This window comes from Coffea eugenioides, chromosome 6 (assembly GCF_003713205.1).
Source record: "Coffea eugenioides isolate CCC68of chromosome 6, Ceug_1.0, whole genome shotgun sequence".
Lineage (NCBI taxonomy): Eukaryota > Viridiplantae > Streptophyta > Magnoliopsida > Gentianales > Rubiaceae > Coffea > Coffea eugenioides.
Genome location: NC_040040.1, coordinates 44,960,277 through 45,094,834, shown reverse-complemented (window position 1 = coordinate 45,094,834; position 134,558 = coordinate 44,960,277). Strand labels below are relative to the sequence as shown.

The following is a 134,558-nucleotide window of genomic DNA, read 5'->3' as shown; positions in this document are numbered from 1 at the left end:
CCCGGCGGTCGAACCGGTCAAACCGGTGGACCGGTCATTGGACCGGGCCGGGTTTGGAATCACATCGTTTGTGCAAAGAGACCGTTGACTTAGTCAACGACCCGGCGGTCGAACCAGGTTAAACCGGAAACCCGGCCGGTTTTGGCCGGTTTTGTCACTAACCGAATTTTGTGGAAAAATTATATTGCTATTGTTGGAACTCGAACTTCGGACCTCTGCCCCAACACTACCGCCTGCTTACCACCAAACTACTTCCATATATGTTGACATAGTAGCTTTATTATGATATATAAATGTTTTTTCAATTCTATCTTTTTTTCTCTAAAACAAATTTATTTGGAATCTTTTAATAAAAATTTATTACCCTCCAAACTCTATAAGTTATAAAATGGATTCCAAAAATAACATATTACATAATTCATTTAAAGACAAATATTATTTTTAATAAATTTTTACACTTAAAATTCATAAATAAGCTAGATAATTACACTAAATATAGATAAAATTTTACACTTGAAGTTTGGTATATTAATAAATAACTTTATATTTGATTGATTCTTATATGAATTAATTATTTTATAACAAATTAAATTAAATGAGCTTTTGTTATGGCATTATTTATTACAATTTATATCATATATCTTATATAAATAATTATGAAATATAATATTTAAATATATGTAGTGACCCACCGGTTCAACCACTCACCCACCGGTTAAACCAGTAACCCGTTGACCCACCTCCTTCGCCGGGTTCCTTCCCGGGTTGGATTTAATAACTATGTTTTAAACTATGATAAATGGGCACTTAATGCTGGAACCATGATATGCATGTTTTTACATATTTGAGTAACCATTTATGGCAACTGTGTCATATGCTTTTGCGGAAGAATCTTAGTAGCCATTTGTGTTGCATTTAACTTACTTATACGGTAGGTAAATGCTTAACTTACTTTCCTTATATTCCTTAACAAGTGTTGCTGCATTGCCACAACTAACAAGCCTACACAAAACAAATTACAAGATATACACTACGACACATACGTTACGCAATTCGATCCGTTTGTTGAAGAAAAATGTAAACGTTCATTTGTTTGTTTTTTTTTTTTTTTGGTATGTATATGCAAGTTAGTTCTTGGAGCTTTTTTTGAAGTGATGTTCTTGAAAATTTTGCTAACGTTTCAATTTTTAACCATGTCAAGCTCTAAAAATTTTTGTTAAATTGGGCTGAGACAAGCCTCTTCCTAACTATCATGTATTGAATTATTGATTTTTTTCCTACTGTGAAAGATATGTATCTGTAAGCAGTTTAATTGGATTAGATGATGAACTTTATCCAACCACACGAGGATGTGCAAGAATCAGTGTTATCGAAATTTATTAGAAATAGTTGAACAGTTAAAGAGTAAGATTGTTATAATTTTCTTTCACTTATATATTCTAGAAAAAGTTAAGGACTCTACATTTATCAATTATTCATCCAAAGATAAATAACTTTGTGGCTCTATTATTCGCCCTTCTTGAGGGTATATCATTTTTAGTCCCTCATCGTCTTGTTGTTGTTGTTTTTTTTTTTTTTTTCCAGTGATATGGATGTGTGAATGGTTTTTGGAAGGAAAACTCTCATCCAAATGCAAAGTAAGAAGAATAAGAGTGGGGTCTTTTAGGAAGTCAGGATTTCATCCCTAGTCAATGTTTTGAAACTCGGATCGGCCATTGACTCTATCGAGATCAGGGATCAGGGGTCAATGGGTTCGACCGGAGTCAACCCCATATAAGAACCGAGTAATGTAATCATGATGTCATGAATATATTTAATTTTAAAAAGTAATATATTATGTAAAATTTCTAAAAACATGTTAATACTAAAAAAGGTAAATCAATGTATTTTGATGTTTCTAAGACTTATTTACTAAAGGAAAAATACAAATAGGTTGTATAATTAAGTAGTATTTATTGTAATTCTGCAAATTTAATGCATATTCAACAAGTTTTAGAATCAAATTGGAGGGCTTATCTAGAATAGTGACGAGTTTTTTGATATAAGCTGCAAGTTTAATTCTTGAATTTTTACCCGTTGGACTGGCAAGCATACAGGTCAAATTTAGTAATTTTTGGCCAAATATCGGTTCGATCCCACGAGGAGTAACTTTAAACAAGTACTAGAGTCTTTTTACTTACTCTCATTATTTTGACTACGATCAATTTTAAACAAGAAATCTATAACTACTACTACCTACAAACCTTAACTAGATAATTGCAGGATAACAAATGGAGAAAATTCACTAAATATTTGAGTCTAATAATATAGATTCCACTTATGGCATAAATAACACAAATGAATAGATTTATCTCTTGTTACAACCCTTGTTTAACTAGGGATTCATTTCCAATATTACCAAATCTCATTCTCATGATGAAATGGCCTAGAATAGTCTAGTTTTTCCTATTCTTATGGTGAATAACTAGTTCTATTCTTGTTTCCTTCATGAAATGCAAGTTTAATCCATTTAAGTGTACCTCTATTCTCATGAGTCTACTACTCAAGCTCTACTCATATTGTTCTATCATTATTACCAATTTTCATTGAATAATAACAACTAAGAGCTTGTTATTGGTGATCAAGCAACAACAAGTGATAAGCATGCACAAATAGACAAGCTAATACAAGATGTAACAAGTGTAAATCATATTCACTTTATATGAAATAGCCATAAGTTTCATCTACTCCCTAGATCTAGAAATTTAGCTACTTATGTAAGATAAAACAAGAAAACACATAGCTTCATTGCATGAACACCTCATGAATCACAAGTAAAAGATAGAGAAAGAAAGCTTAGCCAAGTTAATAAAGAAACTCCCAATGATCTTCAATATTTTCAACAAAATGGTGTACAATGAAGTTTCCAATTGCTTTCACCAAAAAGTGCTAGCTAGAGAGAACGTCTTAAGTTCTAATGGTAAAATCTGATATGAACTTCTTCTAATATGATCTACTCTCTCCTTCTAATGATTCTAACATCTAATTGTTAAGAGAGTAAAAAAGGCAGGTTTTGGACAAGACATAAAGCTCCTTTCCTCTTCCTTTTTGCATCAGAAGCATGTGCAACCGAAATTCTCTCTCCAACTATAGCTGGAAAGTAGTATGAAAACAAAGTAAGTGGCTGAGCAAGTTGCTGAAATCAGGCTACAATACGCGACTTGAGAATACGCGACTTCATCCACGTTTTCTCAAGTCAAGTATTCATTTCTGTGAATTTGGCCTCACTTCAACTGCTATGATAGAGGCCAAACTAACTTTTGTGCAAAACATGAAAGTTGTAGCCCCTTTAGTTAGCTTTCCAATTTTCAAGAATCATCCAATTTGGAGTTCTGTGGACTGAGATATAATTGAAATACATCAACTGGTCAATCCCCTGTTTCAGCTCTCGACCATACAAATAAGCTTCTGTGTTTCTACTTTTTGACCAGGAAAACAATTGAATTGGATTTCGATGTCTCCATACCAAATGTAAATCTATCTCTTAGTTTCGAAATGGTATAAAAGATCACCTTGATCCGATCATTGTTGCTCAAGATATTGCCGAAATACAAAGATGTGTCAAAACTGTCTTCACTTGCATTTCTTCATTTGAATGTTTTGCACTTCATGTCTTCTTTTAACCACTTCAAATCATCAATTATCATCCAATTATCTTCTCGATTCGCACCCTTTGATGATTGAATCGTTAAACCTACAAAAACATGAAGTTTTTACCATTAAAATCCATAGAAATGCAACGTTTACCATTTAAACCACAAAATATATATTTTTACCAAAACCCTAGTTAATTAGTTATAAAACTAGTTAAAATGAACCAACATTAACTAGTAAAATACACTTAAAACACGTAAAATATATACTTGTCAAATATCCTCACACTTGAACTATTGCTTGTCCTCAAGAAATAAGAAATACAAACCAACAATGATTCAAAATTTGAAAACAAACATATGTGCACCATTCAACTTTAGTTCCCCAAAACAAGGTAAATAACCATTATGCAATCATTCATTTAAGTTCAAGTATTCATAATATCAAGTAAATGAGAGCTATTTATACCTTAATTATGCTAGTTCAACTCCATTTCTCACCTTTTATCCAATGTCACAAGTAAATAACACATATGGTCAATAAAATGTTATCTAATCTCATGAGCATTTTCTTATTCAACTTAGGGAGAGATTTATTCATATACTATAGCTAAATATTACTCAAGTTGTGAAAGTGTCTTTTGACGTGAAATCGATATTTTAGATGAAAATCACTGGTTACTCAACACTTCACATACTTAAATTGCCTTGCATACTCTTAATTCGAATATCGTTTTACACGAAAGTCGACATTTTTAGATGAAAACTCCCGGTTACTAAGTACAAGAACCATTGGAGTAAAGCAATTCTTATATTCTTTTCCTCTTTCTTCTTCTTTTTTCAATTTTTTGTATTTCATTCATTTTTTTTCTTTTTCTACTCTCTTTTTTATTTTTAAGTAAGATAATAAACATTCCCTCAAAAGAATAATCATGAGAAGAGTGTTACACTTATTGCCATATTAATCACTTTAACTCAGTAAAATCGAGTAAAGAGAAGAAATTTTACTAAACATGTAAAATGTAGGCATAATTTTCTCCAGTTTACTAGATATACTTTTCTACAAATGCAAAAAAATTATAATCACATAATAGTCATTTCCAAGTTAAATGAGAAAAGAAGTTCTCAAGTCACATATATACATCTCAAAAGTGGAAGGAATTTGAACTATTAATAGTGTAAAACTTGTTACCCCTAGATAAAATCGAAAAAAATTTGAAACTTTTTTGGGACAATTTTACTTGGACAAGATTTTGAAAAAATTTTGATAGAGTCTCCCCTTAAAACTGGATGAAACTCCCTACCAGTAAACCTAAAAGAGACAACATTTAACCACAAGAAATATTTTCAATAATATGTCTAAACATTAAACACAAAAATACTACAAGTACTACACATTTTCTCCCAACACTTAAAATACACATTGTCCTCAATGTGTAGGGAAAGAAAAGAAACAAAAGCTAGAAAGACGTACTCCCCAGTATAATGGCTGAGATCAAGATCAACCATGAATTACGAACCGCTGCCAAAGTAGAAATACCTGCTAATAACGGCCAAAAGGTAACTTAAAAACAGCAAAAGGTCATGTTAAACATCCGTCAAAATGAAAATTAAAACAACTAATAATAAAAGAAACAAAAGATGAATCTAGAGGTGTGGCTTCAATCATCCTCTTCGTCATCATCTTCATCGCCTGTGTGATATGGATGGATGCCGAGATGATCTTCAATGCGGAGTAGGCGGGTGCTCATTCCGACAAGCTGGTTTTCAATGTCGTCCAAGAGTCCAAAAAGTCGCTACCAATTGGATTGGAAGGAATGCACCGGCGAAAGAGGTGGTGGTGCCACGGTAGACAGCCCGGCTTCTCCTTGAGCATGTCGTGCCTTTTGTCGTTTTTCCCGACCAGGTTGAGAGATGTTTTTCTTTCCAATACCTAGACGTCGAACGATAGAAGCTGATAATTCGGTTCTAAACGTAACAAATTGCCGCCGTATACCCTGCAAATTAACTTCAAAACACTCGAACACCAAAGAGAGCAGAGGAGGAAATGACAATTTGAACGAAGTTATCCGCCGCCTCGCTGTAGACTTGATATGACTAATGATGATGTTTGGCAGGAGAATTCGAGCGTAGGAGGAGTTTTGATTGTGAAACATATAGTCGAAAAATAAATGTCACTTTTGCGAACCTTCGTGTGGCCCGTCTTCTTAGATATGACGTTGTGGACTATCATGTAGATAATGAGACTCAAGACCAAACCTATTGACAGGTGTCGAATCTGTGCAATAATAATAATAATAAAACCTAACTACCACTAAATAATCAATAATCAATCCTAGGTACTGGAGCAGAGACTCTAGGTGTGCAATGGATTACTTGATTCACCATGTTCCTGAAGAGTTTGTTTAATCAGATATACCAGAATTAATTAGCGGACAAACTTTATTAACAAGTAGACAGTGGCAAGTAGGGTCGTCTCCTCAGGGAATGGGGATATTTGTTTCTTTGAAGTTCCAATTGGCAATGGGAGATTTTTGTCGAAACAAGAATAAAAACAATTCAACAAATCAACCAAAACAAACAATTAACTAAAACGACTGTAGACAGGAATTAAATCAATAAAAGACAAACTCTAGCCAAGAATACAACATCTTAGACACAGTCCGCTCATCCGATCATTGATGCAAGGGAGGTTCACCTAATTTATTAATAGATTAGTTATAATCGCCGACGAGCTCTAACGACCAATTTTTTCTTAATTTATTGATAACCAAGGTACGACCATTGATTACCCCTAATCAGAAAATACTCCTAAGTACTACCGTAGGAATTAATTCCCTAATTACATTAAGAACTAGAAAAATCTAACCCCAATTAATAGCATGCTGCGAGGGTTATTTAAATCATATTGCACGTTCCCCTAGTGTGTAAAAATGCTATTTGCCACTGATATTAATCAATTTAAACAATTACGGATTTAATTGACTAATTTTCTAGGAGATTAATAAGTCGCATTGAACATCGAGCCCTTGACATCCAATTAACAAAGTAATCCCGTGAAAATTCAAGCAAACAACATGCAAATATTAACAAATTAAGGAACGCATGAAAATTAATTCGATCTCACAGATATTCGGGACTGCGTCGTCGCGTTAATCTTTGACTAGATGAAAAGTTTAGCCACGCCGTATAAGTAAATCTCCACACAAATTAATTAATTGCCAAGGCATCACGTTTTTTACTAAATAATCAAGAAGTAAAAGAACCGTTCCTCCAATCGGGAGTATTGTCGAACAGAAGGTACGCACCCTAAAAGGCCGCCCGAAAAACTCTCCCTAATCTAAAGCAATGACTAACTCTCTAGTGGTCCCTGCCGAATTGGGAAAAAAATGTACAAAAAGGGCAAGGCCCTACTCAATGTTTCCTTTTTCCATTGTCTATTGCTAGTAAATGACTCCAATACTCAAAACACTCTTATTGCTAGCAAACTGCTAGTCAGTGAAAAGAAGGAAAAGGGGGCCCGCCTGTAGCATTCAACTAGATTTGTGGATCCTTTGGAGGCTTCCCACGTGTGGAGAAATTTTCTCAAGAATATCCTCTTTTTTAGCACTCTTCTGCTCCATTTCGTGAAATTAGGTCCAAATACCAAATATAAGTATATGTTAACAATTAAGCAATATTTGGCAAGGACAAAGAGGGAAATTAACAATAAAATTACTAACAATTAACACCCTATCAATTCTCCCCACACCTAAATCATGCTTATCCTCAAGCATGGGGATGACAACCAAATACCAATATTCGACAATGGGCACTGCTCCATCTACCATATTGCCAAGATACCAAGGAAAACATATATCAATTATCAGTGATCAGGATCCAAAAAACATCACCCCGATTAGATTCTAAACCACAAACTCCTTCAATTTAAGGCAAACTAATCTAAGAAAAAAGAATGGTCGCTCAACATTTATCAGCAAATGGTCCAACTATTAACCAAAATCCCAACATTAAATCCATAAATCAGCAAGCTGACTTTTATCACACACTAACACAACCTTCACTCTTTTATCACGTTTCTATTTTTCTCCTTTTTTTTCTTTTTTAATAGTAACAAAAGACTTAGTCTCTAACCATTAGAGTCTTTTGACACGAACTCCAATATTTGTCATATGAAGGAGCCCGGTTACTCAGTTTCTATCGCTATACGACCATGTACTCATAGCAATTACTATTTTTTGACGCGAGCATCGATACTTTAGGTGAAGATCCCCGGTTACTCAGTAGTAACAACTAGCGGAGCACAGTCAATTTTTATTCACAACCAGATAACACAATAACTCAAAATAATAGCAAAAGCAAATAAAAATAGCAGCCGCTAGCCTCATTTCTTCAAACATGGAGAACTAAAATTAATAACCGGACCAATTCACATGAAAATGCCAATAATCATTCCCTATGCCTAGAAAAGTTAACTAGAAATCATAGGAGTCATGCAATCATCGATATTCACCAAAGAGATGTTGTTGGACTCAACTATATTAACTAGATACACCTTTATTAATAAAACTCGGCAATAGCAGATTTAGAGTCACAACCCAACATCAAACCTTGGCAGTCATAGGAAAGCTGATCACTAAAAAAAAAGTAAACGAAAAATTGACAAATAACAAACTAAAAGTAAAAGGAAAACATCTGAAAGCTAAAAACTAGAAAAACTAGCACCACAGCTGATCCCTCCCCACACCTAAATGACACATTGCCCTCAATGTAGCAAATGAACAGCAAAAAGAAGGAGAAGGGCAACGAAACTTCCTTGAAATCATGGGGACCGTGTCGGGGTCACATCAGCGGCCGAGGCGCAAAAGGAGGAGGAAAACCCGCGTACTGCATAAAGGCCGCCAGATTCTGGGCAATGTTGGCCATATTGGCGTCAATATTGGTCACCCGAGCATCCAAAATATCAACCTGCACCCGGAGCTCATTCCAGTCATCAGCCCCTTGGGGTAGAACGGAGGTAGACGGGCCCGGATCAGCGTCATCAGAGGAAGAACGGGCAGAAGAGTATCGAGGAGGGACGCGAGTCGGTCCCGGGGAAACAATATCCCACTCGTTGCCACTCTCTCTGACCAAACCCATTCTCTCTAAGCAAGGGATGTCTAAGGCTTCCATTTGACATGTTACATGCAAATCATGGTTAGAAAGATTAAGCAAATGCAAGTTAACAGCCAAATGGGTAATATACAACCCAAGAATCAGGGGGCACTTCTTTTTAGTCAAAATAGATTTGAATTGAGAAGCAAGGCAGCACCCCAAATTAACCTTAATGTTCTGGTTTAGACAGAATGCCCGAACTATCCTGCCTACTCGAGAAACTATAAGCCAAAAAACGCTAAATATAACGAGATGCCGGGTCCTTCAGATAGGAACTCTTAGACTGACGAAGGTCAAAATCAGCACGATCTACGGACATATCCTCCCAAATATATCGATAGCGGGAGAAAAAAGGCTTTACGTAGTCACACGCACTCTCGGCATACTCACGAGATTCGGCATAGGCCTGATCAATAAAATCAAAGGTTAGATTAAAATCAGTGATGGAGTGGTGGAACTCTTGACCCATTAAGCAAAAACGGATGACATTGGGGGTAAATACAGTATAACCGGTAGTAATGGTGAACTCAAACCCATTCTAGATATCCTAGACCTAGAGAGGATTTTGGCCTCACCATTCTCTCCAAATGTCACTCCAAGCAACAAGAGACGACAATTGCCAACAAATATAGAAACCAATGCTCCAGACGGGGTAATGAGAGCCCAAGCAACAAGTAAATTCCCAAGAAATGTTTCTACGGTCAAACAATGCAAGTTATCCCAACAAAGCAAGTAAATTAAACGAAGCTCAACAAGCAACTCACTGTCAGAGATGTCTCCCAATAATCAACAGATGATAATAAAATTTGCTCATCTCAAAATCTCAACAAATGTCTCCAATTGGATAGTCAATTACACAACTCAACCAACTGAAATTAGCAAATGAGCCAAGAAATCGACAATTCCAGCAACAACAGTTCAGAATTTTGACAGCAACTAAATCACAAGGTGTTTTTGCTTTCAATCAGACAGACAACGAAATAGAATCAACAAATATAGTCAAAATACCCCAACCAATACCATTGGTGCACCCCACAGATAATGGAACAACTCAAACGACCAACCCAATCAACAAAATGCTCAATTTAGGCACTTAAGGTCTAAACAAATGTCCCAACAATGTAGCCATTTCAAGGCACCCGCATGTTGCTTTCAACCAGTGAGTCACAATCAACCTAACAATCAACTTAGCAATCAACTAAATCTATGGCAACAATAACTGTAATAAAAGCCAGTGGTCACAAGCAGGCAATCAGAGGCACACTGGAGCCAACCAAATCTCAACACAGACCCACAGAAGGCAATTATCGAATGGCAACAATGGAATAGATGAATTGCAAGTGAGTTCAACAAACAATCCCCCAAAAGAGATGCTCCAAATACTAAAGTAAGAGTTAAGAGGAGTAAAAACTGAATGTCCTTAAAGAACGAGGATGGCGCGGTTGGCCGGCAGCCACGCGGCGGCTTGCGTCGGTCGCAGCTAGGGGGTGGTGTTGGATGAGAGGGAAAGAGAGAGGCCACGAGCGAGCGCGGCGAGTGAGAGAAAGATAGGGTTGCGGCGGTCACAGAGCTCTCGGTTGAAAGAGAAAGGGGGAAGAAGAAAGAAAAGAGAAATAAAGAAAGAAAAAGAAAGAAAGAAAAGGAAAAATAAAAGAAAACAAAAGTTTTTGGGTTTTTTTTTATCTTGGGTCGTTAAACACGGCGTGAGCATGTCAAGATTGGAAAAAATATACTGACTATGGGAGTCACTTTTTACAATTTAACGCGTGCCCTCCTTACGTGGGCACGCCAAGATTCCACTTCCTGCCAACGTCGCGAGATGTTGAGGTTTTATCAACATGGCGTGCCCACGCCATATTTTGCAAACGTCTACTGACCATGAGGCTGGGATTTACACTATTAACGCGTGTCCTCCTTGCGTGGGCACGCCAAGATTACCTGTCATGGTTATAGTGGAGAAAAATATCAAGAGTAATCAGTACCCAAGTGAGAAACGACAAAGTGAAAGAATTGAACAACAAAAAACAATAAAATCAATATTTGAGTTGCCTCCCAAAAAGCACATTTCTTTAACATTTTTGGCTAGACGTTAAACACCACTCTTTAATCTGGATGTAATTCAATTTTTCTTGTAATCGGTGGCCCTCTTCCGGGATCCAAATAGCCATTGAATGCAACATTTTTCCTTAATTTTCTACTCATTTTCACCTCATGAATTGCTTTCATCCCATAATACTTGTTCGCAGCAACTTTAACTTTACCCCTACAACCAAACTCAGCAAATTCTTGCACAGAGAAATTAGTAGCATGAATAGCAAACATAGAATGATAGTTAATAGGATGTTTCATTGTATCAAAAATATTAAAGTGGACTATTTCTCCATCAAATTCCATCATGAGAGTACCCTTACTAACATCAATCTTAGTTTGGACAACACTCAAGAATGGCCTTTCTAATATAATGGGTGATGGATTTGGGGCACTTCCATCATCCATGTAAAGCACATAAATATCAGCAGGAAAAATTAATCCGTCTATTTGCACTAAAATATCCTCAACTATCCCATCCGAATAAGCAAATGTATGATCAGCCAATTGAATTATTATCCCTGTTTCTTTTAAAGGTCCTAAATTTAGGAAATCATAGATTGATTTAGACATCACATTAACAGAAACTCCTAAATCTAGCATGGCATTTTTAATCTTAGAATGTCCAATCTTACAGGAGATAGTAAACATACCTAGATCTCCGCATTTAGGTGGTAATTTGCTTTGTAAAATAGCTGAAATATTCTCACCTACCACAATATGCTCATCCCCCTTCAACTTCTTCTTGTTGACGCACAAATTTTTCAAGAATTTAGCGTATTTTGGCACCTGCTTGATCGCGTCCAACAAAGAAATATTGATTGTCACCTTTCGAAACACCTTTAGAATTTCTTTTTCCTTATCTTGTTTCTTTGGTTTCTCTAACCTGCTCTGAAAAGGCGGTGAGTTAGTTTGTTGAAAAAGATTTGCATTACCTTGAAACAAAAAATTAATTTTCTGTTTTAACTCCTTGTTTCTAACATAAGATTCTTTTAAATTATCATGCAATTTTATAATGATGGATTCAAGATCATCATCAGTTTCATCATCACTTTCAAGTTGAAAGTTATAAGTTGTTATCTCATTATCTCCAATAACCATAAAAGTTAATTGAGCAGATTCTTCTTTCTCTTCAGTTTCACCATTGGAGTTGCACTCATTCCACGTAAATTGGAAGCTATTGAATCTTGATTTTCTTCTTTCTTTCGTCTTCTTCATTGGACACTCACTCATGTAATGTCCAAATTGGCCGCATTCATAGCATTTGTCACCTTGCCTTTTGTTGGTCTCTTGCTTTCTTGTATTATTGAATTGATTGAAATCTGAATTGCTAAGTCCTCCCTTTTTGAATATCTTTTTGTTGAAATCTGAATTGCTAAGTTCTCCCTTTTTGAATATCTTTTTGTTGATAATTCTCTTGAAACTTTTTATAATAAGAGCAAGTTCATTGTCATCAATATCTTCATCATCTAGTGAAATAGAGTCATCATCATCTTGAGATACTTTTAGAGCGATACTCCTTTTCGCTTTTGCATCTTTTTCTTCTTGTACCTTGGTCTTTAGTTTCAACTCATAAGATAGAGAGTTTATAAGAGATTCAATAGGCATTGAATTTAAATCTTTTGCCTCTTCAATAGCAGTCACTTTACTTCCCAATCATTTGACAAAGCATTCAAGATTTTTCTATTTTTTCTCCTAAGGTATATTCCTTTTCTGAAACCTCTAAATCTTTAATAAGATCATTGAATCTACAATACATTTGATCAATATTTTCATGAGGTTCTATCTTAAACGACTCATATTTAGTAATCAAGATAGATTTTTTCTATTCTCTAACATTCTAAGTGCCTTCATGAATTCTCTCAATTTGTCCCAAATTTCTTTAGTTGACTTACAACTCTTGACTCTAATAGATTCATTTGAGTCTAAAGCACTATATAACACATCCATAGTTTTTGCATTTAAGGTGAGATGCTTTCAGGTGAGATGCTTTCTATTCTTAGCAGTCAGTTCATTTCTTATTTTTGGTTTAGGTCTATGAGTATTTTCATTTATAACAGAGGCATCATATGGATCTTTACTAATAATAAATCACAATTCAATGTCAATCGATTGCAAGAAAACAATAATTATCTAAACAAAACTCATCAATTCCATTATTTTGTCTTCGTGGTGTCTCCTTTCGCTTCGTCTCTTAGGGTTTCTACTTTGGGAAGCTTAGGGCTCCAACCATGGCTGGCTTCCAGCTGCCTGGAGGAAGGGCTAGCCGCTCCTTTACTGAAGTCCTTCAGGATCAGCCGTCGCTGTCGCCTTGCAAGATCAGACCTATCTCTCAGTTCAAAGGGGAACCAGCAATTTTGTTCTCGAAGGAGGATATTGCCAAGATGGCTGCGCCCTTCAAGTTCGCCATTGTTGAGAAGTTTTCTCATGGGCGGCCAAGTCTTGATGCTATGCGCAAATCCTTCTCAACAATTGGATTCCAGTCCAGTTTCAACATCGGCCTTTTGGACCAACGTCATGTTCTCATCCGCTTTGGGTTGGAAGAAGACTACCTACGGTGTTGGATGAAAGGCCTCTGGAGCATTGCCGACTTCTCCATGCGCGTTTTCAAGTGGTCTCCTGACTTTCAGCTTACCAGTGAGTCCTCCCACGCACCAGTATGGATTGCATTGGAACAATTACCTGTTCACTTCTTCAACAGGGCTTCGCTGTTCTCCATTGCTAGTGCAATCGGCAGCCCTCTGAAAGTCAACTCGGCGACGGCAACCTTGGCCCGTCCCAATGTGGCTCGCGTCTGTGTCGACTTGGACGTCTCCAAGGACCTGCCTGGTCGCGTCTGGATCGCAGCGGGCAGCCATGGTTTCTGGCAGAAGGTGGCTTACAAGAACCTGCCGCCTTATTGCTCCGTTTGCCATCAACAGGGTCATCCTTCCTCGGGTTGTCGGTGAGGCAAGCGTGAGCAGGCCTGTGTGCAGCATTTTTCTGGCCCAGCAGTAAAAGGGGCTGCTATGGCTGAGCAACTTGGCTAGGGGCAGCATGATACTGAGCCCAGGTTGGGCGGGCACTGCCAGGAGGAGCTGAGGGATACCGTCACCCACACACAAACTCCACATGCCGCTCTCAGGCAACAGGCACCTGAGATGGACATCAATGATGTCACGCCAGTGTTGGGATTTTTGTGTGCTGGTACGCAGCACAAGTGGGGCGAGCAGGAGGCGACGATTGCCTAAACAGCAATCCAAAATGTCGTGCTGCCACAGCAAGCGCCCGAGACTGCAATGTGGGAGGTCACTGACATCGTACCAGTCTTGGGAGGTATTTGTGATGATACGCAGCTCAAGTTAAATGAGCCGGAGAAGACGTTGGCCAACGGATCCTTCTCAGATGGAGAGGACATGCCAAGAGCAGCTGCGCTTGATAGAGAAACGCTGGTCCATTCCCTCAAGCAGTTTAGCACTGCCTTGGGGCCGAGGCTACCCCAACCAGGGGTTGATCGCGATGAAAAGGGTTTTACCATGGTACTTTCGCGGAAGACGAGGAAGCGGCGCGTCTATGTTCCACTGCCCCGACAGATTCTAACACGGCAAGCTTCTAGAGCCATCGAGGTACCGCATCACTCTCTCATTAATGCATAATTTCCTTCGCTGATGTCCTCCACCAGCATCCTCGACCAGCGCCATCAGTCCACCAGCATAGCGCCCTTGCTTCGGGTCACCTCTACATAGTTAGGGAGCTAGCTTCATACAAGGGCAGGCCAGTTATTTTCTTCTCAGAGGAAGATGTTCAAACTCAATCGACCCTCTTTCGATTTGCACTCATCGGGAAGTTCTCCAGAGGTTGACCAAATATGGAGTCACTGCGGAAGGACTTTAGAACGATTGATTTCAAGAGAGACTGTGAGAACCTCGAAAAAATATATAGATATCAATGCATATTTCATTGCAATTTTAATTTTTTAATAAATTCTAGCATTATATCTACTTGTTTTTAAATAAGTACGTAGAAATAATTTTATGTGATAAATAATATAATTGTGCCAAAATATTAACATACTTGGTTTCGCTATGTTAAATTAATATTTCTTGAGTTAGAGTAATTTTATTGCCTTAATATAAATTCTTCGAAATTTCGATAGCTCATTTTAATCCCTAATAAGGTTAAGTGTTAATTGGAAACTTAGCATTATAACAAAATCGATATAAGTATACTTAGGACATAAAAATTTCGATAATTGAACTCTCGTAAGATTAGTACATTATTAGGCATTCAAATTACATTTGGGGTAAACTTTGGAATTAGATTAGAATTGAGGACTTGAGTAGAAATTTGGAGGAAACGTGAAAAGACTAAAATACCCACCACTATCCCAAAAATTTCCATGCAACCACAAAGTATCCTCGGCCAACTCTTAAAAACACTAACATTTCCATTTCTGCCGAAGTGCATTCCCTTCCCTCTACACACACACTCAACCTCCACTACCGCGAATCACTCCACTACATCAGCCTCAACCACAAACACTCCACTCCATCTCCATTCTCCACCTCGTGATCATCGACGAGAGCAAGAGAGGGAGAACTCCTCGGCTTGAGCAGGAGAAAGGTGAAGAGAGAGAGCGAGCTGCGAGCTGTATTTCTGTTCTGTCCTAGGAAGTCAAGCGAGAGAGAGAGCGAGAGGCAGTCGAGTGAGCTACTAATCATCACCATCTTCACCAGTTCCAACCGAAACACCACAGCTTCAACCATCCGCAACCAGGACCAACACATCCAGTCGCGAGCGAGCCGAGAGGAGAGAAACATCAGCTTTCTGTCGCGTGAGTGAGCTTTCGGTGAGGTAATTTCTGGACTGAAACTAACTGATCAAGGGTAGATTAAGCTATCTATGGCCATGCATGTGAAGCTTAGGCATTTGGATGATGAATTTAGGAAAAGAAAAATATGATGTGCGAAGGAATGGGTTTGCCGAGAATTGAATGGGATAATGCAGAGTTAATTTGTTTATTTCTTGATAATCTGAGCTTATAACTGTGATTAGCGGGTTAATAACAAGATGATTAAGCTCTGCATGCAGTTAATTAGTTGGTATAAACCAGAAAAATAAAAATGAAATGGGATGAGCTGGCATGCAAGCCTAGCCGAGAACTTAATCTGGAATTAATTTTGTCTCTTGGTAGTAATCTGAGCTGATAAACAGGATTATCTGACTAAGAACAAGACAATTAAGTCTTGCATGAGGCTAATCAGTTCGGTTAAACAAGAAAAAAAAATGAAACAGAAATCTGACGCATGCAAGTTCACTCGAGAATAGCTGAAGAAATTCTGGAAATTGTGGATGATTACAGGTGCTGTCCGAACTTGATTTGAACTAGAAATGATGGTAACTTCATTAAGTAGCCTTGCATGTTAGTTTTGGGTACTTAACACACTGATTCAGCCGAGGAAAAATTGGATTTAAGACCAATTAGCTGCTGGAAATTTTAGGAGTAACCGAGAGGTTGAGCTGGAATTTTTTTAAATGGAAGCTACTTGGTTGAGTTTTCAATTGAGTTGTCATGAGCAGGGATTAATTGATGCTAAGAGCTAATGATTGATGAAGCTCTTGGCGCATTTGTTTAATTTTTGATCAAAAATGAATCTGTTGAAACCTAGGGCTAATGATTGACGAAGCCCTAGTGAAATTGCTGGTTGAAATGTGATTTTATTATATTGGCAAATCTGAGATATAATGTGCATGTGAATCGGAATCATGAAGTCCGTTTTGATCCTATGAACTTGAGTATCTTTAGTCAAGCTATTTAAATATATTTTACCCTAGTATTGAACTATAAAATTTGGTATTGAACGCTAACGTTAAGAAACTCGTGTGTCGGGACTTTTAAACTTTGCCAAACCGATATTTCTTCCTTTAGCTTAAACTAACCTTATTATTGTTAGAAAATGATTTCACTAGTTTTAAAACCCTAGGTTCTACTCTATTCCTTTTCTTTCCTTGAAATTGTCCCTGGTTAGTTGTTCCAGAGGAAATTGTTAAAAAAAAATGAGATTTTAATAACTTTAACTAAAAAGCGTGGGAAAACTTGTTCGGCAAGAAACCCTACGAAATATTTTAACACTTTTACTAGTTTTGATTTTTAAGCAAATTGTTGATTCAGTTTCGAAAGGATAAACTAGTTATACACACAGACAACTTTTCCTACGTAACCCTAGTACTGGTATAGCCAACTTATAGTTTTTAAAATTTGATATTTTAGGGTTTAGCGAGGACGCGGACTTCGATTCTCAACTTGACCTCTGAACTTCACTCTTGGTGAGTGTCCCTGCTTGTTCTATGCTTATTTGGTTAAAGTGCTTTCGTGACTCGATATGCGATACTTGAAAAATGATTGCTGGTTCATCGAAGTGAGCAGTGTGTACTTTATCACACTAGCCTTTCGAGTGGCGACTTGCTTGAAGTGTTTTTCGTGAATATTTTGCTTGCGCTTGCTATAAGTGTTGGACGTAAAGTCGTTAGGTGAATCCCTCGACCAGTCTATAAGTGTTGGACGTAAAGTCGTTGGGTGAATCCCTCAACCAGTCTATAAGTGTTGGACGTAACATCGTTGGGTGAATTCCTCGACCAGTCTAAGGTATACTCGAGTATTACCATTTTAGTGCTTGGCGTGCGGGCCCGGGACAGGGGTAAGATTGGTGGTCGGAGTTAAGAAAAATAAAAAGATCTACACGGACCTTAGGTAGTGAAAGTTGACAGAGGGTCGACTACGGAAAATTTTGATCAAACTCGTGGAGAAATGGCTCCTGAGAGCCCATGTATCCTATCTTGTGCTGTTAAACGCTTTCCTAATTGTTTACTTTAATTGAAGTTAATACTCGCTATTGTTTTATGTGATTGCATGTTTTGGGACACCACTGAGCTTTAGCTCACCCCACGTTATTTTGTTTTCCTTGACAGGTTCTGGCATGTGAGAAAGACCTGGAATCTACTTTACTTGTTATGTACGTAATTCGAATTAAACAGTGTAGTTTTGTTTTGGGTTGCCACTTGAAGCTGGAAAAGTGCAAGCCCTGGTTTTGTTACTTGGCTTGTAAGAATGTATGTGGCTTGTATGAATTTGTTAAATGGGACTGTTTGACTTTATTCCGTGGTTTGTAATGCATAAGGTATTTAAGAATCGACGAGTCACTATCTTAAAGTGCTGTTATCTCTGAAGTTAATGTGGTCTTAGTTATTGGTCTATTTTGGAGGATCAATGTTGTAATAGTTTAGGCTATACTTCGGAAGGATTTGGGCTAGATTTCTTGTGTGAGTCCTGGCGAGAGCTAGGCAGACGGCCTGCCAACCCTCTGGTTCACCTTAGGGTGAAGTGGGGTCGCCACAGAGACTACTCCATTGGCCTGTTAGATCCTCGACACATTCTGATACGATTTGACAAGGAGGAGGATTATCTCCGTTGCTGGTTGCGTGGAGATTGAAGCTTCCAAGGTTTCCCCATGCGCACCCTCAAGTGGACGCCCTCATTTACCGTAGATGCAGAATCACCATTAGTTCCGGTATGGATTTCCCTTCCACATCTCCCAGTCCACCTCTTTGATGAAGGGCCGCTCTTCTCGATTGGCCGTCTCATTGGTGAGCCTCTCAAAATCGACACCTCAACTGCATCGCTAACCAGACCTGAGGTAGCCTGTTCTGCGTCGAAGTGAACCTCGTAGGTAACCTGCCAGCAAAGTCTGGATAGGGAACGGCAGCGCTGGCTTTTGGCAATCGATTCAGTATGAAAATCTTTCGAAGTTTTGCTCCTTCTGCCATAAGCTAGGACACTTTGTGGAGAGATGCCGCCACCACCCAGAAAACATTGGAACAAGTGTTCCCCCTAGCTTGACTGTGGGGGGTAAAATAGAAAAACACTGGATACCCAGAGTGGACCACGCCAAACAGACGTGTTGCCAGGCACATCGGTCTGTTGCCTCGCGAGAAGGAACAAGATCAGCAGCCTCCGAAGGATCAAACGAGGATTGCCTCACACCCAACCCAAGCAAGGAGCTTGACCAACAATGCCCCCCCTCAAACTAATGCAATGCTCAGGGAGGTTGAAGGCGGAGTCGACGCAGCAGCCCACTATGCCAATCCTCTCAGACACAAATCACTTAGCTGAAATTGTTCTGGATAACCACCTCTTCCTCCCTAAACGCACGGTACGCGTCCCTAACTCTCTCTTTGACACTGAAGAACTCCCACAGGAGCAACCGAGACATCTTGTGGTACAAGATTTTGTTCTACTCAAGCAAAAGATAGATCATCTCCTCCCCATCCTGAGCCTGGAGGTAGTGGTGAAACGGGGACAGAAACGGCGGTTCTTAAACTTGCCGAAAACAGTTGTAACTCGGCAATCGTCGAGGATAGCCCTCACCCACGCCCCTCCTCAACTGTTTTGATGATTAACGCGCTAATATCGAATGTGCGAGGGATGGCAGGCCATGCTACAGTCCGGCGCCTAAAGAAATTGTTACAGCTTCACTCTATCTCGTTCTTAGTTCTCTTGGAGCCGATGGTGGATCTCCAACAACTCGAAGCAATTAAAAACCGTTTCGGGTTTCATCTTACTGTGAGCAACATCACCAATAAAATCAGGGTCATGTGGAAAGTCGATTTTGCTGCTCACGTCTTACTCAACGAAAACCAACTTATTCACTTAGCAGTTACCCACTCTTCGTGGATGGGGGAGGTGTTTTGCACCTTTGTTTATGCTAGCTGCTCCCAGGTGGGCAAGCGACAGCATTGGTCTAGCCTGCTTTCCCTCTCGAAATCGTGGCTGGTTGGAGGAGATTTTAACACAATTACGGACTTAGGAGAATACCTGGGATGTGCGCAGCAGAATTTGGCAGCAGTGAACGAGTTCGCCAAATGTGTCTCTAGCTGTGGGTTGAAGACGAAGGCGCCACTAGGTAGTCGATACGCTTGGACTGGTATTCGCCAAGGTCGAGGAGTATGGAAGCGCTTAGATCGGATACTGATGAACGCGCCTAGGCAACACTAGTTTCCTAGCTCAGTGCTCCATCACCTTAATAGGGCAGGATCAGACCACAACCCCTTGCTGGTGCATCTTGATGAGGGGAGCAGACCTGCGCATGGAGCGTTTTGGTTCTAGCACATGTGGTTAAAACATCCGGGCTTCTTGGCAACAGTTCGGCAGAACTGGACACAACCACTTGAAGGATATGGGATGTTCCTTCTTGGACAGAAACTGAAGCGCTTGAGGAAGGAACTCGGCATATGGAACAAGAATGTGTTTGGGAACATTTTTTCCAAGACCTTAGCAGCGGAGGAAGCTGTGCACCAAATAGAGATATGTCTGGAGGAGAGCGACACGGAGGATGCGCGGACACAATGGGAGCGAGCCACGACCACTGTAAATAGGTGTTTAGCTGACGAAGAAATTTATTGGTAGCAGAAAAGTCGAGTTAAATGGTTGCGCGAGGGAGACTCCAACACCAAGTTCTTTCATTCCACGGCTCTGGATAAGAGGGCAAAACTGGCCATTCGTCAAATTAAAAGTGTGCAAGGTACCCTGTTAGTTGAGGAGAATGCAATAGGTGTTGAAGCCTGTAATTTCTTCCGTGATCTCTTGGCTGCACCAGCTGGAACGGATGAGGCAGCAATGCAAGTTCTGTTCGACAACATCCCCACCTTACTACCCAACCCAGATAATGAATATCTAGTTCGGGAGCTCACTAATGATGAAGTGAAACAGGCGATTTTTCAGCTTGATGGCCAAAGTGCAGCAGGGGCCAATGGCTTCACTAGGACTTTCTTTATGCATTGTTGGGATATTATTGGGGACGATGTTTGTCAAGCAGCGAAGGAATTCATGTATGGTGTCCCAATTCTGAAAAGCATAGCAAGCACTCTCATTACACTTATTCCAAAGATTGACTCACCTCAAACCTTCTCTGACTTTCGGCCAATCAGTTTATGCACTTTTGCCAACAAGATTTTCACCAAAATACTTTGCAACAGCTTTAAATCAGTTAGACCTTTGGTTATCTCCCCGGAGAAGTCGGCCTTTGTCCGGGGCAGGGAGATTTCTGACAATATCTTGATAGCTCAGGACTTGGTTAATGGAATTGACAGGAGGGCCCATGGCCATAACATTATCTTTAAATTAGACATGATGAAGGCTTTCGACCGAGTGTCCTGGGATTACTTGTCTCGCCTACTCCTCCGTTTTGGATTCCACCCTCGCTTTGTGGCCTTGGTGATTAATAATTTACACTCCTCTTGGTTCTCAGTGCTCATTAATGGGAAACCGCATGGGTTTTTCCAGGCCGACCATGGCTTAAAGCAAGGGGATCCCCTATCCACGTTTTTGTTCAATTTGGTCTCTGAAGCATTAAGTCGGGGGCTACGCACCCTATTCTCCTTAGGGAAGCTCCAGGCCTATGCACAGCCGAGAGGCACTTTGCCAATTTCCCACCTTGCCTTTGCAGATGATGTGGTCATTTTCACCAGGGGAGATCGCCGGTCTGTGAAGTGTTTAATGGACTATCTCGAGATCTATCAAAAAGGCTCGGGGTAGAAGGTAAATATGGACAAGAGCTTCTATGTTCCTGCGGCTAGGTGCTCTGCAGCAAAGAGGCGATTGATAACCAGACTAACGGGCTTTCAGCAGCAATCACTACCATTCATGTACCTCGGTTGTCGTCTCTACAAGGGTCGGACCAAAAGGGAGTACATCCAACCCTTGGTAAGCAAGATGCAGCGGAAGCTAGCGAGTTGAAAAAACAGGATGCTTTCGGCTGGGGGACGGCTAATCTTGATCAAACACGTTCTCTCTGCAATTTCACTTTTGCGGTTCAGGAGCCTCCGAAGACTGTCCTCCACCAACTTAAGCAACTAGTGGCACGATTTTTCTGGGGAGAGACTGAAGGGCATGAGAAATGTCACTGGAGGAACTGGAATGCGCTTTGTCTCCCAACAGAGCACAATAGCCTTGGGTTTAATAAGCTTGAAGACGTGATGCTGGCTTTTGGTTGCAAGCTATGGTGGAAGCTGCGAAGTGGCGACACGCTCTGGACTCGTTATACTCTCTCTAAAAACGTGGTTGAGCACGAGCATGTGACATTGGTACCAGTATGTCTCTCGAGCTTGCGGATCTGGAAAAGATTGACGCGCGTCCGTGCCTTCATGGAGGATCACATGCAAACGCTGCTTTATGATAGTAGTGCATCATTTTGATTTGACAACTGGTTGGGCACGAGTCCACTAGTACAAGGCAAACAGTCGTTCCCTCTACCTAATCTCTGGATTGCAGAAATGGTGGAGGAGGGGGAGTGGTGCTTGGACCAGGTTGAGGAGTCTCTTACAGCGGAGGAAAGGCAGCACATCCTTACTTTCCAAGTCCTACCCCTGCAGGGCGAGGACCATGTAATATGGCAACCCTCACCGGCTGGCTCTTTCACGATTTCATCCATGCTAGAGAGGATTCGGCACCCTTCCAATCCTTTAATTTCTCGCAAGCTTATTTGGGACAAGCGAATACCCCTCAAGATCTCAATCTTTATGTGGCAACTGCTTAATGACCTGCTCCCATTTCCCGATATACTGAGGCAGTTTAGTCTGCACCTGCCTTCCAAATGCCCCTTTTGCCCCAACGAAGACTCCCTGACACATTGTTTCGTTGAATGTCATGCTGCAGGCCAGGTCTGGGGCTGGTTTGAACAAGGACTTGGGTTGCATGCGGGCGCCTCAGACTCACTTCCGCTTAAGTTACAAGGGTGGTGGATGCATTCTTCGGGGAGATCGCTCAGGGCCACCTGTACACACTTCTTGCCTATGCTCATCTGTTGGGAGCTGTGGAAGGCTCGAAACATGGCGGTGCATGAGAACATCGTGCCTTCGCCTGCTCAGGTCTGACGCCAGGTATTGGGGCTACTGATGGGTATTGGAGCCGCTTACCCCTTTCCTTCTACAGTGTCACAAGATCCCACATGGCGGCAGTTGGGGCTGCATACGACGACGACACAGCCACGGGGGAGCACCCGCGTCTCTTTGACTTGGTCCTTGCCACTATACCCTTATGTGAAACTGAACGTAGATGGCTCCTCCCTTGGCAACCCGAGTCTTTTGGGGGGGTGGAATTCTACGTGACCATAATGGTAGTGTCCTAAAGGCCTTCTCCTCTTTCTATGGTTTCCGCACTAATATGGAGGCGGAGGCCATGGCTCTCTTGGTGGGTCTCCGACTGAGCATTGCCCTGAGGTTGCCAAAGCTAATAGTGCAGATGGACTCTAAACAACTGCTTCAAATGGTTCAATGAACTTCTACAGTGCCTTGGAGGATTGACACCATCATCAAGCAAGTACGGCAGGAGCTTTCCAAGGCAGACTTCTTCTTGGAGCATTGCTACAGGGAGCTCAACTCAGCAGCGGACGTCTTGGTGAAGGGCGTAGCATTTAGCAAACACTCGGCCACTTACGATGCGACCAACTTGCCGCCACCTTTGAAAGGCATCTCGACCTTAGATATTCGGCAGTTTCCATATTTTTGCCTGTTGCGAGTTCGGGAGTAGTTCTACTGGTTTTGGTTTCCGGTTGTACCCGTTTGATTTTGGATCAATAAAACGAGGTTTTTTCTAAAAAAAAAAAAAAAATAGGTTTCTCTCTGTGGACATAGACTCAATGGTGGAGTCGAACCACGTTGAATGTTATGTGTCATTTGTTTTTTATGCTTATGGTTTGTTTATCATTAAATTGTTGTGTACTGATATCTTAATAATTGTTTGTTTCGTTCTTGGATCCTAACAATCAATTCATTCATTCATAACCAAAATCTCAGTCTTTGGAAGATCCATCTTTGGATTTGTTACCGGCCATTGGTATACCTCAAGAATAGGCAAACCCTACTCTAATGCCTATTGACGCAGAAATGTATAGCAAGAATCGTTTCATGAACAATTCCCAAAGAAACAAAGGGGGTGATTCATAATAAAACCCCGAAATTTCACAAGAACCTTAAAACTTGAAGGAACTTGAGAGGAATTGGTAAAAATCAAGGGAAATTGATAATAATTGATCAAAGTTTAAATAACAAAGGCCTAGTACATCCCTATGTATAAACTAGAAGTCCTAATCTAAAAAGGAAATGAAATTACAACTAAAATAAATAAAATAAAAAACATTGCAGGCCCGATGAACCAGAATCAAACATATCACCGAATGTATTCTACCAGTTTGCCTCTCGAAGTCCGACGTCGAACTTGACAGCCCGATTTCCGTTGGAGTTGCGCATGCATAGCTTCTTCTTTTGCTTCTTAGCATGATCCAACTTGGCTAAGAAATCTCCAACAACATGTTCCACATCAAAAATACATTATCATTTATTTATATTGTCCTTTATCCTATTTATTTTGCTAACTTTGTCATTTATTGGATTAAATTGGGACAAACTTAAGAGTTTATGGCACAAATAGTTCAAAATTGAGAGTTAAAGGATCAAAGTATCCAAAATTTTTAATTTAGGATAAAAAATGAAAAAGTGGTACGCGTTCAAGGATGCAAAGTAGAGTTAGTCCTTTTAATATGTTAGTAATTAAAAGTAGTAATTACTTTTGCCAGAAGAAAAATTCTTAAAAGTTGAGAAGAAAATTTCAAAATTACATATTACAACTCATGATTTAGAGGTCCTAAATTTAAATCTCAATAGATGCAATTTGTCTAGTACTAATATATGGAAGTTTTCATCTTACAATTCATGGTTTTGCTTCTAATATCTTTAAATTGTAAGTTGGTTGTATTGACCCCACCAACATGAGTTAGTTGTATTAATATAAAAATCATAAATTACAGTTTATCTTTTAAAAATTTCTTAAGCTGTCTCTCTACTTCATAAATTTTATCCCTTCTCTGTTAAAAAAATTGAACAAAATATGCTTCAGATTATTGAAGTGAGAGAAGAAACTATCAGATCTGGATGCTTTGGTCTAAACAGCCAAACAGTAGAAAGATCGGACCTTCGTAAAACTTGTGTGTCATATATACACGCAAGACAGACACCAAAAAAAAAAAAAAAAAAATCAATCAAAGCCAAAGCACATTACTTATTCGAATCATCCTCTTGAAAAGGAACTAAACTACGACCTAATTACCACAGTAGAAAAAACTTGACCAGAAGAGAACTGATTTCGTTGTTGACATCTATTATCCCTAGATGCATTCTTGGATAAGTCACAATACTGAGCCTCATTCTTTCTCTTCACACACTCATAGGGCTGTCTGGATCATTTAAAGCTGCAATTGCAGTTTGGATTTTTATCTTCAAAACATCTTTTTCTTCCTCGTTAGCCTGAAAAAGGTAAATGGAAAAGAGGATATTTGATAATTAGTATTAGCAGAAAATTAGCAAATATATATTTAGAAACAGTGCTGATAAATACAGATAGAAGAATCATATTGTCATATATTTTTCGTTTTGTAATTTAAGTAGTGAAAAAGAGATCAATATTTGACATCGATTTTTGATCCTCCCTAGGAAGCACTTGGATATTCAGATAATCAATAACACTCAATAACACCAATCGTCATTGACAAGGCCATAAATTAGCTCTAAATTTTAGAAAGGACAGGTGGCAAAAAATTGTGAAGTGTATTATGATCATTCAATTATGAGAAATTGAATTGAAGAATATAGGTGGACCCATTTGTCATTTTAAATCTTTTGTATCATTAGAAAATTCTCAAATTATTTCTCTCATTTTTGGTATTGTTTTCATACTCTCAAATCATCTACACTAAATTGTTTTGTATGATTTTCATTTAAAAGAAATTTTCTAAAGTTTATTACAGTTAGGGCTAGCGTTTTGAAAATGAGACTAGATCCAACTATTGGACCAGTTAAACTGCGAAATGGCTATAGGCCAATTTGGTTCACTAGTCAACTTGAAAAGCTATTTGAACCAATCAAATCCGATTGAACCGATTAAACCAGGTAAAAAAATCAAAGTTTTGAAACATTTCAAAATCAATTTCATTTTTATAAATTTCCAAGTAATATAAGGTACTTAATAATTAAAAGAATAAAAAAAGAAAAGTCTTTTGATTTGGATTGAAGCAGTTAAACCATGAATGGGAAACTTAATGGTCACTTAATAAATCTTTTCACTAAATGGTCCGGATTTAAAAGCATTGGTCATGGAGAGCTAAATAATTCAGATATATGATATTCAGCACTATTAATTGCCCTGTTAAATATAATTATCGATTTAGAAGTTTACGTAATAAAAATACACAGCTGTACTGTATGCTTCATCAACTTTGCTCTAATGGTCCGTAGACCCCACCACTGTGTGCAAAAAATTGGACAAGCATTGACACTTTAAGGATTTGCAAAAAATTGTCTCAGCCGTTAAATAAACTACTATTTCATTTCTTTTCAGGGCTGGATTGAAAATATTAAATTGTGCAGTTATTTTAAGCAAATTCTTGCTATTTAATATTGTAAACTCTCTTTCCTAGATGAATTTGTATATAGACATATGCATAAATAATTTCCCAAAATCTGCCTGATCCATCAATCGAGGATTTTGGGTCCATGGCTCTGGGAAATCAGGAGCAGATTGGCCCAGGTGATGGGGAATTGAGTTAAGCACGTCCAGAAAGGTAATAAAAGTTCTTCATTGCTTCCAGAATAATAGAAAAATTTTGGTCCTCTATGCCTAATGTAGGACCAAGTTTTATCAAAGAATTAAGTATTACGTGCTATGTTGAGATTCGTCCAAATCATAGGGGTCTAAAATTGCAATTTCCGGAAAAAATTGGATCCCTCTTTTATCATTTTTAAAGAAAAGAAACAACAAGTTGCCAATTTATCATTAGTTTGTACTTCTATTAAGATTGTTTAGTATCATTCGTAGAGAACAAAATTTGCACGTTAACGTCATTGTACAAAGTCATATCATCTGTACCTACACTTCTGGTAAGACATTGCGATCTATGCTCTCTTGCCCTATTCTCAGATAATGCTAAATCTTTGCACAAAATTAAATGAAAAGAAAAATAAGGGGAAAAAAAGTAGGGTCTAAATGATTTTCTCCTAGATGTGATTAGATTGCATAATTTTTTACACTCTCCAAATTAATTTTTTTTTCTATGGAGAGTGCAAAAAATTAATTTGGAGAGTGCAAGACACTGGGGATTTACAACAAAAAACTAACAAAAGAAAAAAATTGAAATAAGAAAAAAGAGAAACGTACCTCTAAGAATACAGTGTTTAGAAGCCTGCCAGAAAATGCAGTGATGTTGGCTGTAATGATTTTGAGATTCAAAGATTCAAAGACTTCACAGATCTTTACAATTGTGTCTGTTCTTTTACTGCATACGAGGCTCACTACAATAGTCTTTTCTCCAATGTGAGATACCCTTAACTGTAGAATTGATTTTTGAAAGGTCCATATATCAATGACAGAAAGACAAATTACTCACAAATATCTAGAAGGAAAAATGAATAAATCTAAAACATGGGATTGTCTTGTATTTATTTAAAGTCTCATGGACCTCTTTAATAAAAGGGATAATTTTAGAAACCTCCCCTGAGATTTCTGACAGAGATTTGGAAAATTACACATACCTCCCTTAATTTGATAGTTTAAGTAATAAAACCTTAAAATAATATTGATTTGGTCAAATTTTTAAATAAATACCCAAAAATGCCCTTGTGTAATGAATTTTAATTTACTTCCCTATAGAATTATAAGATTATCTAATGTAATTATAAGAAAATAAGATTATCTAATGTAATTATAAGAAAAAGGAATTTTTCATGTTCATACATACTATTTGATAAATAATTATAATAATAATTTTATCGTTATGATAGGATATATTTGATGGTATTTTATTATGAATTTAGATTTATAAGATAGAAAATAAAATGTTGAAATAATTGATTCAGAATTTATGAATTTTTTGAGTAGTTGGATTATCATAATTTAGTAGCGATTTTGGGCAATTTCTTTTGATTTATTGTTAATTTTAATACCAAAAAATAGAAAACAAAGATTAGCAAAAAATATCGGATTACGTATAAAGTTAATTCATCAAAAAAATCATTGGTTCGACATTGGGTTACAATAGAAACTAGAGATAATAGTAGTAATTTTACAATTTTATTGGCAAAAAATTAAAATAAAAAGGAATAAGAACGAAAAAGAACGAAAAAATAATTTTAAAGTCATTCTAAGTATAAGCATTCCAAACAAGAGAATTTTATTTTAAAAATATTTAAGGGTAATATTGTCATTTTAAATGACAAGGGAGGTATGTATAATTTTTCAAACCTCAAGGGAGTTCAGTGAAATTGTTAGAAACCTCAGGGGAGATTTCTGAAATTATCCCTTAATAAAAACAAAAGACAGGAAGAGCACCACCCGCGGCCGCCGGGGGGGGGGGGGGTTCTGTGTGTGAAAAGACCGCTTCTTGGCCGGGGTATTCTTTTCCCATGGGGGTGGGGAAGGGAGAGCCCGATTGGTAGAAAAAAAAAACTACAACCCCTAATCGAAGGTCGGTTGACTGAGCTGAAGGGTTAGTATTGATTCAAGCAAAGATGCTCCCCATTTCTCCGTAAGTGGGCTCTACTTACTGAGGCACTGTAAAGACTACTAGATCAATGGCAACTGGGAGGGGCTCCTAGAGAGAGAGAGAGAGAGAGAGAGAGAAGAATAAAGTGATAAACCAACCTCAAGAACTTCAATGAGAGATGATCTGGACCCTACAGAATCGCAGGTCTGCTCAAATCTTGATCTCTTTGGCTTGGAATTACAGCTTATTTCTTCATCAAAATCAAGAAATATACTCCTCTTTGACTCCAGTTCTGATATTTCAGCTTGAACCACTCTCTCTTGATTATGCAGTTCTTGTATGTAGTCTATGGCATCTTTAATAATTGAAGCCTTGTCCATCTGATCAAACATCAATTCATGATTCATTTTTAGTTTATTCCTGGTGGTGGCAATCATTAAAAAAAAAAAAAAAATTTCTGGCAATAAATACCATAGGGATCCTCAGTCCTCACCTTACTGATATTGGGGACCACAGCTCTAAGTGCATGGAGCCTTTCAGTCAGTTTCTTCCTCCTCTTCCTCTCCGACTCAATGTTCTTTGATGCTGCTGATGATTGTGCTCCGTCAGGAGAGCTTGAATCATAAAATGAAAATGATTCATCAAAATTCCTACACAAGACACCGTTTCAACTAATTAATCAATCCGACTCATCAGTCATCGCAAAATTTCTATTTAAATAAATAATTGCTCGCGAACTATAGAAGAATCAAATTCAGCAAAATATCATCAAATGTCTAAACAAGAATTGGAGAAAATAAGTATGAAAGGATGAGGATCGAACTATTGTTTCTCAAACATTAGGCTTCCACTAAATATGTTGTCAACTTTACAACCAAAAGATTTACCTTGCTAGTTGCTCAGTTTGGAGGAACATATTTTCCCAATAGTATTTGTATACAACATCTATGTCATCCATGGTTTCTTCTTTCTTTCTTTCTCCTTTGGCTAGGGAAGAAGGAGATGAAAGATGGACCTTGGAAGAAAGTGATGAATGATATAGAGGCAGTGATGAAAGTTTTTTCCTTCAATTTAATGTGAAGAGACGGTAAAGCAAAGCACCAATGAGTAGAGGTATCTATACAATATACTATTCGTTAGTCCATAGTTTACTAGAAGATTTCCAATAATATGACACGCGTCGTCTCTTAAGAATTTTGAATTATTTTACTTTTTGATTAATTCTATTAATGTTATCGAATAGGCATTAGTTTGTTTAGTTCAAATATTTAAATCACTATATTCTAGGTAGAAAAATATTTTATGAAACTAACTTATCAAAAAACTTGTCTAAGTAAATATTTTACTTTAACATTTCCTTTAGGTAGAAAAGGCTCAGTTAAACTAACTTATCAATAAACCTCTCTAAGTTAAATTTATCACTTTATCATTTTGCCTAATTGCAAATGACAAATAGCATATACAAGCATTATGTCCCGCGCGCTATGCATGAAAGCTACAAATAGTTAAAAATAATTTAAATGTTATAATAAAGTAGTTAAAAATTTTATTATCTTTACAATTATATGTAATTCAATGACTATTTTTTGTTTGTTGAATTTGAAAACAAAAAATTGTTTTCAAATTCGACAAAAAAAACCACCGAATTGCATGTAACTTTAAATATTTTAAATAGTTTTCCACAACAATAAAATTATTAAATACTTATTCTAAAATTTAGACATTTTATTTAAAATTGTTGCTATTTCCTTGGAATCACATCTCCGGAGAAAGATCTTGACCGTTCAATTAAAATAGAGGAAAATTGTTTGTGTGGTCTACGGGACGCGTAAATACATGTAACCGTACTGTCTGCTTGCAATAAAATGTGCACTGTTAAAAGCTAACAGGACTAAGTAAGCCACTCTTAAGCTTTACAGAACAAAAATCAGAATCTGCAATTCTATTTACTTTGTCTGGAGGACGCTAACCTTCTTATTCTAGTACCTTTCCAACATTTTTGAATGGCTATGTGCACAGGGCCATTGCTTCCAGCTTAAGATAGGTAGCTATTGTTTACAAATTCATATTTAAATTGAAAAGGGAGATTATGTGAGACAAAGTTGAAATGTCTGTCCGTCCAATCTCAATTTTTTCTCCTTTTTTCCTTCTTCTTTGATGTGGCATCAGCAGCAAGAAAGCTCTAGGCAAGGAATATCTCTTTTCCTGAATGTTTCTGGAAGGTTAATAAAGATACACTATGAAGAATAGGGTGTATGATCATAGGGTCATAGTAATATTTTTATCCCTCAAAGCTTCAACAAGTTGCCCTTAAACGGTTAGGCTTTTGTAAACTCAGATAATTCATTCCAAGGTTAAGGTTATTACGCCCTCCTCTCCCTTGGCTAGAGTTCTCTTCATTGCATTGGAGAAAATTTCTCTCTATTACACCCTAATAAAATTTAATTTTAATAAATCAACACAGTTCATTATATATTTCATCACTTATATTAGTTATACATAAAATTTCATGTGAAATTGACTATGTTTTACCCTCTAATTAATCATTACAAAATTTGTCACAATTTTAAATCATTTTTTACCATTCAAATGTTTCGTGTAATTGAATGCCAAAGTATTTGCAAAAGAATATCATTTTTAGTATGTTGATCTAGAGATTAAAAAAAAGTAATGGCACAATTAGATGAGTTTATAGAGTTATAAAATTTTAGGTATAAATATATGAAGAAATAAAGGAGAGAAAACCAATCGAAAGGATCCTAACCCCATGTCCCTTGTCATATTGACTTTAGCCCTTCTTCAATTATCTAATAAATATGGTAGAAATCCATGTTCAAACTATTCTAGTGAGACAGTCCATTATCAATCAATGAGGTTCTGGTCAAGTGATTAAGATTAAGATAATTAGCAGTTATGAGTTTAAGTTACACTTAGTTTCTTTTGCCATTCTTTATGAATTTTACTATAATATTATTGAGTTGTAATTCATTCACGGGTTAGCTTGTTGACGTATAAACCCCCCCCCCCCACACACACACACACACACACACAAAAAGGGGTTGGATCAGAAGAGACGTAGAACAAACCCTAACAAAGCCACTTAAACTTATTTCAACAAAACCATATGTACAAGTGACGTCCAAGTTGAGATAGAACATTATTTCAATGAAACCAAAAGTGAAAAACCAACGAATTCTATAAATCGGCCTAAAGTCGGTCTGTGTCTAAAAAAATCTCAGTGCTTGATGAAATTTTAATTTCTATTTCTATAATATACTCATAAAAAGTAAGGTATATGCCATCCTTGCACGACAAGAATTCCGCTTCGTATGACTCGAATCCAAGTCAATACTTGGGCGAAGATCAAAGAAGTCCAGATAAATATGGATTGCTATTTTTTAACGGAACGAAATTCAGTTTTGACGGGGCTCATCGCCAACGACAATAGGACAGAGCATTTGCCCAAAATTCGACAGACGGACTCTCTGCTGCTGATTTTTGACGGAAGAATCGAGAATGCCAAAAAAATAATAACAAATAAAAAAGAAAGGCTCATTGACAAGAATAATGTTATAGACTACTTGCTTTTTCGATTTGAGAAGGTAGAAATCGAAAATAAACAAAAAAAAAAGGTACACAGAAAAAGATAGCTTAAGTGGATATACTTGCGAAGTGCCGTTAAATATTTTGGACTGGTTTTGGATTCAGCTGGACGACAGATTTAAAATCCATTTGGACAGTATTTTTTGGGAGTTTGTCTTAAAATAACCTTTGTGTATTTAGAAGTATTCAGTGTTAAACCAACTGTGTATATATGAATGTACTACACAGCAAAAATCTAAATTGACTTACCTTCAACCATTATTGTCAAGTACAAGTTGATCCCTCCTTGTCTCTTTGACTCGTTGTCTATTCTAATAAAACAAAATATGTAGAAAAAAATTAGAGTAAGGAGTTTCTAATTTATGCCTAACCAGTGAGTATAGTATTGATGGAATATTATAAACTATTTATAGGTTAGGTTAGTAACCCTTGCTGGCAAATACCAAAATCCTTAGGGTATTCTTCCATCAAGAAAATCTTGCCATAATTCATAACCTTTCTGACTAATTGATTGATTTGATTAATTAACTGATTAAATACGATATCAATTAGCAAAAGATACCAATCAATCATTAACAAATGAAAGATACTAATTAACTATTGGCTTAATCAGGATGACAATCACTTTATAATCGATCATGTGAGCCATAATTGCCTCTAAAAGAGACAAATCTTACATTCTTGACCTACATGCCATAGTCAAATAATTTTGAATGACTAGATATTTGAATGGCCATAAGTCTTTATTGTCAATTATAGACTCGACAGTTGCGTAACAGTTATTTAATTAGAAAATGATAATACTCGAATCATGATGGTTATGTTCTCATTAGATACACTTCCTTTCATGTCCACCTTGTATATAAAAAGAAAGAGAGGTTATTGTAGCGACCTCTTTTTTTGCCAAGTGTATAGTCTCTTATTTTGACAAGTGTCAGTTTCTATTTATAGTTAAAATTTTGCTCCACTATTTTTTTTTAGTCAAAAGTCATAAATATCTCTCCTTCCCATTCTTTTTTTCTTCCTCTTTCTACCCTACTTTTAACCTTTATCTCCCTCTTTTTTCTTCATCTTTCTTTTTTCCCCCTCCAAATTTTTTCTTTATAATTAATTATACTAAGATTATTTTCTTACTATTTTTTTAGATGATTATTGTTGACCATAGAGAGGTGTTGCAACAATCAATTGATTTATACTGCCACTTCCTATTCCATCAATTTAACTCTTTAATCCAGTCTTTTGCTTTTCTTTTCTTTTTTTCCTTCATCTTAATTTTTCTCCACCTTTCCTTGTTCCACTCAATCAATGCATTTTTTCCTTTTTTCTCTATAATTAATTGAATGTATTTTTTCTTGCACGGGAATGGATATTTCTTTTGTTCCATTGTTCAAAAATCATGATCATCCTTTTTTTTTTTACGAGAAATATAGACAATTGACCTTTTACCTCCACTATTCCTACTGTTTGGTATATTCTATTTTCCTTTTATTCCTATTCTTCACTCGTTTCACGCTACCAAATATGGACTCAACTTTTTTTTATTAATTGTGTTTTTAACTTTTTTTTATTAACTGTATTTTATTTAGCCTTTATCATTTTTTTTTGCCCCTTTATTCTGTTACCTTGGTGTATTTATTTATTTTAACTCTCCTTGATATTCATTAAGCCTTCCATTATTTTGGTGCAAATCGATTTTCCTTTTGTGTGGTTTGTTTTAAATCTAAAAGCAAAATATGTTTTTTGCAATTATGATGTTTTAGTTCCTTTTAATGTATAATTTGTGAGGACTCGAAATTTCAATTTTTTCTTACTTTCATTTCATTTTACAGGCTTATTTAATTATTTATTCACCCATTTACTCCGAATAATTTATTTCATTCATTTTAAACCCATTTGTATGCAAAAATGTTTCATTTATATTTTAAAATGTTTCGCTAGCGAATGTAAATTTTTCTACGGCTCGTTTAACAAGAAATAGCACATGCACGTTTTTTGAGGTAAATTCAATCCGATAGTGCAATAATCTTGGAGTATTAAGGGTGATTAATACTAAACTAAGAAAAGTTAACTGAGAAATTAGAGTGAGTGAGTTAAGTTAACCTCAATTAGGAGCACAAATTACACTCTAACTGATCGTTGACTTTTGGGGCACAAGAGCACTTTATGTCCTATCTTCTTACACAACATCACATCTCCACCTACCAACCAAAATCTCTTCCTTCTTCCCTACTCTTGGCCGAGCTTCCCCTTCCCCATTTCCCCCCAAAATTTCAGCTTTTGTCTTCCATTTTTGCTCCACAAAGCTCTCCAAAAATTGCTTCTTGTCTTGGGTCTTCATGCAAACTTGGAAGAGGACTTAATCAAGGAAAAAACTTGGTGATTTAAGGGCCCAAAAACCTAGTGTTTACTCTTCTTTTGGCAGCAAGGTGATCACCCCAAGAACCCTTCAACTTTTCCTCTTCAATTCATAGTAGTAAGTTAGTAGTTAGTTAGTGATGGCAAGATAGTTGTTGGGTTGTTGATGTGAGAACCCCAAAAATATATATAAGCCTGTGCATATTTTATTTGCATTTCTTTTAATTCTTTAATAAATTTTAGCATTACTTTCACTTGTTTGCAGATAAGTATGTAAAAACAATTTTATGTGAAAATAATATAATTTTACTAAACTATGAATTTTTTTTATGTTTCGATAGATTAAATTAATACTTTTAAAATTAGATTAATCTAAAACGTTAGAATATTTAGATTCCTTCATGCTAAATTAATGATACTCGAACCGATTAATTTTACTACCTTAAAATAAATTACTCGAAAGCCAACAATTAATTCCAATTAGGTAATAATGTTAAAATGTTAATAGGAATTCTTACGTTGAGTCGAAAACCAATAAACTTGAGATAAACATGATTCAAGCATGCTAAACATATTTAAGGCGTAAAAATTATGATAATTGAAGTCTTGCAAGATTAGTGTATAATTAGGCGTTCAAATCACACTTGGGGATAATTCTTGGAATTAAGTTGAATTAGGACTCGAGTGGAGATTAGGAAGAGATGTGAAATGCCTAAATTACCCTCCACTACCTCACAAAACTACCATGCAAACTAAAACCATTTGCGGACAACCTCATAACCAACCTCCTCATTCGGCCAATGCAAATCTTCTCCAATCCCACACTCAAACTCCCTCATGCACTCAACCCTCCCCATCCGCAAGCCATTCCCTCTACACCCTCAAAACCACAACTCCATTCTACCTTCTCCTTATAGCACCACAATACCAATCCGCCTCACTTTACCTGCTGCCTTGGTATTATCGACGAGAGGAACCAGAGAGAGGGAGAGCCGTCGAGTTTCGGTTCTGGAACTGACCGAGAGAGGGTGAGAGCAAGAGACAATTGTGTGAGCTTCATCACCTCCTTCATCACCCGAGAGCTGCCATTCGTTCTTCACCTCAACCAGCCGAGCTCAATTCAACCAAAATCATTACAGCTGCAACCACTGAACTCAGACCAACCAGCCCCGCGTGCGTGAGCAAAGCCGAGAGGAAGAAAATTTTGCAGCTGCTTGCTGTGTTAGTTAAAGCTTCAAGCTGAGGTAATGTCTGAACCCATACTAGATGTTTATAGGTTGACGAAGTTGTTTAAGGGCATGCATGTGAGGTTGTGTGGTCGGATGATGAGCTAAATTACAAGAAAATCTGTTTTTGAAGGAATTGAAACTGTCCGAGAGCTTGAGCTGGTAATCTCAGTTTTAATTTGCTAAGTTGTGATGATCTGAGCTTAGTTGTATGATTAGCTAATTAATAGTTGGATGATTAAGCTTGTATGGGATTAATTAGCTGCGTTTAAGCCAGAAATTTGAAGGGAAAACAAAAATCTGCCGCATGCAAGTTGTCCAAAATAGTTGAACAGGTTCTGGATTTTTTTTTTATGAACGTTGCTGGTGTTTGGCTCTGTTTTGGACTAGAATTGATAGCAATTCCATTTATTAGGTATGCATGTTGGTTTTGAGTGCATAATCTAGTGATTTAGCCGAGTGAAAACTTGATGATTTGAAGAAAAAGAAATCTGTTATGCATAAGAAGTTGGGACTGCCGAGAGCTTGACTTGAATAATGCAGCTTCATTTGGTAATTTTGCTGTTTTGAGCCTCTAACTGTGATTAACTAGTTAATTACAAGATAACTAAGCTCTGCATGTAGATAATTAATGGGTTTAAATCAGAAAAATAAAATGAAATAGAAATCTGCTACATATATGATCATCCGAGGCTTGTTGGAAGATTTCTGGAAATTTTGGATGACTTTTGTCGTTAATCGAATTTAATTACTGAGCTAGATATGTTAATTAACTAGTTAAGTGATGGCATGTTGAATTGGAGCCTTAACACTTTCATTTAGCCGAGGAAAAAGCTGGATTAAGAACATCTAATTGCTGGAAAACTTGGTGAACTGCCGCAAGGTTTGAACCTGGAAATTTTGAGGTTTATGACTGTTGTTTGAACTCAATTCTGAACTGGAAATGTTAATTGGTTAGATAAGTTGATGCATGGCAAATTTGAGAACCTAAAACCATGTTTTAGCCAAGGAAAAGTTGGATTTATAAACCTCGAAGTGCTGGAAAAGTTTTGATAGCCGAGAGGTTTGAGCAGGAATTTTCAGTTGTTTTTTTTTGGAAATTTTAATGGGTTCTGGAATTTTATTTTATTTCTTCCTTGGATTGTAATGCTTTAAAAATGCGTGGGAGATGTGTATTTTAAGCTGTGTAAGTTGCTTAGCGATGAAATACTCGATATATTGTTGGAATATAATTGCTGGAAATTTTCTTCGTGGAAAGCCGAAGGTTGAGTTGGAATCTCAGCTTGGTTTTGAAATTTTTCTTTGAAGCATAATGGTTAGAAATGCCTGGAATATGCTGTTTTAAAGTTCTATAAGATATGTAGATGTGAAATACTTGAATTGTGGGTTGAATTGACCAAAAATGTTGAAGTATAGACCTGGAAAATTTTCAAGCGAATTGATAGAAGTAGTAAAGGAATTTTCCAGATTTCTTGTGGCGAATTTTAGTTCTAAAAATGCTGTTTTGAGCTGTAAAATATCTTATGTTCATTGATTTCACTTTAAACTATATTAAGAGGGTCTTACCTGTGCATTTTGGAGTGACAATTTGATTTTATTATGACCGTAATATGGTGATGAAGTTATCGATATTGGAATGGATAATTTTGGAATATAACTATGGTGAAATGTTTAATCTGCATTTGATTATGTGTAATGAGATTTTGTTGAGATTTTGGACAAAATATTGTTACCAATCTTGCCTTAGGTTCATATACCAGTTAGTAATTCCAAACATTTGAAACGTTAGCTTTATTGCTATAAGAACTAATTGTTGGATGTTAAGGGCTAATGATTGATGAAGCCCTTGGCCATTTGAATGATTTTATACAAGTGTTAAAGTGTGATGAAATTAATTGCTAGAATTACTTGAAACCTTTATATTTATTTTGCTTCAACTGTGAGGTGATATGAACTTGCCAAAACCAAGAGCTAATGATTGACGAAGCCTTGGTCATTTATTCCATTTTGATCAGAAGTGAATCTATTGAAAACCCAGGGCTAATGATTGACGAAACCCTAGGGATTTTCTATTAAAATGTGATTTCGATTTGCTGGCAAATTTGAACCATAATAGGATTTCGAAATGGGATCGAAATTGTGAAAGTCGTTCCGACCCTGTGAACTCGAGCAATTTTGATCAAGCTAATCAAAAATATTTTTACGCTAGAATTAAACGATAAAACTCAGTATTTAATATTTTGCCTAAATTTTTCCAAACCGACAAGTTTCCTTTAGCTTAAATTAGCCTTAATATTTATAGAAAATGACTTTTCTAGTTCTTGAAACCCTAAATCTTGTCTTATTTCTTTTTCTTTCTTTAAGACTTGTCCTTAGCTAGTTGTCTATAGGAAAAGTTCCAAAAATGCGAGTTTTCACTAACTTTAACTAAAAATGTAGAAGACCTGTTCGGCAAGAAACCTTATTTCACGAAAAATAATTCTAGTAACATTTTTACAAGAAAAGGGAACTTCAGGGAAACTGTACAAAGTATTTTTCTAGTTCTAATGTTAAACGGTTTGTCGACTTATTTCAAGAAAATAAATTAGTTATACATACGAGTAATTTTTCCTATGTAATCCTAGAACTAGTATAGCCCACTTATAGTTTAAATTTGGTATTTTAGGGTTTAGCGAGGACGCAGATTATGATTCCCAACTTGATCAGTAACTTCATTCTTGGTGAGTGTCCCTGCTTGTTCTATTCCTACCTGATTTAAGTGCTTTCTTGACTTGATATGTGATAATAGCAAAAAATGGTTTTTGATCCATCGAAGTGAGCAGTGTGTACTTTATCACACTAGCCGTTCGAGTGGTGACTTGCGTGAAGCAATTTTTCTCATGAATCCTCGAATCAAAATGTAGTTGCGTCGTTGGGTGAATCCCTCGACTCCTGAATCCAACTACGGAAATGTCGCTGGGTGAATCCCTCGACCAATTTTCCTGAGGGTATACTCAAGTATACTGCTTCCAATTTTCTAAGGGTATATCTCGAGTATACTGCTTCCTTAGTCGGCGTTCGGGCCCGGGACAGGGGTATGAATGGTGACGGGTTAGGAGTAAAAATGAGAGGATCTACATGGACTATAGGTAGTGAGAGTTGACGGAGGGTCAACTACGATGAATGGTGATCAAGCGAGGAAAATGGCTCCTGAGAGCCCCTGTATCCTACCTTGTGCTGTTATTCGCTTTCCTATTTGTTTAAGTTAATCAAAATCAATACTTGCTATTTGAAGTTCAAAGCTTTGAAACTTGCTCATGTTTTCTTTTTGGAATGTATATGAATGCTATGACTACATTTGTGGGCTGTAATGCGTTAATTTGGATAATGTACTTTTTATTTTGGATTGTCACTTGAAGTTGGAAAATGTGTAAAACTTAATTTGGATGCTTGGCTTGATTGTTGTATTTTGTTGTATGAATTTTTACTTAGTCAGGACGGTACGATTCCATTGCGCAGTTAGTAACGCGTGAGATTTTTAGAAGCCGTCGATTGGCTACGTTAAATTGCTACTATCTCTGAAGTTAATGTGGTTGTAGTGACGGCCTTCTTCGGGAGAATTGTTTTGTAATAGATTAGGTTATTCTTCGAAAGGATTTGGGTTAGAATGCTTGCGTGAGTCCTGGCGAGAGTTGGGCAGACGGCCCGCCAATCCTTTGGTTCGCCTTAGGGGGAAGTGGGGTCGCCACAGGTGGTATCAGAGCTCTTATCGAGCTCAAACCGGGAAAAGGTTCTCGGACTGTGGGGATTGGCTTGTTAAGTGTGAAACAAAAGTCTATAGTTGGGGATATTAGATATGAATGTTGGGTAGGAATCTCAAATGTAGGTAAGTTACTCTTGGGACTGGCCAGCCTGAGATGTGAATTATCCTATTGTCGGATTCTTGTACCCGAATACCAGATTTTTCATTCAATGGTGTATTTGCAAATTTGGAAGAATTCAGTATATTGCATTATGATGTGACTAGAGATTAAATCCAGAAAAGTAGAACCGAAAGTATCAAGTTTAGCTTTTGAAAGATAAAAGTGAAGAGCCAATAGTGAGATCTTGAAGATTAGTGCCAATTCTGTACTTAAGATGAATAATTTTGCTAGTCATTCACATGGTAAGTGGAATATATGCCATCTTTTACCCAAAATATTGGTTTAGACATAGAGATTGAGCGAAATCATAGTTTAAGTAAGAACTATGCAGTTGTGAATAGCTCTAAACCTTGAGGAGAGTTTTTAAAATTGAGGTGAGATGAGTTTGACGAATTTGCCATGTGAGGTGAATTTTCGACGGCATTGTGGCTCCTTAAATTTTGTTGGAGAATTATTTGGGGTGAATGTCCAATAGAATAAAGATAACTAGTTGATAGGTTATTTAAAAAGCCAATGTATGAAATGTTTGAGATCATTTAGAATACTTAAGAGCCATAGATGTACTTAAGTAATGATCATATTATTTGATTTGATATTAGACGTAGTAGATCTACAATTTACTAAGGAAATTTGATTAGTGTTACTACGAGGGGGTCTAGTGGGATTGTCCAGGACTAAACTAATGAAGGTTAAGTTGAATCTAAACTAAGGGTTGAGCTACTAGCAATGTGGTTATAATAATTTGTGTATTGTTGTATTGTTTCCTTTCATGCTTATAAAGATTGAAGTTTGAGTTATGTATGAAAATATTCGTGAATTGTTTGGCTCTTGAAGTTGTATGAAGTTGGTGTGCAATGTGACTTATATTGCGAGTATGAAATTTGATGATTACGCGTCTATTTTGCTATAATGTTGTAAAATACATTAGTCCTTGGGATTAAATAATTCCTAACTTGAGTAAAATTTGATAACCAAAGTAGTGTAAAGAAACTATGAGATTGATGAATTATAATAGGGAAGTGATGATAGGATCGGTGAAAGTTTTTGGTAGTATCGCTACTGGCCGAACATGTTTAGTTACCTTTAGCCCTGTTTTCTTACAAATCATTGGCAAAATTTTGCTTAATATTTTAAACGTTGATTCTTGAAAATGAAATTTGAAGTTGAAAGGAAATAATTTTTAAACCTGGTTTTGCCAAAATTTTGTTCCAAAAAAAAAAAAAAAATTTAGTTTCGTTTATTAGATTTAAGAGTTGACAATGGCTCTTTTCACCGTGTAAAAATTTTCAAATTTTCTTAAATTCTATGAGCATCGGAAATTTTCCTAAGATAAATGAAATGTCAAATCCATTCTGGTTTTTCCTATTTGTTAAAGCTGTAATTTAAGGTCAAGATCCATTTATTTACAAATTTCATCTTGAAAGAATGCCTTTTGGGACAAATGTAGAACTTTTGAGTGGTATAGGACTGGTGCTTTTTGGATTTATGGAACTTAAAAATACAAACAAGTTTAGTTTGAATTAAAAGTGTCCTTTTAAACTTTATGGTCTTAAATTTGAAAATATTGATCCGATGTGAACTTGAAAAGAGACACGAGAAAAAGTTAAGATTAACTCGTTAAAGGATATTAATGGTTTGAAACCGTTAGAAGAGTTGTACAGATAATAGAAGGAAAGATTGATAGACAGTCTTGTACAATCCAATGGGATCCTAACACTTGATCTAAGTTGAAACTGAACGAGGAGATGAGATTTACTGGTATTATGATGAATTGACCTGGTTGAGTAACTAGTGGGGTTCTTCCTTGTGAACTTAATGATTATTTTACATATATCTTGTGATTGGCCCTATAGGCATGTTTTAAACTTTTACGAATATTTGAACTTCTATTATAAATAAGAATGACTATTGGTCGCGAAATGGGAGAGTAAATAGTTAAGTTTTATGTGGCATAAAAGCTAAATCTCAGATTAGGTGTGAAGAGTAGAGGCTTTGGACCAAAGTTAAAGTATATACGAACCTGCATGTCTGCTTATTTTCTTAAAAGCATTTTATCCTCAAAAAGTGATTTGTGGGGTTAAATGATTTTTCTTGATCAAACGTTCAAATAACAAATGTTGAACTTCTTATCAAAAGTCGAATGCATTTAGAAATTTTGACTATCAAGATCAGAACCAATTTCTTTTCTTCTTGTCTTCCATTCGAATAGCCATTTTATTTATATGTACATAGACCACAATTTTTCCAAATGTGTATTTGATATTCCGTTATTAGTTTGGTTACGAAAGGTACGTGAAAAAGCTTTCCTCAAACGAATAAGAATTATGACTGTTGTTTTAAACAACTTTGAAGGTAAGTATTGAACAGTGCACTAAAACATGAAATTTTTCTTTGGGAAAAGACTTCCTTATTCTGTCGTGATAGTGATTAACGATGGTAATCTCGGTGACATTTAAGAACTCGCTAGGTTAACTAAAAAGTAGTTAAGGTTTATATTTTGGAGTAACCATTAGTAAAAGGATGAAAGAGTATTACGGCTCAAGCTTCCAATATGAATAGTTGCTTATTTTGATCCTATGATTTGTCTGGCAGGCTAGCTATTTGATTTAAGCCAACTAGTAAGATGACAATTTTGGAAGACATGTGTAAGGAAATGGACATTCTCCAAAATGAGGTAGAATTTCAAAGGAAATTGGCTGACTACTGGGAAGCACGATGGAAACAAGAATATGCAGAAAAAACTGAGCTGTTACGCCAAAATGTAGAATTGGAGAAGGAAAATAAAGAAAACCCTCGAAAGAGCCAGGCCGCCACTTTTCATGGAAATTGTGGATATTGTGGTAAGGTTAACCACACTGAGGCTGAGTGTTGGTTAAAGCAAAGAAAGTGTCTAGGGTGCGGTAGTACCAAGCACAAGATTTCGGATTGTCCTAGAGCATTTAAAAAGAGGAAGAACTCAGCAACTAACTAAGTCCGCTACAGAGCGACCAAGTGCCAAATGGAAGTAATTCGTGCTAATGGCCATGAACGGGGTCCTAGTAGTGAATGTTTCGCAAATCAAGAGGGTTTGACCTCACTCGAGGAATAGAGGTTATAGTTACCCTAAACTAGAATAGCACTTTTGGAGGTTGTGATCTTTCGCTATGAATTATATGTACGCTACGAATTGTATGTACGCTACGAATATCCTTTATTTTAATTGCTTTGCTATTAGAAATATTATAACAAATAAATGGTTAAAATAAGTGCCTAATTGGAAAAAAAAAAAATATAGATATATATATACTCCGACTTATCTCTTGAGAAAGTAAGAATTTTGAGGACAAAATTCATTTTAAGGAGGGGAGGATGTGAGAACCCCAAAAATATATATAAGCCTGTGCATATTTTATTTGCATTTCTTTTAATTCTTTAATAAATTTTAGCATTACTTTCACTTGTTTGCAGATAAGTATGTAAAAACAATTTTATGTGAAAATAATATAATTTTACTAAACTATGAATTTTTTTTATGTTTCGATAGATTAAATTAATACTTTTAAAATTAGATTAATCTAAAACGTTAGAATATTTAGATTCCTTCATGCTAAATTAATGATACTCGAACCGATTAATTTTACTACCTTAAAATAAATTACTCGAAAGCCAACAATTAATTCCAATTAGGTAATAATGTTAAAATGTTAATAGGAATTCTTACGTTGAGTCGAAAACCAATAAACTTGAGATAAACATGATTCAAGCATGCTAAACATATTTAAGGCGTAAAAATTATGATAATTGAAGTCTTGCAAGATTAGTGTATAATTAGGCGTTCAAATCACACTTGGGGATAATTCTTGGAATTAAGTTGAATTAGGACTCGAGTGGAGATTAGGAAGAGATGTGAAATGCCTAAATTACCCTCCACTACCTCACAAAACTACCATGCAAACTAAAACCATTTGCGGACAACCTCATAACCAACCTCCTCATTCGGCCAATGCAAATCTTCTCCAATCCCACACTCAAACTCCCTCATGCACTCAACCCTCCCCATCCGCAAGCCATTCCCTCTACACCCTCAAAACCACAACTCCATTCTACCTTCTCCTTATAGCACCACAATACCAATCCGCCTCACTTTACCTGCTGCCTTGGTATTATCGACGAGAGGAACCAGAGAGAGGGAGAGCCGTCGAGTTTCGGTTCTGGAACTGACCGAGAGAGGGTGAGAGCAAGAGACAATTGTGTGAGCTTCATCACCTCCTTCATCACCCGAGAGCTGCCATTCGTTCTTCACCTCAACCAGCCGAGCTCAATTCAACCAAAATCATTACAGCTGCAACCACTGAACTCAGACCAACCAGCCCCGCGTGCGTGAGCAAAGCCGAGAGGAAGAAAATTTTGCAGCTGCTTGCTGTGTTAGTTAAAGCTTCAAGCTGAGGTAATGTCTGAACCCATACTAGATGTTTATAGGTTGACGAAGTTGTTTAAGGGCATGCATGTGAGGTTGTGTGGTCGGATGATGAGCTAAATTACAAGAAAATCTGTTTTTGAAGGAATTGAAACTGTCCGAGAGCTTGAGCTGGTAATCTCAGTTTTAATTTGCTAAGTTGTGATGATCTGAGCTTAGTTGTATGATTAGCTAATTAATAGTTGGATGATTAAGCTTGTATGGGATTAATTAGCTGCGTTTAAGCCAGAAATTTGAAGGGAAAACAAAAATCTGCCGCATGCAAGTTGTCCAAAATAGTTGAACAGGTTCTGGATTTTTTTTTTATGAACGTTGCTGGTGTTTGGCTCTGTTTTGGACTAGAATTGATAGCAATTCCATTTATTAGGTATGCATGTTGGTTTTGAGTGCATAATCTAGTGATTTAGCCGAGTGAAAACTTGATGATTTGAAGAAAAAGAAATCTGTTATGCATAAGAAGTTGGGACTGCCGAGAGCTTGACTTGAATAATGCAGCTTCATTTGGTAATTTTGCTGTTTTGAGCCTCTAACTGTGATTAACTAGTTAATTACAAGATAACTAAGCTCTGCATGTAGATAATTAATGGGTTTAAATCAGAAAAATAAAATGAAATAGAAATCTGCTACATATATGATCATCCGAGGCTTGTTGGAAGATTTCTGGAAATTTTGGATGACTTTTGTCGTTAATCGAATTTAATTACTGAGCTAGATATGTTAATTAACTAGTTAAGTGATGGCATGTTGAATTGGAGCCTTAACACTTTCATTTAGCCGAGGAAAAAGCTGGATTAAGAACATCTAATTGCTGGAAAACTTGGTGAACTGCCGCAAGGTTTGAACCTGGAAATTTTGAGGTTTATGACTGTTGTTTGAACTCAATTCTGAACTGGAAATGTTAATTGGTTAGATAAGTTGATGCATGGCAAATTTGAGAACCTAAAACCATGTTTTAGCCAAGGAAAAGTTGGATTTATAAACCTCGAAGTGCTGGAAAAGTTTTGATAGCCGAGAGGTTTGAGCAGGAATTTTCAGTTGTTTTTTTTTGGAAATTTTAATGGGTTCTGGAATTTTATTTTATTTCTTCCTTGGATTGTAATGCTTTAAAAATGCGTGGGAGATGTGTATTTTAAGCTGTGTAAGTTGCTTAGCGATGAAATACTCGATATATTGTTGGAATATAATTGCTGGAAATTTTCTTCGTGGAAAGCCGAAGGTTGAGTTGGAATCTCAGCTTGGTTTTGAAATTTTCTTTGAAGCATAATGGTTAGAAATGCCTGGAATATGCTGTTTTAAAGTTCTATAAGATATGTAGATGTGAAATACTTGAATTGTGGGTTGAATTGACCAAAAATGTTGAAGTATAGACCTGGAAAATTTTCAAGCGAATTGATAGAAGTAGTAAAGGAATTTTCCAGATTTCTTGTGGCGAATTTTAGTTCTAAAAATGCTGTTTTGAGCTGTAAAATATCTTATGTTCATTGATTTCACTTTAAACTATATTAAGAGGGTCTTACCTGTGCATTTTGGAGTGACAATTTGATTTTATTATGACCGTAATATGGTGATGAGTTATCGATATTGGAATGGATAATTTTGGAATATAACTATGGTGAAATGTTTAATCTACATTTGATTATGTGTAATGAGATTTTGTTGAGATTTTGGACAAAATATTGTTACCAATATTGCCTTAGGTTCATATACCTGTTAGTAATTCCAAACGTTTGAAATGTTAGCTTTATTGCTATAAGAACTAATTGTTGGATGTTAAGGGCTAATGATTGATGAAGCCCTTGGCCATTTGAATGATTTTATACAAGTGTTAAAGTGTGATGAAATTAATTGCTAGAATTACTTGAAACCTTTCTATTTATTTTGCTTCAACTGAGAGGTGATATGAACTTGCCAAAACCAAGAGCTAATGATTGACGAAGCCTTGGTCATTTATTCCATTTTGATCAGAAGTGAATCTATTGAAAACCCAGGGCTAATGATTGACGAAACCCTAGGGATTTTCTATTAAAATGTGATTTCGATTTGCTGGCAAATTTGAACCATAATAGGATTTCGAAATGGGATCAAAATTGTGAAAGTCGTTCCGACCCTGTGAACTCGAGCAATTTTGATCAAGCTAATCAAAAATATTTTTACGCTAGAATTAAACGATAAAACTCAGTATTTAATATTTTGCCTAAATTTTTCCAAACCGACAAGTTTCCTTTAGCTTAAATTAGCCTTAATATTTATAGAAAATGACTTTTCTAGTTCTTGAAACCCTAAATCTTGTCTTATTTCTTTTTCTTTCTTTAAGACTTGTCCTTAGCTAGTTGTCTATAGGAAAAGTTCCAAAAATGCGAGTTTTCACTAACTTTAACTAAAAATGTAGAAGACCTGTTCGGCAAGAAACCTTATTTCACGAAAAATAATTCTAGTAACATTTTTACAAGAAAAGGGAACTTCAGGGAAACTGTACAAAGTATTTTTCTAGTTCTAATGTTAAACGGTTTGTCGACTTATTTCAAGAAAATAAATTAGTTATACATACGAGTAATTTTTCCTATGTAATCCTAGAACTAGTATAGCCCACTTATAGTTTAAATTTGGTATTTTAGGGTTTAGCGAGGACGCAGATTATGATTCCCAACTTGATCAGTAACTTCATTCTTGGTGAGTGTCCCTGCTTGTTCTATTCCTACCTGATTTAAGTGCTTTCTTGACTTGATATGTGATAATAGCAAAAAATGGTTTTTGATCCATCGAAGTGAGCAGTGTGTACTTTATCACACTAGCCGTTCGAGTGGTGACTTGCGTGAAGCAATTTTTCTCATGAATCCTCGAATCAAAATGTAGTTGCGTCGTTGGGTGAATCCCTCGACTCCTGAATCCAACTACGGAAATGTCGCTGGGTGAATCCCTCGACCAATTTTCCTGAGGGTATACTCAAGTATACTGCTTCCAATTTTCTAAGGGTATATCTCGAGTATACTGCTTCCTTAGTCGGCGTTCGGGCCCGGGACAGGGGTATGAATGGTGACGGGTTAGGAGTAAAAATGAGAGGATCTACATGGACTATAGGTAGTGAGAGTTGACGGAGGGTCAACTACGATGAATGGTGATCAAGCGAGGAAAATGGCTCCTGAGAGCCCCTGTATCCTACCTTGTGCTGTTATTCGCTTTCCTATTTGTTTAAGTTAATCAAAATCAATACTTGCTATTTGAAGTTCAAAGCTTTGAAACTTGCTCATGTTTTCTTTTTGGAATGTATATGAATGCTATGACTACATTTGTGGGCTGTAATGCGTTAATTTGGATAATGTACTTTTTATTTTGGATTGTCACTTGAAGTTGGAAAATGTGTAAAACTTAATTTGGATGCTTGGCTTGATTGTTGTATTTTGTTGTATGAATTTTTACTTAGTCAGGACGGTACGATTCCATTGCGCAGTTAGTAACGCGTGAGATTTTTAGAAGCCGTCGATTGGCTACGTTAAATTGCTACTATCTCTGAAGTTAATGTGGTTGTAGTGACGGCCTTCTTCGGGAGAATTGTTTTGTAATAGATTAGGTTATTCTTCGAAAGGATTTGGGTTAGAATGCTTGCGTGAGTCCTGGCGAGAGTTGGGCAGACGGCCCGCCAATCCTTTGGTTCGCCTTAGGGGGAAGTGGGGTCGCCACAGGTGGTATCAGAGCTCTTATCGAGCTCAAACCGGGAAAAGGTTCTCGGACTGTGGGGATTGGCTTGTTAAGTGTGAAACAAAAGTCTATAGTTGGGGATATTAGATATGAATGTTGGGTAGGAATCTCAAATGTAGGTAAGTTACTCTTGGGACTGGCCAGCCTGAGATGTGAATTATCCTATTGTCGGATTCTTGTACCCGAATACCAGATTTTTCATTCAATGGTGTATTTGCAAATTTGGAAGAATTCAGTATATTGCATTATGATGTGACTAGAGATTAAATCCAGAAAAGTAGAACCGAAAGTATCAAGTTTAGCTTTTGAAAGATAAAAGTGAAGAGCCAATAGTGAGATCTTGAAGATTAGTGCCAATTCTGTACTTAAGATGAATAATTTTGCTAGTCATTCACATGGTAAGTGGAATATATGCCATCTTTTACCCAAAATATTGGTTTAGACATAGAGATTGAGCGAAATCATAGTTTAAGTAAGAACTATGCAGTTGTGAATAGCTCTAAACCTTGAGGAGAGTTTTTAAAATTGAGGTGAGATGAGTTTGACGAATTTGCCATGTGAGGTGAATTTTCGACGGCATTGTGGCTCCTTAAATTTTGTTGGAGAATTATTTGGGGTGAATGTCCAATAGAATAAAGATAACTAGTTGATAGGTTATTTAAAAAGCCAATGTATGAAATGTTTGAGATCATTTAGAATACTTAAGAGCCATAGATGTACTTAAGTAATGATCATATTATTTGATTTGATATTAGACGTAGTAGATCTACAATTTACTAAGGAAATTTGATTAGTGTTACTACGAGGGGGTCTAGTGGGATTGTCCAGGACTAAACTAATGAAGGTTAAGTTGAATCTAAACTAAGGGTTGAGCTACTAGCAATGTGGTTATAATAATTTGTGTATTGTTGTATTGTTTCCTTTCATGCTTATAAAGATTGAAGTTTGAGTTATGTATGAAAATATTCGTGAATTGTTTGGCTCTTGAAGTTGTATGAAGTTGGTGTGCAATGTGACTTATATTGCGAGTATGAAATTTGATGATTACGCGTCTATTTTGCTATAATGTTGTAAAATACATTAGTCCTTGGGATTAAATAATTCCTAACTTGAGTAAAATTTGATAACCAAAGTAGTGTAAAGAAACTATGAGATTGATGAATTATAATAGGGAAGTGATGATAGGATCGGTGAAAGTTTTTGGTAGTATCGCTACTGGCCGAACATGTTTAGTTACCTTTAGCCCTGTTTTCTTACAAATCATTGGCAAAATTTTGCTTAATATTTTAAACGTTGATTCTTGAAAATGAAATTTGAAGTTGAAAGGAAATAATTTTTAAACCTGGTTTTGCCAAAATTTTGTTCCAAAAAAAAAAAAAAAATTTAGTTTCGTTTATTAGATTTAAGAGTTGACAATGGCTCTTTTCACCGTGTAAAAATTTTCAAATTTTCTTAAATTCTATGAGCATCGGAAATTTTCCTAAGATAAATGAAATGTCAAATCCATTCTGGTTTTTCCTATTTGTTAAAGCTGTAATTTAAGGTCAAGATCCATTTATTTACAAATTTCATCTTGAAAGAATGCCTTTTGGGACAAATGTAGAACTTTTGAGTGGTATAGGACTGGTGCTTTTTGGATTTATGGAACTTAAAAATACAAACAAGTTTAGTTTGAATTAAAAGTGTCCTTTTAAACTTTATGGTCTTAAATTTGAAAATATTGATCCGATGTGAACTTGAAAAGAGACACGAGAAAAAGTTAAGATTAACTCGTTAAAGGATATTAATGGTTTGAAACCGTTAGAAGAGTTGTACAGATAATAGAAGGAAAGATTGATAGACAGTCTTGTACAATCCAATGGGATCCTAACACTTGATCTAAGTTGAAACTGAACGAGGAGATGAGATTTACTGGTATTATGATGAATTGACCTGGTTGAGTAACTAGTGGGGTTCTTCCTTGTGAACTTAATGATTATTTTACATATATCTTGTGATTGGCCCTATAGGCATGTTTTAAACTTTTACGAATATTTGAACTTCTATTATAAATAAGAATGACTATTGGTCGCGAAATGGGAGAGTAAATAGTTAAGTTTTATGTGGCATAAAAGCTAAATCTCAGATTAGGTGTGAAGAGTAGAGGCTTTGGACCAAAGTTAAAGTATATACGAACCTGCATGTCTGCTTATTTTCTTAAAAGCATTTTATCCTCAAAAAGTGATTTGTGGGGTTAAATGATTTTTCTTGATCAAACGTTCAAATAACAAATGTTGAACTTCTTATCAAAAGTCGAATGCATTTAGAAATTTTGACTATCAAGATCAGAACCAATTTCTTTTCTTCTTGTCTTCCATTCGAATAGCCATTTTATTTATATGTACATAGACCACAATTTTTCCAAATGTGTATTTGATATTCCGTTATTAGTTTGGTTACGAAAGGTACGTGAAAAAGCTTTCCTCAAACGAATAAGAATTATGACTGTTGTTTTAAACAACTTTGAAGGTAAGTATTGAACAGTGCACTAAAACATGAAATTTTTCTTTGGGAAAAGACTTCCTTATTCTGTCGTGATAGTGATTAACGATGGTAATCTCGGTGACATTTAAGAACTCGCTAGGTTAACTAAAAAGTAGTTAAGGTTTATATTTTGGAGTAACCATTAGTAAAAGGATGAAAGAGTATTACGGCTCAAGCTTCCAATATGAATAGTTGCTTATTTTGATCCTATGATTTGTCTGGCAGGCTAGCTATTTGATTTAAGCCAACTAGTAAGATGACAATTTTGGAAGACATGTGTAAGGAAATGGACATTCTCCAAAATGAGGTAGAATTTCAAAGGAAATTGGCTGACTACTGGGAAGCACGATGGAAACAAGAATATGCAGAAAAAACTGAGCTGTTACGCCAAAATGTAGAATTGGAGAAGGAAAATAAAGAAAACCCTCGAAAGAGCCAGGCCGCCACTTTTCATGGAAATTGTGGATATTGTGGTAAGGTTAACCACACTGAGGCTGAGTGTTGGTTAAAGCAAAGAAAGTGTCTAGGGTGCGGTAGTACCAAGCACAAGATTTCGGATTGTCCTAGAGCATTTAAAAAGAGGAAGAACTCAGCAACTAACTAAGTCCGCTACAGAGCGACCAAGTGCCAAATGGAAGTAATTCGTGCTAATGGCCATGAACGGGGTCCTAGTAGTGAATGTTTCGCAAATCAAGAGGGTTTGACCTCACTCGAGGAATAGAGGTTATAGTTACCCTAAACTAGAATAGCACTTTTGGAGGTTGTGATCTTTCGCTATGAATTATATGTACGCTACGAATTGTATGTACGCTACGAATATCCTTTATTTTAATTGCTTTGCTATTAGAAATATTATAACAAATAAATGGTTAAAATAAGTGCCTAATTGGAAAAAAAAAAAATATAGATATATATATACTCCGACTTATCTCTTGAGAAAGTAAGAATTTTGAGGACAAAATTCATTTTAAGGAGGGGAGGATGTGAGAACCCCAAAAATATATATAAGCCTGTGCATATTTTATTTGCATTTCTTTTAATTCTTTAATAAATTTTAGCATTACTTTCACTTGTTTGCAGATAAGTATGTAAAAACAATTTTATGTGAAAATAATATAATTTTACTAAACTATGAATTTTTTTTATGTTTCGATAGATTAAATTAATACTTTTAAAATTAGATTAATCTAAAACGTTAGAATATTTAGATTCCTTCATGCTAAATTAATGATACTCGAACCGATTAATTTTACTACCTTAAAATAAATTACTCGAAAGCCAACAATTAATTCCAATTAGGTAATAATGTTAAAATGTTAATAGGAATTCTTACGTTGAGTCGAAAACCAATAAACTTGAGATAAACATGATTCAAGCATGCTAAACATATTTAAGGCGTAAAAATTATGATAATTGAAGTCTTGCAAGATTAGTGTATAATTAGGCGTTCAAATCACACTTGGGGATAATTCTTGGAATTAAGTTGAATTAGGACTCGAGTGGAGATTAGGAAGAGATGTGAAATGCCTAAATTACCCTCCACTACCTCACAAAACTACCATGCAAACTAAAACCATTTGCGGACAACCTCATAACCAACCTCCTCATTCGGCCAATGCAAATCTTCTCCAATCCCACACTCAAACTCCCTCATGCACTCAACCCTCCCCATCCGCAAGCCATTCCCTCTACACCCTCAAAACCACAACTCCATTCTACCTTCTCCTTATAGCACCACAATACCAATCCGCCTCACTTTACCTGCTGCCTTGGTATTATCGACGAGAGGAACCAGAGAGAGGGAGAGCCGTCGAGTTTCGGTTCTGGAACTGACCGAGAGAGGGTGAGAGCAAGAGACAATTGTGTGAGCTTCATCACCTCCTTCATCACCCGAGAGCTGCCATTCGTTCTTCACCTCAACCAGCCGAGCTCAATTCAACCAAAATCATTACAGCTGCAACCACTGAACTCAGACCAACCAGCCCCGCGTGCGTGAGCAAAGCCGAGAGGAAGAAAATTTTGCAGCTGCTTGCTGTGTTAGTTAAAGCTTCAAGCTGAGGTAATGTCTGAACCCATACTAGATGTTTATAGGTTGACGAAGTTGTTTAAGGGCATGCATGTGAGGTTGTGTGGTCGGATGATGAGCTAAATTACAAGAAAATCTGTTTTTGAAGGAATTGAAACTGTCCGAGAGCTTGAGCTGGTAATCTCAGTTTTAATTTGCTAAGTTGTGATGATCTGAGCTTAGTTGTATGATTAGCTAATTAATAGTTGGATGATTAAGCTTGTATGGGATTAATTAGCTGCGTTTAAGCCAGAAATTTGAAGGGAAAACAAAAATCTGCCGCATGCAAGTTGTCCAAAATAGTTGAACAGGTTCTGGATTTTTTTTTTATGAACGTTGCTGGTGTTTGGCTCTGTTTTGGACTAGAATTGATAGCAATTCCATTTATTAGGTATGCATGTTGGTTTTGAGTGCATAATCTAGTGATTTAGCCGAGTGAAAACTTGATGATTTGAAGAAAAAGAAATCTGTTATGCATAAGAAGTTGGGACTGCCGAGAGCTTGACTTGAATAATGCAGCTTCATTTGGTAATTTTGCTGTTTTGAGCCTCTAACTGTGATTAACTAGTTAATTACAAGATAACTAAGCTCTGCATGTAGATAATTAATGGGTTTAAATCAGAAAAATAAAATGAAATAGAAATCTGCTACATATATGATCATCCGAGGCTTGTTGGAAGATTTCTGGAAATTTTGGATGACTTTTGTCGTTAATCGAATTTAATTACTGAGCTAGATATGTTAATTAACTAGTTAAGTGATGGCATGTTGAATTGGAGCCTTAACACTTTCATTTAGCCGAGGAAAAAGCTGGATTAAGAACATCTAATTGCTGGAAAACTTGGTGAACTGCCGCAAGGTTTGAACCTGGAAATTTTGAGGTTTATGACTGTTGTTTGAACTCAATTCTGAACTGGAAATGTTAATTGGTTAGATAAGTTGATGCATGGCAAATTTGAGAACCTAAAACCATGTTTTAGCCAAGGAAAAGTTGGATTTATAAACCTCGAAGTGCTGGAAAAGTTTTGATAGCCGAGAGGTTTGAGCAGGAATTTTCAGTTGTTTTTTTTTGGAAATTTTAATGGGTTCTGGAATTTTATTTTATTTCTTCCTTGGATTGTAATGCTTTAAAAATGCGTGGGAGATGTGTATTTTAAGCTGTGTAAGTTGCTTAGCGATGAAATACTCGATATATTGTTGGAATATAATTGCTGGAAATTTTCTTCGTGGAAAGCCGAAGGTTGAGTTGGAATCTCAGCTTGGTTTTGAAATTTTCTTTGAAGCATAATGGTTAGAAATGCCTGGAATATGCTGTTTTAAAGTTCTATAAGATATGTAGATGTGAAATACTTGAATTGTGGGTTGAATTGACCAAAAATGTTGAAGTATAGACCTGGAAAATTTTCAAGCGAATTGATAGAAGTAGTAAAGGAATTTTCCAGATTTCTTGTGGCGAATTTTAGTTCTAAAAATGCTGTTTTGAGCTGTAAAATATCTTATGTTCATTGATTTCACTTTAAACTATATTAAGAGGGTCTTACCTGTGCATTTTGGAGTGACAATTTGATTTTATTATGACCGTAATATGGTGATGAAGTTATCGATATTGGAATGGATAATTTTGGAATATAACTATGGTGAAATGTTTAATCTGCATTTGATTATGTGTAATGAGATTTTGTTGAGATTTTGGACAAAATATTGTTACCAATCTTGCCTTAGGTTCATATACCAGTTAGTAATTCCAAACATTTGAAACGTTAGCTTTATTGCTATAAGAACTAATTGTTGGATGTTAAGGGCTAATGATTGATGAAGCCCTTGGCCATTTGAATGATTTTATACAAGTGTTAAAGTGTGATGAAATTAATTGCTAGAATTACTTGAAACCTTTATATTTATTTTGCTTCAACTGTGAGGTGATATGAACTTGCCAAAACCAAGAGCTAATGATTGACGAAGCCTTGGTCATTTATTCCATTTTGATCAGAAGTGAATCTATTGAAAACCCAGGGCTAATGATTGACGAAACCCTAGGGATTTTCTATTAAAATGTGATTTCGATTTGCTGGCAAATTTGAACCATAATAGGATTTCGAAATGGGATCGAAATTGTGAAAGTCGTTCCGACCCTGTGAACTCGAGCAATTTTGATCAAGCTAATCAAAAATATTTTTACGCTAGAATTAAACGATAAAACTCAGTATTTAATATTTTGCCTAAATTTTTCCAAACCGACAAGTTTCCTTTAGCTTAAATTAGCCTTAATATTTATAGAAAATGACTTTTCTAGTTCTTGAAACCCTAAATCTTGTCTTATTTCTTTTTCTTTCTTTAAGACTTGTCCTTAGCTAGTTGTCTATAGGAAAAGTTCCAAAAATGCGAGTTTTCACTAACTTTAACTAAAAATGTAGAAGACCTGTTCGGCAAGAAACCTTATTTCACGAAAAATAATTCTAGTAACATTTTTACAAGAAAAGGGAACTTCAGGGAAACTGTACAAAGTATTTTTCTAGTTCTAATGTTAAACGGTTTGTCGACTTATTTCAAGAAAATAAATTAGTTATACATACGAGTAATTTTTCCTATGTAATCCTAGAACTAGTATAGCCCACTTATAGTTTAAATTTGGTATTTTAGGGTTTAGCGAGGACGCAGATTATGATTCCCAACTTGATCAGTAACTTCATTCTTGGTGAGTGTCCCTGCTTGTTCTATTCCTACCTGATTTAAGTGCTTTCTTGACTTGATATGTGATAATAGCAAAAAATGGTTTTTGATCCATCGAAGTGAGCAGTGTGTACTTTATCACACTAGCCGTTCGAGTGGTGACTTGCGTGAAGCAATTTTTCTCATGAATCCTCGAATCAAAATGTAGTTGCGTCGTTGGGTGAATCCCTCGACTCCTGAATCCAACTACGGAAATGTCGCTGGGTGAATCCCTCGACCAATTTTCCTGAGGGTATACTCAAGTATACTGCTTCCAATTTTCTAAGGGTATATCTCGAGTATACTGCTTCCTTAGTCGGCGTTCGGGCCCGGGACAGGGGTATGAATGGTGACGGGTTAGGAGTAAAAATGAGAGGATCTACATGGACTATAGGTAGTGAGAGTTGACGGAGGGTCAACTACGATGAATGGTGATCAAGCGAGGAAAATGGCTCCTGAGAGCCCCTGTATCCTACCTTGTGCTGTTATTCGCTTTCCTATTTGTTTAAGTTAATCAAAATCAATACTTGCTATTTGAAGTTCAAAGCTTTGAAACTTGCTCATGTTTTCTTTTTGGAATGTATATGAATGCTATGACTACATTTGTGGGCTGTAATGCGTTAATTTGGATAATGTACTTTTTATTTTGGATTGTCACTTGAAGTTGGAAAATGTGTAAAACTTAATTTGGATGCTTGGCTTGATTGTTGTATTTTGTTGTATGAATTTTTACTTAGTCAGGACGGTACGATTCCATTGCGCAGTTAGTAACGCGTGAGATTTTTAGAAGCCGTCGATTGGCTACGTTAAATTGCTACTATCTCTGAAGTTAATGTGGTTGTAGTGACGGCCTTCTTCGGGAGAATTGTTTTGTAATAGATTAGGTTATTCTTCGAAAGGATTTGGGTTAGAATGCTTGCGTGAGTCCTGGCGAGAGTTGGGCAGACGGCCCGCCAATCCTTTGGTTCGCCTTAGGGGGAAGTGGGGTCGCCACAGTTGATGGGTTCACAAGAACCTTGACATTAGGTAGTGGACTTGAGGTGGCTTTGTAGGGTAGATGCCTTGAGGATTATTGTGTGTTTAATTGCTTGTTTGTTACTTGTTTTGATGAGATATGGTGTAGTTTGAGTTGAAAAGTTGAAAAAGAAAGCTAGAGGAAGATGCATGCATGCTGGCCGAAAATTCTGTCCATGTTATTCAGTTTTTATTTCGAAATTTTGATACTTGGTTGGCTGTGAAATTGATGGATATATATTGTATATTGTGTGTACAAAGTGCCTTTCAAAAATCATTTCATTTGGTTGCATAAAACTTGAGCTTTGGTAAGATTCAAATCTGGAAATAGTATAGTAGAATACTCGGACAGTGCTTCTTTGTTCGAACGTAACTCTCTGTACAAAAGTCGAAATTGAGTTCTGTTTACAGCATTCAAAACTAGACATTCATAGCTTTCCAATGGTATAAAAATCTCCTGCTTGTTCATTTTGAGTGAACCGCAGTGAGTTGGCAAAGGTTTCTGTTCTGTTTTGACTGTTCATACGAATGAAACTAGAAGCTGCATTTTGTGGCTTGATTTTATCCCACTTGTGAAAAGATTTTCAAAATCATGTCTTCTGATAAACTGTAGCCTTCGGAACCTAGTTTCCAACGCCACTAACCATTCTCAATTTGAGTTTGTATAGATTTAGATATGGCTTGATTTCAAAAACGCGACAAATCTGGGAAACTGGAAGTTTTTCCTTCCTTGTTGGCCGAATGGTCAAACCTGTTTTGAGAGGTTATATTTCAAAAATTTTAGTGCCATTTAACCACAAATTTCTTGTTAAATGTTTCTGGAACCTTGGTTTCAAAAATGGAGTGAATTCGGATTGATTGCATTGGACAAAACCTTTGGAAAGAAAGAAAGAGTGGATTGGCAGAATTGCTTTCAAGATTTCACGAAGTTTGGTCATTTTGTTAACCGCCTTCCCACGTGAGTTTTTGCCTATAATTTTATACAGAGGTAGTCCACATATGGAAGTTTAAGTGTACCAATTTGGTGTAATTTCAATACCATTTTGATATCCAAATGATGCCCCAAAGATTTCTCTTCAAATCTGGAAATTCACTGTTCAAGTAGTAAAAATCAACCGAATTTAAGCTAATATATGTAGATGCTCAAAACTCCAAATTTAGTTTCACTTATTGTGTTTGAAACTTGGTTTGGAACTCTTATTGTGTTATAAATTTCAAAGCTTGATTCCATTTTTGCGAATTTTTCCGAATTTCCTAACTTTACTGAATTACAAGCCTGTTTTGCTCTGTTCTATCTAGAACAGTGACTTTGGGCTAAAATTTGAAGGACTTCAAATTGAAGTCTGAGAAAAGTGTCTTCTAGAAAGTTTTAGTAGTTTGAGTCTAATTTCCAACGGTATAAAGTTTTCAATTTTTGGACTTAAGGAACTCGAGATACGATTTTTCCAAGTAGCGTCACTCTAAACTGGAAATTTTCTATTTTCACCCAAATTGCTCTTTTAAGAACTTTCAACCTTCCTTTGCAATTGTTGGACTGTTTAAGTGTAGTTTCACGGTTTAAAATGAGATCTCTTTGAAATTTAAACTCCATTTCGAATCTTAGTTTCCAAAGGATTAATCTCCTTTTTGTGATTCTTCTTGACTCTATAACTTCCCTTGTTTATAACACTTCTCTTCATACTGGAATCATAGACTTCAACCCTATTCTTATGGCCTCAATTTCCATGAGTTTGAAACCAAAAAGGGAGCTTTTTGACTAGAGTAATTCTTGGTGAATTTCACTACTTTCATACTTGAATCTTGGAACCTTAACTTTGATATTTTTCTATGAAAATGAGTGAAGTTTTAAACGAGTGTTTAACTCCATTAGTTTGGATAATGTGCATGCTCTTTGCCTTTTAAGGTTTGGACATGAGACTTAAAGTTTTGGAAAATGAAAATCATTTACCCTTTTCCTCGATTTTCATGCTGAAAGTGAAAAATGGTACTCTCTCTTGGATATGAGATTACTTACCACGACTTGAATTAAAAACCACCTTTGAACTCTCTTGAGCATTATTTTAACGATTTAGGTAGAAAAGTTTCTTTAATTTAGCTCGAACTTGTGACCTTGAGAGTGAGTAATGAGAAAATGTCTTTCTTTAACCTTGGTCGAGCACCTAGGTAACTATAATTGTATATGTCTCAGGTGGTCACGAGGACTTTGAAGAGCTCGTTTGACTTCTCGCTTCACTCTTATTTTACCCTTGGCTAGTGTGACGCCCCCACTTCTCTCAAGAACGAACCCAAGGGTATCCGCGGGATGCCTGCCTAACTCTCGCCAGGACTCGGTACAAATTCAATTCAAACTTAAAGTCTAATACTAACAATGAAAATCGGAATAAAAGTACGAAGTCATTTCCATACGTAAATATTCAATCTTACATCACAATTTCAAACTTACAATTACTTTTCCCAAAATATACAACTTCCAAAAGTTGTCTAAACAAATACATTCAAAATTCTAATCAAATGAGCCATCAAGTAAGCTTCTTCATAATTCCTCCCATTTCGGCTCCTGTTAAAGGAAACAAATCTAACGGGGTGAGCGGATGCTCGTGAGGCCAAGAAAACATGAAAAACACGTAGTTCAATAGCAATAATACTTACACAATAATGAACGCTATAACATTCAAGTAATTCATAATTTATAATAAACACATTTGAGTAGGATGAAAGAGCTCTCGGGAGCTAATTTTCAATTGCTTTACCCAAGGTCAATTTAATACCTTCTCGTAACGACACCCCGTCACCCGGGTAGGTAATCAAATTCGTAGCCCTTCACTTATTCCATTTATGTTTCTGAAATGACTCGAGAAGTACCTCCCACCTAAATCGGTGTGGTACTTACTATCGTTCAGAGGTTTAGGGTACTGAGACGACTCGAGAGGTACCTCCCACCCGAATCGGTGTGGTACTTATAATCGTTCAGTGGTCAATGAGACATCACTCCAATCGACTTAACATGATTTAGGGTACTGAAACGACTCGAGAGGTACCTCCCACCCGAATCGGTGTGGTACTTGCAATTGTTCAGTGGTCGATGAGACATCGCTCCAATCGACTTAGAATGCTTTATGGTTCTGAGACGATTCGAGAGGTACCTCCCACCCAAATCGGTGTGGTACTTACAATCGTTCAGAGGTTTAGATTATTGAGACGACTCGAGAGGTACCTCCCACTCAAATCGGTGTGGTACTTACTATCGTTCAGTGGTCGATGAGACATCGCTCCAATCGACTTATGCAGCCATAGCATAATTAATCATTCCATTCAACGAGTTTGGGTATTCCCCGAATACGAATACGAATACGAATATGAATATAAGTCGATGAGCAACGCTCAAATCGACGATTCCAAATACGAATCACATGTACGAACCACAAATACGAATCACATCCACGTTACTAAGTACAAGTAGGATATGAATTCACATAGCAAACTACGAATATAATTTCGTTCAAAAGAAAACGTGTGCGGTAAAGTACTCACTCAGCTCGGCAAGTTTACGTATCATGTATAACACTTGTACAACTAATATCTCAATCACATAAGCATTTAACACATACTTGACACTCACCAAATAAACAAAGAAGAAATGTCACTTGACGTTCAGGCATTCACCGTGAAATTCTCTTGAAGGTCCTCGTGCGAGCCTGAGCAATTAATAGTGAACAATTACTTATAAACTCTAATTATCAAGGAAGATTGCACGCTTGTACAATCTTAGAAGATCTTGCTAAAATGAGCCTAAATTACTCGCGAATTAAGGCTCAAAAGGGGGGTTTTAAAGTACAAGAGAAATCGAGTTTTCATCTTTGAAATCAAGTGTAAAACGTTCAAGTAATATCGAAGGAATAAGGAGGATTCGAAAAACTCCGTTTCCTTAAGATTCGGAAATTTCAGTTTTGATACGAGATCTTTGAAAAATCGTATCTCACTCTTTACAAGTCCAAAATTGGAAAACTTGGTACCATTGGAAACCTCTTAGAAAGTAATAAAAGTTCTTAGAAGAAAATTTTCCATGATTCCAAACGGAAGGTATCCAAAAATTAGCTCAAAGTTGCTATTCTGGGGCATTGAAGACAGGTTTAGGTTGGTTTTTGGCCAAATTTGAAAATTCGGGCAAAATTCACTTGATCCGAACTAACCTCTGAAATTTGGAAATCTATTAGAGTTTCAATCCAAGTTTAAAACAAAACAAACGGAACAAAATTCGGAGTTTTGAGCACCAAGAAACGGTAGCTCAAAATTACCCAAATTTCCTTGTTAAACAAGGGTTTTCTAACATCAAGTCATGAACTTTGGAAGTTTAGTTGAACAGAGAAACGGACTCGGAATGGCACCAAACTTAGCGGTATAATACTACCATATAAGATCTATTTCTCTACCAAATTTCATGGATAAATAAGCACAGAAAGTGGGTTAACAAAACCGTTGAAATCACAAGAAATTCTAAGGCTAAACTGCCTTTGAACTTCCGTTTTGCCGTTTCCAAACATTTGGTCAAGGAACATCTCAAACATGGTTCATTCCAATAGAAAATGTCCAAAATATGTTCAAAGTACATTCGATAGATGATTTTCACTAAGAAGCTTAGGATAACAAGTCCCAAACCGTAGTTAGTTTCAAATCTGTCCAAAACACTGTTTTCGTTCACAAAGTCAGTTTTGAATTTTGATCATAAATCACTAAATTCAACCCAGAATTGAGCATGGTTGGTGGCATTAGAAAATAGACTCATAAGGATATATTTTCTCAGAAGAAACCATTTTCAAAATCTGTCCATAACCAGCTCATTCGTGAGCATCAAGTTGCAACTCATGTGCTGCCTTCCAGGAAGCAACGAAACAGGATAGTGGATTTCAAACGAATGGTTTGGCTTGCTCAAGTGGAATCAGAATGTGTATTTTATACAATAGAAAGCGGGGAATGTCTAGTTTCTAGTGCCACAAACGGAACTCGATTCCGACATCGGAGTAAAAAGATATAGCCAAAACAAATACACTGCCTGGGTGAATACGGGATAAATTTTGAGAATTTAAGCTTTCGTAAATCCAACATTTGGGTGACCAAATCAAGTTATTTTTCAATGAAACTTTTACACAACTAATATAACATGTAAAAAACATAAATAAGCCATTAGAACCTCAAAATTTTGCACAAAAGTGGTCGAACAAGTCAGGGGTAAAAGGTCACTTTTGCTCCAAGCACCTCCTTTGATTTCTACCAATACAACATTAATTCACTAATTTACGCATCAAACTAACATTATTAGCATCATAAATCATCAAATCAGTCTATATCTCCAAGGTAGGAGTTCATAGAGTCCACACAACCAAATTTCTAGCAATTTAAAGCTACCCATGAGAATCCAAGAGCTCATGAGTGTAATCTAACTTCCATAAAACAAGAATTGAAGGGTTGATCGTCACTCACTCGCTTTGATGTTCAAGACAGAAATTTCGGCTCTCCTTGGCTCAAGAAAAACCACGGACAGCAGCTCCTTTTCTTAGCTAGATGTAATCTCCAAGTGTTGAGCTAAGTGTGGTTGAAATTTGAAGTGAAATGGTGATGATTTGGAGCAAGTTTAGGTGAAGAAAATTGAAGAACTTGAGTTGTTCTTCTTTGGAATGGTGGCCGGCTGTCTTGGAGAGGAAAAGAAGAGCTAGTGCTGATAGTAAGCTTCCGTGAGAAGCTTTTAAAATTGTGGCCAAAATTTGCTTCAAAGTCAACTAGGAATAGTGCGCGCACGCGCGCGTTTTGTACTCGATTCCTCTCGAGTTTGCTTCACTAGTGCACTAAACCTTTAATACACTTATATTCATACTATTATTATTCACTCTTAATGGTCAAAAAATAAAGGCCTTAAGTCCCTTAATTGATCACGCGCGTAAAAATGCGTACTTCCAATTTTTGCGAGATAACGCTTAACTTTCAAGAAATTCTTATAACGATAGTACTAATGACTATCACTTGAGTACTTAAACATAAATTTACCTATTTTAAGTCCATCCTGCAAGTCTCTAATTTTCCAAGTTTAGTGTATCCTGGAATCGATTATTGACTCCAATCGCGTATTCGCTATTTTCACTTAACGAGTTTTCAAAAATTAAATTTTGAAACGAGTCATTTTAAAAATATAACGAAGCTATAAACTCATGTAATTAGGTCTAAATAGACTAGAAAATAATATTCGGAGTAAATAGGTAATTAAATATTTAAATAAGCTCGAAATGGAATTTAAAATAATAAATTTTGCGAGTCCTCACATGAGTCGAGTTTTAACTCCTCAAATCTCAAATTAACTTTTCTTAATCTACTATTGATCATTCTTACTTCTCCAAAATTAATATACTCGATTCAAATATAGTCTCGAAAAACGTATACTCGTTGTTCCGAACTAAACGAGTTTTCGAAAAGTAAATTTTCTAACAAAATGCTTTAAAAACATAAGAGATGTGTTTTTCCATATAAATGGATTTTAAGTAGTCGAATTAAATAATTCAGAGAAAATAAGTGAATAACTATTTAAATAAACCAGTAATATATGATGAAAATAAGAAAATTTTCGGGTCCTCACAGCTAGTGGTGAGTGTCAAGTGCACGTTAAATGCCTATGTGATTGAGATGTTAATTGTACAAGTGTTATACATGATATGTAAACTTGCCGAGGCGAGAGTGTACTTTATCGCCCCCGTCCTCTCTCACTTTTAATTATGTGATAGTTGTTACATGAATGCATATGTCTGGTAATGGTACATGAATATGTTTAACTTGTGAGCTTTGAATGGATGCATGTATCACACCCTGTTCGAGTGGGAGGTACCTCTCATACCGTCTCAGTGCTATAATCAGTTCTCTAAGCGATAGCATGTACCACACCAATTCAGGTGGGAGGTACCTCTCGTGTCAACTCAGAACTATAAACAATTCTAAGTCGATTGGAGCGATGTCTCATCGACCCAGTTCTCTAAGCGATACCATGTACCACACCAATTCGGGTGGGAAGTACCTCTCATGTCAACTCAGAACTGTAAACAATTCTAAGTCGATTGGAACGATATCTCATCGACCACTCATACTTCTAAGGGGCACCCCAACCCATTGGCCAATCTTGTAACTTGAGCCGGCAAGGATTTGGTCGAGAAGTTTGGTGAACCATGAAAAATTATAAAGTTTGATCTTTTGAGATCTCGCTTGGCATACTTGAGTAGTATCGCCTATTTAAAATGATAAGCGGGCCCGAAACAGTAGGTGTAACGGTGAACGGGATTCGTGAAAAAAGTGGTGTCTACGGACTAAATATACCTATCCGGTTGGCGGTATGTCATCATGCGGAGGTATATGATCGAGACTCGGCAAAGCAAGTGGAATTTAGCTCCTGAGAGCTCTCGTATTCTTATTGAGTGTGTTTTATTTTAAAATGTGAATTATTTCAATGTTATAGCTTATAAGTGCTATTGCTATTTAAACTATGTATTTGCATGCTTTTCTTGGCCTCACTGAACATTAGCTCATCCCATTCCATTTATTATTTCTTAATAGGAGAGTGACGTGAATGAATTGATTGGAAGATACTAGTGAAAGCTAGTCTTTTGTATAGTTTGGTATTTTGTAACTGACATTTGGAAAAATTGTAAGATTTGGAACTCGATGTAGTTGACTTGAGATTTGTATCCTTGGATGTACTTGTGCAATGAAATATTATAGTCGTGTTATTATTTTGGCATATTTAGATGTAATCATTGAATTGGTCTGTTTTTCATTTAAGGATTGTAGTGGTCGGGGATGTAGGTGTGGGATTCGGCAACCCTGCACTCCCGAGAGAGGTGAGGGATTCGCGACTGGACCAAACTAAAATTCTAGAAACGAAGAGGGTGATCAAGTGGCTGCGGCCATTAACCGAATGACCGATGTTCTCGAGCGCTTAGCTGAGCGCCAAGGACCTAAACCGGTCAACCAACCTAGGAACCAAGAGAGGGGTGAGGATAGAACCCTAGAGCGATTCTTGAAGTTCGCTCCACCTAAGTTTCAAAGAGGGTCTGATCCCGAGGTAGTAAAAAATTGGTTTGGAAGAATGGTAGATATTTTCGGTACTTTAGATTATGCCAAAGAAAGGCAAGTAAATTTTGTCATTTTCCAGTTTAAGGAAGCGGCACGCTCGTGGTGAAATGTTGTAAGGGCGAAGTGGAAAAGAGAACAAATCCCTTAGATTTGGGCCAACTTTGAGAGGGAGTTCAATGTCAAATTTCTTCCGCCTATAATACAAGAAAGGAGGGAGGATGACTTTATTAAATTGAAACAAAGGTTACTAAATGCGGCCGAATATGAGGAGCGGTTCACTAAACTTTTCTAATTTGCTCCTGAGCTTGTGGTATCATAGAACGGAAAATGATAAGGAGGTTTATTCAGGGGTTAAGTGTAGAAATTCAAGAATCTCTAGCAGCTGCCCATATTATGACTTTTACGGATGCCTTGGATAAGACACAGAGGGTAGAGAATGCTAAATCTCAATCCAAGACTTTTCATGCTAGAAAGAGGGTTAAACCAAGCGATACCCCTGAACAGTCCGAGAGGACTTCCCAACCCCTTAAAATGGAAAAAGGGGTTAGAAGAGTGAAGATGCCTGAAAAATCCAGAGAAACTCCATCAAGAGAAGCCCCGCCAAAAGGAAATTAGAGTAGGCGAGATCAACAAAAGGGAAATTCTCAAATTGGTCAAACTGTGACTCCTTACGCAACTTGTGGATACAGTGGCAAAATTAACCACACTGAGGTCGAGTGCCGGAGAAGGCAAGGAAAATATCTGAGGTGCGGTAGTACCGAGCATAAGTTTTCGAATTGCTCTAGAGCTTCTAAGGGAGGAGAAAATTCTCAACAACCTGCTAGATCCGCTGCAAATCAGTTTAGTGCCAGACGGAGTGATTAATGCTAATGATAGTAAGAGGGATCCAAGTGTTGGAAACTCTACAAGTAGGGATGGATCTGACCCCACTCGACAGATAGAGATTGTAGTTTTACCCTATCTTAGATTGGCACTTTTAGAGGTTGTAATTTTGTATAGGGGATGACATCCTTTTGTTGTTTTGTATATTGCGACTTAGTAAGTTTCGCTATGATCTTGTTGTTCCCCCTTTCCTTTTGAAATGATTTGATGAAGTTATCCTAACTCGATGTAACTATTACGATCTTTTATAATATATGAAAAAATCTATTTTGCTTTAATTGATTTTACGGCTTATATATATATTTAATTATTGTTCCACACTTTTAGACTTGTGATAACATCATGAACAGCACCTGAGGATAGTCTTGAAAATTTCAAGAGAGCACCAACTTTTGTTAAGTCCTATAAGTTTGAGTTTTGAATGGGAGAAGTAGAACTTGATGAGAATTTGTCCTATGAAGAAAGGCCGGCAAAAATTTTAGATCGAAAAGTGAAGGAGTTAAGGCGCAAGCAAACCCCTCTAGTGAAGGTTTTATGGAGAAATCATGGAGTGAAGAAAGCGACTTAGGAAGTAGAAGAGAAGATCCAAAAGAAATATCCAGCGTTTGTTCCTAGATCAAGATATGAATTTAGAGAACGAAATTCTTTTAAAGAGGGAAGGGTGCGAGGACTCGAAATTTCAATTTTTTCTTACTTTCATTTCATTTTACTGGCTTATTTAAATATTTATTCACCCGTTTATTCCGAATAATTTATTTCATTCATTTTAAATCCATTTGTACGCAAAAATGTCTCATTTATATTTTAAAACGTTTCGCTAGCGAATGTAAATTTTTTTGCTGCTCGTTTAGTGATAAATAGCACATGCATGTTTTTCGAGGTAAATTCAATCTAAGAGTGCAATAATCTTGGAGTATTAAGGGTGATCAATAGTAGACTAAGAAAAGCTAATTGAGGAATTAGAGTGAGTGAGTTAAGTTAAACTCAATTAGGAGCACAAATTGCACTCTAACCGATCATTGACTTTTAAGGCACAAGAGCACTTTTATGTCCCATCTTCTTACACAACATCACATCACCACCTACCAACCGAAACCCCTTCCTTCTTCCCTACTCTTGGCCGAGCTTCCCCTTCCCCATTTCCCCTCAAAATTCCAGCCTTTGTCTTCCATTTTTGCTCCACAAAGCTCTCCAAAAATTGCTTCTTGTCTTGGATCTTCATGCAAGCTTAGAAGAGGACTTAATCAAGGAAGGAACTGAGTGATTTAAGGGTCCAAAAACCTAGTGTTTACTATTCTTTTGGCAGCAAGGTGACCACCCCAAGAACCCTTCAACTTTTCCTCTTCAATTCATAGTAGTAATTTAGTAGTTAGTTAGTGATGGCAAGATAGTTGTTAGGTTGTTGATGGGTTCACAAGAACCTTGACATTAGGTAGTGGACTTGAGAAGGCCTTATAGGTAGCTGCCTTGAGGATTATTGTGTGTTTAATTGCTTGTTTGTTACTTGCTTTGATGAGATACGGTGTAGTTTGAGTTGAAAAGTTGAAAAAGAAAGTTAGAGGAAGATGCATGCATGCTGGCCGAAAATTCTGTCCATGTTGTTCAGTTTTTATTTCAAAATTGTGATGCTTGGTTGGCTGTGAAATTGATAGATATATGTTGTATATTGTGTGTACAAAGTGCCTTTCAAAAATCGTTTCATTTGGTTGCATAAAACTTGGCTTTGGTAAGATTCAAATCTGGAAATCGTATAGCAGAATACTCGGACAGTGCTTCTTTGTTCAAACTTAACTCTCTGTACAAAAGTCAAAATTGAGTGCTGTTTGTGGCATTCACTCATAGTTTTCCAATGATATAAAAATCTCCTACTGGTTCATTTTGAGTGAACCGCAGTGAGTCGACAAAGTTGGTTGTTCTGTTTTGACTGTTCATACGAATGAAACTGGAAACTGCGTTTTGTGGCTTGATTTTGTTCTACTTGTGAAAATATTTTCATAATGATGTCTTCTGATAAATTGTAGCCTTCGGAACCTAGTTTCCAACGCTACCAACCATTCTCAATTTGAGTTTATATAGAGTTAGATATGGTTTGATTTCAAAAATACGACAAAGCTGGGAAACTGGAAGTTTTTCCTTCCTTGTTGGCCGAATGGTCAAACCTGTTTTGGGAGGTTATATTTCAAAAATTTTAGTGTCATTTAACCATAAATTGCTTGTTAAATGTTTCTGGAACCTTGGTTTCAAAAATGGAGTGAATTCGGATTGATTTCTTTGGACAAAAACCTTTGGAAAAAAACAAAGAGTGGGTTGGCAGAATTGCTTTGAAAATTTCACGAACTTTGGTCGTTTTGTTAACCGCCTTTCCACGTGAGTTTTTACCCATAATTTTATATAGAGGTAGTCCACATATGGAAGTTTAAGTGTACCAAATTTGGTATAATTTCAATACCATTTAGATATCCAAATGATACCCCAAAGATTTCACTTCAAATCTGGAAATTCACTGTTCAAGTAGTTAAAATCAACCGACTTTAAGCTAATATATCTTGATGTTCAAAACTCCAAATTTAGTTCATCTTATTGTGTTTGAAATATGGTTTGGAACTCTTATTGTGTAATAAATTCAAAGGCTGATTCCATTTTTACGAATTTTGCCGAATTTCCAAACTTTACTGAATTACAAGCCTGTTTTGCTCTGTCCTGTCTAGAACAGTGACTTTGAGCTAAAATTTGAATGATTTCAAATTGGAGTTGAGAAAAGCGTCTTCTGGAAAGTTTTAGTGCTTTGAGTCTAGTTTCTAACGTTATAAAGTTTTTAATTTTTGGACTTAAGGAATTTGAGATACGATTTTTCCAAGTAGCATCACTCTAAACTAGAAATTTTCTGTTTTCAACCAAATTGCTCTTTTAAGAACTTTCAACCTTCCTTTGCAATTGTTGGACTGTTTAAATGTAGTTTCACGGTTTAAAATGAGATCTCTTTGAAATTTAAACTCAATTTCGAATCTTTGTTTCCAAAGGATTAATCTCCTTTTTGTAATTCTTCTTGACTCTATAATTTCCCTTGTTTATAACACTTCTCTTCATACTGGAATCATAGACTTCAACCCTATTCTTATGGCCTCACTTTCATGAGTTTGAAACTGAAAAGGGAGCTTTTTGACTAGAGCAATTCTTGGTGAATTTCACTAGTTTCATACTTGAACCTTGGAACCTTAACTTTGATATTTTTGTATGAAAATGAGTGGAGTTTTAAACGAGTTTTTAACTCCATTAGTTTGGATAATGTGCATGCTCTTTGCCTTTTAAGGTTTGGACATGAGACTAAAAGTTTTGGAAAATGAAAACCATTTAACCTTTTTCTCGATTTTCGTGCTAAAAATAAAAATGGTACTCTCTCTTGGATATGAGATTACTTACCACGACTTGAATAAAAAATCAGCTTCGAGCTCTCTTGAGCATTATTTTAACGATTTAGCCAGAAAAGTTTTTTTAATTTAGCTCGAACTTGTGACCTTGAGAGTGAGTAATGAGAAAATGTCTTTCTTTTAACCTTGGTCGAACACCTAGATAAGTATGATTGTTTATGTCTCAGGTGGTTACGAGAAATTCGAAGAGCTCGTTGTCGCGCCCCACTTTTTGAATGAATGATGTGGTGTGTGAGTAGTGTAGAATATGTGAACTTGTGCAAAATGAAATAAAGGCCATGGGACTTGATAATGCGACGGTTTGGCCATATAAAGTTCAAAAAGGGTTTTTTGTATCAAAAACGGAGTCGCCACTTGGTATAGAGTTTAGGGTGTACCAAGTCACCCAAAAATGATTTTGTTTTTGAATGAAAAAGTAAATAAACCCTTTTAGAGAACTTTTGGGTCTACGTAACCAAAAGAGGGATCGGGGGTCACATTTGACGAAGGGGAAGACAAGAATAAAAATCCAAGGCACCCCTTCGACCTAGCCAAGGGTAGTTGCGTGACTTAAACCAATTTTTCATACTTTTTCTACCCAAGGTATGTATCGCATGTTGGATATGTCTATATGAATGCAAAAGCCTAGACCTAGGGGGATTGGGGGAAATTTCTCTTCAAAGGTTGAGTGGTGCCAATCACATTAATTGTGAAGCCCAATAATGATCCTTCGGAGAGGTCACACATGATCCTAAATGACGTAAAAAATGAGTGGAATGCATGCTATGTGAAAATGTGAGTTTGTGAAGTGGGAAGATTGATAAAAATACGATACAAGTGGAGGTGGGCAAATGTCTTTGAATGCAAATATATATACTCCAAGTGCAAGTGGGCAAAAATGCATGTATGCAATTTAAAGAAAAGTGCGAAAGTGTCGGTGTGCAAATGAAGATGAAAGTACTCGTGTGCGAGTGAAGATAAGAGTGTTCGTGTGCAAGTGAAGATAAAAAAGTGTTCGTGTGCAAGTGAAAGTGATAAAAGGGTGCATGTGTGCAAATGAGACAAAAGTGAAAGTGTAATGATAGAGTGGATTGAGAATGCATGAGCCTAGGGAATTCATGCATATTGGGTACGGGGAGACCTAAATCGTGACTCAATTTGCCCTTTGATAGAGGGAATATAAGCGTGCTAAGACTTAGAAAAAGTCACACTCGTCTATATCCCATATTTAAGGGGACTCTCCAGGCAAATGTACCCTAACTAGCATGAGATGCAAGACCTAAAGTGAGGGGAAAGGGAAATCGAGGAGCATGCCAGATGCTAAAACTAAGGAAAAATGCATGATATGTCGTGAACAGGCAAATAATGCATTAATGAAAAACAAAGGAAAAATCCCATTGGGTCTAGCGTTGAACTAGCCCTTTCTATGAATTCCTACTAGCATCAGACTAGTGGAAACGATAAAAGAAGCCACAGCTAGCGTTGGACTAGTGTGGTGACGTACATTCATCCATTCCATTCATTCATGGTTATGAAAGCAAGTAGACATGCCAAAACGCTCGTAAACACGTAACACGTAGCACTTAGCATGCTCGACTAGATGCAAGAGCCTAATAAAGCAATTAAACACGTAGCAACAAAAGCAAGCAACCAAGGGGAAGGGGAAATGGACCAGATGCTCTCCGAGCCCTATCTATTACAAGCCAAGAGGTGTACACATACCCCATAAAAACATAAAGGGGAAGGGGAAATGGACCAGATGCTCTCCGAGCCCTATCTATTACAAGCCAAGAGGTGTACACATACCCTATAAAACTTAAATAAAAGTAAAAGCAAGTAAATGCATGCAAGGAGGTAAGGAAAGCGGAGTAGGCATGCATATTCACATAACACGTAGGAGCACGTAGGGTCAAATGAAGTGCAAATGAAGGATAGAGTGTACCTCCCTTGAAGCGACGCCCTAACGTAGTGAAATTACTAACTTACCAATACTCAGGCTTTCTTGATGAAGATTCGCCTATGATGATGGAATCAACGACAGTAGCACGAGAGCAGCAACAGCTACGGCAGCGCCGCCAACTTCCTCCTGCCCGAAGCTTCTCCCTTCTGCTGTTTTTCTATCTCCTAGCTGTCTGCTTTCATCCCCCCTCAAAACCTAGCCGCCAGTTTCTTCCCCAAACTCTCTGGTTCTCTCCCTCGGTCCCCTTCTCCAGCTCTCTCTGGTTTGTAGCCGTGCCCTTCTGTTTTTGTTTAAGCTCCAACCCCCCAGAAATTCTCCCTTCCTTTCCGTATATTTTCTTTTCCTTTTAGCCGTCCACTCTTGCTAATTTCTTCCCCCTCTTTCCAGACCAAAAAACTCTCTCCCGCGGCTCCCCTTTCTCTTGGCTTTTATACGAGCAAACCCCAACCCTAAAACTCCAGCAACTTTCCCTGTATTTGCAGCTAAGGAGCCGCTCGATGATCCCTTTGCAAGCTGCGGCAAAATGCAGCTTGCGTGCGCTTATCTTTTTTTTTTTTTTTTTAAAACAAAATTGATAATAACAAAACAATTTAATTAACATTGGATGAAGTAAATAAACTAAAAAACAACAAAGTGCGACATTTTCAATCTTCCTTTTTCATTTTCCATTTTCATTATTTTTCTTTTCAAAATAACTTAATAAAAAAAAAACAACTAAAGCATATTTTTGAATGTTTTTCCTTTTTTCCTTTTTCTAGAAACTCTATGCTAAAGCTTAAAAATAAAAATAATAACATAAAAAACTAAAAACTAAAAACTAAAAAAGTGAATAAAACGAGCATAACAAATAGCAAATGAAATTATACTAAAATTTGGTGTCTACAGTTTGCCTCTCTTTGTCTGAGTTTTGGAAAAACTTGAGACAAAGAAATAGACACCAAATACTCACCTGTGTTATTCGGCTACGAACGTCACGAACGGTGGACACTTTAGAAATAAGGACTGACCCCTTTTGGCAAAACTTTTAAAATGGAATTGACTTAGACAGGAAATTTAAAGCGGGATTGACCCGAACGAAATTTAAAGACGGGACTGGCCCAAACAGGAACTTAAAACGGGACTGACCCGAACAGAAAAATTAAAATTGGGACTGACTAGAGAAGGAAATTCAAATCATGGGACTGGCCCGAACAAGCTTTAATCTCGGGACTGACCCGAATAAGCTTTGAATGGTGGGACTGACCCGCATAAGCTTTGAATCGTGGGACTGACCCGAAAATGCTTTTGATCGTGGGACTGACCCGAAAATGCTTTTGATCGTGGGACTGACCCGAAAATGCTCTTGATCGTGGGACTGACCCGAAAATGCTTTTGATTGCGAGACTGACCCGAATAAGATTTTAATCGCGGGACTGACCCGAACAGGCTTTGAATCGCGAGACTGACCCGAATAAGTTTTGATCATGGGACTGACCCGAAAATGCTTTTGATCGTGGGACTGACCCAATAACCTTTTGATCATGACTGACCTGAAAATGCTTTTGATCATGGGACTGACCGAAAATGCTTTGATCGTGGGACTGACCCGAATAAGTTTTGATCGTGGGACTGACCCGAAAAAGATTTTAATCGCGGGACTGACCCGAACAGGCTTTGAATCGCGGGACTGACCCGAATAAGTTTTGATCATGGGACTGACCCGAATAACCTTTTGATCATGGGACTGACCCGAAAATGCTTTTGATCATGGGACTGACCCGAAAATGCTCTTGATCGTGGGACTGACCCGAATAAGCTTTTGATCATGGGACTGACCCGAAAATGCTTTTGATCATGGGACTGACCCGAAAATGCTTTTGATCGTGGGACTGACCGAACAGGCTTGAATGGGACTGACCCGAATAAGTTTGATCATGGGACTGACCCGAAAAATGCTTTTGATCGTGGGAACTGACCCGTGATCATGGACTGACCGAAAATGCTTTTGATCATGGGACTGACCCGAAAATGCTCTTGATCGTGGGACTGACCCGAAAATGCTTTTGATCATGGGACTGACCCGAAAATGCTGTTGATCGTGGGACTGACCCGAAAATGCTTTGAATCGCGGGACTGACCCGCGGCTAGTGGCGATGCAAAATGAAATGCGCACTAGTGGGACTGACTCACAGCTAGTGGCAGAGTAAAATAAAAAGTGCCTTGACAATCGGTCAGTGGGATTAAATCCGAGCCTGCCGTGATAAAATTTGTGTTGATTTTTTGATTGATGATTTTTCTTTTGCTTTTCTTTTTGACTTTTGAAAATCTTTCCAAAAAATTAATTTGCCCCAGTATGCTGAATTTTTGCAATGTGAGTCCAGAGTTGATTCTGTATCGCCATGCTGTTGCATTTTTTGATGAAATTTGCTTGCGACATTTTCAATCTGCCTTTGTTCACCGGAGGACTCTTTCCGACACCGATTCCAGTGCGAGGTGTGATTACTTTCATCTGTGCATGCAGTTTTTCTGTAAAAGAGAAAAGAAAACAAAGAAACTGCCACCATCATTTGATCCGTTTTCCTTTGAGAATCGTGTAAACATGAGTCTTTCGATGCCTTTATCAACTTTTGTTGCGGTAGCCGATTGAGTTGGATTTTTCACCCTAAGGCTTTTCCGATTTACAAACTGATCAGGTATGTGCTTTGCCATATTGTGAAGTCTGCGTAACTGACTGTGTTGAACCTTAACCCTTTTCAGGAGATGACTGAACCCAAGTATGCTTCGAATAAATCACGGGGATTGTTATTCACCAAAATTCAAAGATAAAGAAAGAAGTATGCAAGAAAATTCACATGTCATACAAGAATGCACACATAACCATTTGTGCTTAAATTCTACAAAAATGCCATGAATGCAAGTAATTTGGAAAAATGAGCTTTGCAAAAGAATGTTTTACAAAATGACACAGTTTTGGCCAACAAATGTCATATTTGATAAGTGACTAATTTACGTAATAATTGTATGATATTTTATATTATTTTTAGTCACTTTAGTTATATTATCGGTAGAATATGAATCATTTTGGCTATAATTGGTGAAAAATGCTTTTAAGTGATTAAATGAGGTTTTTATCATTTTTTACTTGGATTTTGTGTATTTTGACAGTTTTGACACATTTTCGTATTTCGGCTATAACTTGAGTTACAATGATCGGATTAAGATGATTCTTGAACCAATTTGAAGATAAGAGATAGATCTACAACTTTGGTGAAGAGATCTAAATCCAGTTTAAAGGTTTTCTAGGTCAAAATGCCGAATTACAATAGCAAATTTCTACTGGTCGAAACTGGAACAGGGCAATGAGCAGGTAAGGGTATTCCGGTCATTTCTCAGCCTACACAGATCCAAATGAGGTGATTCTTGATGCATTGGAAAGCTAACTCAAAGGGCTACAAGTTTCATGTTTTGGTAAAGAGCTAAATCAGCTTTTATCATCAAGAAAAGTTCAGTGGAAGTTGATGCAAAATCGGAGCAGAGCTGGAAATTGAACCAGAAGTGACCAAATGGTCACTGTAGCAATCCGGCCGGAATTTGGCCGGATTTGTGGCCGGATTCCTGGCCGGATTGTGGTCAGAAAAGGCTGCTCTGTATGCATAAAACTCAATTTCACCTCCACCAACTCACATTGGATGCTAGACATGTGAGAAACATTCCCAGCTGTAAAAGGGAGATGTAATCCTCATTTCTTGACCACCTTTCATCATAAAAGAGCCAAATTCATTGCAAGAAGGAGGTTGGAGTTCATAGCAAAAAATAGAGAGTGAGCTACGGGAGAGAGCTTGAAGTTGCAGAAATGTAGCTCTTTCATCTCCCTAGTGTTAGTTTAGCTTAGTATAGAGTAGTGTAGCTTTTCCATTCTTGTTTATTATCTAGATTAGGATGAAGATGAAGGATGAAGAAGGCAAGGAAGAAAGCTCATGTGACAAGGGTTGTATTCCTTCCAAACTCTTTATCTTTTGTACTTGATTCCAAGTTTAGTTAATATACAAGTTCTGGATTTTGTGTTTAATATGTGTATCTAAAGTTTAAGCCTTGGGTTTGGTTGAACTTTCTATAATTGTTAGTGTTTATTATTTGGTTATTTGACTGCTATGATTTGAGCAAGTTATTTAGCACTTTAGCTCTTGAAATCATGATTAATCTGGTACCATTAATTGTGATTATCTAAGGTGTTGTTTCTGCAATGAAAATTGAGATTTAACACTAGTTCAAGAAGTGCTAAACATAGGGAGTACACTCACGAAAGTAGAGGTGCACTTATGTGGTTTTTAGTGATTCATTTCATGTAATTTCATTGAAGAAATGAACTTGTAGCTAATTTCATAACCATGAAAATAGGTATGGATTAGTTATGAGTATAATTGATTCACTACGAAAGTAGGATTCAAATGCATAAGGAAATTACACCATAATTAGCCTAGATGTAGTATTCAATGATCCAAATATAGCACTTGCATGAGTAGTTAGGGATACCACAACCCAAGGAGCTTTCATTTGTTATTTTGTATAATTTCAGTAGGTTTAATTTGTTATAATTCATTGATAGTCTAAATAATAGAGAAGCTTTAGTAGTACCGGTAATTGCAATCTTCCTTGTGGGATCGACCCTTAATACCCTATACTCGCTCACGATTCGTATACTTGCGATAAATCGCGTGTGGGGTATTTAGGAGTTTATAAATGTAAAACTTGATTAGGATGAGTTTAATTGTATATGTATACTCCGCGCACGTCAAGTTTTTGGCGCCGTTGCCGGGGAAGATTTGGCAATATCGGTGTGAAGAGCAACTTTATTAGTTTAGACATAATATTAGTTATATTGTGAATGTTATTTTCTGTTATTTTAGTATTTTATATGTGTATGTGTTTTATCACCTAGTCTTCTTACTAATTTTGCTCTTAAGTTGTTTAAAAGCAATTTTAGGTAATGAGGAGGGTAGGTCAATTTGGAGGACAATGCTTGAGAAGTGCAAGATTGGCAATGGATGGTTATGAAGTGCAAAGCTCCTTCAACAGAGGTAACCAAGAATTTACTGAATGTATGTCTTTTGAAGATGGTTTAAGGTGCTTAAAGGCAAAATTTGATGTAATTAAGTTACAAGTTCAAATGGACACCATGATGCATGAAATTGAGCAGAGGAGGAATGTTAATGTTTTTAATTCTTATCATGTGATTTGTGACTTGTGTGGAGGTTGTCATGTTACTAATACATGTATGCAAGCACAAAATGTGGATTATTATGATAAATTAGAGCATTACAATCCTTGTTTTGATCAATATAGTGCTAATTGGAGCAATTCTCCTGCTTATGGTTGGAATAATCAATGTACTTATAGTGATAATTCATATTTTTATGATCACCAACCTGAAAGTGTCCAATATGAATCAAAATCATCTTGGGAGTTGGCAATAGAAAGAGTAGCTAATGATTCTAAGCCATCTTGGGAGTTAGCTTTAGAAAAGCTAGCAAATGCAACTTCCGATCGTTTTGATAGGATTGAAGAAAGAATAGATGAATTAGCTTCTCACTTTGGTCGAATACATGAGCAATTGAGTGCATTGTGTGAAGTTATTTCTTCTAATAATTTGCAAAATGATTCTAGCATGAATCGTGGAAATGTTGTATGTGAAAATGGATTGCATTTGGATGAAAATGATGAATCTCAATTGTGTTTCAATGAGCAAATGTCCATTTCACATGATAATATCTTTGGAACTAACTTTGAGCCTCAAGAGCTGAGTTTTAATGACTCATTTTTCACCCCTCTTGAGGAGTGCAGCGAAAGTATAGGTTCTAAAGGTATTCCTGCCCAAGATACTCTTATGACATGTCCTTTGGTAAGTTCTCAAGTGGTGCATATTCAAGGTAATATCTATGGAACACTTGGGATAGGTAAGTCACTTTCATTTCTCACATCATTAGATCATGTGGCTTTGGCTATAAAGTCACCTTTTAATGATCCACCACGGCTTAAAATGGTGGATTATTCGTTAACTAAGCCTCCTTGAAAAATAAGGTGAACTAGTCAAGCTATTGACTATAAAGAAGCGCTTATTGGGAGGCAACCCAATGTTTGTTTAAGTTTATGTTATTTTGGGGTGATTTTATGTTTAAAGTATGTGTTTGAGTTATTTTGTTATTTTCATTTGTAGGTATTGGAAATGGAAGCAAAAGTGACCAAATGAGGTAAAAAAGGCGAAGTTTGATCAAGGAACTCAACCCCTCGATTTGAGTAATTGTTGTTTTTGATTCGTTACAAGGGGTTAAAATGCATGTTTTGATCATTTTACATGTGCATGCATTGAGTATATTAGCAAACAAATGATCTATGATGCATTTTGGGAAATTGGGGTATTATTTGTAAATTTTCAAAAGTTGAATTTCTGCTAAAATTCGCAGCAGAAAACGCGTTTCTTAATAAAACGCGCCTCTGAGTCGCGTGTTCACAGAATCGCGTTTTCGATTCTGCACCTGCAGAAAAGAAAACGCGCCTTCAAAACGCGACTTGAAGTCGCGTTTTGATGGAAGTCGCGTTTTGTTGCCTGGATTAAAGATGAAAACGCGCCATTTATAACGCGACTTAAAGTCGCGTTTTCTCACAGAACCGCGTTTTCAGTACTGCAACTTTTGGGAAGAAACGCGCCTACAAAACGCGATCTTAAGGCGCGTTTCTAATCGCGTTTTCTGAGCATTTTTTTTAAAAAAATGCAGCTTCCTTGATTCTCTTTTTCTTCTTTTCCTCATATATTTTCTTGTACCTTGAGTTGCTTATTGTGTATTTTTTTATAGGTACATCACCAAAACAAGGGCTTGAAGTTACGGATCGCCGTTTTGATGTCTTGAGCCTTTGTTATCACTTTTGTTTCTCATTTTCCATTTGTAGGTTTATATCACTAATGGTTATCAAATGGAACTCATGAAGCGATGATGACAAGCGAACAACGTACCTTGAAACTTCATATTCAATCACATCATAGGGGAGTATTACTTTCTTTATCTTGATTTTCCTTTTTACACATTGAGGACAATGTGCATGTTAAGTGTAGGGGGAGAATTGAGATTATATATATTGTATGTGATTGACTTATTAGTTGCAAATGTTGGACTTGTGTTAAAATTCAAAATTTTTCCAAAATCTTGTCCAAAATTGCAAACTTGCCTCAACAATTTTTAATTTTTTTCGATTTTATCCAAGGGGTAACAAGTTCCATACCATTAGTAGTTCAAAGTCCTTCTACATTTGAGATAAATATATGTGGTTTAAGCACTTCTTTTCTCATTTAACTTGGAAATGACTATTATGTGATTATAATTTTTGCATTTGTAGGAAAGTATATCTTTTAAAGTGGAGAAAATTATGCCTATATATATTTTTTTGCATATTTGATGAAATTTCTTCTCTTTATTGGATTTTATAAGTTAAGTGATAAATATGGTCAATAATTGCAATACTCTTCTCATGATTATGCTTTCGAGGGAATGTTATTATCTTTACTTAAAAAAAAAATGAAAAAAAAATGAAGAAACAAAAGAAAAAGACAAAAATAGAATAAGATTTGTTCTACTCCAATGATTCTTGTACTTAGTAACCGGGTGTCTTCATCTAAAAATGTCGACTTTCGCGTAAAACGGTACTTGAATTAAGAGTATGCAAAGCAACTTGAGTATGTGAAGTGTTGAGTAACCGGTGATCTTCATCTAAAAATGTCGATCCTCGCGTAAAAAGATACCTTCACAACTTAAGTAATATTTAGCGATATTATATAAATAAATCCCTCTTTAAAGTTAAATAAGAAGATGATCATGGGTTTAGAAAGCATATTATTGGCCATATGAGTTACTTGCGTATGAAATTGGTTAAGGATGAGAAATTGACTTGAATTTGTTATAATGGTGGTATAATTGGCTCTCCTTTACTCGATATTATGAGTACTTGAACTTAATTGAATAATTGCATAATAGTTATTTACTTTGTTTTGAGGAAATGAAGTTGAAATGCTACATATGTTTATTTTCAAATTTTGGATCATTGTTGGTTTGTATTTTTATTGCTTGAGGACAAGCAATGGTTTAAGTGTGGGGGAGTTTGATAAGTGACTAATTTACGTAATAATTGTATGATATTTTATATTATTTTTAGTCACTTTAGTTATATTATCGGTAGAATATGAATCATTTTGGCTATAATTGGTGAAAAATGCTTTTAAGTGATTAAATGAGGTTTTTATCATTTTTTACTTGGATTTTGTGTATTTTGACAGTTTTGACACATTTTCGTATTTCGGCTATAACTTGAGTTACAATGATCGGATTAAGATGATTCTTGAACCAATTTGAAGATAAGAGATAGATCTACAACTTTGGTGAAGAGATCTAAATCCAGTTTAAAGGTTTTCTAGGTCAAAATGCCGAATTACAATAGCAAATTTCTACTGGTCGAAACTGGAACAGGGCAATGAGCAGGTAAGGGTATTCCGGTCATTTCTCAGCCTACACAGATCCAAATGAGGTGATTCTTGATGCATTGGAAAGCTAACTCAAAGGGCTACAAGTTTCATGTTTTGGTAAAGAGCTAAATCAGCTTTTATCATCAAGAAAAGTTCAGTGGAAGTTGATGCAAAATCGGAGCAGAGCTGGAAATTGAACCAGAAGTGACCAAATGGTCACTGTAGCAATCCGGCCGGAATTTGGCCGGATTTGTGGCCGGATTCCTGGCCGGATTGTGGTCAGAAAAGGCTGCTCTGTATGCATAAAACTCAATTTCACCTCCACCAACTCACATTGGATGCTAGACATGTGAGAAACATTCCCAGCTGTAAAAGGGAGATGTAATCCTCATTTCTTGACCACCTTTCATCATAAAAGAGCCAAATTCATTGCAAGAAGGAGGTTGGAGTTCATAGCAAAAAATAGAGAGTGAGCTACGGGAGAGAGCTTGAAGTTGCAGAAATGTAGCTCTTTCATCTCCCTAGTGTTAGTTTAGCTTAGTATAGAGTAGTGTAGCTTTTCCATTCTTGTTTATTATCTAGATTAGGATGAAGATGAAGGATGAAGAAGGCAAGGAAGAAAGCTCATGTGACAAGGGTTGTATTCCTTCCAAACTCTTTATCTTTTGTACTTGATTCCAAGTTTAGTTAATATACAAGTTCTGGATTTTGTGTTTAATATGTGTATCTAAAGTTTAAGCCTTGGGTTTGGTTGAACTTTCTATAATTGTTAGTGTTTATTATTTGGTTATTTGACTGCTATGATTTGAGCAAGTTATTTAGCACTTTAACTCTTGAAATCATGATTAATCTGGTACCATTAATTGTGATTATCTAAGGTGTTGTTTCTGCAATGAAAATTGAGATTTAACACTAGTTCAAGAAGTGCTAAACATAGGGAGTACACTCACGAAAGTAGAGGTGCACTTATGTGGTTTTTAGTGATTCATTTCATGTAATTTCATTGAAGAAATGAACTTGTAGCTAATTTCATAACCATGAAAATAGGTATGGATTAGTTATGAGTATAATTGATTCACTACGAAAGTAGGATTCAAATGCATAAGGAAATTACACCATAATTAGCCTAGATGTAGTATTCAATGATCCAAATATAGCACTTGCATGAGTAGTTAGGGATACCACAACCCAAGGAGCTTTCATTTGTTATTTTGTATAATTTCAGTAGGTTTAATTTGTTATAATTCATTGATAGTCTAAATAATAGAGAAGCTTTAGTAGTACCGGTAATTGCAATCTTCCTTGTGGGATCGACCCTTAATACCCTATACTCGCTCACGATTCGTATACTTGCGATAAATCGCGTGTGGGGTATTTAGGAGTTTATAAATGTAAAACTTGATTAGAATGAGGCAAAATTGATATGTATACCCTGCGCACGTCAATATTCAATTCTCTGGATATCTTTGTTCTGGAATTCAAAATTGACAGAAGTATGACAAAATGAGGAGAAATCCAAATGAACAAAATCACCAGCTGTTCTTCCTCGTGCTCGCTCGCTGCAAAATCCTACCTTGGTGCCCTTTCGGGTTTTCACCAAGGTTGCCCCCCACTTTTTTGTTTTGTTTTGTCTTTTCTCTTTTTTCCTTTTTTTCCTTTTTTGGCACCCTTTCGGGTTTTTACCTAAGGAAGCAATGGAAGGGCTCAACCTTAATCGTCTCAGGAGTATGAGTTAAAGATTTCTGACATCAGTAAAATGCACTTCCCCTTGTAAGATTAAGCGAAGGCATTATGGACATCACTTGTCAGTTGATTAGCAAACTTTCCAATAGAAATACAGCAAGTGACGAAAGCCAGGACTTTGGGCTTTTGTAATGGGGTCAGGTGGGGTATTTCAAGAAAAGTTGAGGCTTGAAAGCAAATTTGATGAGAGGTGTGAAATAACCTGAGATTGCATCATTTTGAGATCATCTCCAAATTTTGAACAAAACTGAGGAGAATTTGCCCCAGTTTGATTGAATTCTTCTCTTTGTGCTTTTCATTGCATTTTTCACTATTGCATTTCCCTTCAAAAACTAAATTTGCCCCAGTGTGGGGTTCTTTCTTTTCTTTCTGATCATCTTTTTTTAAAAATGAATTTGCCCCAGTGTGGGGCTTGCAATCCTTAGGGGCTGCCAAACGAAAAAATTATTGTTCTGATAGCTCAAAAGGGATGATTAGGGATGAAATGTTTTGATTGGAAAAGAAGATAGCCTGACTTTTGTTTCGCCCCTTGCATGATTTCCAAAAGAAATTTGCATAATCAGAAATAAAACTTCTTACACATGTCTGAGTTGATAGGTTGAGAGACTGTTTGTCCGTCCATCTCTTCAAGGATAAGTGCTCCACTCGGTAGCACCTTTTTGAATGACAAATGGCCTTACCAGTTTAGGCCAAATTCGTCTTTGATTTCATCTTGCATTGGCAAATCTCGCTTTAACTCTTTGTCCTTCTTCTCTAAAGGACCGGTGGCGGACCTTTTTGTTATGAACACAGGCCATACGACATTCAACTGCTTTTCATCCATCAAAATCAATCGTCGGTGACGCTGCTTTAACCAATCAGCTTAGAACTTGGCAGAGGAGGGATTTCTTGATGAAAGGCTTTCTTAACGAAAGGATTTTCAATGAAGAGCTTTCTTAATGAAGGGATTTTTCAATGAAGGATTTTTAATGAAGGGATTTTTGGCCTTCTCAAAGAAGGAATTTTTCAACGAAGGATTTTTAATGAAGGGACTTTTGGATGAATGGTATTATCAGAATCCAGAACAGTGATATTCAAAGGGTCAAATAATTTCATCTTTGGCCATTTAAAAGAATTAAAATTCAGGACAATAATCAAATAAACAAATTGTGCATTTAATGGAAAAACTAATCCAAGCGGAAACAAGACAAAAATTTAATTGCGAAAGATGTTTTCATGAAGCTATTCACATATACAAGAAACGGTTTTTGTGAACTTTAGTAAATAACAACCCCTAGATTATATTCCCCGAAAACTCGGCCATCCAAATTGTGAAAGCTCCTTCAGGATTTTCAAATTTCGTCGTTGGAGGTGGATGCCTCGAAGGTGTCCTGGTGTTCAGGAAAAGGATTCGTACTTATGATCGGCCCTTGTTCACCTCTTTTCCTTAGCACTATTTCTCCTGCCTCGATCATGTCTTGGACTTTGTGCTTAAATGCCCTGCAATCGGCGGTTGAGTGGCCAGGTACTCCCGAATGATAGGCACAAATAGCATGTGGATTGTACCCAACAGGCATGCCATGAAGGTAAGTTGGAGGGGGAATCACGCCTATTTTGTTGGCAACCTTCAATTGCTCATACAATTGGTCCAAAGGCCTGCCTAGGTTGGTGAAGGTTCGGGTACGACTTTGATTGTAGGTTTCAGTGGGTCGGGGATAGTTGTAGGTGGGTCTATTTGGTGGGGGAATCTTTGGTGGTAAGGAGGCGAGGCGAGCTTGTTGAAAGCTTGGTTGAGATATTTGGAAATGGGTAGGCGGTTGGCATAATTTGAGCGAAGGTCGAGATGAGTGATATTGGTGTGAGTAACAGGATGAGGATTTGAGTAGTAGGGTAAGCGGTTTTGAGTTGTAGAGGTATTGTCGAGGTCTGGGTGCTTGGGGATAGGGTTTCGGATTTCCCAGATGAAAGCCAGTTTCCCCCTCTTTCTTTTAAATTGCGGGTTCTTCTCACTAGTCCCCTGTCCTTGCAAAGCATCCAGAACTGGTAATTTGAGCGGCAGAGACTTAAACAATCTTTCCAACTTTCACGAACGTCATCGTACTCCATTCAAGTTTATGACAATGGCGGGCGGAACGAGCACCAGTTCAGCGGAAAATTTCTTCAAAAATACGGGGGGATCAATGTGCTTTAATGAAAGGCGTATGATTTCGTCCTCAGTCATCGGTGGCTCGACTTTGCAGCGTACTGTTTCCTCCACCTCTTGGATAAGTTCTTGTGATCTCTCGGAGGGTTTTCTTTTTGTTCCTTCCAACGTGTCTGTTCGTGTCGGAGCCAGCTCGCAGGTATATGCATATTGCCTGACAAAAGCATTGGACCAAGTCAATCCAGTTTGTATTTTCTTCGGTACTTCAAATTTGAGTAACCAGTCGGAGGGCATCCCCCTCGCAGACTATGCCTGGGAACAACCTTAGAGGCAGGTTTCGTCGTCTACAGGCGTCTTCCCAACTTGTTAGCAAAATTAGTCGGAGGTGTGTCTTGGGATTACCAGGATCGTCCCATCGTTACTTGTTAAACTTAGGGGTTTTGAACCCCTCAAGCGCAATTGCGCATTGGAAAGAGACAAAGCTCATGTAGTCCAGGACCCTTGGCTGTTGTTCAATACCCCTGACTCTTCCTCATAAACTCATCAAAACGATCAAGGCGTTTTGGCAGCTTTCGATAATTTTCCAACGGGAGCAGAAGATTCCCCCCATTTCTGCCTTGGTTTTTGAACAATATGGATCCTGGTAGGAATGCTCAGCAACAGGGTGATAAAATGGTTATGTGGCTCACGGGTGGTATATGTGAAAGTGATTTGGGGTGCTGGACCCTCGCGTCGCGGAGTAAGAAAAATGAAGGGATGAGGAGGGTAAGTCGTATGGCAAATTTTGTGTGGTGGATAGGTGAAGTGTCCTCGGGTCTTGCAATAGGAAATGAGTGGAAAGTAACAGTGGCATGGGCCGAAGGTAGGTCAAATGGCTCTTGCTCAGGCTGTCTGGCGGGTACAGGTTCGGGTTGAACTCCGCTGCTAATTAGCTCATCATTCAACTTCCTTTGGGCGGCCATCTCATACGCCATCTCTCCAAACTTGGTAAGCATCTCAGTCAACTGAATCCCCGAACTTGCAGTCTCGGGTTGAGCGGTAGTAGCAGACCTATCTGACTGTTCCGGTTGTGAACTCATGTTTACACGACTCCTCTGGGCTTGACTACGGGATCGCGTTATGATGGGGCTTCGACGAGAAGCTATATTTAAATATTACCTGAGAATTTTGAAAGGAATTGTCTTTAGATTTAACCCTTGCTTAGTTATTCCAATAAAACAAAGACAAAGAAAAGAAAAAATCAAGAGTTAGTAGATATTCAGAAAATTCGGATGCATGTCCTATGGGGGAACCCTTTTGTGCCAAGGGTAGGCCTATCATGAAAATGCAGTCCTCCAGAGCAGGCACTATACAATACCTGATGGATCCGATCGACTGATCGTGTGAAGAATGATTTGAAAAATTTGGCCATTGGAATGAGAAGAGACGTTAGTCAAAATGAGGACCTCGTCCGAAGGATTGATCACTTTTGATTTGCAAAACGCATGGGTTTGACCTTGACGAACTCCTATCGAAGAGATTGGAATTCGTTGACAACTTTTCTCAGTGAAGCACGGGTCAAAACTCCAACTGATCAAATGGCTGGATGCAATGTGTGTTTTACTCAAAATCGACTAGGTTCTCCATTTCAAAATTTGACATTGAAACCCTAATTGGTCAGTACAATTTATTAAAAATCGACCGGATTACCCTAAAAAGGGAAACAGGTCAAATGAATGAAATTTAATTCATCCAAAATTAATCAGATCACCCTAAAAAGGGTAAATTGATCAAATAGATTGAACGAAACATGATTTATTCAAAACCGGCTCGGTTGCTCTAAAAATGGGTAAATTGGCCAAATGAATGAAATTGAATTAGTGATTTATTCAAAAATCGGCCGAATGACCCTAAAAAGGGTAAATCGGTCAAATGAAATGATGATTTATTCAAAATCGACCAGGTGACCCTAAAAGGGTAAATTGGTCAAATGAATTGATGATTTATTCAAAAATCGACCAAGTGACCCTAAAAAGGGTAAGTTGATCAAATGAATTGATGATTTATTGAATGAATTGGCAAAATGGATTGGTTGAATTGTCCGGCCAATGATTATTTCAAAATTATTGAAGTGCATTAGTCTATGACCTTCTAAAAATCAAATTTTGGCCTCAATTTCTTTATCATCTCAATAGGAGGAATCATTTGTGAATTTCTTCAAATTAATGTCCTCTTTGCAAGGGATTTTTAACCAATTTTTGATAAAATGGCCAAAAAGTGATTATTATATGCTCATATTCCAAAGATCACTCTATGAAAATGATCGGATCCTACCTTACCTTGTGCACTACCCCTTTGGATGGTACAAAATGTAAACGTGCAAGTCTCACTGGATTAAGTATCCGAAACATAAGGTGGCTTATTCCTAAACACGGGATTCCCTAAATGGCATTCCCTTTCTATGGTTTATGCATGATGCCATTTATTAAAGCGATGTAAATATGTGACAAATATGCCTAAAGGATATAAATAATGCAACGGGAGAAAAGGTCTAAACATGAAATGTATTTATTGAAAAGTAAGTGCAAAGACTGAAATTTAGACATGTGAGCTATCTAGTGGGTGAGTCACTAAAAGAGTGCCAAAGAGGCCTCTTGTTGCTAAGGCACATGAATGCAAACCAAGGAAACAATGAAATGGTTAGTACAGTTGATAGTACACATAACACATTGGGAGCAATTAAGAAAAGAAATACAATAAAGTAAGTAAAAGGGGTGGAACCCCTTCCCTCGTGCCTAACGTGCTTAAAATAGGGCGAGGCTGACTCTAACCTAGGAAAATGCTAACATGGATGCATGAGGCTGGGGCTCACTAATGTAACTAGACTCGATAAGTCTCGGCTCCCAAGCCTTCAGACCTAAAGGCGAAGGGTCATCACTCCCAGGGCCTTTGGTCGGTGGCTCGAGTGATCCCTTAGGTAGCGCTATGGGCGCAGAGCACACCATCCGCCTACCCAAGGCAATCGGTCCTAGTCCTACAAGGCGGTGTGGGATGGCGCCCATGAAAAATAAAATAAAATGGGATAAAGCAAGTAAACGTGCACGTATGAAGTGTTCCCCTATTTTGAGGGAAGGGGTGAGAACCACGCGAGGCTCTAAAGGTGACACACCCCCCCCAAATGCAATGCAAGCGCGAGATAATAAATAAACATACATCCAATCAACCAATCATACATTCGTGAGTGAGGGAATAGTTGGATACGCGCGCGAGGCCAAAGGCCCTAAAAATGGAAAATGCAACCCTAATATCCAAATGCAATGCATAAAAAGGGTAGAAAAAGGAAACGAATGGCTAAGTCAAATGCTTGGACCCACTTAGGAAGTCCCCAGTGGAGTCGCCAACTGTCGCGCCCCACTTTTTGAATGAATGATGTGGTGTGTGAGTAGTGTAGAATATGTGAACGTGTGCAAAATGAAATAAAGGCCATGGGACTTGATAATGCGACGGTTTGGCCATATAAAGTTCAAAAAGGGTTTTTTGTATCAAAAACGGAGTCGCCACTTGGTATAGAGTTTAGGGTGTACCAAGTCACCCAAAAATGATTTTGTTTTTGAATGAAAAAGTAAATAAATCCTTTTAGAGAACTTTTGGGTCTACGTAACCAAAAGAGGGATCGGGGGTCACATTTGACGAAGGGGAAGGCAAGGATAAAAATCCAAGGCACCCCTTCGACCTAACCAAGGTTAGTTGCGTGACTTAAACCAATTTTTCCTACTTTTTCTACCCAAGGTATGTATCGCATGTTGGATATGTCTATATGAATGCAAAAGCCTAGACCTAGGGGGATTGGGGGAAATTTCTCTTCAAAGGTTGAGTGGTGCCAATCACATTAATTGTGAAGCCCAATAATGATCCTTCGGAGAGGTCACACATGATCCTAAATGACGTAAAAAATGAGTGGAATGCATGCTATGTGAAAATGTGAGTTTGTGAAGTGGGAAGATTGATAAAAATACGATACAAGTGGAGGTGGGCAAATGTCTTTGAATGCAAATATATATACTCCAAGTGCAAGTGGGCAAAAATGCATGTATGCAATTTAAAGAAAAGTGCGAAAGTGTCGGTGTGCAAATGAAGATGAAAGTACTCGTGTGCGAGTGAAGATAAGAGTGTTCGTGTGCAAGTGAAGATAAAAAAGTGTTCGTGTGCAAGTGAAAGTGATAAAAGGGTGCATGTGTGCAAATGAGACAAAAGTGAAAGTGTAATGATAGAGTGGATTGAGAATGCATGAGCCTAGGGAATTCATGCATATTGGGTACGGGGAGACCTAAATCGTGACTCAATTTGCCCTTTGATAGAGGGAATATAAGCGTGCTAAGACTTAGAAAAAGTCACACTCGTCTATATCCCATATTTAAGGGGACTCTCCAGGCAAATGTACCCTAACTAGCATGAGATGCAAGACCTAAAGTGAGGGGAAAGGGAAATCGAGGAGCATGCCAGATGCTAAAACTAAGGAAAAATGCATGATATGTCGTGAACAGGCAAATAATGCATTAATGAAAAACAAAGGAAAAATCCCATTGGGTCTAGCGTTGAACTAGCCCTTTCTATGAATTCCTACTAGCATCAGACTAGTGGAAACGATAAAAGAAGCCACAGCTAGCGTTGGACTAGTGTGGTGACGTACATTCATCCATTCCATTCATTCATGGTTATGAAAGCAAGTAGACATGCCAAAACGCTCGTAAACACGTAACACGTAGCACTTAGCATGCTCGACTAGATGCAAGAGCCTAATAAAGCAATTAAACACGTAGCAACAAAAGCAAGCAACCAAGGGGAAGGGGAAATGGACCAGATGCTCTCCGAGCCCTATCTATTACAAGCCAAGAGGTGTACACATACCCCATAAAAACATAAAGGGGAAGGGGAAATGGACCAGATGCTCTCCGAGCCCTATCTATTACAAGCCAAGAGGTGTACACATACCCTATAAAACTTAAATAAAAGTAAAAGCAAGTAAATGCATGCAAGGAGGTAAGGAAAGCGGAGTAGGCATGCATATTCACATAACACGTAGGAGCACGTAGGGTCAAATGAAGTGCAAATGAAGGATAGAGTGTACCTCCCTTGAAGCGACGCCCTAACGTAGTGAAATTACTAACTTACCAATACTCAGGCTTTCTTGATGAAGATTCGCCTATGATGATGGAATCAACGACAGTAGCACGAGAGCAGCAACAGCTACGGCAGCGCCGCCAACTTCCTCCTGCCCGAAGCTTCTCCCTTCTGCTGTTTTTCTATCTCCTAGCTGTCTGCTTTCATCCCCCCTCAAAACCTAGCCGCCAGTTTCTTCCCCAAACTCTCTGGTTCTCTCCCTCGGTCCCCTTCTCCAGCTCTCTCTGGTTTGTAGCCGTGCCCTTCTGTTTTTGTTTAAGCTCCAACCCCCCAGAAATTCTCCCTTCCTTTCCGTATATTTTCTTTTCCTTTTAGCCGTCCACTCTTGCTAATTTCTTCCCCCTCTTTCCAGACCAAAAAACTCTCTCCCGCGGCTCCCCTTTCTCTTGGCTTTTATACGAGCAAACCCCAACCCTAAAACTCCAGCAACTTTCCCTGTATTTGCAGCTAAGGAGCCGCTCGATGATCCCTTTGCAAGCTGCGGCAAAATGCAGCTTGCGTGCGCTTATCTTTTTTTTTTTTTTTTAAAACAAAATTGATAATAACAAAACAATTTAATTAACATTGGATGAAGTAAATAAACTAAAAAACAACAAAGTGCGACATTTTCAATCTTCCTTTTTCATTTTCCATTTTCATTATTTTTCTTTTCAAAATAACTTAATAAAAAAAAAACAACTAAAGCATATTTTTGAATGTTTTTCCTTTTTTCCTTTTCTAGAAACTCTATGCTAAAGCTTAAAAATAAAAATAATAACATAAAAAACTAAAAACTAAAAACTAAAAAAGTGAATAAAACGAGCATAACAAATAGCAAATGAAATTATACTAAAATTTGGTGTCTACACTCGTTTGACTTCTCGTTTCACGCTTATTTTACCCTTGGCTAGTGGTGAGTGTCAAGTGCATGTTAAATGCTTATGTGATAAAGATGTTAATTGTACAAGTGTTATACGTGATAGGTAAACTTGCTGAGGCGAGAGTGTACTTTATCGCCCTCGTTTTTTCTCTCTTTTAATTATGTGATAGTTGTTACATGAATGCATATGTTTGGTAATGATACATGAATATATTTAACTTGTGAGTTCTGAACGGATGCATGTACCATACCCTGTTCGGGTGGGAGGTACCTCTCATACCGTCTTAGTGCTATAATCAGTTCTCTAAGCGATAGCATGTACCACACCAATTCAGGTAGGAGGTGCCTCTCATGTTTACTCAGAACTATAAACAATTCTAAGTCGATTGGAGCGATGTCTGTGAGAACCCGTAAAATTTTCTTATTTTCTAGGCTTTATTTTATTTATTTGCACGTCTTTTATGCATTTTCTTTATTAGAAAAATTTTCTAGATAATTTTTATGAGCAAATAGGGGTTTTAAGTTATTTTTCTAGTATCGGTTAGTTTTTGAGAAATTAAGAGCGTATATCGGACGTGGGACCCATTAGTGCGAAAAGTTCGGTAAAATTCGGCCAATTAGGTTAAGTTTTGTATACAGGGTTTATTTTACAAGGTGTTAAGAGATAATTAGAGGTTACTTAGTTGGATTAATCTTGGAGAGACAAAGGGATAGTTATAAACCAAAAGGTGACAAGTGTCACCATCCAATTCACTCTTGGACTTTGACATAACTTTTACCTTTACTAAAAACCAATTTTTGACCCAATTTTCTTCCATTTTTCTTGGTCTTGGCCGACCCATTTGAGGAGCAAAACAAGAGAGGAAATTTCTTCATTTTCTAGCCTCAATTCTTGCTTAAATCTTGAGTTTCAACCACCCAAATCACAAACTACACCATACAAATGCTCAACTAGGAAGCTTAAAGGTTTTGGTGGAGTTGTTTTGGAGGAGGAAAGTCTAAGCTACCAACTTTCTTGGGATTTTAAGGTATTTTGCCAAGAACTTCCTCTTTACTTCAATTAATTGGTGATTAGTGGTTTTTAGTTGTTTTAGATATTGTTTTGTCGAAAATTAGCACTTGAATGCATGAATTTCAGATTAGGGTTTCTAGTTTCCTCAATTCTGCCTATTTCTGTTTGAGTATGTTAGAGACTGAATTAGCCTTGGGTTAAAACATGAAGGTTGTAGAGAATGATATGTTATAGTAGCCTACAAACTTTCAGCTCAATCGGAGCATCGTAGCTTGTGAAAAGACCGAAATACCCCTGCTACCCTGTTTCTACCCAAACATACTAATCAGCTTCTGTAATTGGTTGTTTTGACCAGGAATACTACTAATTTGGTTGTCAATGTATTCTTAAGACTTATAGCCTTGTATCTTAGCTTTCAATTGGCTTTGGAATCACTTGAATTGGAGTTGTATATTCTGAGATATGACTGAATGAGTCAGGACTGCCATAGTAAACTTTGAATTGGAAAGTCTGGAGTTGTTTTGGTAAATTTTACCTAGATACATTGCAAACTGGACTGAGTGGCCTTCTTCAACCTTGTAGCCCCCTATCTTAGCTTCGAAATGGTATAAGTTGAACCTCAATCTGATAAGCGTAGCCTCGGATGTGCCCATTCCGCAAAAATCCGTCAAAACTGTCTTTGTAAACTTCGTTTCCGCAATTGTTGTTAGCTTAAATTTTTGTCCTTGTATTGTCTTGAGCATATTGAGTGGCTGTTTATGTTGTGTGTAATGTTGGGATTGATTGAGGAAAACAATGAAATCATAAATGGTTGGAAAATAGGTAAATACAAAGGGCGTGCTGCCCAAATTTTCACTCGAGAACTAATTTTCTATTTGAACGTGTATATTTTTGTTTGGCAAATACTATGACCGTTTTTCCATCTTAAAACATGGTCCTTCTTCAATTGGAAACTCTAAATGTTTACTTACTCTTACCAAATAAAGAGAAGTGGTTTAGGGTTTTCTTGGGTATTTTTGACCTCCCTTTTACTTGAATTTCATTAAGACATTTAGTCTATAATATCTACTTGAATACGAGATGATTTTGAACCATATAAACGATTCCGAAAACAGTATTTCTTAGCCTATCTTGTTGGATTCCGACTAGCCTTTGGTTCAAGTGTTTCTATTGGAAAATTTTATAACCCTTTTGAGTTGGGTTTTACGTTTAGTCTATGAAACCCTAGTTATTTTTGTCCACGGCTCCAAATGTCCTCATTTCACTTTAAAGTCTTTTATACGTTCTACTTAATAATTGTCGAGTTTTTTTTGTTTGCATCTAATTGTTGTGCTAGATGATTTGTAATATTCTTTCTCGTTTAATTTTAGATTTTCTTGGTGACTGAGGATAATATCCGGAAGGATATTTTACACGTTGTTTTGCGTGCATAGGTGAGTGTTCCTTGTTTGTTATATTCTCCTTGACTTCATGACTTGTTGTTGTTGTTTGATGATGTGTTAAGTGTTTTCAATGATTTCCAAAACGAATTTTCTAGGCGAGCGTGTACTTTATCGTGCTCGACCTAAATGAAACGTGAAATTTTCAATGATTTAACAATTGAAACATTAGTTGCGCATGATGTAAGCCTTTTGGCTGAATTGGGCCCTGCCCTTCGTTATCGATCCACTCGAGCCAGAAGCGGACTCGGTCGGGCGATATGGTGACTCTGGGTGAATTTGGTATACTCGAGTATTACTTTGTAGTCCGGCTAACGTCCGGATGGATGGAGTCCAGCCAACGTCCGGATGGGTGGAGTCCGGTCAACGTCCGAAAGGGGAAGAACAAACGAAAGGAAAAACGAGGGATTTTACTTACCAAAAATGCATTTTCAACGATTGGAGGAATAAGGGGAAATGTCAGGGGAACGAACGAACAAACAAATAGCTCCATGTGAGCCCGTATCCTTTTAATGAATATGTTACTATCGCTTTCCATTGTAAATGTTTCTTGAATTATTGATACTCCATGTTTAATGTATTGAATTGATTATCTGATTATGTGTTCGGAACCTTACTGAGCTTTTAACTCATCTCTTTAGTTTTGTTTTCCTTACAGGGGAAAGCGAGTAAGGACGTGAGCTCGATATAGACTAGCCAATCTAGTTCTTTTGTTTCTTTTGTAATGGTTCTCGCCTAGTGCTTGGCATGGGCTGGACGTATGAAGGATTGAGAACCTTTGTATATTCGATGTTTATACTCTCTTTTGGGTTGGCAATGTATATAAGTTCCGCTTTAAGTTTTGGATCGTTGCCCTATTTATTCTTGTGATTTATTCTGATTTCTTTTAAGGATGAGTGAGTCCCGGCGAGAGTTGGGCAGGCGACCCGCCGAATCCTGGGGTACGCCCTAGGGGGAGGTGGGGTCGTCACAATGTCTCATCGACCCAATTCTCTAAGCGATAGCATGTACCACATTAATTCGGCTGGGAGGTACCTCTCATGTCGACTCAGAACTATAAACAATTCTAAATCGATTTGAGCAATGTCTCATCGACCACTCATGCTTCTGGGGGGCACCCCAACCCATTGGCCAACCTTGTAACTCGAACCGCCAAGGATTTGGTTGAGAAGCTTGGTAAACCATGGGAAATTATAAAGTTTGATCTTTTGAGATCTCGTTTGACATACTCGATAGTATCGCCTTTTTTAAATGATGAGCGGGTCCGAAACCGGGGATGTAATGGTGAACAGGATTTGTGAAGAAAGTGATGTCTACGGACTAAATATACCTACCCAATTGACGGAGTGTCATCATGCGGAGGTATATGATAGAGACTCGGCGAAGCAAGTGAAATTTTGCTCCTGAGAGCTCCCGTATCATTATTGAGTGTGTTTTATTTTAAAATATAAATTATTTGAATGTTATAGCTTTATTTCTCATATAAGTGCTATTGCTACTTGAACTATGTGTTTGTATATTTTTCTTGGCCTCACTGAGTATTAGCTCATCCTATTCCATTTGTTATTTCTTAACAGGAGAGTGACGTGAAGGAAGTGATTGGAAGATACCAGTAAAGGTTTGTCTTTTGTATAGTTTGGTATTTTGTAACTGACCTTTGGGGAAATTGTAAGATTTAGAACTTGATGTAGTTGACTTGAGATTTGTATCTTTGGATGTATATGTGCAATGAAATATTATAGTCATGTTGTTATTTTAGTATATTTAGATGTAATCATTGGAATTGGTCTGTTTTTCATTTACGAATTGTAGTGAGTTCTGACAAGAGTTAGGCAGGCGATCCACCAAATCCTTTGGTTCGCCTTAGTAGGAGGTGGGAATGTCACAGTTGGTATCAGAGTTTAGGTTTCAGATCTTTATAGTGTGTCCTAGGCTTAAAAGTTTAGGATACCGGACTGTGGGATTTGATTGTGTATTAAGTGCAATGTGACCTTGGAGCTTGATGTTTTAACGAGTAATATTGAAGTGTTTGTGTTTAATTAGAGTAATGTTGAACGCTGGTGTTTTTCATTTTTTTTGGAGTTAAATCCTTATACATATATGATTTAATGTCTTGAGGACCTCATTTTGAGATTGAAAATGAGACATCTTTTACACTCCTTTTGGTTTAACTTATTACCTTAACCTGTATAGGAACTTTCATCTTGAATTTAGTGAGGAAACTTATATTCATTCGAAGTTTTAGATTAAGAATTTAGAAAGTAGTTTAGGCTTTTAGATGAAATTTGGAATTTATAATCATTCGAATGATGTGACTTGGTATTGTGGATTCTTCTAGTTCTGTCCCTAACTAGGTTTATGGTTTTCTTTCTTTTGATCCTGTCTAGGATAGTAGGGGTGGTGCACGCCGTGAGACCTTTTGTATTTTGCCTGCATGTACTCCTATATTTTGTGGCACTTAGTTGCCTATATCCTGTATTTGATACTATTAACTCATTGTTCGCACATTGACATGTGACATGACTTCTAACTCATGTAAATATCTATGCATTGACTTAAAGTATTTTTGCAATGTGTACATGTTTTTCAATTCATGAACTTATATTTTTCTCTTTTATTATGCGCTTACAATTTTGCTAAATGGATCGGTGGGGACGTAGTTGGGGGTGTGGGCGTAGGGTTCGGCAACCCCGCATTCCCGGGAGAGTAAGGGATCCGCGACTAGACCAAACTAAAATCCTAGAAACAAAGAGGGTGACTAAGTGGCTGCGGTTATTAACCGCATAACCAATGTTCTCGAGCGCTTAGCTGAGCGCAAAGGATCTGAACCAGTCAACCAACCTAGGAACCAAAAGAAGAGTGAGGATAGATCCCTAGAGCGATTCTTGAAGTTCGCTCCATCTAGGTTTCATGGAGTGTCTGATCCCGAGGTAGCGAAAAATTGGTTTGAAAGAATGGTAGATATTTTTACTACTTTATATTATGCCGAGAAAAGGCAAGTGAATTTTGCCGTTTTTCAGTTTGATGGAGCGGCACGCTCGTGGTAGAATGTTATAAGGGCAAAGTGGGAAAGAGAACAAACCCCTTGGACTTGGGCCAACTTTGAGAGGGAGTTCAATGTCAAATTCCTTTCGCCTATAATATAAGAAAGGAGGGAGGATGACTTTATTAAATTGAAACAATGGTTACTAAATGTGGCCGAATATGAGGAGCGGTTCACTAAATTTTTCAAATTTGCTCCTGAGCTTGTGGTCATGGAACGGAAAAGGAAAATGAGGTTTATTCAGGAGTTAAATGGAAAAATTAAAGAATCTCTAGCAGCTGCCCAAATTATCACTTTTACGGATGCCTTGGATAAGGCACAGAGGGTAGAGAATGCCAAGTTTCAATCTAAGGCTTTTCATGCTAGAAAGAGGGGTAAACCAAGCGATACTCCTGAGCAGTCCGAGAGAACTTCCCAACCCCTTAAAATGGAAAAAGGGCCTGGAAGAGTGAAGATGCCTGAAAAACTCGGAGAAACTCCATCAAAGGAAGCCCCACCAAAAGGAAATCAAAGTAGACGAGATCAACAAAAGAGGAATTCTCTAACTGGTTAAACCGTGACTCCTTATGTAACTTGTGGATACTGTGGCAAGATTAACCACACTAAGGTCGAGTGCTGAAGAAAGCAAGGAAAATATCTGAGGTGTGGTAGTACCGAGCATAAGTTTTCGAATTGTCCTAGAACTTCTAAGGGAGGAGAAAATTCTCAACAACCTGCTAGATCCGTTGCAAATCAATTGAGTGTCAGAAGAAGTGATTAATGCTAATGATAGTAAGAGGGATCCAAGTGTTGGAAACTCTACAAGTAGGGATGGATCTGACCCCACTCGACAGATAGGGATTGTAGTTTTACCCTATCTTAGACTGGCACTTTTAGAGGTTATAATTTTATATAAGGGATGACATCCTTTTATTGTTTTGTATATTGCGATTTAGCACGTTTCGCTATGATCTTGTTGTTCCCCCTTTCCTTTTGAAATGATTTGATGAAGTTATCTTAACTCGATGTAAATATTACGATATTTTATAATATATGAAAAATCTACTTTGCTTTAATTGATTTTACGGCTTATATATATTTAATTATTGTTTCATACCTTTAGACCTGTGATAAGATCATGAATGGCACCTGAGGATAGTCTTGAAAATTCTAAGAGAGCACCAACTTTTGTTAAGTCCTATAAGTATGAGTTTTGAATGGGAGAAATAGGACTTGATGAGAATTTGTCCTATGAAGAAAGGCCGGTAAAGATTTTAGATCGAAAAGTAAAGGAGTTAAGGCGCAAGCAAACCCCTCTAATGAAGGTTTTATGGAGAAATCATGGAGTGAAGAAAACGACTTAGCAAGTAGAAGAGGAGATCTAGAAAAAATATCCAAAGTTTGTTCGTAAATCAAGATATGAATTTCGAGGACGAAATTCTTTTAAGGGGGGAAGGATGTGAAGACTCGAATTTTCAATTTTTTCTTACTTTCATTTCATTTTACTGGCTTATTTAATTATTTATTCACCGGTTTACTCCGAATAATTTATTTCATTCATTTTAAATCCATTTGTACATAAAAATGTCTCATTTATATTTTAAAACGTTTCGCTAGCGAATGTAAATTTTTCTGTGACTTGTTTAGCGAGAAATAACACATGCACATTTTTCGAGGTAAATTTGATCTAAGAGTGCAATAATCTTGGAGTATTAAGGGTGATCAATGGTAGACTAAGAAAAGTTAATTGAGAAATTAGAGTGAGTGAGTTAAGTTAAACTCAATTAGGAGCACAAATTGCACTCTAACCGATCATTGACTTTTGGGGCATAAGAGCACTTTATGTGATACGAATCGATTCTCCAAGGACCACTCGAGAAGAAATCGAATCGACCAGGCAGCGGAAAGATCTATCTTGACCAGGTTATGGATACAAGAGATGGATTCTAAACCAATCAAGGATAGCTCGAGATTGTTTAGAACGGTAGAATGACGCCACAATTCAACGTGGTCTTGAATTGATAAGTCAAAACTGGAACAAAGGAGACATGACATACTGGACATGTTAAATAACCTTTAGTACTCCAACCAGATAAATTAGCATAACCAGGAAAATCACTAATGGTCCAAAGTAAAGCAGCATGCATCTGAAAATTTTCCTTTAATGATGCATCATAAGTGGTCACACCTACGTCCCACAATTCCTTCAACTCAGCTATAAGAGGTTGAAGGTAAACATCAATGTTATTCCCAGGTGCATATGGGCCAGGAATGAGCAGTGATAGCATAAAGTATGGTTGTTTCATGCACATCCGTGGTGGCAAATTATAAGGCATCAGTACTACCGGTCATGTACTATGGTTCACATTCATAGATTTAAATGGATTAAATCCATCAGAAGCTAAACCCAATCTGACATTACAAGGATCTTTTGCAAATTCGGAATTTTGGTAATCAAATGATTGCCAAACCGGAGTATCTGCAGGATGTCTCATGCGACCATCCTTAGTACGACCCTCGACATGCCATTTCATGAAAGATGCTGTTGTAGATGACATGAACAGACGCTGCAATCTGGGTTTAAGTGGAAAGTGCCACAAAACCTTATGGGGAACCTTTCATTTTTCACCAGTAGGATCATCCTTTGTTCCTTCCCACCGTAGATGCTTACAAGTGTCACATTTTATCTTTGATTCATCTTTTCCCCAATACAATGTGCAATCATTAGGACATGCATCATATTTTTCGTATCCAAGTCCTAGTTCTTTCATTATTTTTTTTGCTTCATAATAAGAATTGGGTAGGTTTACACCTTCTAGGAGTGCTTGCCTCAACAAATCAAGAAGTGTATTAAATACAGAATCGGGCATCTTGCTGAGACATTTAATATGTAACAAGCGGACCAGAAAAGATAGTTTAGAGAATTGCGGGCAATCTGGATAAAGGGGCTGCTTCGAATCATTTATTAAATTGTAGAATTTTTCTGCCTCAATATTCGGCTGTTCTGTTTCTAATCTTTCTCCCATATCTAGGTTCTGGTTTACAAATCCTAATGCATCTTGTAACAACCCCTGCATATCATCTATGGGATTGAGTGGTGGAACTTCATTTGATAAGCCATGTGAAGATGTATGATGCAAATTCGAAGATAGCTCTCCATGAGCTAACCATTGAGTATATCCCTTAATAAATCATTTCCATATCAAGTGTGATTTGGCCTGCTCTCTAGTGACAAATACCCCATTCCCACACCTAATGCATGGGCATAAAATCATCTCCCCTATACTTCCATTCGTAAATGCAAAATCAAGAAAATCTTCTAAACCAGCTTTATACTCATCACTTAATCGTGACAAACTCTCATCCATCTTTTATCCATGTTCACATAGATTCTAATTATATATAAAAAAAAAGAAAGCTTCATTAGCATCTACAAGATAGTTCTACCTAAACTATTACTAATTTTTGCATAAAACATTTACTTAGATAAGAAAACTAATTTCAACGAGATTAATAGAAGACACAAATCACTCACGGAATATCTTCTAAAGTAAAGATACCAAAAGTATCAAAACAGAATGTTAGCACCAATCCAAGTGTTCTAGACATATCAGAATAGAATGTTCACATATCCAGGTGTTATAGAGATTTGAGTAATAAGAACTAATCCAAAAGTATCAAAACAGAATGATATCAAAAGGAAAGACAGCAAAAGTTCAATTCTAGATTGTAACACACAAACTATAAAACAAATGGTAGGCACAAAAGAATAACAGTCTACGGAATTCAAAATTAGTCCAACAATGTAGCCAATATCAATTTGAGATAGAGAACTTTGACAAAATATTAGCAACCAAACTAATCAGCAATAGAAGTTCTACCCAATTGAAAGTAACTGCCACGAACTTTAATGTCTTGGTAACCTAAGAGTAGCAGAAACTTAATGTATAATTTTTGTTACCAACAACTCCAATTTACTCCAAGTGGAAAGGGAATCAATGATCTGTGCTCGCTAGATGGAATTGAAGATGATGGCTGCTACAAACTTGATACTACATTGATGGAATACGCTTGACTTAGTAACTGCTTTTTTTTAGTCACAAAAGAATATTATTTTATGAAAATGAAGCCTGAAGAGGTAGAACAAAAAATAATTGCATGCATTTAATACTAGAAGAAATGATATTTTAAGAATAATAATTACATGCTTAACTGTATTTTGGCTTAATGGGAACAAAATCACGGTATCGTAAGTCCAAAACTAACTCTTCAAAAGAAAAAGAAACACAATTCCAAAATCAAATAAAATGAGCTAATATTTAATTAAGAAAACCAAAAGAAAGCTAGAAAAAAAGTATGAGGCACTTTGATTAAAGTTTTCCTTATTAGATACTTTAATTAAAAACTCTACACTTTGATTTCCAAATTTGCTGTGTCAGGATGCTCATGTAATTTGACTTATTCTAGGTGAAAATCTAAAGGAGATTCAATTGTAGATTTTCTGCTTTTAATGAATACCAGTCTGTAACTAGAAGATAGTAACTTTATTTAGAGAAAAATTATTGCATCATTAAGTATGCTTATTTAAGTATTTAGCCTCCAATTGAGAAGGAGAACTAACAAAAACAACAAAGGTAAAAGGTTTATAAGTTTTTTTATAATTACTTTTAATATTATTACTCCCATGGCCTGATTAAATATTCTTTGAAAAAGGACGAAGGTATAAAGTTTAGAAGTTTAGCAAAGTTAGAGTATGTTTTCTGACCTCAAAATGAATCAACTCATCTGATGATTCCCTCAATTTAGAATAGCTAAACCACTAAAGCTATTCTATTTTTCTTTCCATTAGCTTTGAGATGATTACAGTTTCAGTAACTACAAGGGACATATCAAACAACTAAGAAACTAAAAAAATAAGTAAAAACCCAAGCATGCATAAGGTATCAAACAACCAAGAAACTGATTTTGTTCTCCACCTCTTTCTTTCATTCCCTTGTTTATATTTTTCCTTCAACATACAGAATATATAAACAGCAGAGGAAATGGAACAACTAATCAACTTATACTGTTTTTTTTTTCTTTTTCAATTTCCTTGAATTTAAAAATACCTGTTGCTAATGGAGACAATGAAATTAATTGCTTTTTTTTCTAATTTCAGTGAGTTGAAGGATCAAAAATTTTCGAAACAAAATGGAGGCAACGAAATGGAGAACCCCATTAGGTGGTCTCTGTTTTGCTGGTTATCGACGAAAGGCCAAAGAATTCTTCAAGGCGAAAGGCCAATCATGCAAATTGTCATCGGCTTTATCGGATTCCCATCCAGATCTACTCTTCCTGCCATTTCGTCTTCCCCAAATCCTTAACCCTCCGTCACCCACCTTGCTCCTACCCCATTTCCCATGCGTTCCAGGAGAAGAAAAGTAATAAAAAAAAGCTATCAATTTTGTCTAAAATGTATAGGTTACCTGGTAGTAATCTTCCTTCAGATGGCGATTTCCAATAAACACCGTAACTCCACTGTTGCTAAAAACCCAGATACCAATTCTCGTTCAAACTCCATGATGTTGTTGATTATGCTACCTTCTTAAAGGTTTACCTGTTTGTCTTCAAATTGGGGAGAATTAAAAATCGGGTGGAAGAAAGAGAAAGAAACAAGGGATTCGGTGGTGAGAGGGGTGAAGGATTTAGGTTTTTTACAGAGACTGTTAACGTGACTGAAGGTTTTAGGAGAGAGCACAGGGATGAACAAAGAGTAAAGTACATTGGATTTATTGGAGTAGTTAGAATTTTACCCCCAAAAAAATGGCGCTGAAGTGCAACGCCATTCTCTTTCCCGCTTTTGTTTTTCATTTTTTACTTCTATTTGGATAAGTTAGAGTGATACGATGTCGTACTCATCATTTTCTTTCACTTTAATGACTTTCCCTACTGCATGTTACATTAACTTGCTGTTGTGACACTTTTAGAAAAATGTCATATTAAGTGTGTTACTAAAGGCGCTTTTTGTAGTAGTGATTATATGCTAAACTACTACTCTAAGAAAAACTAGTGACGACTACATTTTTTATGGAGTTTCTCTAGCCTTCCAAAGTTTTTAAAATGTCCTCCAAAGGTTTCTATATATAGAGGAATTCAAGAGTCAAATGAGTTGTTTATAGTTGTCATTTTTTACTCTTGAAACTCTCTACGTTTTCTCAAAGTTTTCGTGCATCATCTAATCATTTCCAACCGAAATCTTTGCAGAAAAAGTTGTCAAAAAGGTTGTGTGAAAAGAACACAAGTTGTAGAGCAAGTTGCAGTCGAAATCTACTAAAGCACGAGTAGAAAACGCGGTCTATGCCCGCGTTTTGAGCCCCCGTTTTTCTCTTTTTGCAGGTTTGCTAATTCTGGGCAGATTTCATTCTTGCACTATTTTTTATCCAAATTCTACTGATATTTTATTAATAATGGAGGCTAAACTAACTCTTGTGTAAAACATAAAAGTTATATCCTCTTGAGTTAGCTTTCGAATGCCTCAAAAAACATCCAATTTAGAGCTCTATAGACCAAGAAATGACAAAATACCACAACTGGTCAATCCCTTGTTTCAGCTCTCGACCCTGAAATTGTACTTCTGTATTTTGATATTTTGACTAGAAAAACGATTGAACTGGACTTCGATATCTTCATACCAAATGTAGATATCTTAGCTTCAAAATGGTGCAAGAAACACCTCAATCCGATCGTTGTAACTCAAGGTATAGCCAAAATACCATAAGGTGTCGAAACTGTTTTCACTTGCATTTCTTCTTTTGAATGTTTTGCACTTCATGTCTTCTCTAAACCACTTCAAATCATCATCAATCATCCAATTATCTTCTCAATTCATTCCATTTGATGATTGAATTATTAAACCTACAAAAACATGAAATTTTCACCATTAAAATTCATAAAAATGCAATTTTCACACTTCAAAATAAATTATTTATTTTCACTAGAATCCTAGTTAATTAGCTATAAAACTACTTAAAACACACCAAAACTAACTAATAAAATACACTAAAAAATACGTAAAATATCTATTGGTCACTCATCACATGCTTCTGATGATTATTGCATGTCCATTGGCATAACTGTTGAACATCCTATAACTTATGTTCACACACAAAATGGTCTAGCCAAATTATTTATTAAATTACTACAATTAATTGCTAGACCACTATTGATGAGGTTTAAACTTCTTTTTATGCGTTTGGGGACATGCTATATTACATGCATTAACACTTATGAGAATTAGATCGACAAGTTATCTTACTTATTTTTTCCTACAATGAGTTTTTGGTTATGAATCCAATATTTCTCATTTATGAATATTTGATTGTGCAATTTATGTTCCAATTGCACTACCCCAACATCATAAATTGATCCCCTAAAGAAGATTGGAAATATATGTCGGGTATGAATCACCTTCAATAATTAAGTATATTGAACCATTGACAGGTGATTTATATATTGCAAGATTTGCATATTATCATTTTGATGAATTACATTATCTGACATTAGACGGAGGTAAAGATCAATCGAAAAAGTAAATCATTTGAAAAATATCATTGGATTTCCTTGATCCTTGAACCAAAGAATGTAAACTTGAAATTCAAAAGATTATACATTTGCAAAAAAATTACAAATCAATTACCGGATGCATTTAATAACTCCAGAAGAGTTACTAAATTACATATTTCTGTTGAAAATGTTTCGATTAAAATTAATGTCCATGAAAGTCAAATTACAAGTGCTAATAAGTCTAAAACATGCTTGAAGCATGGGATACCTCTTGGTTCCAAAGACAAAAATCCCCAAAAGAAAAGTGGAGTAGGTGAGTCAACAATTAGTAATAAAATTCAACCTCCTAAAGAGGTTGCTCCTGAAGAACCAACTCCTGAAGAGCCAACTTCTATAGAGAATGAAATTATAAAAAATTCAATAAATTTTGTCACCATAGGAAAAAATTGGAACTGAAAAGAAAAAATTGTTGATAGTATTTTTGCATTTAATGTAGCACTTGATATTATGATAGAGGGCGAGGATCATGAGTCTAGATCGGTTGATGAGTGTCGGCGTAAAAATGATTGTTCAAAATGGAAAGATGCATCCAATCTGAATTAAATTCACTGGATAAAAGAAAAGTTTTTGGACCTGTAGTCCAAACACCTGAAGGTATAAAATCAGTGGAATATAAATCAGTATTTGTGAGAAAAGAAATAAGAAAAATAAAATTATGAGATATAAAGCAAGACTTGTAATCCAAAAATTTTCACAAAATCTGAATTTGATTATGACGAAACGTATTCACCTGTAGTGGATGTAATATGAACTCGATTCTATAAACTCCCGTTCTTGAAAATCGAATTGCATAGGCAATAGAAGAATCTATTTCAACCAGATTATGAATACAAAGATGGAACAACCTCGACCTCACTAACCCATGAAATTGCGAATCATGAATTTAATCGCGGCCCACAACTCAACAAGATAGCAAACCAAGATATATTGATAGAATAGCGTTACAATTCAATGTAATCTTGAATTGATAAGCCAAAATTTGAACAAAGGAGACACGACTCACTTTATATCAAAGAACGTTCCCAAGGAACAAGAAAAAGAAAACTCTCAAATTTTATTCATCATCTGACTTGACTCTAAAAAATGTTGACACTTGAGACTTATTTATAACCTTTTACAAGACTCAAAGACCTAAACCAACTTGGAAACAATTAACTATTTTTCTAAAACTCTAACTAGACTAGAATAGGGAACTAACTAACTCAAATTGACTTAACTATGGTCAACATGACCTTAGCCTTTATTGTACTAATGACTCAACATTAACTAATTAATCACCTACTCTTTGTTGGAAATAGCGAAACACACATGGCTGAAATTTTTCAAACAAATAACACATAATAGTTATAAGCTAAAATAATAACAAACTATAGAAAACTACTCCAAACCAAGGACGGGATCCAGATTTGTTGAGTTTTAATGGATCAATCGCTCTTTAATCTTGAATTATCTTTAGAATTTGATGCCATTGATCACATATTCGTATCATTCCCCTCCTCTTGAAAATGATTTGCTCTCAAATTGATAGATGGGAGAAAATGAAGCATTTCGGGCAACACCTTCATGCGAGCATACCACATTGCATGGCATTTATGCAAGTGTAAGGAACTTACGAGCAAAGTCTTCAATCAAGGGATGTACTAATGTATCTGAAACTGATTGTAGAACCACTTTACTCTAAGATGTTCACGAACAATCTCTATGACCGCTCGCATGAACTCTTTGTCACGGATTGTAAATTCAAAACCTACAAAGAAATTAAATAGTCAGTGCTTGTAGGTATGAAATCACTTGAAAACTTACCATTTGCATCTACTAGATAGGGATCTTCATAGCGATACTCAAGTAGCCTAGAAAAACTTCTAATCTGGTTATTCCAGGTAGTACAATCCATCACTAGTTGCTGTTTATGTGGCATATCTTGTATGGATGAAACTAAATAAGAATGAGCAGCTTTGGAATCTATAAATGAAACAATGAAGTTAGTGTCGAACAAACCAAAAAATGGACAAAGAAAGATTGGAACAGCATTATCGAAATTATAAGAAAGTATGGAACAAAGGTCAAGTGTAGTTACTCTCTTTGACACTGCAATTGGCTGATCAACAAATAAACTATCCCTAACTTGAAGTTTGAACACATATTGATAGCAAAACAAAGCAACACTCAAGACTCTAACTCCATGAAAGCTCTCTAACTCTCCAATAGATGTAGGAATGGAACAACTTAAGACCAAAGCGATTGCAATTTGCTTAACCTGCACAAAATAAGAAACACTAAACAAAGCAAAGTTAAGATTGTTAGTAGACAAATAAGTAATCTCGTTAATTCCCTCAATTTTTACAATCATACTCTTGATCTCAAGAGAACTCTCACTCATATTCTTACTCAGGCACAATGCACTCTCTTTTTCATTATCACTTCTCTCGACTTTTATTTCATGTAGATTCACACTTTGTACATTATTGAATTCACTTTCAACTTCCTTCTCCCATTCCACAGCTTCAATAATGATTTCTTCAAATTCAACTCAATTTAGGATGGGCTTAGGTGGATTTTCATTGGCAACGACGTCCACAAAATCTATATTAGAAGATGCCTGAGTATTGCATTCATGTTTCTGCTTTATTTGCTTCTCATGTGGTAGACGTTGGTAGATGTCCCATCATGATTTCTCATGTGGCTTATTCTTCAACTTAGGCTTGGAAGTTGTTAGACAAACCTTCTCTTTTCTTCTTTAAAGTCGCCTTTCAATTTTAACTGCCATACTTACTACATCCCTCAACTTCAGATGAGGTAGTACTTCAATGCGATTAGCAATCTTTCTATTCAAGCCATTCAAAAATTGATCAATAGTAGTGTCTAGATCTTCCTCAATCCCAACTTGCTTCATTATTGACTCTATCTCTTCAAAATACTCAACCACGGTCTTAGAACCTTGATTAAGTAATTAAAATTTTTGCAGCAACTCTCCAAAGTAAGTAGAAGCATATCTCTTAAGCATTATCTTTGTTCAATGCACCCCAAGTGGAAATTGAAGGTAGTCCACATAATTGGTTTTCTTTCACAAATTGATTCCACCATATGAAAGCATAATGATTAAAAGTATAGGTAGCCAAGTTTACCTTCTGCTTCTTAGTATAAGATTGATGTCCAAAGAAACATTCCATTTTCTTTACCCATATTAAGCATGCATCGGGATCTTTAAGACCATTAAAAGATGGTATGGATAATTTAGAGTTAGAAGAACCAATTCCTCGATATCCTCTTAATTCCTCCTCATGACATCGCCAATCATGAATGTAATATGGTCCTCCATTTAAATATCTAGAGGTGGATCTCTCTATTCAACCAAAAGTGTGTGTGAATTTGCAATAATGGTTAGTGACAAGAAAGAAATTTTCTCACAACGCTCTCTTACGTGTATGCATTCACACTCTTGTTTACACTCAAGTAAGCATGCTCTATTAATCTCACCACTCTTTTAAGTCCTTGATCACAATCCATGAGATAAGCTGAATTTGCTCACAATTGATCAAGAAAACTTAACATTTCAATTAACACAATAGTAGTGGCTAGGAGTTCAAGATGAATGGTTGTGACTTGATGGGACTTAACTCAAATAAACTTGAAAATAACTCAAAAGATGTACGAAATTATACAAGAACAAAAGAAACAAATGGCTAGAATTAATAAAACATTGACTCTGCAGAAATTTGGAAACTTAGAGACTCTACCCAATTGTATTTGGCTGAAATTTGAAAGTTTAGTTTGATTGATTCTAGGATTCACTTTTGAAAAGTAAATTGGTGTTTTAAGAATCTTTCTTAAGTGTGATTCAAGTGGCTTAACAAACCAAATTGGACAAGAATTTATATAACCAAATTTTGACAACAATCCAAGTCAAATTAGATTTCCAAATTCAAGACTATTTTCTTTTTTCCAAATTCAAGACTATGATCACTCCAATAACTTGTTTTTTTCTCTTTTTTTTTTCAGGGATCAAGTTTTTCTCTCTTTTTTTTCAATTCAAATCAAGAAACAAGAACAGCCGCAATTCCAAGTTCAAGAAAATGAACTAGGATTTCAAGAATCACAAGATTTTGAAAATTTTCATTCAAGATTTGCAAAATCAAGAAACACTTAAACCAACTACAAGACTCAAGAACAACAAGAGATAAACACAAAGTATGTAAAAAAAAAATTTTTTGGATGAACAGTACTTCGGATGAACAGTAACGATGTAGTGAACAGTGTTGCTATAGTATTTATGAATAGTAATTGTGACGCCCCCACCTCTCTCTAGGGCGAATCCTAGGGTATCAGCAGGGCGCCTGCCTAACTCTTGTCAGGACTCACTCACCTATTCTAACTTAATAAAAGGTCACAAGTCAATCATTATTTAGAATTGAGAAGAACATCGAATATACAAGTCCAAAAACTCCCAAAGTTATCATTTACAAATACAATCCACAATATCGAAATATAACAAAGTTTACACCTTTACAAGTTTCCAAAATCCTACAAATGGTATGCCCGCTTCAACTAAAAGCCGCTAATGTAAAATCTTCAACTTTCACCTCGAAAGCCTGTTAAGGAAGACAAAATTAAAAGGATGAGCTAACGGTCAGTGAGGCCAAGAAAATTAAATAAGCAAGCAAATGGCACCAGTCAATCGAATAGTATGCTTGAAAGCAACTTTAGCATAAACTATCATTTAAGTGCACAAGTAGGAAGTAAAAACACATGGATGGATACACAAACTCTCAGGAGCTATTTCCACGTTTTGATCAATTCAAGCCATTTGAGGTTGAATTTCCGTCAACTCAAGAACAACATAACCATAGTGCTCCACTTACTTCCTCTATCCAACATAACACCCACTCGGATTCGGAACCAAACACGCATTAGGTGACAATACTATTCGAGTATGCCAAGCAAGATCTCAAAAGATCAACCTATAATATTTTTCAAGCTTTACCAAGCTTCTCGACCAAACTCTTGCCGACTCGAGTTATGAGGTTAGTCAAAGGGGTTTGGGCATCCACACAAGCATGAGTGGTCGATGAGAAAACGCTCCAATCGATTTAAAATCAGTCATAGTATTGAGTCCGTATGAGAGGCACCTCCCACCCGAATAGGGTATGGTACATGCTGCCTCTTAGAAAATCAAACATAGCATTGAGTCGGTATGAGAGGCACCTCCTACCCGAATAGGGTGTGGTACATGCTACCGCTCAATACTCATGAGTTAAAACATGTTCGAGTACAAGTTCAAGTCACACACATTCATGTATCATGTATCATTTAATCAAGAGAGAGAGAGAACAAGAGCGGTAAAGTACACCCTAACCTCGGCAAGTTCACGGTTCACGTAACACTTGTACAATTATCATATTAATCATAATAACATGAAACATTCACTTGACACTCACAAAAAGTTAAGGCAAGACAAGGACAAATGCGAGAGGTCGGACAAGTTCCTTGACATCCCCAAGACCACCTGAGAAATGCATAATCACTGTTACCTAGGAACTCGATCAAGATTAACAAGAAAAATATCCTCTTGCTACCATGCTCGAAAGCCACATGTTTAAATCGAAGTAAAAGAGAATTTCTCACTTAATCATTGAAATAATAATCAAGTAAAATTCAAAAGTCGTTTCGAGTCAAGTCGTGGCAAGAAATTTTAATTTTAAAGAGGAAAGTACCATACCTAATTTTGGCACAAAAATTGAGAAAGGAAAGATGATTTTCAAATCTCAAAAATTTTTAATTCAATGCCCAAATTTTAGAATATAAAGGAGTGTTCACGTTGTTAAATCTTATGGAGTTAAAATCCATCAAAATGCTACTCATTTTCATAGTAAATATTGTGGCTAAAAGTTTTAAATTTAAAATATGAAACCAGTGAAATCCCTCAAGAATTACTCTAACTAAAATGCTCCATTTTATGATTAAATGTCATGGAAACCAAGGGCATAAGAATAGGAAGTTAAATCCATTATTCAAGTATGAAATGAGGTGCAAATATCTAAGAAAGTTATGCAACCAAGAAAACGCATCAAGAGAGGTGTATCCTTTGGAAACCAAGATTCAAAATGAAGGTCTAAAGTTCTAAGAGATCTTGTATCCATCCATGAAATCAAACTTAAAATGGACTAACAATCTCAAAAGAAAGTTGAAAGTTCTTAAAAGAGCATTTTTGTTTGAAATCAGAAAATTCCAGCATTGTGCGACACCAATTGGAAAAATCATATCTCGAGTTCTGTAAACCCAAAAATTGAAAACTTTATACCGTTGGAAACTAGATTCAATGTACTAAAACTCTATAGAAGACACTTTTTCTAGAGTCGAATCCAAATTTAGTTAAATCTTAGCTCCAAATCACTGTTTCAATAGGATCAGGGCAAACAGTTTTGCATTTTCAGTAAAATTTGGAAATTTGGCAAAATTTATAGAAATAGAATCAACCCTTAAAATTTATATCACAGAAAGAACTCCAAATCTAGTTTCAAATGCAATAAACGAAACTCAATTCGGATGTTTCTACACCAAGATACAACAGTTTCATAAATGCTGATTTTTGAAACCTGGTTCACGAATTTCCAGCTTTGGAGCACTCGACACAGTTTCGAAATCAGGTCATAATTAAGGCTACACAAATTAAAAATTGGCGTGGTTTATGGAGTTGAAAACTAGATTCAAAATGCTAAAAAATCATTAGAAGAAACTGTCTCCAAATTCATTTCACAAGGGGGACAAAAATGAGCTACAATCTGCAGCTGTGCAGGTCTCACAAGTAAAACAGTAAGTGAAAATCAGTCAAATTTGCCAGTTCATTACAGCTTATAGAAAATGAATTACCAGGGGTATTTTATACTGTTGGAAAGCTTCAGAGTCTAGTTTCATATGCTGTAAATAGCACTTGATTTCGACTCCTGTAAAAAAATTTATGGCCTGTTGAATATGCACTGGTCTGCTATCCCGATAAGAAATATTTCAGGTTTGCTTCCTCACTTTAACCTAACATTTTCTCAACCAAATAAAATGCTTTTGGGAGATAATTTACACACATATACACCAACATATAACAAGAAATTTTTCAGGTTTGCTTCCTCACTTTAACCTAACATTTTCTCAACCAAATAAAATGCTTTTTGGGAGATAATTTACACACATATACACCAACATATAACAAGCATTTTGGCCAAAATAACCACAAAATTTGAAATTAAAATAAGAAACATGAACCAGCAAAATTTCAGACAACGAGCTCCTTTTTCTCTTCAATTTTTCTTTTCAACTTCTATACGCAAAACCAAGTTTACTAATCACTAAACAACAACCAAACAAACAATAATTTCTCAAGACCACTACCTAAAATCCACCTCAAGACATCTACCTAATGTCAAGGTTCAAAGAACCTATCAACAACCCAAGTTTAACTTAGTTAAAACTAACCAAAATCTAACTAAGAGATGAAAGAAAATGAGGGCTTTGAGGGGTTTTACCTTCTCTGTGACAGCCCCACCTCACCCTAAGGCGAACCAAAGGGTTCGGCGGACCGCCTGCCCAGCTCTCGCCAGGACTACGGAGTCGATTCACACAAACCCAGCATAGTACGCGCGAGAGGATCCAAGGAAAACAAACAATCGAAAATTGCATATATTTACATCGGAGTCTTGAACAAACGAACCAAAATACAAGCCAGAGTATTCACGCTACACAAAATACAATTTGGGTTTCAGTTACAGAGGAGCATAAACAAGCGAAGTCCTACAAATAGCTCGACTCTTTTCTTCCAAAAATCTTGGTTTCAAAACATGAAACCCTGTAAGGAAAGCAAAGGTAACAGAAAGGGGGTGAACTTGCGCTCAATGAGGTACCAGACATATAGCAGTAAAATCATGGCATTTCACGTTTAACAAATCAGGTGCACATGCCAGATGTAAAGTAAGTAGTTAGACATAATGATTCAAATAGGAAGGATACAGGTGGCTCTCAGGAGCCAAATTCCCACTTGCTTCACCGGAGTTTGATCGAAATAATAGTTGATACTCCGTCAACGCTAAAGGAGTAACCAATACCGTAGATTCCACTTTCTTCGATTCCTTCCACCACACATACCCCTACCAGGCCCGAATTCCAATCAGTTCAGAAATGGTAATACTCGAGTATACCGGAATCAAGGGAATCAATACCCAAAGATCCCAAAACAGACTATCGTGGTTCGTTATCTAATCGACCAGGCCCTTGCCGGCCCGACTCGAGTAACTAGCCACAGGTGTTGAACTCAGAGGTCACAGAAAGGTCGTTGGATACCAGCCTCCAAACAACGTCCGAACAGATTCAGATACAGTTACCAGATTATACACAGTAAGGAGGTATATAGACAGACAGTAGATATACAGACAGACAAGAGAGCGAGTGTGATGAAGTACACCCTCGTCTCAAACAGAATAAACAGATAGTATAATCATTCAGATCATAGATTGCCAGTGCAGAAATCAAGTTAAGCAACAAATGAGGGGAGTGGTACACTCACCAGGTCAAACACAGGTACTTCCAAAATTTCCACCGAAAGTGGCCAAATCACCGTGAAACCCTAAGAATAACAAAGGTAAAGCAGTTGAAATTTCCTCATCCAAAACCGAGTAAATAGGATGCACAACTGAGGTTCGATTACTAATCAGATACCTCTCCAAGTTATATACTAGTACGAAAAAAATAAAAGACGACTTAAGAATAAAAGAAAACAGTTGGTTCTAAGAACATACACGACTCCAAAACCCCTTACTCTTCTCAAAATCATACTTACAATGATGTACTAGCTCATATCTTAGGGTGAAAATTGAAAGTGAGAATAATTTCAAGAAAACAGAATTTTTTTCAGTTTTGCACACCCCTGATTGAAAAATCATATCTTAGGATTCTTAAGTCCGAAATTGGTAAAATTTACACCGTTGGAAAATAGACTCAAAGGGGTAAAATTTCTCAGAAGACACATTTAGAAGATTCAGATCACAAGCCAATCAAATTCGAGCTTCAAATTGCCGTCTTAACCAGAAAAAGGCAGAACAGGTATACAATTTCGGTTAACTTTGAAAAATCACCATAAATCTCACAGACCAAACCGGAGACTAAAATTTATACGATTCATAGCCCTGTGAATCTAGTTTAAAACACAATAAACGGAACTCAATTCCGATACTTCGACATCCAGATATTGCAGATTTCCCAGAACTGCTCAGGGGTTCCTGCGAAAATTTTAACAGCATTTCCCCTTGTTTTTCTTACTTTTCACTCGACAATTCATCACCAAATTCAACCCAAACCAACCACAACCTCAAATATAATTCACAAGCTATTAAAACCTCTAACTAGGGTCACAATACCCTTTATATATAGTCAATTACAATGCAAGTTTAATAATGTAACCAAAAACCAATTTGAAAGACAAAAGGCCAAACAGGCAGGTTTGACGTCATTAAGCATATTGGACACAACCGGCACTACGGTTATCGGATGGTTATACAAGATACACCGTTCCGAAGCTAACAGAAAGGGCTAAAATATTGAAGGAGGCTACTCAGTCCATTTTACAGAGCAACTAGGTCAAAAGTTCAGTACACTAAACCAGAACTGCATAAACAGGTTAACAAACCACGTTCTGGTTCAACATCCATATTTCAGGCTACAAAATTCCAATTCAGGTGATTCCAAAGCCATCCAAAAGTATTCCCAACAACCAAATTACAGAACCAACAACAACCAAATCAAGAAGTATTCCCAATCAAATTAGCCAATTACAGAAGCAATTATCAAGTTCGGGTAGAAACAGGGAAGCAGGGGTATTTTGGTCATTTCACAGGCTACACTGCTCCGATTGGCCTGAAATTTTTTAGACAACTATAAAATATCATTCCCTACAATTTTTAATGTTTTAATCCAAGGCTAATTCGGCCTCTAACTAGGAGCAACAGTGCCGGGTAGAATGGTGAAAGTTGGAACCCTAACTTCTTAAATTTCCATTCAAAGCGGAAATTTTCCGCAATTAACCACAACTTACACCCTCTAGCTTCAGTTTAGATCATTTCCAACCATCATCCATGGCCACACCATAATAATCATATGAAAATAGAAAAATCATGATTAAATAGAAAAATGCCCCAAATTCTACCAAAAGTCATGATATTGTCCACAAATTCACCTCTTTGGCTAATACAAGCTACTAATTTAACATTAACAAGAACAAAGAATGAACTCCTTAGCTACTCACCTTGCAACTCAGGAGAAGAGCCAACCAAGCACTACTTTCTTCCAATCCACTTCACCAACAACCTTAATTCTACCTTGCAATTGATTTTTATGGAGAAATTTGGAGTTTTAACGGTTAACTTGCAAGATTGAGCAAGATGGGAATGAAGAAAGTTGAAGAGTTTTCCTTATTTTCTCTCTAAAGAGCTCGGCCAAGAGGTTGCAAAAATGTAATGAATTTTGATCAATTTTTAGTTAATTGGTAAAGGTAAGTAAAATGGTCAAATGCAAGAATAAACCACAAGGTGACACTTGTCACCCTTATTAAATGCAAAGTTATCCTTTTGTCTCCCCAATGATAATCCCTCTAGGTAACTTCTAATTATCTCTTTACACCTGATAAATTAAACCGGGTATACACAACTTAATCTAATTGGCCGAATTTTATTAAACTTACTGCACTAGTGGGTCTCACGTTCGGTATACACTCTTAAAACCTTATAAACCAACTTATACTAGAACAAATGATTTTAAAACCATATTTACTCATAAAAATTATTTTCACAATTTTTGAATAAATAAAATGTGAAAAAGCATGCAATTAATAGAAAATAAAACCTAACAATTAAGAAAATTACGGGTTCTCACATTCTCCCCAAGAGTAGTGAGTAACAACAAGGAAACTAGCTCCAACCACCAAGAATCTTCCTCCTCCAAGTCCCTTTCTAAGCTTGAGTGAAGAACCAAGATGATGGGCAAGATTGGAGTAAGTTTTTCGGAGCTAAAAGGAAGATGAGGAAGCTGAAATTTTTTGGCTAAAATTGCAAGAGGATGGCCGGCCAAGAGGAGAAAAGAATTGGGACTTCCTTGGCTGATTGGGAGATGATGTGCACGGCTAAGGAGAAAAAGAAAGAAAGGAAATGGAATTTTTGGTCAATTTTTTTTTTACTTAAAGGCTAAGAGTAGATCAAGTTAAGGTCAAAGTTCCATGGATGTTGAGACAATTGTCCTTCCAAAATTAATCCCCATTCTATTATCTTTTAATCACTAAAATATCTAACCAATGTCTAATTATCTCTTAACACATTATAAAATAATATTCTTTTGTACAAAACACCTTTTAATCTTCAAAAATTTATCACACTTACTGCATTAGCGGGTCTCACTTTCATAATCCACTTCAAACTTAACATGCACTAATTTATACATGAAAAATGATTTAAAATGTGATTCACTTGTTAAATATCTAGGAGATTAAGACAATAAAATAAAGTATAGAAAACGTATTCGAAAAAATAAAATAAAATAATATAAAATAAAGAAATTTTTTGGTTACTCGCATATTTCCCCCCTTAAAAGAATTTCGTCATCGAAATTCATACCTTGGTTTATAAACAATTTTGGATACTTCTTTCGGATCTCCTTTTCCACCTCCCAAGTTGTTTTCTCAATTTCGTGATTTCTCTATAAAACCTTCACCGGAGGAATTTGCTTGTATCTTAACTCCTTCACTATTGACATGTTTTTCAACTTCATCTTATCTCCAGGTGTATTTATAAGAAATGCTAGATTCCCTTCAACCCTCTACTCAATAATTTTCTAGCTCGAATCCCCGAGATTAAAGCAGACGATGCTAGTTTACCTCTCATATTTAACTTCAAAGCTGCATTCCCCGAGATGCGCAATTCTACTAGTTTCAACTTATAATCAACTGAATATGGTATCGAACTAATCAATCCATCCCAAGTATCACATCATGGCCCTTAATTGCTAGGCTCATTAAATCTGCCAACTATTTCCTCTCACCAACCAAAATCTCACAATTTTAATACATCAAGTTGGCAATCAAACATTGGTCCCCAACTTCAATCCTAAATTCCTGATTTTTCGGTCCACCGTCGATTTTTGGTCAGCCCAAAACCTTGGGGTTGCCTACGCCCTCGAGCACGATCTCGACCACGTCTTCTACCGTGCATGTCGTATCACAAGTCTAAAGGTTTGGGACAATAAATTAAATGTACATATAAGCCATAAAATCAATTAAAAGTAAAGTAAATTTTCATATGTCATAAAAGATCATAATAGTTACACCAAGTTAGAATAAGTTCATCAAATCATTTCAAAAGAAAGGGGAAACAAACAAGATCATAGCAAAACGTGCTAAATCGCAAATGTACAAAACAACAAAGGACTTCATCCCCTATACAAAATATTACAACCTCAAAAAGTGTCAATCTAGACTAAGGTATAACCACAACTCCTATCTCTCAAGTGAAATCAGATCCATCCCCACTCGTAGAACTCCCACTACTTGGATCCCTCTCAAAATTTGCCCAAGTCCAGGAGATTTGTTCTCTTTCCCACTTTGGCCTAACAATATTCCACCATGATTGCGCTGCTCCCTTGAACTGGAAGACGGCAAAATTCACCTGCCTTTCCTCGGCATAATCTAGGGCAGGAAAAATCTCTACTATCCTCTCAAACCAATTTTCTACTGTTTTGGGATCAGATCCTCCATAAAAACTAGGTGGAGTGAACTTCAAGAAACGCTCGGGAGCTCTATCCTCACCCCTCTCTTGGTTTCTAAGTTGGTTGATTGGTTCAGGGCCTTGACGCTCAGCTAAATGCTGAAGAACACCAGTTATGCGGTTAAGGACCGTAGCCACTTGGTCACCCCCTTCATTCCTAGGATTTTGGTTCGATCCAGTCGTTGATCCCTCATCTCTCTCGGGAGTGCAGGGTTGCCGAAACCCACACCCATGACCTCGTGCACCTTCTCGCCGATCAATATAGCAAGATTCTAAACGGATAATTAAAAGAGGGAGAAGTAAACATAGGAATTTAAAAACATAAGCAAATTGCACGAATACTCTAAAATTAAAACATAGGTCTTTACATATACTAAAAGTCATGATACATGTCAAGAGTGCATACAAGAAATCAATAATATCAAGTACATAGGCACCCAAGTGCCTCAAAATACAGGGATACATGCAACAAAATACAAAAGATCTCAAGGCGAGAATCACTCTTCTAAGTCATTAGCAAAAGTCAAAAGATCAGGATGTCACTAATATAAGTGAACCGAACTAATAGACCCTACATCCTCAGAAGGCTCCTCCTCGGGGTCCTTCTCGGGATCCTTCTCCACCCATGACATCCTCTAAGTGCTCGGATATGGTCATACACTTAGCCATAATACCATCTACACGGTTACCCACCTCCTCGACCATCCAAATGAGGCGTCCATCGATCACCACCTCCTCAAGTACCCTAGCCTCCAGGTCCTGAATCCTGGCAGCCTAAGCCTCCATAGTGGCCCTCATCTCCTCTCTCTTAGCTCGAGCTGCCCTGAGGTCACGGGTCAACTGTCTTCTCTCCTCGGCTACCCCTAACACCACACTGTTAGGGTAGGAGTACCTCTCTCGGCAAGGGCACGATCTACCCCGCCTAGCGGGTGAGTACCGAAGGAAGGGTTCGTCTCTAACCCTGCGATATGGAATCACTTGGGGGGAGGTCCCTCAATCCTATCACTGTCACTGCTGCTGTCCATATCCTACAAAACCCACAAAACTAAAGGTTAGATCCTTATAGTCGTTGGTGCCATTCGAAGATTTAACTTAAGATTTGTCACTGATTTCCTAAAATCAAAAGTTCACAACTAAAAACTCCTGACACAGTTCCAGATATTTCAAATCTAGCGCTCCGATACCAACTATAACGCTCTCACCTCTCCCTAGAATGAATCCTAGGGTATCAGCGGGGCACCTGTCCAATTCTCGTCAGGACTCACTTACTTATTCTAATGTAATAAAGGGCCACAAGTCAACCATTACTTAGAATTGAGAAGTACATCGAATATACAAGTCCAAAAACTCCCAAGGTTATCATTTACAAATACAATCCACAATATCCAAGTATAACAAAGTTTATACCTTTACAAGTCTCCAATATCCTACAAAAGGTATGCCCGCTTCAGCCGCTAATCTAAAATCTTCAATTTTCACCTCCAAAGTTTGTTAAGCAAGACAAATTTAAAGGGATGAGTTAAAGTTCAGTGAGGCCAAGAAAATTAAACAAGCAAACAAGTAGCACCAATCTATTGAATAGCAAACTTGAAAGCAACTTTAACATGAACTATCATTTAAGTGCACAAGTAGGAAATAAACACATATGGAAGGATACAGAAACTCTCAAGAGTTATTTCCACGTCTCGACCAATTCAAGCCATTTGGGATTGACTGTCCGTCAACTCAAGAAGCAACATGACCATAGCGCTCCACTTACTTCCTCCATCCAACATAACACTCACTCGGATCCGGAACCAAACACGCATTAGGTGGCAATACTATTTGAGTATGTCAAGCAAAATCTCAAAAGATCAAACTTTAATATTTTCCAAGGTTTATCAAGCTTCTCGACCAAACCCTTGTCCGCTCGAATTACGAGGTTAACCAAAGGGATTTGGGAGTCCCCACAAGTACGAGTGGTCGATGAGACAACGCTCCAATCGACTTAAAATCAGTCATAGTATTGAATTAATATCCTACCCGATTAGGGTGTAGTACATGCTACCGCTAAAAAAATCAATCATAGCATTGAGTCGATATGAGAGGCACCTCCCACCCGAATACGGTGTGGTACATACTACTGTTCAGCACTCACGAGTTAAAACATATTCGAGTACAAGTTCAAGTCACAAATATTCATGTAACATGTATTATTTAATCAAGAGAGAGAGAACAAGAGCGGTAAAGTACACCCAAACCTTGGCAAGTTCACGGTTCACGTATGTACAATTATCATTAGAGATGGCAATTTGTCCCAAGTCCCAATGGGCTACCCATGCCCATGAGGACTTTGGGCGGGATGGGTATTGAAATTTAATATTGGGTTTAAAATGGGACAAATCTCAATTGTACCCATTAATTGATGGAAAATTTTGGGAAATACTTGGGTACCCATTGGGCTCAAATAGCAAGGGCTCCGTTTGGATTAGCTATTTTTGGAAGGTGTTTTTGAAATATTTTATTGTAGCAGTATATATAAAAAATTTTTACTATAAAATTTTTTTGAAATATTTGATATACTAATATGGATGGGATGTTTTTTGAGTTATTATATATTACTGTAACATTGTATTTGAAAAACTTATTTTTTAAAAAAATAGCCAATCCAAACGGAGTCTTAGATTCAAAAATTATCTTTAACAAATTTTATTGTCCTACCAGCGAATATAATCTAGTAGTCTTCCTAATCATTATCCACAAGAATTTTCAACATTTCAATCAGTTTAGACCTGTCATCCTTGGACAATGATGAGGATAAATATTCAACACCCTAAGTACCTTGGCCATCTTGATATATGTTGGAATATAACTGTATATCTATCTTTTCCTTTATTTGTTAATCCAATTTTTGGTGGGAATCCTGAGTATAAAGCACTTGCATGTTTATTTAATAAAACTAAAAGAAATTTAATAAATCAAAAATATTAAAATTATATAAAAAATAAAAAATGAATTAAAGGAAAAAAAAACATGTAGAAAATAGATTTGGGTATTGGGCGGGATCAATCTAAACCCATCCCAAAGTGATCCCGCCCAAGTTAGTCCCAAAACACATATGGATAAGGTTGGACCCAAACCCATATGACTCGGTTCCATCTCAAATCCAAGCAAATCCCGTCCATCCTGCCCATATTGCCACCTCTAATTATCATATCAATCATAATAACATGAAAAGTTAAGGCAAGGTAAGGACAAAAGCAAGAGGTCAGACAAGCTCCTCGGCGTTCTCGAGACCACCTGAGAAATGCATAACCACTGTTACCTAAGTACTCGATCAAGGTTAATAATAAAAATATCCTCTTGCTACCCATGCTCGAAAGCCACATGTTCAAATCAAAGTAAAAGAGAATTTCTCGTTTAATCATTAAAATAATATTTAAGTAAAATTCAAAAGTCGTTTTCGAGTCAAGTCGTGGTAAGAAATTTCAATTTCAAAGAGGAAAGTACCATACCCAATTTTGGAACGAAAATCGAGAAAAGGGAAGATGGTTTTCATATCTAAAAAACTTCTAATCCTATGCCCAAGTTTTAGAATATAAAGGAGCTTTCACGTTGTCCAATCTTATGGAGTTAAAATCCATCAAAACACTACTTATTTCCATAGTAAATATTGTGGCTAAAAGTTCCAAGTTTAAAATATGAAACTAGTGAAATTCCTCAAGAAGTACTCTAACTAAAACGCTCCATTTTATGGTTAAATGTCATGGAAACCAAGGGCATAAGAATAGGGAGTTAAATCCATTGCTCAAGTATGAAATGAGGTGCAAATAATAAAAAAAATTAGGCAACCAAGAAAACGCATAAGAGAGGTGTAATCATTTGGAAACTAAGATTCAAAATGAAGGTCTAAAATTCTGAGACCTTATATCCATCCATGAAATCAAACTTAAAATGGACTAACAATCTCATAAGAAAGTTGAAAGTTCTTAAAAGAGCATTTTTGTTTGAAATCAGAAAATTTCAGCTTTGTGCAACACCACTAGGAAAAATCATATCTCAAGTTCTGTAAGTCCAAAAACTGGAAACTTTATACTGTTGAAAAATAAATTTAATGTACTAAAACTCTCTAGAAGACACTTTTTTCATATTCGAATCTGAAATTAGTTAAATCTTAGCTCCAAATCACTGTTTAAGTAGGAACAGGGCAAACAGTCTTGCATTTTCGGTGAATTTTGGAAATTTGGCAAAATTCATAGAAATAGAATAAGCCCTTAAAATTTACACCACAGAAAGTATTCCAAGTCTAATTTCAAATGCAATAAACAAAACTCAATTCGGATGTTTCTACACCAAGATACAATAGTTTCATAAATGCTGATTTTTTAAACTTGGTTCACGAATTTCCAGTTTTGGAGCACTCGACACAGTTTCGAAATCATGTCATAATTAAGGTTATACAATTTCAAAATTTGCATGGTTTATGGAGTTGAAAACTAGATTCAAAATTCTAAAAAATCATTACAAGAAACTGTCTTCAAATTCATTTCACAGGGGGGACAAAAATGAGCTACAATCTACAGCTATGCAGGTCTCACGGGTAAAACAGTAGGTGAAAATCAGTCAATTTTGTCGGTTCACTACGACTCATAGAAAATGAATTAGCTAGGGTATTTTATACCGTTAGAAAGTTCTCAGAATTTAGTTTCAAATGCCGCAAACAGCACTTGATTTTGACTCCTGTAAAAAAAATTATAGCCTATTGATTACATGCTGGTCTGCTATCCTGATCAGAAATTTTTCAAGTTTGCTTTCTCACTTTAACCTAACCTTTTCTCAACCAAATGAAATGTTTTTTGGGAGATAATTTATAAATATATACACCAACATATAAAAAGTATTTTGACATCAAAATAACCACAAAATTCGAAATTAAAATAAGGAACATGAACTAGCAAAATTTCAGACAGCAAACTCCTCTTTCTCTTCAAATTTTCTTTTCAACTTCTATACCCAAAACCAAGTTTAGTAATCACTAAACAACAGCCAAACAAATAATAATTCCTCAAGGCCACTACCTAAAATCTACTTCAAGACATCTACCTAAAGTCAAGGTTCAAAGAACCCATTAACAACCCAAGCTTAAATTTGTTAAAACTAACCAAAATCTAACTAAGAGATGAAAGAAAATGAGGGCTTTGAGGGGTTTTACGTTCTCCCCAAGAGTAGTGAGTAACTACAAGGAAACCAACTCCAACCACCAAGAATCTTCCTCCTCCAAGTCCCTTTCTAAGCTTGAGTGAAGAACCAAGAAGATGGGCAAGATTGGAGTGAGTTTTTTGGAGCAAAAAGGAAGATGAGGAAGCTGAAATTTTTGGCTAAAATGACAAGAGGATGGCCGGCCAAGAGGAGAAGAGAATTGGGACTTCCTTGGCTAATTGGGAGATGATGTGCACGGCTAAGGAGAAAAAGAAAGAAAGGAAAAGGGATTTTTGATCAATTTTCTTTTATTTAAAGGCTAAGAGTAGACCAAGTCAATGTCAAAGTTCCATGGATGTTGTGGCAATTGTCCTTCCAAAATCAATCCCCATCCTATTATCTTCTAGTTACTAAAATATCTAACCAATTTCTAATTATCTCTTAACACCTTATAAAATAATATTCTTTTGTACAAAACTTCTTTTAATCTTCAAAAATTTATCGCACTTACTGCATTAGCAGGTCTCACTTCCATAATGCACTTCAAACTTAACATGCACTAACTTATACAAGGAAAATGATTTAAAACATGCTTCACTTGTAAAATATCTAGGAGATTAAGACAATAAAGTAAAGTATGGATAACATATTCGAAGAAATAAAATAAAATTATATAAAATAAAAAAAATTTTCAGGTCCTCACAATAACTATGCTACGGTAATAATTTTTTTTAACTAAAACAATGAATCTGATCAAAGGAGACAAATGACACAAGGAAAAAAAAAGAACCGAACTAGCGACACAAGGTAATCACAAGATATTCAAACCCTAGAACGATGAACAATTTTTTTGAATAAGAAGGATTAGGGTTTGTTAGCAAAACTAAGAGAAAAACAAGAAGAAGAAAAGGATATTAACCTGAATCAAGAGCCGAAACTCTGATACCTGATGATGCGAACTCGACCCAACAAGAACCTATCTTGAAGAACCAAATTGATCAGGCAGCGGAAGGATATATCTCGACCAGGTTATGAATACAAAGATGGAACAATCTCGACCCCACTAACCCACAAAATTGCGAATCTCGAATTTAATCACGACCCATAACTCAACAAGATAGCGAGCCAAGATGTGTTGATAGAATGACGCCACAATTCAACATGGTCTTGAATTGATAGGCCAAAACTTGAACAAAGGAGACACGACTCACTTTGTATCAAGGAACGTTTCCAAGGAACAAGAAAGAGAAAACTCTCAAATTTTATTTATCATCTGACTTGACTTTAAAAAACGTTGATACTTGAGATTTATTTATAGCCTTTTACAAGACTCAAAGATGTGACGCCCCGAAAGATAAGTGTGAGAACCCAAAACATTTTATATATTTTCAAGATATTATTTTGTTTCCTTGTTTATAATTTTATACTTTTCTTCAATATATTAATTTCCTATACATTTGTATAAGGGAATATAGTTTTCAAGTCATTTCCTTGATACAAGTTAGTCCACGTTAATTTTGAAGTGTATTATGAACGTGGGACCCACTAGTGCGATAAAATTTTGGGTGTTTAAGTGCAATGAAATTGTGACGGCCCCACCTTCCCCTAGGGCCTACCCCAAGGTTCCACGTCCATAACGCACTTCAAAATTAATGTGGACTAACTTGTATTAAGGAAATGACTTGAAAACTATATTCCCTTATAAAAATGTATAGGAAATTAATATATTGAAGAAAAGTATAAAATTATAAACAAGAAAATAAAATAATGTCTTGAAAATATATGAAATGTTTTGGGTTCTCACACTTATCTTTCAGGGCGTCACAAAAGACCTAAACCAATTTGAAAACAATTAACTACTTTCCTAAAACTCTAACTAGATTAGAATAGGAAACTAACTAATTCAAATTGGTTTAACTATGGCCAACATGACCTTAGCCTTTATTGTATGAAACTAATGACTCAACATTAGCTAATTAACCACCGACTCTTTGCTGTAAATAGAGAAACACACATGGCTAGAATTTTCCTAGCAAATGATACATAATAGTTATAAACTAAAATAATGACAAACTATAGAAAATTACTCCAAACCAAGGAAGAGATCCAGATTTGTTGAGATTCAATGGGTCAATCGCTTTTTTATCTTGAACCATCTTTAGAATTTGATGCCATTGATCATATGTTCGTATTAGGATGCAATCATATTTATATATTTTGAGAGTTTTACAGTATATAAAAAACTAGATATGTGTCTAATAGACGTTGTCACTGCATATTTATATGAAAATCTTGAAAATGATATTTATATGAGAATTCCCGAAAGATTCAACATACCTAAAGCATGTAAATCAAATTCTAAAGATATTTATTCTATTAAATTACAAAGATTTTTGTATGAGTTCAAACAATCTGGATGTATGTGTCATAACCGTTTTAGTGAATATTTAACTAAAAAAGATTATACCAATGACCTAATATATCAATGTGTTTTTATCAGGAAAAATGAGTCAAATTTTGTGCTAATTGCTTTATATGTTGATGATCTTAATTTAATTGGAACTCTTGAAGAGATCCAAAATACTGTTGAATATTTGAAGAAAGAATTTGAAATAAAAAATTTTGGAAAGATAAAATTTTGCCTTAATTTACAAATTGAGAATTTGAAAGGTGAAATTTTTGTCCACCAAATTGCTTATACCAAAAATATATTAAGGCAATTTTGTATGGATAAGACACATATATTAAGTATTCCAATGGTCATCAGATCATTAGATCCTAATAATCATCCTTTTAGATATCGAGAAGAAGATGAAGAGATATTTGTACTCAAGTACTATATCTCAATACAATTGGTGCACTAATGTATGTTGTTAATTTTACAAGATGTGATAAATCATTTGTGTGACGGCCCCACCTCCCCCTAGGGCGTACCCCAGGGTTGAGCGGGTCGTCTGCCCTACTATCGCCGGGACTCAGTCATTCACTACAGTTCTCACTTAAAGTCGGAATAAATCACAAGAATAAATAGGTTGACGATCCAAAACTTAAAGCGGAACTTATATACATTGCTGTCCCCAAAAGGGAGTACAAACATCGAATATACAAACGTTCTCAATCTTTCATACGTCCAACCCGTGCCAAACACTAGGCGAGAACCATTACAAAAGAAGCAAAAGAAACAAAACTGGCTAGTCTATATCGAGTTCACGTCCTTGCTCGCCTTCCCCTGTAAGGAAAACAAAACTAAAGGGATGAGCTAAAAGTTCAGTGAGGTTCCGAACACATAATCAAACAATAAAACCAATACATTAACAATCAATAATCAATAATTCAAGAACCATTTACAATGGAAAGTTATAATAACACATACGTTAAAAGGATACGGGCTCACATGGAGCTATTCGTTTGTTCGTTCTCCTGACATTTCCCCTTATCCCTCCAATCGTTTGAAAATGCATTTTTGTAAGTAAAATCCCTCGTTTGTTCTTTCGTTCGTTCATTCACCCCCTTCCTGGAAGTTGGCCAGGCTCCACCAACCTACAAGGTAATACTCGAGTATACCAAATTCACCCTGGGTCACCATATCGCCCGACCGAATCCGCTTCTGGATCGAGTCGATCGGTAACGAAGGGCAGGGCCCAATTCAGCCAAAAGTCTTACATCATGCGCAACTAATGTTTCAATCATTAAATCATTGAAAAGTTCACACGTAGTTAGGTCGAGTGCGATAAAGTACACACTCGCCCAGAAAACTCGTTTTGAAAATCATTGAAAACACTTAACACGTTATCAAACAATAACACAAGTCATGAAGTCAAGAATAATATAGGAAACAAGGAACACTCACCTATGTACGTAAAACAACTTGCAAAATATCCTTCCGGATATTATCCTTAGTCACCGAGAAAAACCTAAAATTAAACGAGAAAGAATATTACAGCTCATCTAGCACAAACAATTTGGTGAAATCAAAGAAACTCGACAATTGATGAGTAGATCGTAATAAAAGACTTTAAAGTGAAACGAGAACATTTAGACCCGTAGACAAAATAATTAGGGTTTCATAGACCAAATGTAAAACCAATCTCAAAAAGATTATAAAATTTTCCAATGGAAACACTTGAACCAAAGACAAGTCGGAATCCAACTAGATAGGCTAAGAAATACTATTTTCGGAATCGTTTATGTGGTTCAAAATCATCTCATATTCAAGTAGATATTATAGACTAAAGGTCTTAATGAAATTCATGTAAAAAGGAGGACAAAGTACCCAAGAAAACCCTAAACCACTTCTCTTTATTTGGTAAGAGTAAGTAAACATTTGGAGTTTCCAATTAAAGAAGGACCATGTTTTAAGATGGAAAACGGTCATAATATTTGTGATATAGGCAACCCTAGGGGACGACCCTTCTAGAACCTCCCAACCTTGTAATTATCAGAGTTGGATCTTTTCTCCCAACAGAAATTGAACTCGATTGTTCTCATGAACTCAAGACTTCTGACACACAAAGGTAGTCAGCAACCTTAAGCAAATAAGGATGGATGAAGCGACACCACGATTAGGGAACAAGCTAATCGATAAAGTCTGATTTGAATCATAAACTATGAACTCAAGAATTCAAGAGTAAGTTCGATTAAGAACTTGAAGGAAAATTCCTCACGATTTCTGGTTGTAATAATCTCTCCCTTCGCTCATACAATAGGTGCCTTTTTATAGGCTAAAACTAGGGCAAAATCCGGCCCACATAAACCTGGAAGAAATTCGGTCCGCATAAAGAGCCAGCTCTTTAAGGCTTTCCGATAAGGCCCAATAAGTAATAAAATACTCAACGCCTAACAACTACTAAACTAGGCAGTCTTAAAACAACTACGAACTAAGTTAACAAGTATCAGATCATTCCTTCGCTTCAAATGTACAAGTGAACAAAGTAACTTCATGGTCCATCGAATCTTCAAACCTAGCTTGTTCTTTGCTTGTATGGTGAATGATCAAGGCTCGTAAAGCTTCCTTCACCTTCTTGGTTCTTGACCTTGTCATCGGACCACCAATGTTGGTCAAAGGGTCCTTGACCCAAGGTTGAAGTTGTTGCGCACCCGTATCTGCATCAATTTGCCAAACGAAAATATACAAGTTCAAATAGAAACTTAGTCCTCGAGCGAAAATTTGGGTAGCACGCCCTTTGTATTTACCTATTTTCTAGCTATTTATGGCTTCATTGTTTTCCTCAATCAATCTCAACATTACACACAACATAAACAGCCACTCAATAGGCTCAAGACAATACAAGGACAAAAATTTAAGCTAACAACAAGTGCGGAAACGAAGTATATAAAAGACAGTTTTGATGGGTTTTTACGGAATGGGTACATCTGAGGCTATGCTTATCGGATTGAGGTTCAACTTATACCATTCCGAAATTTCCTTTCAAAGCTAAAATTTTCCGCAATTAGCCACAATTTACGCCCTAAGGCTTCATTCTAAACCATTTCTAACCATCATACATGGCCACACAATATTAATCATATTAAAACAGAAAAACGTGGATAAATAGGAAAATTCACCAATTCCAACCAAAAGTCACAAAATAACCACTAAAATCATCACTTCATCTCACATAAGTCACTAATTAGGCATTATTGAGAAGAAAGAGAGGTCCTTTGGCTACTCATCTTAACAACCCAAGAAAAGAAGCAACTTGGCACCTTAATCTTCCAAACCACTTCACAACCAAGCTTAACTTCACTAAACTAAGAGGTTTTATGGAGTAATTTGAAGATTAAACGGTTTAATTGAGAGATTGGGCAAGATTAGAGGTAAGATTATGGAGAGTTTTCTTTTCTTTTTCCTTGTGAGAAGGTCGGCCAAGACGAGAAAGAAAATGGGGAATTCTTGGTCAATTTTGGTATTAATTTGGTAAAGTAATGAATAGTGGTCAAGAATGTAAGATTTAATCATATGGTGACACTTGTCACCCTATTTAATGCATGAATATCCCTTTGTTTCCTCAACTCTCATCCATATGGTATCCTCTAATTATCTCTTAGCACATAGTAAATTAATCCCTGAATACTAAACGTAACCTATTCGGCCGAATTTCATCGAACTTACCGCACTAGTGGGTCCCACATTCGATATACACTCTTAAAACCTCATGAACTAATTTATACTAGAAAAATAATTTAAAAACTATATTCCCTTATAAAAATGTATAGGAAATCAATATATTGAAGGAAAATATAAAAATGGAAGTAAAGAAATAAAATAATACTAAGAAATTGTGAAAATTTTTGGGTTCTCACACTCTCTCCCCCTTAAGCAATTTCGTCCTCGAAATTTTACCTTCAGTTGCCTCAGACGAGTCCGGAACTTGTCGGTTGTCTAAAGCATAAACCTTTGCCGGTACACTAGTTCGTTTCCCTCTTTCATTCGCTTGTGATTTAGCTCCATCCAGTTGCAGAGTATTACTTTCACGTGACTGTCTCCTCGGACAGTTGCTAACTTGATGATCGCCACTTCCGCAGATTAAACATTTCCGCCCTTTTTTCCAACAATCGCTTTCGGCGTGATTTGTCTTTCCACAGTATCCACATACCATGTGAGAAGCCATATTTTGGCTTTCTTGAAAACTTTTCCCCGGTCTGATTTGGCTTCCTTTTGTAGATCCTTCACCTATCGCCTCTAATGTCCATGGGGGGTAGGAGAAATAGTTCACTTTCTGCACTTTGGAAGGGACTATCGCTTCACTTAATTCCTCCACTACACTACCCGATGCACTCCTTTTCCGGGTCTGGGAGGCTTTTATCTGTGTCTTTGCAATCTCGATTTTTTGAACTTTCTCAAGGGCCTCCGTAAATGTATTCACTTGTACCGCCGCTAATGTTTCTTGGATTTCCAAATTTAATCCCTGTATGAACCGTCTTACTCTTCGCCGCTCTGTGGCCACCAATTCAGAAGCAAACTTGGATAGTTTCGTAAATTTCGTTTCATATTCGGCCACACTTAGTGTTCCCTGGCGTAGCCCAATAAACTCCTCCTCTCTCCTCTCTTGGACTAAAGGAGGGAGGTATTTCTCGTTAAATTTCCTTATGAAATTCGCCCATGTCCATACGGTCTGTTCTCTTTCCCATTTTGCTTTAATAACGTTCCACCACGCTCGGGCCGGTCCTTCAAATTGGAACACCGCAAAGTTTACTTGTCTTTGTTCGGTGTAGTTCAAGACTGTGAAAATATTAACCATAGCCTCTAACCATTGTTCGGCTATATCCGGATCAGATCCTCCAAGGAATTTCGGAGGAGTAAACTTCTGAAACCTCTCAAGAGCCTTATCCTCTCCGATTTCAGGGTTCTGGGGTTGATTCACGGCCATTTGGCCTTGTTGATCCACCAGTCTTGCCAAGATATCCGTCATTTGTTGCATTACCGTCGCCATTTGGTCTCCAGTCACAACTCTCGGTCCCTGCTCTTGTTCAGCTCTTGTTTCCCTCTCTTCTCTTGACTCCTGGGCTCGTTTATTCCCACGGCCACGTCCACGTCCACGACTACGTCTCCCGTCCAGATATACGTTTTCCCTCTCTCTTTTCTTTTATTTTTCCCTAAAAAGATAATTTAGTGAATAAACATAATAAGGTGACTAAAGTAACTAAAATTTAGAGCACCAAATATCCAAATAAACATATACCCACATAACACACCACATAAACATATCAAGGAAACAAATAATCAAGTACACAAATACGTCTCAAGTTAGACAGATATTCATATACACAAATACACAACTGACGGCATGTAGTGACAATATACGGGCGAATCAAAAGGAAAGAGATATATCGTCCCACACTCAGCTAGAATAACCCCGTCCGGTCTCTCAGGTCACTTTCTATTCGACTCGATGTCCATTAACCTCATATACTTATTCTAGCCAGACAAAGCCTGTTCATGTTCCCAAAATGCAAGTCTCGAGTACTTAGCAGCGCCTCAACTCTTGAGTACTCAGGCACGAGAATCCGAAATAAGATAATTCGCATCTCGAGCTGCAGTCCCAAGAGTAAACTATCTACAATCGAAATTCCTACCTGACGTACCTATCTATGGTTCTCAGATACCGTGAGAAAGATTTAAGCCCTATAACATTCGCAATTCATAGCTTATGCTTGAACGAGCACTTAGTCCCTCATACGTATTCACCACTTAATCAAGGGTCACTCCGCACAGAGACCACGCGAAGCAGCTATAGGTTTTATCTCTCAATCGCTTAACTTTCAAGTCAAATCGAATCCCACAGTCCGATATCCTAAACTTTAGCCTAGGATATACTACAGAGATCTGAAACCTAAGCTCTGATACCACCTGTGACGGCCCCACCTCCCCCTAGGGCGTACCCCAGGGTTCGGTGGGTAGCCTGCCCAATTCTCACCGGGACTCAGTCGTTCACTACAGTTCTCACTTAAAGTCGGAATAAATCACAAGAATAAATAGGTCGACGATCCAAAACTTAAAGCGGAACTTATATACATTGCTATCCCCAAAAGGGAGTACAAACATCGAATATACAAACGTTCTCAATCCTTCATACGTCCAGCCCGTGCCAAGCACTAGGCGAGAACCATTACAAAAGAAGCAAAAGAAATAAAACTGGCTAGTCTATATCGAGCTCACGTCCTTGCTCGCCTTCCCCTGTAAGGAAAATAAAACTAAAGGGATGAGTTAAAAGTTCAGTGAGGTTCCGAACACATAATCAAACAATAAAGCCAATACATTAACTATCAATAATCAATAATTCAAGAACCATTTACAATGGAAAGCTATAATAACACATATGTTAAAAGGATACGGGCTCACATGGAGCTATTCGTTCGTTCGTTCTCCTGACCTTTCCCCTCATCCCTCCAATCGTTTGAAAATGCATTTTTGTAAGTAAAATCCCCCATTTATTCTTTCGTTCGTTCATTCACCCCTTCCTGGAAGTTGGCAAGGCTCCACCAACCTACAAGGTAATACTCGAGTATACCAAATTCACCCAGGGTCACCATATCGCCCGACCGATATACAAACGTTCTCAATCGTTCATACGTCCAGCCCGTGCCAAGCACTAGGCGAGAACCATTACAAAAGAAGCAAAAGAAACAAAACTGGCTAGTCTATATCGAGCTCACGTCCTTGCTCGCCTTCCCCTGTAAGGAAAACAAAACTAAAGGGATGAGTTAAAAGCTCAGTGAGGTTCCGAACACATAATCAAACAATAAAGCCAATACATTAACCATCAATAATCAATAATTCAAGAACCATTTACAATGGAAAGTTATAATAACACATACGTTAAAAGGATACGGGCTCACATGGAGCTATTCGTTCGTTCGTTCTCCTGACCTTTCCCCTCATCCCTCCAATCGTTTGAAAATGCATTGTTGTAAGTAAAATCCCTCGTTTGTTCTTTCGTTCGCTCATTCACCCCCTTCCTGGAAGTTGGTCAGACTCCACCAACCTACAAAGTAATACTCGAGTATACCAAATTCACCCAGGGTCACCATATCGCCCGACCGAATTCGCTTCTGGATCGAGTCGATCGGTAACGAAGGGCAGGGCCCAATTCAGCCAAAAGGCTTACATCATGCGCAACTAATGTTTCAATCATTAAATCATTGAAAAGTTCACACGTAGTTAGGTCGAGTCCGATAAAGTACACACTCGCCCAGAAAACTCGTTTTAAAAATCATTGAAAGCACTTAACACGTTATCAAACAATAACACAAGTCATGAAGTCAAGAATAATATAGGAAACAAGAAACACTCACCTATGTACGCAAAACAACTTGCAAAATATCCTTCCGGATATTATCCTTAGTCACCGAGAAAACCTAAAATTAAACGAGAAAGAATATTACAGCTCATCTAGCACAAACAATTTGGTGAAATCAAAGAAACCCGACAGTTGATGAGTAGATCGTAATAAAAGACTTTAAAGTGAAACGAGAACATTTAGACCCGTAGACAAAATAATTAGGGTTTCATAGACCAAATGTAAAACCAACCTCAAAAGGATTATAAAATTTTTCAATGGAAACACTTAAACCAAAGACAAGTCGGAATCTAACTAGATAGGCTAAGAAATACTGTTTTTGAAATCGTTTATATGGTTCAAAATCATCTCATATTCAAGTAGATATTATAGACTAAAGGTCTTAATGAAATTCATGTAAAAAGGAGGACAAAGTACCCAAGAAAACCTTAAACCACTTCTCTTTATTTGGTAAGAGTAAGTAAACATTTGGAGTTTCCAATTAAAGAAGGACCATGTTTTAAGATGGAAAACGGTCATAATATTTGCCAAACGAAAATATACAAGTTCAAATAGAAATTTAGTTCTCGAGCGAAAATTTGGGCAGCACGCCCTTTGTATTTACCTATTTTCTAGCCATTTATGACTTCATTGTTTTCCTCAATCAATCTCAACATTACACACAACATAAACAGCCACTCAATAGGTTCAAGACAATACAAGGACAAAAATTTAAGCTAACAACAAGTGCGGAAACGAAGTTTACAAAAGACAGTTTTGATGGGTTTTTACGGAATGGGCACATCTGAGGCTATGCTTATCAGATTGAGGTGCAACTTATACCATTTCGAAGCTAAGATAGAGAGATACAACTTTCATGAAGACACTCAGTCCAGTTCTCACCCTAACTAGGTAAAATTTACCAAAACAACTCTAGATTTTTCAGTTCGAAGTTTATTGTGGCAGTTCTGATTCATTCAGTCATATCTCAGCATATACACCTCCAATTCAAGTGATTCCAAAGCCATATGAAAGCTAAGATACAAGGTTATACATCTTAAGAAGACATCGATAACCAAATCAGTAGTATTCCTGGTCAACACAACCAATTACAGAAGCTAATTAGCATGTTTGGATAGAAACAGGGCAGCAGGGTATTTCGGTCTTTTCACAGGCTACGTTGCTCCTATTGAGCTGAAATTTTGCAGGAAACTATAAAATATCATTCTCTACAACTTTCACATTTTAACCCATGACTAATTCGGCCTCTAACTAGGAGAAACAGTACCAGGTAAAATGGGTTTAATTGAAACCCTAATTTCCGAAATTTCCTTTCAAAGCGAAAATTTTCCGCAATTAGCTACAATTTACGCCCTAAGGCTTCATTCTAAACCATTCCCAACCATCATACATGGCCACACAATATTAATCATATTAAAACAGAAAAAACATGGATAAATAGGAAAATTCACCAATTCCAACCAAAAGTCACAAAATAACCACTAAAATCATCACTTCATCTCACATAAGTCACTAATTAGGCATTATTGAGAAGAAAGAGAGGTCCTTTAGCTACTCATCTTAACAACCCAAGAAAAGAAGCAACTTGGCACCTTAATCTTCCAAACCACTTCACAACCAAGCTTAACTTCACTAAACTAAGAGGTTTTATGGAGTAATTTGAAGATTAAACGGTTTAATTGAGAGATTGGGCAAGATTAGAGGTAAGATTATGGAGAGTTTTCTTTTCTTTTTCCTTGTGAGAAGGTCGGCCAAGAAGAGAAAGAAAATGGGGAATTCTTGGTCAATTTTGGTATTAATTTGATAAAGTAATGAATAGTGGTCAAGAATGTAAGATTTAATCATATGGTGACACTTGTCACCCTATTTAATGCATGAATATCCCTTTGTTTTCTCAACTCTCATCCATATGGTATCCTCTAATTATCTCTTAGCACATAGTAAATTAATCCCTGAATACTAAACGTAACCTATTCGGCCGAATTTCATCGAACTTACCGCACTAGTGGGTCCCACATTCGATATATACTCTTAAAACCTCATGAACTAACTTATACTAGAAAAACAATTTAAAAACTATATTCCCTTATAAAAATGTATAGGAAATTAATACATTGAAGAAAAATATAAAAATGGAAGCAAAGAAATAAAATAATACTAAGAAATTGTGAAAATTTTTGGGTTCTCACAATTTACAATGAATTGATCAGCAAGATTTAGTTTCTCGCTTACAAGACGACATTAGAATGGTATTAAACATATTTTTCGCTATCTTCAAGGAACCGTTGATCTTAGTTTATTTTATTCAAATAATTCGAAACCTGAATTGCTTGGTTATACTTATACTGATTATTTATCTGACTCACATAAAACAAGATTTCAAATTGGTTATTTATTTACATGTGGTGGTACAGCCATTTCTTGGTGATCTACAAAGCAATTATTTGGTGTCACCTTATCGAGTCATGCTAAAATAATAGCAATTCGTGAGGGCAGTTGAGAATGTATTTGGCTAAAATCAATGACCTACTACATTCGGAAGAGTTATGGGCTATCCTTTGAGAAAGAAAATCCTCCAACTGTATTATATAAAGATAATGCAATTTGTATAACTCAATTGGAAGAAAAATATATTAAAGGAGATACGACGAAACATATTTCACCAAAATTTTTCTTTACTCATGATTTACAAAAGAATGGAGAAATTGATGTGGAACATATCCGATCAGATAATAATTTGACAGATTTATTTACCAAACCATTGTTGACTACAACATTTGAGAAATTGGTGAAGAGTATTGGAATGCGTCAGCTAAAAGATCTCAAATAATATTTTATATTAAGGAGAGAAATTAATACACAAGAATAGTGTATTTTTTTTTCTTCACTGGGGTTTTTGTCCCACTAGATTTTTCCCTAATAAAGTTTTAACGAGACATATTCTTTGTGTAATGGATATCCAAGGGAGAGTGTTATGAAACAACTAAAGATATGAATGTCCATTTATATTCTCAAAAAGATTGATTCATGAATTCTATACAAGATTCATAGGTACATTGGATAAATTCCTTCAGTTCATTTATGGAGCTATTCAATTGATGTACTTGAAATACTAAATTCATGAATGAATATTTAATAGAATTCATGTACCTTGAATTTTGTAGTACCTATATATAGAAGTATCCTGGCACCTATTTGTAACAATTTTGATTAGTTGAAATAATACAAAATAATTCTTTATTCTCCTACTCTCTCTACTTCTTTCTCTAATACTTCAATCCCTCTTTTAGCAGTTTATTTTATTAGTTTTACAACATGTAAACAATTTTTGAAAAGCACGAATATATTCATTTAAAGTTGAGAAATCTCTTCCATGAGTCATTTGACTTTTTCAAAAATTTGAGAATTATTATTCTTGTGTTATCTAAGCAAAAGTGTTTTCCAACACAGACCACACCTTTGAAGAAATATTGAACCCCACTGTATCTGTGAGAACTATTAGTAATTGTTTATATTGACTTTTGGTAAAAATCATTACCGATTAAATTCAAAATATTTATGGCGATTATTGAGAAATAAATTAACAGCAAATTGCAGAAGCGTACCTGAATTTATATTAACTAACACTGGTACTTGAATCCTTGGAGATTTTGGGATACTCTTTCAGGTCAACACATATTCATTGATCTCTTGAAAGAATCTTTTAATTTTTCTCTGGTATCTTTTCTCTTGAAAGAACAGGTCAACACATATTCATTTTTCTCTTGAAAGAACTATTTGTGGTACTAAAAAAAATAACAAGAATATGTGTGACCCAGGGACCATGACCTTATTTATAGATAACTTTCTTATTATCTTTTGAATTTCTATTTCAACCCATCATAGAAATAGAAATTACCTTTAAATCTCTACATATTAAAGACCTACATCCTATTAAATATACTAAAGTTCAAACTATAATCGACCACTTTAATCGAATTTAACCTTATTTAACAGTCTATAACACATAATTATTCACATATAAGTCCAACATTGGATTAAAAATCTAACAATTTCTCATTTGGACTATATATGTAACTTTATAGTTATGCTTTACAATTAACCGTATGAGATTAATTTTACTGTCATTACCAAAATGTATTTACATTCAATTCGATCTGTCAATTATACCCACATAGGATCAAAATGGCTTTTGTTACAATTTCGTAATTCAACCTATCAATGATCACATATGTCGATACAATTAAATAACATGAATTATGATATGGATGTAGTGTGACGACTGGAAAATCTCCTTATATTTTTCTTAAAATTCCCTTTTATTTGGAATTTATTACTTTACAATAACTTTAATATACTTTCACTTCCCCAATAGCTACAAATAATCATAAAAACAAGGGTTTCCGTTTTACTTTCAACGTTACGATAAATTAGGGTTTTCACGCCTTTTCGTAGAGTAAGTAGCCAGTACGGACTGGGGATCAAATTTGGTGATTAAGAGTGAGTTTTAGATGAGAAAATAATATGTGATTAGAAGTAATAATAATAAGTTAGTGAATGGTAAGAAAAAAAACCTAGTACGTGCGAGTTGAGGAAAAACGGTGCGAACCGACGTGTACCTTTCACTACTGATTGAACACACTACTTGATCACCACTTTATTACCATAAAATATCATCTTTATTAGATCACTATCAGCTCCTTATCAGATCACTATGGCCGAAATTCTTGACCCAAAAACACAAGGAAAAGAGAAAAAATTGAGATGGAATTTGGTGGTGACAAGTGGAGTTAATCCAAGAACCTTTGAGCCAAGCTATGACTAAACCTTATAACCTTCTTGGACTTCATTTTCCCTTCAGTTTTTCAGTCCTCTTGGCCGAACATAAGGAGAGAAAAACAAGAGAAGGATAGTTTCCATTAATCTTGGGTTTTGCTTGATTTAGTGAGAAAACAAGAAAACTAAACCGATTAACTTGTAAATTGTGAGCTTGGGAAGCTTAG

The 134,558-nt window shown here is 36.6% G+C and overlaps 2 protein-coding genes across 2 annotated transcripts; one reads left to right on the top strand and one right to left on the bottom strand.

Moving 5' to 3' along the window:
• The first annotated feature begins 13,105 nt into the window (after positions 1-13,105).
• On the top strand, positions 13,106-14,104 carry LOC113774227. The gene is made up of 2 exons (XM_027318783.1): positions 13,106-13,780; positions 13,904-14,104. Exons 1-2 carry the CDS (start codon positions 13,106-13,108, stop codon positions 14,102-14,104), a joined length of 876 nt encoding a protein of 291 aa, XP_027174584.1.
• Positions 14,105-24,859: 10,755 nt separating this feature from the next.
• LOC113774224 (transcription factor bHLH35-like) lies at positions 24,860-96,523 on the bottom strand. Its single transcript, XM_027318780.1, has 6 exons — positions 96,245-96,523; positions 29,326-29,453; positions 28,932-29,103; positions 28,597-28,818; positions 27,115-27,285; positions 24,860-25,208 (listed from the first exon to the last, which is right to left on the bottom strand). Exons 1-6 carry the CDS (start codon positions 96,521-96,523, stop codon positions 25,119-25,121), a joined length of 1,062 nt encoding a protein of 353 aa, XP_027174581.1. The 3' UTR covers positions 24,860-25,118.
• Between the last annotated feature and the right edge of the window lie 38,035 nt (positions 96,524-134,558).

Bases quoted from the DNA above. Each gene is read 5' to 3' on its own strand.
- LOC113774227 (XM_027318783.1), top strand. From the start codon at position 13,106: ATGGCTGGCTTCCAGCTGCCTGGAGGAAGGGCTAGCCGCTCCTTTACT. The intron at 13,781-13,903 runs GTTTGCCATCAA...CAACTTGGCTAG, and splicing joins ACCTGCCGCCTTATTGCTCC to GGGCAGCATGATACTGAGCC.
- LOC113774224 (XM_027318780.1), bottom strand. From the start codon at position 96,523: ATGCCTTATAATTTGCCACCACGGATGTGCATGAAACAACCATACTTT. The intron at 29,454-96,244 runs GTATGTCATGTC...CTTTCTTCCAAG, and splicing joins AAGGTTATTTAACATGTCCA to GTCCATCTTTCATCTCCTTC. The intron at 29,104-29,325 runs GTAAATCTTTTG...AATTAGTTGAAA, and splicing joins CAAACTGAGCAACTAGCAAG to CGGTGTCTTGTGTAGGAATT.